The 144179-nt window shown below is 34.7% G+C and overlaps 1 protein-coding gene and 2 pseudogenes across 1 annotated transcript; 2 read left to right on the top strand and 1 right to left on the bottom strand.

Annotated features, from left to right (window-relative positions):
• Positions 1-84992: 84992 nt before the first annotated feature.
• On the bottom strand, positions 84993-89231 carry LOC149170805 (uncharacterized). Its single transcript, XM_089425731.1, has 2 exons — positions 87507-89231; positions 84993-86864 (listed from the first exon to the last, which is right to left on the bottom strand). The coding sequence occupies exons 1-2, from the start codon at positions 89229-89231 to the stop codon at positions 84993-84995; spliced, it is 3597 nt and encodes a 1198-aa protein (XP_089281857.1).
• A 7045-nt stretch (positions 89232-96276) lies between these two features.
• On the top strand, positions 96277-128187 carry LOC149170804 (FRIGIDA-like protein 4b; annotated as a pseudogene).
• Positions 128188-133261: 5074 nt separating this feature from the next.
• On the top strand, positions 133262-139033 carry LOC149170803 (separase-like; annotated as a pseudogene).
• Positions 139034-144179: the final 5146 nt, after the last annotated feature.

Genomic DNA, 144179 nt, shown 5'->3' with positions numbered 1-144179 from the left:
CAACCACATACACCCCTGGATGTTGATCACCAGTGGAAAGAATCTGGGCAAAATCTGCCTACTCAGAGTCATTCCAACATTAAAAAATGGACAGCTTTGCCGTGAAGCAGACATTCTAGAAATCTTTTAAGTAGGTCGATATGGTCGAGGGAACGAGTCATGCCAGCCGTCTCCAAACTCACATACTATTCACAGAATTTGAACTAATAATATATTTGAACTAATAATATATATGATATGATATTCAATTTGAATGTCACACTGACGGAGAAACTAAATTGCTGTATAGTACATTTGTTTATGGGATAAGTACCTATTTGTACACCTGGATTTTACGATTAAAGTCTACAAAATACATATACCCTCCAGACCTCAAGAGTGTCTAATTGGTAACATTTTAAAATTAACATTTTTAATATTTAGTTTTTTTTGGGAGAAGTTCAAGAGACCGTAGTTCAAATTTCATTGAGTACATGACCTGCGGTGGTGGTAGCTAAAGGAGCAGATTCCCCAATCCTGTCTTGGCCACAGTTCAAATCTCATTGAGTAGATGACCTGCTATGGTGGTAGATAAAGGAACAGATTCCCGAATCCTGTCTTGGCTAAGTCTCACTCTAGCTAAAATCATAAAATCTTAGTATATCCTACTTGCATGTAGTTGGATGTACCCTAGTGTTATAAAAACAACTACGAAGATTAATCCCGATCTCCCATAAATTAAGACTAGCAATTAGCGATTACCAATTCACCATATATAAAAAAAAAAAAAAAAATTCAAACCACATGCTATTAAAAAAAAAAAACCATATACCCTTACTCTATATAAATATTATAAACAAACATAAACATATCCCTTGCTTCGCATGTACCATAAAAAGTCGAAGCGCTATGTATATATAGCCAATCCTGCTCTCTGCTACTAACGTATCAGGAAAGAAGACCAGCTCTTTGCTGCGAGACAAACAATCATCCTCCTTTCGTCCTTGCAACACCGTTGTGTTCCGTGTTCGAATCTCCGGGAAGTTTCTCGATCATGACTGAGAAACGCAACAGTGAGCTCGAGGCTCTGCCGGAGTCCATAGACGTCCAGGAGCGGAAACGTTTCGCAGTGAAGAAACAGATCAGTTTCTTCATCTACTACAGTTAGATCAAACTTTAGCAGAAGACGGCGAAGAAGATGAATTCTCTCCCAGTGAGGAGGTTGTAAACAGAGTCATGAGAAGCCTGGAGGAAGAGATTGCCTCGACATGTTCCACTTCTTATCCTTCTCCTAACACAGGGTATGATTCTATGGCCACTGATATTTCTGGCATCCATGAAGGCCTAACCCGAGAGACGGGCTCGGGCGTTGATTTATGTTATCTCCTGGAGGCTTCAGACGATGATCTCGGCATTCCTTCGAGCCCCGTTTGGGACATAACAGAAGAATTCTGCCCATCTTCGGAGGAAACACAAGAGCGTTTGACGGGAAATCCAAATCTTAAATCGCTTTTTGAAAACTGGCACTTTGTGGACGAATTCGAAAACTATCAACTGATCGAATTTTACGAACATGCCTGGGATGCGACCCACCTTGAGGATCATCTCAACATAGATTTTGTCAGTCAGGTCATGTTATTTGATGGGGAAAATTTTTCTGCTGCTTGAAGACTGTAAATTGCCGACGGTTTTGAAGTTTGAATGAATGCAAGATTTCCCTATTTCTGTATAGCCGGTGCTTCAATCTGGTGCGGACAAGAAATAGCTATACGATAAAGACAACATTTGTACCATTAAAAAAATCTTTCATATATTTTGTACAAATTGTGCAACATAGTTTTTGACATTCTTACAAATTTGGTATCTGACATGGCGGATAAAGTTTCAACACCTTTCATATTAATCTAAACTATCGTATACTTCATCCGAAATTCGTTATCCTGGATTTCCCCAGAAGAAATTAACTTAAATATGGTATCTGTCAAGAAAATTGTATGCCTAACATGTCAATTTAGGCGTGTTAAAAGCTTGTTATCTCTTCTAATTAATGCCGATTTTCGGTTATTTGAATTCCAGCGATCTACTGATAGTTTTGGTCTGATGCTTGAAGCTATGGATTTATTATTTTATTAAATACTAATTTTGTGAATATTATATATCATCGATATATTGGAAGAGGTCGAAAACGAACATTGCCTATTTATTACAATAACGATCTTTCATTTTCAAATTCAACCCTCACCAGGATATGTGACACTGGCCTCGTCCTCTTTATGTTCAACACAGGAAAACAACCCGAAAGAGGCTAATTCTTTGCCTTACTTTAGAAATAGAAATACGCCAGATCTTGTCGTAGTTTTCCATAATAGTGAGTACTTCTTGGGGCTCCAGGTAATGACCACGTACGACTTATTATGGTCATTCAAGATTGGTGCATTGGTTGATAATTTTTTTTGTTGACAGGCATCATAAACATTATAATATATTTATTTATCTAGAAACAAAACATATTTATTTCATCGTGTTAGATTAAAACATTTAGATGTTGGATTTAGAGACGTCTAATTTTATAAATTTAAGTTGGACATACGTGCATTGTGATTATAATGTCAAATACTGTCAGCAAGATTACATTTATATGCCAAATAATGTGATTAATTAAGTCATGGCATTAAACGTATTTAAAATAAGGATTTGGATACAAATACATGTAGAATAATGTTAATCAATTATAATTGTTAATGGACCGATTATAGTTGATTAAAATAAATAGCAATAATAAATTTGAGCTGAATAAGGAAATCAGAATCTATTCTGATTGATTGATTGATTGATTGATTGATTTCAATCAATCTGAAATTTCAGACAGACTTGTTTCAGCTAAATTTTAGGCTGCCCTAGGATTGGGGTTTTGCACTGCTATAAAAGGGCTGAGTCTCCAAGGCTTGCAATCACTCAGAAAAATTGTCTGCTCCATTGAGGACTAGGTACTCTGTCATTTAGGATAGCCAGAGAAAAGGATTGCAAGCTCTTGGAAGGATTCAAGAGCCAATAACTCAAGTCAAGACCAGGAGCCTTTGAGGATGGAAAGTAAGTTCCGCTGTGCATTAATTTCAATTTCTTACAAAGGAGTAGATCTTGGTTGGGGTTTAAGGTAATTAGGAAAACTCACAAATTAAATCTAACAATTGGTATCAGAGCACCCTTATGTAAGAAATCCTTGTGCTGTCTCTAATGGCTGACTCTGTGGTTGCGTACAAGTTGCAAACTCTATTTTTTTTTTTTTTTTTTTTTGGACTCCATTTTCTTGGGTTTGAATGGTTATGGCTAAAATGCGGCATTTTTTGGGGCGTATTTTGAGTTATTATAGCACTGCTTTAATGGCTTTAAATAGCTGCAGTAGTTTAGATCGCATGAAGTAAAGTGCTTGACTTAGGGTATGCTTGCATTTTGTGAAGATTAATGGCACTTGAATTGTGCTGCATCGCCTGACATATCTGTTCCTTGGACATTAAATGAAATGCAGTATGGTCAAACCTTTTCTGCGAATGTGCTCTTGTAGTTTTCATTTTACGTTTCATGCTCTTTTGGTTGTAACTGCTATTTGATGCATGCTTACCTCTTTTGAGGGCGTTTTATGTTGTTCGGCGCTATGTGGAGGTTTCTTCTGACTGTTTTCAGATACTGAGATAAACAAAACAATTGTAAACCTAAGCTTTGCACCTCTGATTTGCACAATTGAGGAACTGTTTTCTTTTCTGGATTATCTGCGAGCAACTTTGGAACAGTTGAAGTCCAATTTTAAAATGTAACTCGCAGATGTATGAGTAAATTGGTCTCCATGAAATCCCTTTTATTTAGGGCTGTAGGATATCAATAGTTGTATGCTGTATAGGGCCTATATAAATTGTTGTTTGATAAATAATTTTTTGTTATCGAGGTTACCGCATGTGGTTTATTTTTAGAGCAATATATTTTGATGTATTGGGAACATTTCGTTACTTGACCGAATGCTAAATGTAGAGTAAGTGTGGCAGTATACGGCCGTATTGGTGTAAGTAGTCTTTGATTTGATTTCCATGATTTCAATATCATATTTCATATAATCTATTTACATTTCAATTTACCAATGTTCTTGCTAAGGAATTATTTGCCAGGTAGAGTATGCTTGATGTTTTTATCCCGTTATGTGTATAAGCATTCATCTTGCCTTGACATTACAGTGTACTCCATTGATGGATAATCCTGCAAAGGTTTTGGCAATCAAACATTTTTTGTTTTGTTGGATATAAATCATGCCTTTCGTATATGTAAGGGCACTGCAGTTTTGAATGGACATGGACATCCATTGTTTTTTTTTTTTTTTTTTTTTTAGTCCTTTTTTGTCTGATCTAGTATTCCGTGTTATTTAAAAAAAATAAAAATATAATGCTAAAGGTTTTATATTTCTCATGCAGTGATCACTTCACATTTATAGGATAATTACTATAATTACTATGCTATATTTAGGCTAATTATTAGGATTTAGATATTATTTAAAATTGGTATTAACACCAATTAAAGGGTATAATACTGAATTCTAAATTGATCACAATTATGGCATAAAAATTTGTATTAACGTTAATTACTGATATAATACCAAATTCGGATTTTATCACAATGATGCTAATTATGGCATAAAATTTGTATTAACGTTAATTATTGATATAATACTAAAATTCGGATTTGATCACAATGATGCTAATCATGGCAACCATAAAATTATTTAGTATTCTCTAAATAAATTATTGAAGCATTTCTAAAAGGTAATCATTGTAGAAACTGCTAAAGTTTTACTAAAATCTAATAATTATTTTGATGAATATAGTTGACATATTAAATTTAAAAGTGTCATAAGATACTGTATTCTATATAGGACGAGTAGATTCTATAGGTACGTCCTAGATTAGGTTTTAGACATAATTTTGGAATCTAACTAAAGACGGTGTTTGGTATACATGTGTTGTTTTCGCATGAGTCAAGCATTGATGTTCGCAAACGAACCGCTCTCTGTAAGACAATTGCAAGGATGACTCATGACAAGTTGAAGTAACGTGCTGGCAATGGACGTGGGTGTTAGCTTTCCCAAAGGAGGGTTGGCGCCTGCTAAGTTGTTTGGTGCATAAGGGTTGCCTGAAGGTAATGATTGCACCCAAAGGTGTTTCATTACTGAATGGTGTTTTGGCAAAAGTTTTAATTGAGCAAATAGTTTTACACATGCCTTTAGATAGATTTTAGAATTATGATTAAATCGTGACGCATCGTATCTAAATTATTTCCTTGTTCTTGAATTTTTCAGATCCAAACATAATGTTAAGTCTAAGTCAGATTAAGCCCCTCATGGGGAACAATTTCAAACAGTGGGAGGAAAAGCTGAAATTAGTCTTAGGGATCATGCAATTGGACACAACACTGAGATTTGATCGCCCCAAGCCTAATAAAGAGAGTGAGGTAACTCCTCAAGAGAAGGCTGATATTGCTAGATGGGAGCATTCAAATCGCATGTGCATAATGGTGATGAAGCAAACGATCCATGAGACTTTTCGAGGCATCATACCTGATACAGAGACAGGCGCTATTGAATACCTTAAGGCCCTTGAAGAAAAATTCACAAAGAGTAAAAAGACTGATGTGAGTACACTCTTTGTGAAGTTGGCAACAATAAAATACAAGGGAAAAGAAGGGGTTAGAGAGCATGTTATTGAGATGACAAGACTTCAACGTGCCTTGAAAGGGCATAATTATGACATCTCTGATGAGGTTCTCATTGAGTTCATTTTTCTGTCTCTCCCGTCTAACTTTAGTCAATTCAAGATGACTTATAATTGTCAAAAAGAGACGTGGACATTACCTGAGTTTGAGGCTCGGTTGGTGCAGGAGGAAGAGAGACAGAAAATGACTAAGGGAGAAAGTGCTCATGTAGTAACATCTAATCCTAAGGGTAAAGGCAAGAAGTGCAAGTTTACTGCCAAGGAAAAGGGACCTACCAAGGTAGCTGCAAACAATGCCGCGCAGAAAAGCAAGAAGGAAGATACTTCTGCGAAAGCAAGAGAAAGGAAATATTTTTTCTGCAAAGCGCCGGGACATACAAAGAAATTCTGCACCAACTATCATGCATGGTTGGCAAAGAAAGGTATGTCTCTTGCTTTGGTTTGTTCTGAAGTTAATTTAAGTTCTGTATCTAGATATACTTGGTGGATAGATTCAGGTGCAACGACTAACATCAGTATGTCGATGCAGGGTTGCCTAAGCCATCACAAGCCAAGTGAGGCAGAGCGCTACGTTTACGTAGGAAATGGCAATAAAGTAGAAGTGGAAAGCATAGGAAAATTTAGATTATTATGTAAGACAGGATTTTATTTAAGTTTTGATGCTTTAGTGGTTCCATCTTTCAGAAGGAACCTAATTTCTATATCTTATTTGGACAAAAATGGTTGTGTATGTTCATTTGGTAATGGAAATTTCAGTTTGTGTCAAGATTCTAAGCTTCTTGCTTCTGGTATCCTGTCTTCTTATGATAATCTTTATTTTCTAGATATAGACACTTCACATTCAGAGGCACTGCATATAGATAATAGAAAACATAAATTAACTTGCGAGAAATCTGCAACATTATGGCACAAGCGATTAGGACATATCTCTATGAAAAGGATAGAACGTCTTGTGTCTAATGAAATTCTCCAACCTTTAGATTTTACAAACTTAAGTGATTGTGTAAATTGTATAAAGGGAAAACAAACTAATAAACGTAAGTATGATGCAAAAAGGTGTAATGATGTCTTAGAATTGATTCATACGCATATCTGTGGTCCTTTTCCAAAGGCTACAAGAAATGGTGACCGTTACTTTATCACATTCATAGATGATTATTCAAGATATGGTCATATTTACTTAATAAAAGAAAAGGCGGAAGCATTAGACGTGTTCATAAAGTTCAAAACGGAAGTTGAGTTACAACTTAACAAACGTATAAAGTCCATTCGTTCTGATCGTGGTGGTGAATACTACGGTCGTTATGATGGATCAGGAGAACAACGTCAAGGTCCCTTTGCAAAATACTTAGAGGAATGCGGAATTGTGCCTCAGTATACGTTGCCAGGTTCGCCTGCAATGAATGGTGTTGCTGAGCAACGAAATCGCACCCTTAAAGACATGGTGAGAAGTATGATTGCTCGTACAACTCTACCTGAGAATTTGTGGGGAGAAGCCTTAAAGACTGCAGCATACATACTTAATAGAGTGCCTACTAAAGCAGCTAACAAGACCCCTTACGAGTTATGGGTTGGGCGCAAGCCTAGCTTGAATCATTTGAGAGTTTGGGGATGTCCATGTGAAGCTAGGCCTTATAAGCCAAGCAAAAAGAAACTGGACGAAAGAACCGTTAGTTGTTACTTTATAGGCTATTCTGAACGATCTAGGGGGTTCAAATTCTATAATCCAACAGAACATACAGTTTTCGAGTCAGGAAGTGCAAAATTTTTTGAGGATAATGAGTTTGTGGGGGGAGATATGACAAAAGATAGTATTTTTGAAGAAGAAGAGACGAATGCGAATGAGACTATGGACCAAAGTCCTAGTTTTGTTCAAATTCCGATTGCGTTTAGAAATACATCTTTTGACAATGTGCAAACTTTATCATCCCAAACAACTCAGTTAGAAACTCAACATGGAATAGAGAACACAAATGGACCTGAACCCAACCCAAACCCTCACATTGACATGACAAATGTTGATGGCCTAGGGCCTGTGGGAGATGCAGAAGTTGGTAATGATGTTCTTCCTCCTGTTGAAGATCAAGTTGTAAATGAACCTCAAGAAAATCTAGAGCCTGTGCCAATTAGGAGATCTACTAGAGAGAAAAGATCTACACAATCAAAGGATTATGCATATCTTCAAGAACATGAGTTTGACATTGGCATGTTTGAAAATGATCCTTTTAATATCAAACAAGCTGTGGAAAGCTCTAACTCTCAAATGTGGATTAATGCCATGAATGAAGAGATGAAATCTATGTATGACAATGACGTTTGGGATATCGTTCCGTTGCCTAAAGACAAGAAACCTGTTGGTTGCAAATGGATATTTAAGACTAAGCGGGATTCTAAAGGCAATGTTGAAAAATACAAGGCACGTCTTGTTGCGAAAGGTTTCACACAGAAAGAAGGCATTGATTATAAAGAGACTTTCTCTCCAGTTTCATCGAAAGACTCTTTAAGGATTATATTGGCGCTTGTAGCACATTATGATTTAGAACTTCATCAGATGGATGTAAAGACGTCGTTTCTCAATGGTGACATTGATGAAACGATCTATATGAAGCAGCCAGAAAACTTTGTATCAGGTGATGCAGGGTCTATGGTTTGCAGACTTAAGAAATCTATCTATGGGCTAAAACAAGCATCTCGACAATGGTATTATAAGTTTCACCAAGTTATTAGCTCATTTGGTTTTGAGTCTAACATAGTAGATGAATGTATATACCTTAAGTTCTGTGGGAGTAAATTTATTTTCTTGGTTTTATATGTAGATGACATATTGCTTGCCAGTAACGATAAGGACATGTTGCATCAAACTAAGAATTTTTTATTTAAGAACTTTGAAATGAAAGATCTTGGTGATGCATCATTTGTTCTAGGGATTGAAATACTTAGAGATAGATCTCAAGGTATTCTGAGGTTATCCCAGAGGAACTATATCGATAAGATTCTAACAAGATTTGGCATGCAAAACAACAAACCAGGAGATACCCCTATATCAAAAGGAGATAAGTTTAGTCTGAAACAATGTCCCCAAACTGACTTAGATAAAAACCTCATGAAAGATATTCCCTATGCCTCAGCCGTGGGTAGCATCATGTATGCACAAGTATGCACGCGTCCGGATATTGCGTTCATTACCGGAATGCTAGGGAGATATTTGAGTAACCCAGGTATGGAACACTGGAAGGCAGCCAAGCGAGTGTTGAGATACCTAAAGAGAACAAGGGACTATATGCTCACGTATCGGAGATCGGAACAGCTCGAGGTCATTGGATACACCAATTCTGATTTTGGAGGATGTGTCGACAGCATGAAATCAACATCAGGATACATCTTCATGATGGCAGGTGGTGCTGTGTCATGGAAGAGCGCTAAACAGTCTTTGGTAGCCTCCTCCACTATGGCAGCTGAATTTGTTGCATGTTTTGAAGCATCTAATCATGGCGTATGGCTGAAGAACTTCGTCACAAGTCTGAAAATTGTGGATTCTATTCAGAAACCACTCAAATTATTATGTGAAAACAATTCAGCAGTGTTATACGCATCCAACAACCGAAGTTCGTCAAAGTCGAAGTACATTGACATTAAGTTTTTGGTTGTAAAAGAGAGAGTGCAGAATAATGAATTATGTATAAAACACATAGGTACAGACTCCATGATTGCGGATCCTCTTACTAAAGGATTACCACCCAAGAAGTTTCACCAACATGTTGCTTGTATGGGTGTAATATCTGTTTAGGATAATTAGAAAAATGTGGGAGTCTGAATATGTTTTAAGTTCTGTTTTTGATGTTCTATGTAATGCAATTGTAAACAATTTTGATGATATATACAAGTTGCATTCAGTTTCAGTTTCATTATTTCTTTCTTTAAAGTTTAAGTTTTTGGCCTCATACAGTAAAGTAAAGGTGACTCAATTAGAAATAGGCACGTCTAATCACACTTGCGTGTAATTTCTAAACTATATGTCCAAATCAGATTCATGTCATTCAGTTATGTTGGCAGCGTGATTTATGTCAGTTTAGTTGCGAATAAATGTGACAAATGCCGCTTAAGTCCTTTGTTAGCATAATTGATGGACGGAATTGTTTAAGAAATACGACAAGTAAAGACAGAAAAGTTGCATGCAATAAAGTTAAGGATATATAATCAAAAGGTTGCACTTGTCCATGTGGGAGATTGTTGGATTTAGAGACGTCTAATTTCATAAATTTAAGTTGGACATACGTGCATTGTGATTATAATGTCAAATACTGTCAGCAAGATTACATTTATATGCCAAATAATGTGATTAATTAAGTCATGGCATTAAACGTATTTAAAATAAGGATTTGGATACAAATACATGTAGAATAATGTTAATCAATTATAATTGTTAATGGACCGATTATAGTTGATTAAAATAAATAGCAATAATAAATTTGAGCTGAATAAGGAAATCAGAATCTATTCTGATTGATTGATTGATTGATTGATTTCAATCAATCTGAAATTTCAGACAGACTTGTTTCAGCTAAATTTTAGGCTGCCCTAGGATTGGGGTTTTGCACTGCTATAAAAGGGCTGAGTCTCCAAGGCTTGCAATCACTCAGAAAAATTGTCTGCTCCATTGAGGACTAGGTACTCTGTCATTTAGGATAGCCAGAGAAAAGGATTGCAAGCTCTTGGAAGGATTCAAGAGCCAATAACTCAAGTCAAGACCAGGAGCCTTTGAGGATGGAAAGTAAGTTCCGCTGTGCATTAATTTCAATTTCTTACAAAGGAGTAGATCTTGGTTGGGGTTTAAGGTAATTAGGAAAACTCACAAATTAAATCTAACATTAGACTGTCACTCGTGATGCCGATGGCCATCTCTGGAATGTTTGTAATCGAGTATTCTTACTTTTTGCGAGTGTGCAGGTTTTGATTGTGTTAGCCTTGCCTGTGTCTACTCACAGTGTTCACCCAGAGCATTTTTCCCTTCAATTTCCAGTGTATCTTCACTATTTCCTTTACCTAGAGCATTTTTCCCTTCACTTTCCAGTTTATCTTCACTATTTCCTTTCGATCAGATTCAAACTGCTTTATGCACTCCTCACTCAATTTTTTTTCTTTTTGACGTGATTTGAATTCAGGAACTGTATATAACACTCCGTGTGAGCACTTCTAGGATGAACAAATTTCGGAAGCAAACTTTGACCATATCTGTTGCTCATATATATCAATCAAATGGAAACATAAAAATGCACAAACATGAAGCTTAAAGAATTTTTGAGAAGTTCAATTCAAATATTCTTAATTATTATGTCCCTTAGTCTTTCCGTTTTTTACATCCTTTTTTAAACTTAATTTTGTGCTTGTGGAAGACCTCTGCGTATTTTACTTTTCCCTTGCTTTTCTGTTTTCAGCTTAAATTTATTATTCATATGTTTTTGTTATTTATTAATGATTTATTCAATTATTTACGATCTATTAACGGTTTATTTAATTATTTACAATTTCTTTTTAAAAAATTATATAAATTTTAGATTAAAAAATTACATAAATTATTAAATATAAAAATATATTTACTATTAAAACATACCAATACACTTCATTTTGAAATAGCACAAAACAAAATTAAATGGAAAATAAATAAAGAAATATCACAAAATTTAAAAGAAATCCATTTATATTCAAGAATTTACCATGCCCACTAAAATTTATTAAAATGCGTATTTTTTTAACATAAAAAATTTAAAATATTACTTAAAATAAAATAATTATAAATTATAAAAAATTTAATCCCATCAATACATATAAATCTGAAAATCAAATTTACAATTGTGATAATATAAAATTTACAATTTTCCTAATTTTTTTTTGCATATCTTATAATTCTTTGTTATTAGGTAAAACTTTCTTCATTCTTATGGAATACATTTTTATTATGTTATTTTAATATTTTTAATTTTACTTTTTATATTATTTAGATTTTATATATTTGGAGTTAATGTTTACATTCTATATGTGTAATGTTAATTTATGAGTTGTTGTTGATGGTTGAGAAATTATTTCAATCTCTCTTTTTAAATTAAGAATAAATTAGATTTCATAAATTCTATATTATAAAGTAAAAGTAATGGTCCAATGTAATCTGTGGGTGTTGACGCATAAACCTTTGTAAATATTTGATGGTTAACCATGGGTATGATTGTTAACACTGACAAAACAAAAGTTATGATTATCAAATCCAAGAAGGACACTTACCCTAATTTTATGTATGACAATAGTAATTTGGATGAAGTTTCTTCTTACAAGTACCTAGGAATTGATATTCATCACAAGTTCAACTGAAACTATAGCATTGAGAAAAGGATTAATGGGGGATGAAAAGCTTATTTTGGTCTTGAAAACAATTGTAAAATGACAAACCTCGTAATGTGGGATAGAAAGAAGTTCCTCTTTGAAACTTTAGTCACTTAGGTTATCTTATATGGATGTGAGGTTTGGGGTTGTAGCATCTCTAGAGAATCCTGGAGAAAGATTGAGCAAATCCAGAAGCGTTTTATAACGTATAACCTCAAAATTAAAAGCAACACACCCTATCCTATTCTCCTTATGGAAGTGGGTCTTTCCCCTATCGAGAGCATAGCTATGACTCGGCTCCTGTTGTACAAGCACAAACTCAATAACGTAGGAGACCATAGACTTCCTAAGCTAGCTTTAAATTACAGCTAAAACAACTTAAGGTTCAAACGAGGTTGGTATAAAGACACCAGGGCCTGGTTAAACCATTGGGAGATCGAGGAGAATGTTGCATTGCAAAACATTAATAACATTAAAAATATTGTTACTTCTAATTTTAAGGAAAAATGTGGTGTGAGAAAGATTTAGCAACTAAAAGAAAATTAAGATATTATAAGGAGGTCATCACCCCCACCTTAGAAGATAAAAAATATCTCTTTGTTTTAACTAGCTCAAAGAAGAAAATTAATATAGCTAAGATTAGAACAAACTCTCATGAGCTCCATAGTGAAACAAGTCATTGGGCAGTTCTTAAAACACCATGGATGTAAAGGTTCTGCCATCTCTGTGAGAATATGAACATCGAGGATGAAAATCACTTCCTCTTAGAGTGCCCCACGTACAACCAAATTAGATCTCAGTTTCAAAATCTTTGTTGCAACACTGACCTTCCTAGCCTTTTATGATGTCAAAATTACATTGCGCTCGGGAGGCTTCTCTCCAAGCTTTTTGAGCATTGGAATAAAATCTTAAATCGAACTAAATAATTCATTTCTTTAGGTCCAATAGACCAAAGTTTGGTCTCAGTGGACGTTAACCATCATCATCATCACCACCACCACCACCACCACCATCATCATCATAAGTGCTTTCAATCATTCCTTACTTGGTATCAGAGCAAGATCAACCGCCAAAGGTTAGTTGATTGTGCATATGTCTTGGCAATGTGACGGAGAGCTTGTGCGTTACGATGCAAATTGGTGCAAAACGAAACTGAATTGGAGCCCGCACTATCAGCAGTAGGAGCTCACGAGATTAGAGGAGAATGAACTGTAGAGAACAAGTCATGGAGCATTAGCGGGAACATATAAATGAAAATCAATGAAGTCAAAGCTTGTTGTGAAGACTAGTGGAAACATCGACTGTGCATGTTCTTGTGAATATTTTGTTGTGACTGCATTGAGCGTTGGCTGTTGTAAAGACTAGTGATAAATTCACCACATATTGACTGGAGTTGTGATGTACAAATCAACATGGAGCAGCGGCATCACTTTTTAATTTCTTGAGCCGAGTCTGAAGTTTCCTTCCGCTTTACTTTTAGCGATCATGGATCCGTTGGTGGAGAAAGCCTTTAGGTGGAAAGAGCGTGGATCAAGCACTTGGATTTTATGTGGAGATGTTGAAAGAATTTGTGACAAATGGAGGGCTTTGCGACTGAAATTATAGAATGTTGATCATTCAACCTGAACCGTTGTTCCAGAACAATAGATGTGTTTCTTGTCGTTGTTGAAGAGACTTGCAATTAGGGTACCCTCTTGGATACAGAGAGATCCTCCTACAAATAAAGAGATGTGTTGACTATGCCTATAGATTTGTTGTACATTGCAATGAACATTGTTTTGTCTCCATAAAGGAGTTGAAGCATTTTTAACCATTTTTACTTTGAAATGGGAATTTTAATTGTTTTAAAAGGTATTTTCTGTCTGGTTTTGAATTTATTCTTTAATCATGGAATTCATCGTTTTAGAAAAAATTAATGGCCTAAACTTCCCCTCATGGAAAGTAAAGGTTTAGATGTAATTAATGACGAAACATTTGTGGGGCATAATGAAGGGTTCAAAAATGACACCTACAGATGCGAAACAATTAATTGAATGGAAAAATAGAGACAACAAAGCTAGGTCCATTATTAGACTTTCTCTTTCAGATTCACAGTTACATATTGTAGATCTCACTAAACCATCTAAGGAGATATGGGAAAACTTGATTCCATTGTTTGGTGCAAAAGCTACAAGGCAAAATTTTCCATAAAGTTGCAATTATTTAGACTTAAAATGAATGAGGAGACATCTATGTCTAGTCATGTAAATAATTTAATGTTTCTTTTAATACAATTATCTGAAGCATGTGCTTGGGTGGAAGACAAAGATGCAAAAGCCATCTTATTTTATAGTTTACCTTCAACTTATAGTAATTTTGTCATCACTTTGAGTCAAATGTCTTCACAAAAATTAGATGAGACAATTGCAACACTTTTGGCAGAGAAAAAGAGACTGAAACCGAAGGATACAAAAAGAAATTCTCAATTAGAAAAATGCAAATAAAAGTGATCTTGAATGCTACTATTGCAGGAAAACTGGGAATACATAGTGGAATTGAAGAAGTTATGCCAGTGATCTGCTAAAAGGGAAATAATCAACAAATATAGCCACAGAGGAATATTCATTGAATTTTGATGATGAATTCAATGAAGACTTTGACCCTATCAAACTCTTTTATAACAACTATGAAAGAGATCAACATGGATGGTTTTCGAGATAGTATGGCAGTTATGGATCTGGGGAAGGATCCCTCAATTGTTAAAGACGTGCGAGTGGTCTCCTAATGGGGTTATCCGACGACTTGGGATGTTGTTTAGTTATTGACTTTGGAAGGTCCTTGATTCTAGAGTTCAAGAGTCAAACTCAGGAATCCAAATTGCTGACTACACCTTTACGAGGGTTTTGAGGCAACTTGATGGAGCCTATATTGATCTACAAGTTGTAAACCATTAAGCATTAAGAGGGGCACTTGGAGTTATTGCTTACATCCTATATCTGTAATGTTAGTTTATGAGTTGTTGGTGATGGTTGAGAAATTACCTCAACCTATCCTTCTAAATTAGGAACAAGTTAGATCTCACAAACTCTATATTATAGAGTAATGGCTGAATGTAATGTGTGTGTGTTGACGCATACACCTTTGTGTGAAATATATTAGTTCTTTCCATCATCTTTACTTATATTCCTCTTTTACGTTATTGATTATTTTTCTAATTACACTACAAGGAATCTCGGTTGCTATCAATGTTGATCATTGTAAAATATCGTCGAGCCTTTCTTTATCGTCCATGCCTTGGAACCAGACCTATGTAGGCATGGTTTTATTGCTTGCTAGAGGAATTTTCTTGTCTATGCCTTGGGATGAGACCCCTTAGCATAGGCATGGTTTTGTTTTTTGAAAGAGGAATTTTTTTCTATTCCTTGGAACCATACCTCATAGCTCAGGCATGATTTTTTTCCTATGAGAGGAATTTTGTATCTGTGTTGTGGGTCAGATAGTGAATAAATTCCATAACTCCACATCTTTTGTTATACTCCTTAGCTTGTCTAGAGGCTGAATTTTTGGCCATGAAAATGATGCAGGATGAGTGTGTGGCTACGGTAATATATTTATCCAAGGCCATGGAACTGATATTTCTACTTTCAAAATTGTTCTCTTCAATAACATAATTAATTATGAAGCTTTGTATGCGTGGAAGATTTAGATAAATGTGGTGAGGGAATCATGAAAAAAACTTCATATACTCAGGAAAAATTCTTCATATACTGAGGCATTTCACACCCTTTTGATCCAAGTGGATATTGGCTTCCATCCACCTATTCCACTCGTTCAAAGCACAACTCTCCATCTTGGAAAATTTTCTACAGTTTTTATGTTTGTAAACTTCTAAGGCTATTTTGAGGCCCTAAATATTGCTTTCTTGATGTGGCAGGGCATAGATGATTACTGTATTCTTTGGTCTAATCTGAGCCAATTTACAATGTGTAATTCTTATCCGGACCTTTCCAATAGGTTACTTAGTGCGCCAAATAGTGATTGTATGCAAAAGTTACAACCTCGCGAAGTTGACGTACCAACTAACTCCATCAAGGCCTAAAAAGATTTTGTTAGTTCATCTTTTAGAGTAAGTTTTTTGGAACTTTAGGATTGTTTATTTATATTAAAAGGAAATTATTTTAGTTTGTTCTAATATCTTTTGCAAATGCACGTTGTTAAAATCTCTCTCTATTTAGAGATAGCTACCACAAGTTTACCTAGTTTGTCTTCTACAATATTCCATTATTTCACTTTTAAATAAAAGTTGGGTTTCCACTACATGCTGTAATCTATGTTATATTTCTCTATGTATGTCCCATTTACTTTACTTTTTTTCATTTCATTTCATTCTTGTATCCCCCATATCAATGGTATTAGAGAGATATTCTCCTTGTTGTTTCTCAGTGCATGTCCACGATGAGGTTAGGCCACAAAGATATGGCCTAAATCTTTTTTCTTTTAATTGTGCTCGGAGTAAAACAGTAATAAAAGCAAAAGAACTTCATGATATGATTTAGCGCATAGCCAAGGCTGAGGGAGCCTAATTTGAACCTTGTAAAATAGTGGGTTTTGATACCCTTGTATTAATATATATAGATTACATGGAAGACCATCTCTTGGGCAGAGTCAATATTTTCTTACAAGTTATGCATTAGATTACAAGTTGTTGTACCTGTAGGCATGTAGTGTACGAATATTAAGGGGAGTTTCCTAGAGTTGGTCTAGCCTTGCATTTTTCCCTAAATGTCCTCCAACCTTTCATTTGTAGCAACCTCCATTCCCACCACAAGGAATTTAGCGATGAGGGCTACATGTCCCTGAGAATAGCCAAATTCCCTGGAAACCCTTGAGTGACACCATGGAGTTACTTAAAAAGTCAATGTAGACTTTGGAACTCTCAGCGTGTGGAAGGTGAAGTGAAAAATTCTCGGAAGCCTATGCCAAGCCCGCGATAGGTAATGGGTGCATGATCACCTACACTGCCATCATTAGGGGAATTTTGAGGTCTAAAATGGGACTCCTAGGAAAATTATACAACCAAAATAAACTTTATAAGGACCAATAGGATTCAAGATGATGATGTCAACCATGGGGGATCATTCACTATTTTTGGAGTAAAAAAGTAAAAAGATTAAAAAATATTAAAATATTAAAACTACTTTTTCAACTTGTACTTTCAACGTATCTCCCTAAGGTTTTACTCAAATTTTGAGAGGGAGTACTCGTTGGATGCAAAAGTTAATTCCTCATCCAAGTATTAGCCATGTTGTATACTTTCAATGGACTCTACTACATGAAATATGAGAAATACATGAAAAAACATGATTGCAATAATGTTTTTCATGTATTTCTCATTTTTCATGTAGCAGGGTCCATTAAAAGTATGAAACATGGGTACTCCTTGGATTAGAAATAAAATTCTGCATCCAACAAGTGTTACCACTTGAAATTTGAGTAATTGATAAGGATATAAGTTTAAAATATGAGTGGAAAAAATAGTTTTTTTTTTCCTCTAAAATTTGATGATGTAATCTAATATTATTTTATTATTTCCACTATTACCTTATAATTTACTTAGGAGGCCGATTTTAGAGCTAAAAGCTCCCCTAATGCTAAGTTATTCCCTACCTAAGGGCAAGGAAGGCCCATGGGCTAAAACTCGCTTAACGCAGCTAACACCCAAGCTCAGGAGGGGTAATGCCATGAAGTGTGTTGGATCACCACTAGCATAGCATTGAAGTTTTGGTGAAGATGATTCAGAGGTCTACCCGGCCTCTGAGACAGAGAAGCAACCAAAAAACTTAGTTATAGAAGGCCTGTCCAATGGTAAAATAAGTCAGTGGATCGATCACGAAGATCCTCTCCAGATTCATTACATAAAGTAAGACTGAGGTCCTCTAGTTGATCCATGGTCGGGATCAAAGTGATCTTGGTCACAATGCAAAGGGAACGAGTTCTGTGCTTAAGGGGAAGGATTAGGAAGCCTGATAATTTCACTTATTCAAACCCTAAATATGGAGACACCTCATTGAAGCACCATATTTTACCTCAAATGCGATTAAACAATGACATGTGGACATGGTTGGAAGATAACCCAGGAGGGTTAGCTATTGATAATGTGAATAGTCAAGATGGCATCAACTAGTATGAACTGGCTAACATGTCAACTCAGAGGCCCCATGATTGGTTGAAATGTAACCGACAATGTTTTCCTAGAGGAATAAATGGGAGTTAAGGAAAAGGCGTCAGGATGACACGATAAATGGCATGCACCTGACGATGTTGCTATTGGTTGGTGGGTTGGTCCACAACCCACATAAGCCTGGACGTATAGCCCAGAAGAATAAAAAGATGGTGTAATGGGGAAATGCAAGAAAGGCCTAGGAGGATGATGTAAAAGGGGGTATGTGATTGGGCCCACACCACTATTGTTGTGCCATTGGTCAGGCACTAGCCCACTTGCTAGGTTACCCCAACAATATGATCCCGACAAAAAAAATAATAGAGAGGAGTCACGAGGGAGGCATCATGGTAAGGTAAGCAGGATGAGGTGACATGAGATGGCTATGGTGGACCAATGGGAAAGAGGCCGCATGGCCTTGCCATCCATGCAAGCCCAGTAAGTGAAACTCGGTGGGAAGTAAAAGGGTTCTTTTGGGAGTGCGTTGGAAGGGACTGAAAGCGATGACGAGGAACGACTGTGTGGTCATCCACACAAGCCCAACATAGATCTCATTGGATGAGGGAGGAACCACAGAGGGGCTCGTTGTCTATGTAAACCCAGTGAAATGAGCCAAAAGGTAGCCAAGCACATAGTTTGGGGACGATCGGGAGAGGGACCAAGCTAGATGACGTGGAGCCAATGAGTAGTTTATTGGTGGATTCAACAATATCCATGTCCCGAGTTGGTTGGTGCCCCATAATAGATATGCGTTGTTGATTAAGGAATGGGCAACTTATCATATTGCCTTCTGGGTCACCTCACATGCTATAATACTATAAATGATGTGCCCCCACCAGAATAGATTTGAGTCTTCAATTTAGAGGTGAGTACCTTGATCAAAATACCTTCCCGAGGAATCCCAATCGTTAAAGTACGATGAGAGATAAGGTTTCATACACCGTTTAGATGTCGCGAGAACTACTCTGAACTGTCGATCATGTTTGAGATAAGAGGGCTACAGGTTAAGCCTTGACCCTTAATCATTTGCATAGAAATTGACCTGGGGCGTGATGGAATAAGAAGGGGATTGGGAGCTTTGCCTTAGTGCCCAAACTTTGGTCGTTTCATGTGGAAACGAGGCTAGTGGTGTTGATCCATTAACAAAGGGAATTAAAAGGCTAAGCACCTATAGGCTTAGCCAGTGGTCACCTGGTAAATATGATATCTCCATGAGTTGTACAATAAATTAATAATAATAATAATTTATATCCCATTCTTTCGAATGGAAGGAAGGGGTTGAGTATGTCACATAAACCTTCACGCTAGAAGCAATGGTGGCTAAGAAAGAGGATAAAAAACAAGAGGTACATATAGATCAAATTCCAAAGGGAAAAAGAGTAAACTAATATGTTGGTATCATAACAAGAGAGGGCATCTTGAGAAGGATTGTAGGAATAGATATGAATCTAAGGATGACTCAAAAACAAGGAAGACTCTAGTTGAATTAGGTTCATGTATGATTGATGAACTTTTGTCTATTAGTGATATTCCTCGACACTATGAATATTGGTTATTAGATTCCAGCACTTCTGATGATGTGTTTTCACATAGAAATTGGTCTTCTTCATATGTATAAATCATTGAAGGAATTGTTCTTACAGGAAATAAAATTTCTTGTAAGACTGTTGCAATGGAAAGTATCAAAATTAAAATGCTTGATTACATTATAGGAACATTAACATATGTTGGAGATGCGTCTGAACTAAAGAAGAAATTAGTTTACTTGGGAGCTTTGGATTTTGGAGGTTGTAAGTTTAAAGGACAAGGTGGAACATTAAAAGTTTCTAGTGGTGCTCTAATGATCATGAAGGCTACTAACACATGAAACATTTACAAGATAGATGTAATTATTGATATCAATGATGTAATGGTGAAATATAAGGAAGCAGATAAATCCACTCATTTATGGCATCAATGACTTGGATATATGAGCTAGAGAGGGTTGCAGGTACTGATGAACTACAAATTACTTCCAAATTTGAAATCTTTGAATTCAATTTTTTACGAACATGATATTATTTCCAATCGTTAGCAAAAGCGTTAATGATTGTGTGTGGTTTTGGTTGAACGAATTTCCCTCCAATTCTTATGAACTAGAGATTCCACAAGATATTGGGATTTCAGAAATTTTCAACATAGTAGATATATATCCCTTTATGGAGACAAATAATGCACCTATAGATGATGAAGTCCAGACCTACCAATGGGAGGATAAATTTCCAAGAATAATTCAGAAGGAGATTGAAGCAACACTAGAAAAGAGGTTGACGAGGAGGACAAGAGGAAAATAATATTTTGATTACTTGGTCAAATGGAAAAATTAGCTAATAAGAGATGTTAGTTTGATGAAAGTAGTCAAATTTCCATGTTTGTCATGGATGTTGAAGATCTGATGGAGAAATATTTTCTTCCACCAAATTCCGATGCAAGATCATCCTAGCAAAATATTTTTTTTTCACCAAAGGGAATGGTTCACTTTTGTTTTTTATTTGTTTTGTTACATTTTCTTAGGAGAATCTAGATTATTTAGAATGTCCTGTTGAAGTTTCCTTATGGGAAAAATGTAAATAATATATGTAGTGGAGGTGGCATTAACTTCTAGAATAGGGACATATGTAGGAATAAAATTAGGTTGTTAGTTACAACCTCCATTTTCTATTTGGATATTTTGTTTAAGCGAGGAGGATAAGACCAAAGAGAAGAAGAGAAAAAAATCTAAGGTCCTTAGTAGTGTCAGGCATGTGTAATAAGATACAAAATCTATGTAATTTCCTATTTTACATACTACAATATCATTGAGTTATGTTTTTTTATCACTGTGTGTCTAATTTTTTGTTTGCACTAATGTTCCGTGAAGAAGGGACATGATCAAAATCTTGTACTAATTGATATATGTCTAAATGTTCAATATTGTTAGGACCTCAATGAGATTCAAGTAGCTGGAAGGGTCGTGTTTGCAATGTAAGTCTTTGTATCCCTAAGTTTGTGTATTTTCCCAAATAAAAAGTGCAACCACAAGTAATAAATAGATCCCATATTGGAAAGTGAATGAGGTTCCACATCAAAGTTCCAACAGAAAGTGGGCAAGTTTGAACCCCCCTACAATAGACCAAGGGGGGGCTCGAGGTGAACTAGGGGCATAAATCGAAATCCTATCAGGCCTAATGCATAACCAATCCATTTATAGATAACGCTATTTAAAAGGGGTCCAATGATAACACTTTCGATACCAGACCCATCCCTATTATGCGATATTATACTTAAGGGGCCTTGGGATAACATTGGGTTGTTGGTCTACTACCTAAACAAATCACACCATTGAGAGGAGGCCAAACAATAACCGAAGGCAGAACCAGTAGCGTTGGTGGTTAGTGGCATATGGTCCCTTCAGTAAATATCCCTAATATATGGGAATAATCTCTAATTATTGCAGTCACCAACATTGCCTATAGGTATATTGATGAAGCTCATGGTGAGCTTTGCGTGGTGAGTGATAGGAACTCCCATCCTTTAACGGTTCCAAGTAATGGGAACATTCCCATTAACCGAATCTTTTCATAGTATTAGGATTGCAGGAAGTGCGAGGGACTTTCTTAGTGGTCCAAAGTAAAACTATGACCTAATAGCGAACTTTTGATAAGCACAAGTCACGTGGAGCATATTACTGAACTCCAAGAACTCTTGTTGAAGGAAATAACATATTGAAACCTAGGATAAATTGGTAGAAAAGGAAAAGGATATAAGTGACACCCCATCATCTATGGAGGATTTGAGTGTAGAGAAATATTTACACTCCCCTTGAACATAGCAAAGCATGTCATCATTAAATAAAATGTGGAAGACCTCCACATATCTTGCCACATTAATACCATGAAAAAATTACCTATGGATCGAGAGGCATTAAACAACCTACTAAGTTCCTAAACAACAATAACAAATAAAGTAGGAGAGAGATGACATCCTTGAAAAAGTACTCAAATGACTTGAAAATAATCTAAAGGGGCCCCATTAATTAATACAACAAAGGAATTTCACTGTAAGAAGCCCATTATCCAGTTAACCATATGCAATGCAAAACCAATTGGTATGAGTACTAAACTCGAAAATATTGAATCCACTTAGTCATATCCCTGATAAAGGTCCAATTTTAGGATAGTTGCTTTCAGATTTGACAATTTAACTGGGAGAAAGACCTCATGTGCCACCACATTAACATCATGTATATTCCTATCTTACATGAAGTTGAAATGTTCCTCAAAACATAATTGTTGAGTTTTTTCTTTATTCGATTTGTAATGATTTTAGAAATTATCCTATAGATCAAATTTGAACATGATATTCATTTATAATCATTGAATGTTGTCGAGTCCTATGATTTTGGGATGAGACAGATAAAGCAAGAATTGAAGGAACCTAGAACCTTACCTAAATGTTATGAATCCATTATTTCCTTTAGGAGGTCCTCCTTAATGACATCATAAAGAAACCAGGTAAAAATCCAATGGAAGTTCGTTAGGACTTGGGAACTTGGGGATTCCTGCACGGATTTCTTGTTGTGAAACTATCTTCAAGAGGGATTCATTCATCTCCTATGATATAACATTGGTAAATTTAGTCAACACCTCTAGGATTTCCTTAATCGAGCTTCCTTTGGGGGCCAAGAAACGTGTGCTAAAATATATTTACCCCTTTTAATGTCATATCCATCAAAGAGTTGAGTAAATAACCATATATATCTAAAATGTTCAAAATAGTTTTTATCTTCCTCCTCATCTTTGCATGATTTTGAAAAGAAAAAGGTATTTTTATCGCTAAATGCAACCCAGATTTCCTTTCTTTTGATCCACCACTTCTCTTCCTCACCCATCAGGTGAATGCGCCTTTCTTCATCTAAATATTTCAATTGGGCCAAAGTTTCAAAAGAGGGAGGATTTGAGTCCAAGGAAGTATATATTTTATCAATTCATTCTTCTAGCTTTGTGAGTCTGTTGTGCTATACAACACCTCCCCACCCCCCATTTCAATTTTTAATGTTAGTTTTAAAATGATAAATAAGAAATGGGTCCCCTTTATAATATATAAAAAAAGCAATAAAACTTTTGAATAAAATGAATTTTCCATATTGGTCATATAAAAGTTGCTTTATGAGTATTTAGGACCACTCATCACAAATTGCAATTCCTTAGAACTCGTGAACATCTAGTTGGAAAGTTGCGATTGCGATAAAAGTCATAGCAAATCCCTCATCGCAAAGTTTTAATCAAAATAAGCCATTTATAAAAAATACGATGTGATATGACTATTGCATCTCACATATCATTAATCCCAAGGAATGACTTATAGCGTTTCATTGAAACCTTGTGATGCGATAAGGCTATTGCAATCGCATATCGTCGTTTCATAGGGAAGCATCCAAAACACTCCATTAAAAAATTGTGATGCGATTTAATTATCATGTGTCGCGCTCTCGATAAAAGTGAGTAATAAATACTATGAATAAATGCAGTATAGGGATAAATCAATTATAAATAAAAAGCATGATTTTCCAACTTTGAAATCTGCCATCTCCCCATGCCAGCTCAGCACTCATCGTAATTGCAACAATGCAAAGAAACCTTTTGAGTGTGGTGCTTGTAACTCTCGATTTGCGATACGTGATTGTTACACATATATTAAAATAATACAATCGTTAATCGCAAATCGCAGAGTCACGACAGCTGTTCTAAAAACCGACCGTTACAAAACCTGTGATGTGACATATATTGCTTCAGCATTAAAGTTTATTGTTACAAAGTTATGGTAAAACATTAAGGGGTAGTTATGGTTAAGTCCTTCAGTGATTTCATCCGTGGTAGCTATGTACAATATAAGATCTCTTGCATCTAATGTGCATAACTACATTTAGTATGTAATTTGTGGATTATCTCCTCTCAAGTTATTCGCCTATTATGCGCCTCTTTCTCATTTTGAAGTGTTGATCAAGAATCACACAGTCGATCAAGATGTCTAAGAAATCTCAAAAGGCGAAGGCCCCCATTACAGTGGAAGAAGGACAAGCAAAATTGGTGTTAATTTCTGACACTACCTGTCAAGGCCTTGGTAAAATCTCGTGGGAAGGCATATATGCTTTACTTGAAGTAGAAAATCCAACAGAGATAGAAGAAGAAGCAACAACTGATGGAACTGATAAAACAAAAAACACACTTAACGATTTGGCCAACTCCTTCCTCCATAGAATAAAACCCGGTGCGAAAGTTTTACCATACAATGATCTAGTGAGATGGGTAATTGAAAGTATCAACATAACGGACAAAGATTTCTTCACAGCTGATGGAAGGATGTCCGGGACATTCAAACCTAAATATTTCAAGAGAATGTATCACTTGCCGGATCCCCAGCGACACTACAACAAATCATTCCTGGAAGCTTTCACTAAGGAGAACTAGATAGAGTCAAACCCTATCAAACAATGGAGACATTTTCCTAATAAGCATAAACATGAATCTTCTAGTGTGTACTATGTTGAATCCTTAGCATCTTCATATTTTTATGCTGCTGCTATGGTATGTAGGCTCTTTGGAACCCCTGATTCTACTAGATTTTCTATAGAAATGGTTCCATTGATAGAAGTAGCCATCAACTCTTTTATTATGCATTGGGAAACAATTTTATCAGATAAAATGGCCAGTCAAATACTAGATTATAGAAAGAATAGATTTGCCACCACCCGAGTGGTGCCCCCATTTTATATGAGTGCTTACATAATGGACAAAATCTGTTTTAATTCTGACTTTCCCATCCTAGGTTGGAAATGGACTGTTAAGGATCCAATCCCCATTCATATTTATCATAAGTATTTATGGAAGTTTGACTACAAGAATCATTTATAATGGATTTTCCATGGTTTCATTTTACCTGTCCATCAAGCCATCTTTAATAAACCTGCTCCTTGGTTGTCTAATGGGGCTAACATTGATTTAACTTCAATCAGCAGTTAGTTTGGGGAGGAGAAGTTCACCTAATTAGGGTTTTTGGCAGTATTACAGATCCTCATGTCCTTCCACTCTACATTCCAGATAAGCTATTAGCTAGGGAAATAACCTACCAAATAGTGGAAAAAGGGATGTCTAGAAACCTCAAAGATGCTAAGAAACAAGTGTGGCCTCCATTTCCCCTCCACTGTGGTACTTATACATTGCATGATTTTAAACATGTTGAGAAATAAGCAGACAAAGAAAAGGATCTGAGTCTAGCGGTAATTCCTAAAATACAATATGATCCAAACAAGGTCGCTTTCAATTTCACCAGTCAGGTAAAACTTAGTAAATTTATACATGAGGATGATGAGTTTGATGACTTATTCGCTTCAGCAGAGTTATTATCACAAGTAAGTCATCTAGCAAGATTCAAATTAGGAGTCGAGAAGATGGAAAAATTCATGGAATACAGGACATAGATGTTACTGAAATTACCTCTAGGCTTATTAAATACTACCCATATTGTTAAGCAGGCAGAGCACAGCGGGGAGCAGACTATCGAAAAGATTTTTGGGGAAGGGGAAACAGGTGGAAAGACCAGTGAACCCATTAGCACAGATGTTCATATTGAACCCATATTGATTAAATAATGGGAGCAATTTGATCAGAAAATCAAAAGCCAAAGTGACCCCCAAAACATTATCATATCAGCATCGCTCGCAACATAATGGCCCATCATTCCAGATATTGCGATTGAAGGAACACCTAGTAAAGACATAGCTCAGAAAGAGATTGAAATAATCTTTGAAAATCATTTAGGAGAAATCAAATTGAATATTGAAGAAATACCACCCCTCGATGTATTTTACAGCCCAAAACACAGGGCTGTCGTCAAGAGCTAGAGAAAAAAGAGGACAATAGACCAGACATCATCCACAACTCCTCAATCTGAATTTATGAATGTTATATGGAAGGATTTATAGGTCAATCCTTCTTAGGATTTGACTAATTTATCTCAATTTTTCGGGGCATACACAACTGCTACAATTGATAAGGCAACTGAAGTTAGCCAATTGATCAAAGAAAAGGATCAAAGGATTAATTAGCTTGAAGAACAAATAACAGTATAACAATAGAAGATTAATCGGTTTGAGGAATAGTTGGTAGAAGAAAAACAAAAGAACGAGCAGCTTGAAGTACAATTAAACTTGGAGAAGTAGAAGATTGACCAACATGCCATCCAAAAACAACAACAGTTATCTCAAAAGCTCGAACAGCTTCAATTGACACATCAACAAGAAATTAAGGCTAAAGAGGAGAAAATCACACAACACCAACTCTATATAGAACAGTTCAGAGATTATACCAAGGTTTAGGAATTCAAGAAGGAAGCCCTAGAGGCAAATAAAGAATTATCTCAACAACTAAATCTACTTTGCCATAAAATATCTCTTATCGACCCATTATGCGTCACAACTACATCACTGATCGATCAAGCAGTTAATACCAGATTAGAGTTTGAGGATGTAGATGATAAGGTCACAAATTACCTTTCCTGGCAAAGCAAGAGGAGGGGAAGAACTACTAAACTACCGAAAATTCAAGAGTCACATAAAGAAATATTGTTTTCAAAATTTGAAACACAATTGATAAAGGCAGAAAGACCTACCTCCAGAGCTAGGGCTATAATGAATAATGTGATTGAGATGGTTAATGATAATTTATATGGAGCCAATTTAATTTCAAATTTTTCCTTAGGAAATATTCCAAAGGCGAAAGTGTTAGAAAATCAATGGAAACAAGATTTGGCCACCAAAGATGAACACCTCAATAGAGTACAAAGCCTTACTTGGGATGCGTATTGGTCCTTTTTGATCAAGCTGTATAGCCAATAGATGGCCATCAAATGTCTTGCTGATGCTGTTGATCGCATGATGCCCGAGCTTTTAGATGCCACATATACAGGGCAACTACAATCCATGATGAGTCGTCCTCCAGAAATCCAAAATATGCTCTCAATTTGTCAGTTGCAGATACAATAAAGGGAATAGATGCGATGAATCTTTTCAAAGGCGATGACAATACTATGTTTGCAATTCAATTCCTAGATTTTAATGTTGGCAGTTCCAACAACTCCCAGCGATTTTCGTAAACAGTTTCTTTTAATTTTATTATATAACCCCTTTCATTTTATTTTAGAAAGGGTCCTCAATTTGTACAAAAACTAGACCTGAGAAGTTGCACTTCTGCACTTCTTAATTTATTTTTTATAAGCAGTGGATCAAGGTTTTAGATTTTTGTGAAAGAACTTTCTCAAGACCTGCATTTTTGTATTTCCTGGGAGTTTCTGGTGTTGGCATTATGATTCAAGTGTTGTCCTTGATGGCAACTCTCTCAGAGGTTGGTACAGGTGCTCAGAGGTTGGTACAGGTGATGGCAACTTAATCAGAAGACAGATCTTAGTACAGCATGCCAAGGAAGTTCATATACGCATGTTCGTTAAGCCCAAGTCGCGTGTACACGCTAGTTGGATTCATAAAAAGCGCGTGTTTGTGGAAAAGTATCTTTGGTCCATGGTGGTTAGTCCTTGGAAGTTGTGCCTATGATTTCGGACCATTGTGTCTCGACGGGTGTGTCGATCCCTAGTTTTGAAGTTGATGGTATTGTGTTACTATGGTTTTGGCTCTTGGTATTGAGCTAGGCCTAAGACTATATAAGGAGAAGAAGATCATTAGGCAAAATCATCTTTTGACAAGGCTTGAATATCTAAGAGAGAAAGAGATCTGATATGCAGGTTCTGGGTTGCTTGATCTAAGCCAAGGAGAGATCACATCGGTTGATGGAAGACTAGATCTAAGGATAGATCGGGATCTAATGGTTTGAAATGCACTATCATGATATGGTTGATTATGCGTATTTCTAGATCTGCATATTGTCGCAATGTTATGTTCTGGGTCTAACTAATGTCTGGTACAGCTGCAAATTGAGAAAGTTTATTTTTAGATATGTACGCAGGTTGGCTTCGGTAAAAGCGCGTGTATACGCGGGTTTTGCTCATTGAAGTAGCGTATATCTTTTGAAGCTTGATTTTGGGTTTACAGTGGGGTCTGACTGTTATTGCAGAGTTCTGTAGTCTGCTCTGTGTTCTGGTAACTGGTGATTGACAGGGTTCAGTGGTTCAGTGATTCAAAGTTTGGTTGTTTTATGCTTCAATGATCTGTTGTGGAAATTGAATGAATTGTGGTCTTCAGATTGTAATGTTGTGCTTCAGGAATATCCAAGTCTGAAAATGTATGAAAAGTGATACCTGAAAGAAAGAAGATTGTAGGTCAGCACCTACGTACTAGTATCTTGGCTAGTACAAGAGCAAAGGGGGTTGGAGCTCCCTTCCAAGGAAGTTTGGAGAACGAGAGAAGGTTGTAGCCTTCTGCAGGTTGTAGCCTGCGTACTGGTATAAGGCTGCACCAGTACAAAAGATTGTAAACTGAAGTTTCATATTGAAGAAAGATAGAGACAACTTGCAGCAGGTGGTTTTCACCCACATTGGGTTTCCACCTTATATCTTGGTGTTCATGTGTGTGGCTTTTGATCTGTTCTGTTATACTGCACATGTTTACTGTTAATGTGGTGAATAATGTCCTGATGCACTTAATTGAAGAATAAGCTAACTAAATTGTGAGTTTTCTTCTTATACGCTGTTTTACTTAGTCACAGTAGCGTGTACACGCTGGTTCACTTAACTGAAGTAGCGTATATGTTTCTGAGCATTGAAAAGTTTGATTGATCTGATAATACTGATTCACCCCCCCTCTCAGTATTATTTCCAACATCTGGAATAAGAAGGTGAAACCAGAATGTTACTTACATAACGAGACTCAAATATATTCGGTATTTCTATAACTGTTCTTTCTGTCTTTTTCTTTATGTAATTAGCATTCCATTTAATTTGCTATTGTTGAAATATTCACATGCTTCAAGCAACTCTATATTATGTCACTTCTGAATGATTTATAATGGTTATATTAAAGATATATGTCAACAATCAATATTAGTATGCCATGCGATATGTTTTTATAATCTTAAACAAAGTAATCATTATTTAAGTGCATCTTTCTATGGATAAGTAAATCATCTATATGATCACTTGTTTACTAGGAATCATAAAAAATTGCATTGTTATGAGATTACCCGGGTTATATAGATATACTTGCATATTTTAGAGTTATAGATTAAATCATCTATCACCTTTGTTATACATTTAAAACTCATTCATTAAACCATACATTATTGGGAAACTAGTCCCATAATATCCAGTCAGGGCCACAATACCAAATGGAAAAGGAGCTATACTAAGGTCCCAACCAGGTGGTTATCCCCAATGTTGGTGCTACGCTTTTAGAGGCATCAACATTTTTGGCGCTAGAAGGAGGGCCAACTGTGAATGGCGAGTAAATCTAAATCCATAGTCCATCTAAGAGTAAAAATCCCTCACAATCTCCTCCAACTTCTCCTTCGCATTCTAGATCTCCTATTCCTAAGCGAGAAGTTGAAAAGAAAAATAAAACACCCGCTGCTGAAACCCTAAACACATCAGACAATTCTTATCTTGAACCCCCTGAAGTACAGTCTTTGATTCATAAACTCCAAGGGTTTTCAATATCCCAAGAAGAGTTTGAGTTATCCCAAGGCAGTGTGACTTCATAATACATCCCATCGCAACCGCTTAGTAGGGCACAGAGTGAAAAAAATGGTATTCCACCAGTCGAATTCCCTCTACCAAGTCGAAAAATGTCTAGGAAGACACCATCAAAATCTAACAGTGATACTTTGTCCTCATTATCATCCATTCCATCTATACCATTGCAAAGTGATCCATCCGTTTCCCAACTTTAGATCATAGTCCAAACAAGTACAGGAACTTCAACATCCTCTATCCAATCACTTTCAACTACTTCGTCACCCTCTTCTACTATTAGCTCAACGATGGCACATAATCAACCTTAACCAAGGCCATGGACCAACCCAGGAGTTGTCAGAATGCCTACACCTTTGAGCCAATTTCCAGCACATCCTAAAAAATGGTTACCAAAATTTAATCCTGACATTGGCCTATTAGCAGAAGAACATATAAACAATTTCATGTTATCAATCAACTTGAATGGAGTAACGGAAGAAGATGTTGTTGTTAGACTATTTCCATACACTCTACAAGGAGCAGTAAGATCGTGGTACTTTTCATTACCACCAGGGTCTATCAATAGCTGGGATGCTTTTCAGGAGCAATTTCTAACTAAGTTTGGAGATGATAGGTCTACAACAACTTTGATTAATGATCTCTCCAATCTGAAATCCGAATCAAAGGAACCCATCAAAGACTTCAACTCATGCTTTAATAAGTTGTTGAATAAAATTCCTGCAACATCCAAGCCTAGTGAGGAAGTCCGAAATGAATGGTATATTTCTGCCTTGCCTTCAAACATAGCCATCTTCATTGATAGGGCTGCTAAACCAACATTAGCAGAAAATATGAAGGAAGCAATCGCTGTTGAAAAATGTATCCTTGCTTTGGAAAAGAAAAATGCTCTAGAAGAAAGGAAATCCAAAAATTTTACATTTAGAAATGATTCAAATAAGAAAGCAATCAAGGATCCATATGACATGGAAGGTTTACAAAAAGTTCTTAAAACTATGTCTAATGAAATGGTTGAAATAAAATTAGGTAGCTGAAACTTCTACGAAAAGACCATTTAGGAAATTTAAAAGAAATCATTCAACTGATCCTAAACCACCTAATGTTATATCTAATGTAGAATCTGATCTGGATGACGATGAAGATGAAGATACATTTTTATCAGCTAAAGAAATGGAAGAAGATGAAACAGTTGAATGTCATGGAATGTGGGACTTTATCTTACCCAACTTTGATAATGAAAGTGAATAGGAAGCTCTCCCAATAAATACCATAAGCAAAAGTATAGCAGAACCTAATCAAGCAAATTCTAAAAATAAAGACTCAAGTCCTATTACTAAAGACAAAGTTCCCACAAAGAAAACTAAGGTTGCGTCTCCCTACAATCAACTATCATCCTCCAATCCTCCATCATCATCTAAAACGCTAGTAGTTTCAGACTCTAGGGATTATAACATTGTGGAAGACATGAAGAAGACTCGAGAAAATATTTCTTTGCATGAACTTAGAAAGCTCAAACATCAACAAAAGTTGATGCTTAAAGAATTAAATGCAGTACCTTCTTCTCCTCTTCCAACTAGTGTATTATCCAAGGATGCTAGAGGATCAGGTAAGCCACCATCTGATAACGTAGATGCTACTGATGCTGTTTTAATTAGGGATAGGTCAAATTCTCATACTCCTTTTCTATTGACTTATGAGATCTACAATAGAAATTTGCATAACTGCTTGATAGATTTAGGGGCTTCATCAAATATAATGTCAACCTCAGTTTGCTCCAAGTTAAATATTGAGCCCCAGAAGTCTGCAGTCCATATTGTTCAATTAGATTGAACTAAGGTACAAGTTTTAGGAGAGATAAATTCAGTTACTATCAGATTGTCAAATTATACCAGGGTTGTCCAAAGAATTGATATATTAATTGCTGACATCCCTGAGTTTTATGATTTGATCCTTAGCAAAGATTGGTCCGAAAAACTTCATGGTTATATTTTCACTGATTGGTCTCGCATGTGGCTTCCCTATAATGGGAAACCAAATAAAATCAGAATAGATCACGAAAAACATTTGACTCATACAGTAACTGAGTTTCAACAAGAAAATCAACTTGTAGCCTTCAATAATAACATTCTCGAAAACTATTTGGCTGAGTCATTTTTTGGAAATTTTAATGCTCAACAATCTCCTTTTCTTGTTAATAGTGTCATATCGTAAATCAAAAATTTCTCCCATACTGATACCTTAATGTGTGTTGATGTTGCATATGAACTTGTAAATAATCCTGTAAATAAGCCTTTGTTTTGGTCTTTGTATTTTGATTGATCAAAATCTAATGATGGTGCAAAAGCAAGATGCATTTTAGTTAGTCCAGAAGTGGAAAAAACGATGTTATCATGTAGATTAGAATTTGAGTGTACCAATAACACTACAGAATATGAGGCATTGATTAAAGGGCTCTATAAAGCAATAGGCTTGGATATCCAATATCTGAAAGTATTTGGTGATTCCAAAATTGTCATTAAACAAGAGAGAAATACTATCCATTGTCTCTCGGGTCATCTCAAACATTATCAATTGCTTGTTCATGATCTCATAACTCATTTTCTGGCATTTGACATTTCTCCTATTCCTAAATCACAGAATGCAGCAGCCGATCTTTTGGCTAATGTTGCTTCTAAACTCCTTCCATCCGAGGATTATAGTCCAGATAGATTTTCTATTGAATTAATTTTTCGGCCATCTATTCCAGATAATGTCACCAATTGGTGCATGTTTAATCATGATGAGGATATCTTAAATTTCTTGACTTCTAAAGGATCTTATGATGATCATATTATTGATGAAAGAGATCATGATCCTCAATTAAAACAAAGACTCAATGAAAATCCTATTCCTAAATCTGTGTTCAAGCTAGAAGATCTTTATGATATTAAGGATAGATTCAAAAAGGTCACTAATGCAAAACTTCAAAGTTCTACTTTAAGGTTTGAATTAGTAAATCTCGGCACTAAGGCCAAACCACAAAATGTCAATCTAGGACTTGGATTTTCATTAGATGAAAGATTTTCTTTTATTAGATTATTAAAGAAATACAAAAATGTTTTTGCTTGGAATTATGAAGATACGAAAACTTATGATACCTCTATCATTCAACACACAATTCCAATGATTTCTGATGAAAAACTTGTACAATAGAAGCTAAGGAAAATTCACCCAAATCTTGAAAGCCAAATCAAACTAGAGTTGAATAAACTCCTTAAAGCCAAAATAATCTTTCCTATTAGACATTATAAATGGGTCTCAAACTTAGTACCTATAATAAAGAATGGTGATATTAGGATTTGCATAGATTTTAGAAATCTCAACAAAGCATGTCAAAAAGATAATTTCCCATTACCAACAATGGAACAGATACTTCAATCAGTAGCTGGCTCAGAGTTAATGTCTTTTCTTGATGGTTTTTCAGGATACAATCAGATACTAGTACATCCAGACGATAGATTAAAGACTACATTTAGAACTAAATGGGGAACATATGCTTATCAGAAAATGCCTTTTGGTTTGATAAATGTTGTCGCTACTTTCCAACGAGCCATCGATATAACCTTCAAAGGTTTGATCAATAGGACAGTTGTTGTTTACATAGATGACATAACTGTCTATTCTAAGAAAAGGAGAAATCGTCTACATGATTTAAAATAGATCTTTGAACGTTGCAAAAAATATGGGATTTGTTTAAATCTCAAGAAGTCATTCTTTGCTCTTAATGAAGGTAAACTCTTAGGGTTTATTGTACCCAAAGATGGCATATACATTGATCCAGATAGGATAAAAGAGATTTATGATATTCCTTTGCCACATAATAAGAAATATATGCAATCATTTTTGAGACAGATAAATTTTGTGAAAAGATTTGTTCCTGATTTTTCTCATATAGTTTTGCCCTTTCAATCCATGATTATGAAAAATTCAGTTTTCAAATGGGGACATAACGAAAAAGAGGCTTTTGACTCTATCAAACAAGCAATCATCAATGCTCGTGCATTGAATCTGAATTTTTCTAGTCATTTTATTTTGTATACTTTGGCCACTAAAACATCTTACGCTGCTTTTTTTACACATATTAATGACCAACAAGTAGAAACACCCATATCTTTCTTTAGTTCTAATTTGCAGGGTGTTGAGCTCAACTATTTCAAAGTTGAAAAACAAGATTTCGCTGTATTTAAGTCTATCAAACACTTTAGACCATTCCTCCTAAAAACACACACTAAAGTAATAGTCACATTCTCTACAGTGAGACAATTGCTAGTTCAAAGGGAAGTAGGAGAGAAGAGAGCTAACTGGGTAACAAATTTACAAGAGTATGATATTGATATTAAACCTACGAAAATTGTTAGAGGGCACGGTTTTTTCATGTTATTGGTAGGAGCTGCCAATATTCCAAACCATGAAGATTCAAATAATACTGCACAAGTAAATGAGATAAGTATCATTAATTATAAATCTCAATATGCTGATTTGATCTTTTACTTGAAAAATTGATATGATCCCCCTGAATTCAGTTACAAAAAAAAATGTGCCTTAAGATTAAAAGCCAAACACTTTGAAATAATTGATAATATGTTATTCAGGAGAAATTATGATTCAATTTTATTAAGATGCTTTGAAAAGACTGAAGCACAAATGATTTTGCAGGAATTGCATGATGGCCCAATAGGTGGACATTTTGGAGGAGACACTACAACTCACAAAATACTACATGTTGGATATTATTGGCCGATTTTATCTAAAGATGCCCATGACTACGTAAGGAAATGTAAGATATGCCAAACTGCTATTGGAAGACAAAGGAAACCATTCTTTCCTCTACAACTAGTAAACATTGAGCAACCCTTTGAACAGTGGGGGCTTGATATTATAGGAGAGATTGTTCCACATTCTTCCAAGCAACACAGATACATCCCGAAGGCCACAGAATACTTCACAAAGTGGGTAGAAGCAATTCCATTAAAGGTAGCCAATTCTGATGCAATTATTGAATTTATTGATCAGTTCATCATTACAAGGTTTGGTTTACCTAACACGCTTATTTTTGATAATGCATCTTATTTTTTTGGGAATAGTATAGTTTAATTTGCTCTTAAGATAGGTTTTAAGTTAAAATACTTTGCAAATTACTATCCTCAAGGAAATGGTTTGGCAGAGTCAACTAACAAGAATCTCATCAAGATTATTAAAAAATTTGTTGATCAAAATCAAAAGAATTGGCATACATATTTAATATTTGCATTATGGGCTGATCACATAACTCAGAAGGCCTCAATAGGTACTTCTCCTTTTAACTTGGTGTATGGGAAAGAAGTTGTAATACTGCCAAGTTTAGCACTCCCATCTCTATCCCTAGTACAATTCATTGAAGAAATTCCTTCTTCCTCTATTCAGTTGAGGTTTGATCAAATCCTTAAATTGAATGAGGAAAGAGAAAAGGCCAAAATTACTCATGCTAAACATCAGCAAATCATTAAATCTTCTTTTGATGAAAGTTCTGTCGGCTCAAAAACATTACAGATTGGTGACCTTGTTTTGAAATGGGACAAAGCACATGAAGACAAACGCAAGCATACCAAATTTCAGAAGATGTGGCTTAGACCATTTCAGATCGTTGAAAAGATAGGCTCATCAACGTTTCTACTGCAAGACTTATAAGGAAAGAGAGATTCTCTTCCTATGAATGGGCTTATCTTAAAGTAAATCTTTTCCTAAGGAGGTAACCCCTTCTTACATGTACATATTCTTTATGCAAGCTGGTTTCTTTTAGGAAATAATGTTGTAAATAGTCTCCTATTGGCTTTTCACTATTGAAAAGCTCTTTGAAAGAATATTGTGAATACTTGGTTTCATAAAGTAGAATATTTCAAGGAAATGATTACAATTTTGGAAATTAGATAAAACATGTAACTCTGAGATCCTCTTTAAATTTGTGAAATCTTCCAAACCATGAAAATACAGTAAATCATTTTGAGTTTTATCAAGTTGAGAAGGGTTATTTACAAAAAGGTAAAGACTTTCTCCACTTAAGCATCAACAACTCTAGAATTCTCATCCATAAACTCTTAAGGAGTAATTCATTCACCCCATCCACTAGGTTTATGATTTTTCATAGTGTAATTATAAAACATATCTGATTTAAAATATAAGAGGTCTCATGACGAGTCTGCTTACCATGATCATACAGAACTAATTAGACTGACATTACCAATACTGCATATCACAACATGGTAATGGCTTATAATCACAAGACAAGGGGTCTCATTATGAGGTAGCTTGTTCAGTTCAATTACAACCAGTGAATGGCATTGTCATCGTCTCTCTCCCAAACCAAGACAATGGATTTTATCCAAAAAAAAAGGTAAAAAAATAAAAATACATGTATATATATCTTTCTGGATTTATCTTTCAAAAGTTATACTCTTAGATGGATGGGACAATGAATGATTGATGGTTAAAAGGTAACCATGTTGAGGTTATAGATGTTTGCTGGTAGCAGAGCCACTACCTATGACAAAGAGTAAATTTAAAAGCTAAGATGGAAGATCCCTCTACTTTATCTTTAACAACCAATCAAAGCTTGAAGAAGCCAAAAAATGTTTTTATTTTATCATAAAGGTTTGTAAAAGAAATTGCAAAATTGATATTTTGTTTATTCAGAGTAAAATTTTTATGTAACCAATTCTTAGATAGTTGTATTTTTCCTCAATTGATTCTACTTAATAAAGTTTTAGAAATTTCCTTATTTTTTAGAGATAACTGGTTCTGCCAGTGAATCGCCAATTGTTGTGCTATACAAAAAACCCCCATTTCAATTTTTAATGTTAGTTTTAAAATGATAAATAAGAAATGGGTCCCCTTTAGAATATAAAAGAAAGCAATAAAACTTTTGAATAAAATGATTTTTCCATATTGGTCATATAAAAGTTGCTTTATGAGTATTTAGGACCGCTCATCGCAAATCGCAATTCCTTACAACTTGTGAACATCCAGTTGGAAAGTTATGATTGTGATCAAAGTCATAGCAAAGCCCTCATTGCAAATTTTTAATCAAAATAAGCCATTTATAAAAAATACGATGTGATATAACTATTGCATCTCACATATCATTAATCCCAAGGAATGAATTATAACATTTCATTGAAACCTTACGATGCGATAAGGCTATTGCAATCGCATATCGCCGATTCATAGGGAAGCATCTAGAACACTCCATTAAAAAAATTGCGATGCGATTTAATTATCGCGTATCGCACTCTCGATAAAAGTGAGTAATAAATACTATGAATAAATGCAATATAGATATAAATCGATTATAAATAAAAAAACGTGATCTGCCAACTTTGAAATCTACCATCTCCCCATGCTAGCTCAGCACTCATCGCAATCGAAACAATGCAAAGAAACCTTTGAGTGTGGCACTTGTAACTCCCGATTTATGATACACGATTGTTACAAAAATATTAAAATAATACAATCGCTAATCGCAAATCGCAGAGTCATGGCACCTGTTCTAAAAAAGGACCATTACAAAACCTGTGATGCGACATATATTTCTTCAGCATTAAAGTTTCACATTACGAAGTTATGGTTAAACATTAAGGAGTAGTTATGGTTAAGTCCTTTAGCGATTTCATCCGTGGTAGCTATGTACAATATAAGATCTCTTGCATCTAATGCGCATAATTGCTTTTAGTCTGTAATTTGTGTATTATCTCCTCTCAAGTTATTCACCTATTATGCTCCTCTTTCTCATTTTGCAGTGTTGATCCAGAATCACACAGTTGATCAAGATGTCTAAGAAATCTCAAAAGGTGAAGGCCCCCATTATAGTGGAAGAAGGACAAGCAAAATTGGTGTTAATTTCTGACACTACTTGTCAAGGCCCTGCTAAAATCTCATGGGAAGGCATATATGCTTTACTTGAAGCAGAAAATCCAACATAGATAGATGAAGAACAACAATTGATGGAACTGATCAAACAGAAAACAAACTCAGTGATTTGGCTAGATCCTTCCTCCATAGAATAGTATCCCATGCGAAAGTTTTACCATACAATGTTCTAGTGATATGGGTAATCGAAAGTATCAATATAACAGACAGAGCTTTCTTCATAGCCGATGGAAGGATGTTCGGGACATTCAAACATGAAGATGTCAAGAGAATGTACCACTTGCCAGATCCCCAACGACACTACAACAAATCATTCTTGGAAGCTTTCACTAAGGAGAACCAGATAGAGTCAGACCCTATTAAACACTGGAGACATTTCCCTAATAAGCATAAACATGAAACTTCTGGTATGTAGACTGTGGACTCCTTAACATCTTCGTATTTTTATGTTGTTGATATGGTATGCAAGCTCTTTGGAACCCCCGATTCTGCTAGATTTTCTATAGAAATGGTTCCATTGATAGAAGCAACTGTCAACTCTTTTATTATGGATTGGGAAACCATTCTATCAGATAAAATGGCCGGTTAGATACTAGATTATAGAAAGAACAGATTTGTCACCACCCGAGTTGTGCCCCCATTTTATATGAGTGCTTACATAATGGACACAATCTATTTTAATTCCGACTTTCCCATCTTAGGATGGAAATGGACTGTTCAAGATCCAACCCCCATTCATATTTATCATAAGTATTTATGGAAGTCTAACTACAAGAATAATTTATACAGGATTTTCCATGGTTTCATTTTAATAAACCTGCTCCTCGGCTGTTTGACGAGGCTGAAATTGATTTAAATTCAATTGACAGTTGGTTCGGGGAGGATAAGTTCACCTATAATAGGGTTTTTGGTAGTATTACAGATCCTCATGTCCCTCCACTCTACATTCTAGATAAGTTATTAGCTAGCGAAATAGCCTACCAGATAGTGGAAAAAGGGATGTTTAGAAACCTTAAAGATGCTAAGAAACAAGTGTGGCCTCCATTTCCCCTCCGCCGTGGCACTTATACATTGCATGATTTTAAACATGCTGAGAAAGAAGTAGAGAACACAAAAGGATCTGAGTCTAGCGGTAATTCCTAAAATACAATATGATCCAAACAAGGTCACTTTCAATTTCACTAGTCAGGTGAAACTTAGTAAACTTATACATGAGGATGATGCGTTTGATGACTTATTCGCTTCAGCAGAGTTATTCTCACAAGTAAGTCATCTGGCAAGATTCAAATTGGGAGTCGAGAAGATGGAAAAATTCATGGAATACAAGACACAGAGGTCACTGACATTACCTCTAAACTTATTGAATACTACTCCTATTGTTCAGCAAGCAGAGCACAACGGGGAGTAGACTAATGAAAATATTTCCGGGGAAGGGGAAACAAGTGGAAAGACCAGTGAAACCCTTAGCACAGATGTTCATATTGGCCCCATATTGATTAAAGAATGGGAGCAATTTTATGAGCAAATCAAAAGCCAGAGTGACCCCCAAAACATTATCACATCAGTATCGCCTGCAACAAAATGACCCATCATTCCTGATAGTGCAATTGAAGGAACACCCAGTAAAGACATATCTTAGAAAGAGATTGAAATAATCCTTGAAAATCCTTCAGGAGAAATCACATTGAATATTGAAGAAATACCACCCTTGGATGTATTTTACGGCCCAAAACACATGGTTGTAGTCAAGAGGCAGAGAAAAAAGAGGAAAATAGACCAGACATCATCAAAAACTCCTCAATCTGAATTTATGAATGTTATTGAAGGATTTAGAGGTCAATCCTTCCGAGGATTTGACTAAGTTATCTCAATTTGCTAGGGCATACAAAACTGCTACAATTGATAAGGAAACTGAAGTTAGCCAATTGATCAAAGAAAAGGTTCAAAGGAATAATCAGCGTGAAGAACAAACAATAGTATAACAATAGAATATTAATCGGCTTGAAGAATAGTTGGCAGAAGAAAAACAAAAGAACGATTAGCTTGAAGTACAATTAAACCTAGAGAAACAGAATATTGACTAGCATGCCATCCAAAAACAACAACAGTTGTCTCAAATGCTCGAACAACTTCAATTGACACATCAACAAGAATTTAAGGCTAAAGAGGAGAAAATCACACAACAACAACTCTATATAAAACAGTTCAGAGATTATCCCAAGGTTGAGGAATTTAAGAAGGAAGCCCTAGAGGCAAATAAAGCCTTATCTCAACAGTTGAATCTACTTTGCCATAAAATATCTCTTATCGACACATTATGCATCACAACTACATCACTGATTGATCAAGCAGTTAATACCAGATTAGAATTTGAGGATGCAGATGATAAGGTCACAAATTATCTTTTCTAGCAAAGCACAGAGGAGGGAAGAACTGCTAAACTACCGAAAATTCAAGAGTCGCAAAAAGAAATATTGTTTTTAGAATGGGAAACACAGTTGATAAAGGCATGGGGTCTATAATGAATAATGTGATTGAGCTGGTTAATGATAATTTATATGGAGTCAATTTTATTTCAGATTGTTCCTTAGGAAATATTCCAAAGGTGAAAGTGTTAGAAAATCAATGGAAGCAGGATTTGGCCACCAAAGATGAACAACTCAACAGACTACAAAGCCTTACTTGGGATGCATATTGGTCCTTTTTGATCAAGCTGCACAACCAACAGATGACCATCAAATGCCTTTCCGATGTTGTTGATTGCATGATGCCTGAGCTTTCAGATGCCACATATACAAGAAAACTACAATCCAGGATGAGTCATCCTCCAGAAATCCAAGACATGCTCTCAATTTGTCAGTTGTGGATACAGGAAAAGGAATAGATGCGATGAATCTTTTCAAAGGAAATCACAATACTATTTTTTCAATTCAAATCCTAGATTTTAATGTTGGCAGTTCCAACAACTCTCAGCGATTTTTGTAAATAGTTTGTTTTAATTTTATTATATAAACCCTTTCATGTTATTTTAGGAAGGGTCCTCAATTTGTAAAAAAACTAGACTTGAGAAGTTGCACTTTTGCACTTCTTAATTTATTTTTTATAATAAGTGGATCAAGGTTTCAGATTTTTGTGAAAGAACTTTCTCAAGACCTGCATTTTTGTATTTCCTGGGAGTTTCTGGAATAAGAAGGTGAAACCAGAATGTTACTTACATAACGAGACTCAAATGCATTCGGTGTTTCTATCACTGTTCTTTCTGTCATGTTCTTTATGTAATTAGCATTCCATTTAATTTTCTATTGTTGAAATATTCACATGCTTCAAGCAACTCTATATTATGTCACTTCTGAATGATTTAGAATTGTTATATTAAAGATATATGTCAGCAATAAAAATTAGTATGTCATGCGATATGTTTTTATAATTACTTTGTTTCATTTCTTAAACAAAGTAATCATTATTTAAATGCATCGTTCTAGGGATAAGTAAATCATCTATATGATTATTTGTCTGCTAGGAATCATCAAAAATCGCATTTTTATGAGATTACCTAGGTTATATAGATATACTTGTATATTTTAGAGTTATAGATTAAATCATCCATCAATTTTGTTATACATTTAAAACACTCATTCATTAAACCATACATTATTAGGAAACTGGTCCCATAATATCGAGTCGGAGCCACCATACCAAATGGAAAAGGAGTTGTACTAAGGTCCGGACCGAGTGGTTATCCCAAATGTTGGTGCTACGATTTTAAAGGCATCAATAGAGTCAAGCCTATTTCTTAACATAATAATTCTTCTCACATTCTTTTGAGGCATAGTTGATTGAGGCCAGATGTCCTCCAACTGTTCCATGATAGATAAAGATATTAAATGGCTCAAGTTCTTTCATCGACTAGTGATCATACCATGGTAGTCATCCTCCTCTAACCATGGTGGTTTGAAACAAAAGGGAATCGCCTTGGCCCTTTCCATGTGGAATATTTATAGTAAAATAGGCTAATGATTAGAAATACCACCAGAGATCACAGTAGATTTGAAAGTGAGACTATAACTCATCAAATTTTATGAGACTAAGAAATGGTCTAGACACATGGATACCTCATTTCCACCATATCGCTCATTCATCTAAGTGGGCACAAGTTTTTTTGGGTTAAATATATATAAGGTCATTCTTTAACATGAATTATGCAAAGAAAAATGCTAAATATCTAATCGGGGATTAGTTCCCCACACTTCTTGGAAAGAAACAGTAAAGTTAAGGTCACCTCCAATAATAGTATTTTGATCTTCAAAGGCCCATGTAGTAGTGAAATCCTCCCAATATGGAACACATTCAACATAGTTCCCATGAATATAAATAATGGAAAAAGGATAATCTAGATATTTATGAAGCATTATGACCAAAATGGAAGAGGGAAATGGACTCATGGATATGGACTTATTCTAGTCACTCAATCCTATGACCAACCCTCCTGACAAATATTTCAAATCTAAATGGAAAAATGAATAATTTTCAAGCATTCCCTAGAGAATATTGTGAGCCCTAATACCATTGCACATGGTCTCTTGTATCATTACAATGTATGGTTTTATAGGCACCAACAGTCTTTTGAGGGCTAACTTCTTTTAGGTGCCCCCCAAATGCCTTGCGTTGAAAGAGAGGTTGGTCATCGATCTCCTTCTGTCAAGGCATCATCCAAACTAAGGGCCCTAGATATGGATAACTATATACCCTTTTGAATCTCCATATTGGATATTTCTTGTGCTTTTTGTAGGTTGGCTTTCCTTCCACTACAACAAAATAAACAATTTGCGCCACACTTAGCACCAAATTTTTGTGCATTTTTTTCCAATTAGAATGAGTAGCCTAGCGCTAAACCTAACTCTATTGTACATTTTTTAAAGTGTCCTTTTTTGCGCCAAACTTTTCATCATTTTTTTACATGATATTTTTCATCCTTTTTTACATCAGATTTTGCATTAGGATTTGCATCTTGTTCTATGACAGGTTTTGCTTCTAGTTTTTCTCCATTTTTTTCATCTATTTTTTCATCATTTTTTTCTTCCTTTATTTTCTTCTAGTTTTATCCCATCACTTGCATCAAGTTTTACAACATCTTTTGCATGCAATTTAATGCCTTTTTTGCATCTAGTTTGTGCTATCTTTTGCATCTAGCCTTACGCAAGTTTTTGCTTCTAATTTTGTATTTATTTTTACATCTTGTTTTGCTCCAATTTTTGTACATATTTTTGCACCATTTTTGGCATCCAAAGTTGCATCTTATTTGGTGTCTAATTTTGTATCCTTTTCAGCATCCAAATTTTCATCTTTTTTCTTCCTTATTTTGTGTCCACATTTGCATCTCATTTTATGCCTAGGTTTGAGTCTAAATTTGAATCTAGTTATGCATAATTTTTGGCGTCCAATATGTTGTCATTGGTTTCACCCTTTTTAAACCCAATTATGCATCCTAATTTTACACCAAGGCTTTACATCCTCATTTGGCATCTAAATTTTCATATTTTTTTTGTTTCTTTTTAGCACCCAACTTGGCATCCCCTTTTGCATTCAATTTTATGTCTAGTTGTTTTTCCTTTTTTGCATCTAGTTTCATGTCCATTTTTGCATCCTTGTTTGCACCCGGTCTGGTATCCTTTTTTATGCCATGTTTTGTTCCCTTCTGTGTCTAGTGTTGCACCTTTTTTTACTTCTAGTTTAAAACCATTATTTTGTCCTTATTTGCATCTTGTCTTAATGCATAGTTTAACATCCAATTCTACTTACAGTTTTTCATCCATAATTACATCCACATTTGGCTTCATGTTTATTGTGTAATTTATTTTTCCATTTATGACCCCCTTTATGGGTTCATTTTACTAATTTCAATTACATAGTGAAATATATTACAGTTTTTAAATATCATTAAATAAGATATCACAATTCAAATTGATAACATAATTTTTGTAAATAAATTTGAAGGAAATTGAAAAAATTCATCCAAGAAATAACAATATCATCATATATAATAATTCTCCATCAAAAAATAATTAACAATTTTCAATATACATATATGACTACCAAATTAACACCTATCACAAATATCATTATTCTAAGGTAAATTCACAACATCCATCCAAAATAGTAATGTAATCAAACATAATAATTCTAAATAAAAAACATTGAAAATTTTCAAAATATATATAAAGTAGCAAGATAATACTAATATAATCAAATCAACTAAAATTCAAATGTGTGATTACCAGATCAAAACATTTCTTGAATAACATTATTCCAAGGTAAATTCAAAACATCCATTCAAATATAATAATATCATCATACGTAATAATTATCCACCAAATAATGTTGATAATTTTCAAAATATACATAAGGCATATAAAATTTAATCTTATAATGCAGTGATATGTGGTGAGTCGAGCACCCAAATGAGCACTGAGGCTATAAGCCTTGATCATGCCATTATTCAACAAATGAAAGCTTTAACATACAAGTGGGAGTATCATATTCATAATTTTTGTAACCAAATGTTGGTGGTATCATATACATAAATTTTATAACCAAACGTTGTTGGTATCATATACATAAGGTTAGAGACCTTTTAAAATAGCTGAGATATGGAGAAAAATCCAAAGTTTTCCATTTTCTTTAGAAGGTACCATATACATAACGTTAGAGGTCTTTTAAAATAGCTAAGATATGGAGAAGAGTTCAAAGGTTTACATATGCTTTAGATGGTCTACACCTGATGCCTGGCATTTTTAAAGTAGAAACTAGCGGCAAAGAGTGGCTATAGCTGCTACAAATGTTTCTACTATTGATGGTGGTGATGAAGCCTCAGGTGTAGGATCCGAGGTTGTTTCTTCCACTGCCATTGGTACTGAAACATGAAATATAGGAGTTGGAGGAGAACCAATAGAGGACCATAAACCAATGGATTAGATGTGACACATGGCATATATTGGGGGAAGGGACACAATGTATACTAGAGATATGGATGGGGTGGGATCTGTAAAGGCCTCCACATGCACATATCCTTGCATAGTAGGAGAGGCCATTTGTAAATTCTGATGATGCAATCTCGAACAGTGGATATACAAAAGCATAACATTAAAATTATGCATGAAATTCCCCTCTGTTGTGAATCCATTTTTCTCATATGTGAATAGATTGGATGGACCTACATTATTAAAACACCTCTATTAGCTTTTAGGTCAAAACGATATAGATTACCATGAATCATGCTGATAATTATAATAGTAGATATCTAACCATTCAATATAGTTGTGATGATTCCACATTATCTATTGAATGGGTTAAGAAGATTCATTAAAAGTGAGAAACAACAATTTCAATATTAATCAATATCATGTGATCGAAAAGGTTAAGATTAAATCAAAATTCAATAGAAATTAATAATTAATCAAAATGATATGGATTACCATATACTATGCTGATAATTATAATAAAAAATCACTAACCATTCAATATAGTTGCCATGATTCCATATTATCTAGTGAATGGGTTATGAATTCATTATATAAAAAAAATCAATATAAATCTAAATATCTTGTGATTGAAAATGTCATCGAGTGAATAAAACGACCAAGGTAAATGCCATGCCATTCTCATCAAGGAAGAATTTGGAGGAAAGGAGGATATATGTTTAGAGTGTAGCAAAAGCGTCAATTAATTAGTCAATGTGGCTAATGCAATTATTATTATTATTATTATTATTAAAACATATGTATTAGGGGACTATAACTACTATGGAAATATACACTTCACAATAATAAAAATCCCCTATTCTCTGAAGTAACTGGACTAAGTTGAGAAACCTTGGCACTCAACCCTTAATGCTTCTTCTTCTTCTAAAGTTACGAGGCTCTTATCGTTGCTGGACCTGCATTATCAAAACCCATGCATCAGAGTAGTAGATCTAGCTATGGATGTATGACTCTCATGAAAATAAAATATTTTTATCAAAATCCATGTAGTATTGTTGGTAGACTTGCATTATCAAAACATGTGTATTAGGGAAATAGATCTAGCTATGGATATATGCATTCTAGAACAATAAAAATACTCTATCTAAAACTCATGTATTAGCTATGGATATATGAATTCCAGAACAATAAAAATCCTCTACCTAAAGCCCCTATGTCAATGAATATAGCAATAATTTGTATTAGTGCATTAGATCTAGTAAACCCTTATATCATTGAACTAGATCTAGAAAACCCGTGGATATGCAAATTAGATCCTGAAAACTCTTCTAAAAACCCATATATATGTGAACTAGATATAGCAAACCCTTCTAGCAAATGTTTTCATTAGAAAATTTGATTTATCAAACCTTATATTGGCAGACTACATATAGCAATGGATATATGCATTCCACAACAATAAAAACCCTCTAATCTTAAAAGTATCTAAAATAAGTGTAACATACTAGAAGCTCAGATGCTTCTTCCCCTTCTTAGTTATGCAGGTATTATAAGAAAAAATAAATAGATATATTGAGAGAGTGTGTAGATAGATAAAGAGTGAAAAAGAGAGTAGGAAGGAAATTTTCCAATAAAAGATGAAGAAAAAATGATAATATAAGGAAATTGAAAAATAAATAAATAAATAGGGAAAAAAAGGGAATCTAGAAAAAAATTAATTATTAATTATTTAATTCAAAAACTTTATTTCTTTCTATTTTTAATACATAATATCTAATTTAAAACCATTTTATTTCCAATTTAGTTATATTTTTGCCGATTTAGCCTTATTTATAGGATTATTCATAACATTATTTCCATTCAATTAAAAAATAGTTTTGTTTTTAATAATGGTTTCTAGTAATTTATTATATTTATGTTTATAAAAAATTTATATTTATTATTTTTATTAATTTAAATAATTTATTGTTTTATTAGCTTTTTGATTAATTAAAGTTGAATTCTATTTTTGTTTTTTATACATAATATATAATTTAATACCATTAGCCCCCTCAATTTAGCCTTATTTATGGGACTTTTCATAACAAATTAAAAGATGTCATTGTTTTTAATAATAACTTCTAATAATATACTTTTAATATATTCATATTTATAAATACTTATATTTTTAAATACTTATATTTTTCCTTATGTTGTTTTTTATTATTTTTATATGTTTAAATACAATTTTTTATTTTATTAGTTTTTGACTAATTAATGTTGACTTTCTTTTTTCTTTGATTTTTCTAAGCATCTCCCCATTATTTATTTCTTGTTAGATTAGGTCCTCCATCTATGTCATGAGGATGAGTTTGAAATGTTGTGATTAATGTGGAAGAAGTTGATCTCTTAAAAAATATTTTGGATTATATTAATATTTAATTTAGATGTTTGCATGATTTTTCATCACATAAAATTCGTAAAAACTAAAATCTATATTAATTTAGGTTGAAGGTACATTCTCATTCTCCAAAATACAAAAATATATATTAATTTAGGTTGAAGGTATATTCTATTTTTTTAAAATATATAAGTAGGGTAAGGTAAAATTAAATTAATTTAAGTTATTCTAAATTTGCAAAATACAAAAGGAGATTGTATTGATTAAAATATTTATCTTTATTCTGAACCTATCAAGGATAGAGAAAGATTGAATTTCTAATGATGTAAACCTCTTTTTGAGTGCAAAACTTACGAAAATATTTGCACCTTGAGAGAGTTGATCCCTCTTGACACTCATAGATTTGAAATTAAGATAGATATTTCTTGGCTTTATCAAATGCCGAGAGGGATCAAATCTCTCGAGATGCAAACTCACTTTGGGTGAAAATTTTGAGAAAATGTCGAAAGATGTGATCCCTCTAGACACTTAATAGATTTGTAATTAAGATGTACATATTCTTATTCTTTATAATACTATTTATATTACATATTAAATTAACATCTCTATCTATAAAAAATCTTAATATTAATTTTGTTATAATCCTCATAATAGATATAACTACATAGATGTAAAGGGAATTTTTTTAGACATGTTTTGTTATTATTTTTATTTAATTTTTTAATGTAATATGCTAGCAATGCGTATATATAAAGAGTGAGTGTGCACATTCTTAGAAAAAGAGTTTATTATAAGTATTGGGTTATTATATATTTATTAACTAAATTTAAATATAGAGTTTTGAAATGTTAGACTTACAAATATGAATCTTCCCTTAATGGAATGACTAAGACAGGCCAGGTGGGAGAGTGCATGGTCATCATCCCATAAATCACTCATAGATGAGGATGTGAACATGTACCATCCCATTGTCATTAAAAATCCATCAAGAATTTGCATGGAGAGTTGTTTTACATCACTCCAATTTAGTGTCACATCTCTTTGGAACTAGTAATGGTTTAATGGTTGCAACTAAGTTGAAATTAATAGTAGTTATGATATTGGGGTTGTTGGAAATAATATAGAGACGGGGGCGGGGTGGGGGGCGGATTAATATTATCAGATCAAGAATTTTTCCTTTTTTCATAATTAGATTTATATATGCTACTTCATAGAGGTGAACTAGCGTGTACACGCAACTGCCTTTAAGGAAACCAACGTTTATGCAATAAACTTATGATTCAGTTAATTCATAATATGTTGATCTTTAATCAGTGCATTAGTACTTCATCAATCATTAAACAATAACGACGTGCAGTATAAACATAATAAACCATTACACATAAGAAACACACACGAACACCAAGATTTAAGGTGGAAACCCAATGTGGGTGAAAACCACCTGTTGCTATCGTCTCTATCTTCTTTTAATAATAAGAAAATTTGTTTACAGTCTTGTACTGGTGCAGACTCATACCATTACGTAGGCTTCTACCTGCAAAAGGTTACAACCTTCTCTCGTTCTCCAGCTTCTACTAGAAGGGAGCTACAATCCCTTAGCTCTTGTACTAGCCAATATGTTTACTAGTACGAAGGTGCCAGCCTACAGAAAACTCCACTCTTCCACCAGGGATCACGTTTCATGAATTTTCAGACTGGATGCTCCTGGCACATATCAAGACATATGAAGACCTTGACTCATCAATAACCCATCAGAAATTCAGAAACTCAAACTTCATCAACCAACATGCAGTTAATTTGAAACAATCAGATCACTGTCATCAGAAGAGTATATTGAACCCAGAACACTGTATCAACATCTAGAACCAATTGAAACCTCAAAAATTCATGTGTTAGGCTGTATACGCTAATCCAATGAAGAAAACCTGTGTGTGTATGCTACTTCCTTTAGCCCAACCTGCATATACCTCTAAAGATTCTGAATGATAAAATCTATGAATCACAAACTGTACCAACCAGCAGTGTACTGAACATCTACTGTCAACTTATAGAACTTTACACAGGTAGGCAACAGAAAATGCTTCTTCTCACTTATACAATCAATCAAATATCAACCTCCTTTTGCATTCAGATCTAAGAAGACTTCATTGACAAACAACAGTAAAATAGCAGCAACAATACTGATCTGATAGATCAGTCATCTTTGAACATCAAGCCTTTCTTTTGTATATACTACTTGAAAGAACAGAACCTGCGTGTATACGCTCTTTTGCTAAGACGAACCTACGTACAGATATGCAAATATTGACTCAGAACTTTGCTGCAATTCCAGACTTCAGACAAACCTAAATCATGATAGATAATGAATAAAATAGACGTAAAACATCAGATCTAGCCTCAAAAAATATCAGATCATTCAAGAATAAGTCATTTCAGGTCTCATAATCCTGATCCAATATTGAACTCAAGGTGCACATAAATCTTTAAGATCTAGTCCAAAACATAACCCTGCAACATAAAATATACTTCAGATAGAGGTATTCCTTCGAATCTTATTCACTTACACATCTTACCTTATGATCATCTCTTCTTTATATAGTTTTTTGCCTTTCTCAATACCATGCATCGAATCCACTTAGGACCAATACCTTGGATCAAATACCACAGGCCGAATACCTCGGACTAAATACCTAGGGTCAATATTATGGTCCAAAGATACCTTGGACAAAATACCTCGGACCAAAACCATGGTTTTCAACATGTACGCACTTTGCCTTTTGTGGGAGTGCATGTGTATGTTATACGCTATTTCTGTTCTGAGTACTTGCGTGTATACATTGCTTGGACTAAGTGAACCTATGTGTATCTCTTAAACTTCTCTTACATCATCTTCTTCCTTCAACTTATTTATTCTGATCAATAGACCTTAGTTCCATCTTCTCGATCCTCTGTACCACTGCCCTATTGCCTCTGAATATTCCTGTTATCCTCTTATCAAATGTGAGTTGACCTGTAGAGTTTCCATCAAGGACAATACTTGTATCATAATGCCATCAATATCCCCCTTTGGACTTGATGGCAACCATGATAGTGTTGAGTACTGCAAGCTGTAAACACTGTTAGAGTTACCATACAGCACCAAAATACCAAAATACTCTCCCCCTTTGACATCAAGGGCAAAGTGCTGACCACTCTACTCTCCTCCTTTGCATGATGCTATCCATACTCCCCCTGAGTACATGTCGAGTCTGCAGAGAGATAATTCAATATAATAACATGACACTATAACTCAACAAAGTGCGTATGACCTCCCTATGACCATGAACTCATACATATATCAATCACCCAACCAAGTGGGGATACACCATATTTGACTCATCTTCCCAACCAAGTGGGGATATACCAAAGTTTATACATGACAGAAATACAAAAATTATTACATCATCAATCCCAAGGATATTGGGGAAATAAATTACATCATATGACCAATAGAACTCATTGAAATATAGACCATGGTAGAAGAAGTTATATCACACTAATGACTGATGCAACTAATAAATCGTTGAGTTCAGCAACCATAATGCAAACAATGTGGAATGTGAACGCTCCCCCTGAACCTGTGCTACCACTGTTTTTTTTGTTAGAAAAACATATACGCCCTTTGAGCCAAGTGAAATCGCATGTACCCGCGCATATACTTCATGAAACCAACATGTAGTAAACTTCCTCTGAAAAACTGGATTTAACAGCAGAATGATGTAGCAACAACTCTCAGATTTTGTCTGAGATATTCAAATTTTTCTCTCGACAGTGGTTTATTGAATATATTAGCAACCTGTTCTTTGGTGGGGACATACTCCAATTTGACCTTTTGGTCAAGCACTTAGTCTCGTAGAAAATGGTACTTGATGGGTATGTGCTTGGTCTTGGAGTGCATGAATAGATTCTTTGAAATACTGATGGCACTTGTATTATCACATAGAATGGAGATGATTGGAGTACATGTGATCTTAATGTCTTTCAAAGTTTGCATCATCCAAAGTAGTGTGCAACAAGATGCGGCAGCCACATATTCTTCTTGAGCTGTAGATAAAGCAATTGAACTTTGTTTCTTGCTAAACCAAGACACTAACTTGGGACCCATATAGAATGCACCACCACTAGTGCTTTTCTATCATCAATACTTCCTGCCCAATCTGCATCTGTATATGCATGAAGAGTAAGATCTGCATCTCTAGGATACCATAGTCCAAAGTCTTGAGTTCGTTGAAGATATTTGAAAATTATTTTGACTGCCAGAAGGTGTTATTCCTTTGGATTTTCTTGGAATCTTCCAACTATTCCTACTGCATGCATGATGTCAGGTCGGGTACCTGTTAGATAAAGCAGACTGCCAATCATGGATCTATAAGTTGGTTCATGTATTGTTGTTGATTCATCATCTAAGCTGAGACTACATCCATCTTTAGTTTGTTGAACTTGTAGACCAAGAAAATAGGTAAGTTCACCAAGCAAGGACATCTCAGATTCTTGCTGCATTATTGAAGAAAAATTATGACTCATGGATTCTTCATTGCTACCAAAAATGATATCATCAACATAAATAATAATAATTAGCAATTTATCATTTTCAATTTTTGTATATAAATTGCTATCCGCAGAACCTTTTGTAAAACCTTGTTGGTGTAGATATTTGTCAAGGCGGTAATACCAAGCCCTTGGAGCCTATTACACACCATAGAGAGCCTTTTTGAGTCTGCATACAAGTTTTGTGTCATTTCCAAGAATGAATCCTTCTGGTTGTTCAATATAAACTTCTTTTTCGAAATCTCCATTAAGGAAGGTTGATTTTACATCCATTTGGTATACTTTCAATTTCCGAAAACTAGAAATAGCAAGAAACATTCTTATGGCTTCAAGTCTGGCAACAGGTGCAAAAGTTTCTTCAAAATCTATACCACCTTATTAAGAATACCCTTTAAAAACAAGTCTAGCCTTGTTTCTAGTGACTTCTCCATTTTCATTCAGCTTGTTCTTGATTATCCATTTAGTTCCTGTAATATTTTTATCATGAGGTCTAGGAACTAATTCCCAAGTGTCATTCTTTTCAATTTTCTCAAGTTCTTCATCCATGGCCTTGACCCAACATTCATCTTTGCATGCTTCATTTACATTTTGAGGTTCGGTGGAGGACAGTAATGCTAGATAGCTTGAGGTCCTTGTAATAGATCTTCTTTTCTGTACACCAACCTCTGTTTCTCCTAAAATTTTAGTTTCTGGATGATTTTTCTGAACATACCTGGAGAGTGTCTTTTCTTCTACCATTATATCTTCTTCTGGTGCTTCATTGGTTTCTTCTTCAATATAATTTTGATTTGATGTGGGAAAGTAATCCCCATCTTCCTCATTGTCATAATCTTCTGTTGATTTTATCTGTTTTGGATTTCTGCATGCTTCATCAACTACAACATCAATGCTTTCAACATTTTTCCCAATTATTTTATTATAACATTTATATCCTTTGCTTCTGGAAGAATGACTAAGAAGAATCCCTTCATCTGCTCATACCCAAGTTCATGTGGAGCTTGAGTGCTATTTACCCGAACATTTTCTTTGTTGAGAATAGTCATAGCAGCGAATGCAGCTTCACTCCAGAAGGTTGTAGGAGTTCCAGAATCATCTAGCATGGCTCGAGCCATTTGTTGAACTGTTATGTTCATCCTTTCTAATACACCATTTTGCTGAGGCGTTCTTGCAGTGGATAATTCCATTTTTATTCCATGTTGTTCACAAAAGTCAAAGAATTCATCCGATATAAATTCCCCTCCTCGATCAGATATGAGGCATTTGATTTTTCGATCTGATTCATTTTTAATCAAAGATTTGAAGGCTTGGAACTTTTCAAATGCTTCATCTTTATGCTTTAGAAGACTTATCCAACACATTTTGGAAAAATCATCAATGAACAAAATAAAGTATTCTTCTCCACAAGGTGAATTTTTCCTTATTGGTCAACATAAATCAGTATGGATATGTTCAAGAGGCTCACTAGCTGACCCTTATTTTTCCATGAAGTGAACTTTGGTTTGCTTACCAATTTGACATGGTTTGAATATTGTATTTTCTGGGATGCTGGTATCTGGAAGATCATGAACAGCCTTGAGTCTGCATGCTTTTCTTATTTGAGAAAAGCTTAGATGTCCCAATCTTCTATGCCACAGTTAGTTTTCATCATTTTTTCTTAGATAACACTGTTGTTGTCTTCCTTTGAGTATGTATAAGTTGTCTGGAGTTCTTGTACCTTTGATCACGATCTCTCCTTTATCAAGCTCACAAACAACAGATCTGTTTGATCGAAACACCACTTCATTTCCTTGATCACATATTTGACTAACACTCAACAGGTTATGCTTTAAACCATCTACGTACATAACATTTCCAGCTTTAACCTTTTCTTTTAAGAAAACATAACCTTTACCTTTTATGACAGCTGGAGTGTCATTTCCAAATGAGACATTCTTTTCCTTTTCTAAGGCATTATAAGAGTGAAGTTTCTCTTTGTCACCTTTCATATGTTTGGAGCATCCACTCTTGATGTACCACTGATTTTCTTGTCCTTCTGCATACAAGGCTATACCACATCTTTTCGTTTGCAATTCTTTCCTTCTCCATATCTTGGGATTTAATGACGTTTTCTCCTTTTGAGGTGTTTTTTGAAATTTTCTCCTACATTCAAATTTTTCATGACCAAAGTTGTTACAAGTTGAGCATTCTATTTCATTTTCAAGAGGAGAAAAGTTATTATAGGAACTTATATTGATCCATGTTACATTCCTTTGATTTCATGCTTCTCCAGGCATAATGGTTTTGTAAGCAACACATTGAGCAGCTTTGTGCCCAAAATTATGACATGAAAAACATTGCCCATTAAAGAAGTTTCTTCGACTATCGAATCTATTTACCTGTTGATTGTAGTTTCTATCGATATTCATCTTTGGATCAAATTGAGTATGATTTTCCCAAGGTTGGTTGTGGCTTCTATTGATATTCATCCTTGGAGAAAATTGAGTATGACTTACCTAGTGATTAAAATTATGCCTTTGCTGACAATTGTCATACTGTTCACTGGTCTTTGCTACATCAAGATAGCTTTTGGTGAAGGTTGACGGCTTCTGTGATAGAGATGCTTCTTCAGTATATCCAAGATCTGTCTTTATCAGAGGAGAATGCTAAACTTTGATAATTTCATTTAAAGTTTCTGATCCTTTAGCAAATCTAAGATTGAGAGATTTTGTTTTCTCAAGATATTTTCTTAGATCCACAGTTTCACATTCTAGTTTTCATTGTGTTTTTCTTTTTTACAAAGTTGATATGTCAAGGTATCTATGATCATATTCTTTTCTTCTAAACAAATTTTGAGTTTAGAGATTTCTTCATGAAAGTTTTCCTCTTCTAAAGCATCCCAAAAATCATCATTGCCATAAGCCATGAGAAGTCTATAATCATCACTATTAGATAAACCATCGCTATCCTCTTCTAAACTATCCCAAAGATCATCACTATCATAAGCCATGAGAAGTTTGTAATCCTGACCAGTTTCATCTTCATCACTATTAGATAAACCATCGCTATCTTCATGAGTATAGTAACTCCTTCTATTCACAACTTGTTTCCTATTCCCTTTTGCATACTCCTTTCCTTTTTCATATTTATCTTTATGAGGACATCTAGCAGCATAATGACCGACTCTACCACAAGCAAAGAATTTGAAAGGTAGCTTACCTCTGAACCTTCTAGAACCCCGTTGAAGCTTCTTGACAAAATTTACCTCATCTTCTTCTTCTGAAATATGTCTTGATTCATTGTGTTCTTCCTTTTCTTTTCCTTTTGCTGAAGCTTTAAATGTGGCTTCTCTCATATATGATGGACCTCCTTTTCTCATCTCAAAAGAAGATAGGATTCCGTGAAGTTGTGTCATAGTGATATTTTGCAGATCTTGTTTTTCTTCTATGGCATACACTTTTGATTCAAATTTAGCAAACAAGGATCTCAAAATTTTCTCAATTAAGGTAACTTCCTTTATTTCTTCACCCAGATTCTTCATACAATTAACAACCTCATCTATATGTAAGAAGTAACTAGCTATACTCTCATCACTATGCATCTTAAGAGTTTCATACTGAATTTTGAAAGTTTGAAGCTTAACACGTTTTACCTGAGAGTCTCCTTCGTATCTCGGAACGATTTTGTCCCATATCTCTTTGGATGATTTGAGCTGCATGACTTTGAAAAACTCTGATTTTGACAAACTTCCCAATAAAGTATTGACAGCTTTGGCATTGGTTTCATATTGCTTTTTACCTGCCGTGTCTGTAGGAATTGTTGTTGGAAATTTATATCCTTCTTCCACAATCTCCCAGGAATGTGTTCCAAGAGATTGTAGATATTTTGTGGTTTTTATTTTCCAATAAACAAAGTTTCTCCCATCGAAGATTGGCGATCTCATGGATCCCATGCTTTCGTGATTATTCATCTTGATGGATCTTCCTTCAAGCGATCAAGCTTCTTCTGAAGGCCCTGCTCTGATACCAATTGTTGGAAATAATACTGGGGGGAGGGGTGAATCAGTATTATCAGACCAAGTGTTTTTATTTTTCATAATTAGATTTATATGCACTACTTCAGATACGGGAACTAGCATGTACACACAACTGTCTTTAAGGCAACCAACATTTATGCAGTGAGCTTATGATTTAGTTAATTCATCATATGTTGATATTTAATCAGTGCATCAATACTTCATCAATCATTAAACAATAACCATGTGCAGTATAAACATAATAATCCATTACACATAAGAAACACACATGAACACCAAGATTTAAGGTGGAAACCCAATGTGGGTGAAAACCACCTACTGCTATCGTCTTTTTCTTCTTTTAATAATAGGAAAATCTATTTACAATATTGTATTGGTGAATACATATCAATACACAGACTTCTACCTACAGAAGGTTACAAACTTCTCTCGTTCACCATCTTCTAGTGGAAGGGAGCTACAACCCCCTAGCTCTTGTACTAGCCAATATGTTTACTAGTACGTAGGTGACAACCTACAAAAAAATCCACTCTTCCACCAGGGACCACGTTTCATGAATTTTCAGACTAGATGCTCCTCGCACATATCAGGACATATGAAGACCTTGACTCATCAATAACCCATCAGAAATTTAGAAACTCAAACTTCTTCAACCAACGTGCAGTTAATATGAAATAATCAGATCACTGTCATTAGAACACTGTGCTGAACCCAGAAACCTGTATCAACATTCAGAACCAACTAAAACCTAAAAAATTCATGTGTTAGATTGTATATGCTACTTCAATGAATAAAACCTGTGTGTATACGCTACTTCCTTCAGCCCAACCTGCGTATACCTCTAAAGATTATGAATCATAAAATCTCTGAATCACAAACTGTACCAACTAGCAGTTTACTGAACATATACTGTCAAATTACAAAACTTTACACAGGCACGCAACAGAAAACACTTCTTCTCACTTATACAATCAATCAAATATCAACCTCCTTATGCATTCATATTTACCTTCAGATCTAAGAATACTTCGTTGACAAAAAACAGTGAAATAGCAGCAACAATAAATCAGCGATTTTGATCTGATAGATCAATCATCTCTGAACATCAAGCCTTTCTTTTGTATACGCTACTTGAAAGAACAAAACCTGTGTGTATACGCTCTTTTTGCCAAGACGACCTGTGTACAGATCTGCAAATATTGACTCAGAACTTTGCTGCAATTCCAGACTTTAGACAAACCCAGATCATGATAGATACTGAATAAAAAAGACATAAAACATTAGACCTAGCCTCAACCAATATCAGATCATTCAAGAATAAGTCATTTCAGGTCTCATGATCCTGATCCAATATTGAACTCAAGGTGCACATAAATATTTAAGATCTAGTCCCAAACATAACCCTGCAACATAAAATATACTTCTGATAGAAGTATTCCTTAGAATCTTATTCACTTGCACATCTGGCCTTATGATCTTCTCTTGTTTATATAGTTTTTGGCCTTTCTGAATACCATAGACCAAATCCACTTAGGACCAATACCTTGGATCAAATACCACGGACCGAATACCTCTGAACAAATACCTAGGGTCAATATCATGGTCCAAAGATACCTTGGACCAAATACCTCAGACCAAAACCATCGTTTTCAACATGTATGCGCTTTGCCTTCTGTGGGAGTGTGTGTGCAAGTTATACGCTATTTCTGTTTTGAGTACCTAAGTGTATACGTTGCTTGGACTAAGTGAACCTGTGTGTATCTCTTAAACTTATCTTACATCATATTCTTCCTTCAACTTCTTTATTCTGATCAATAGACCTTAGTTCCATCTTCCTGATCCTCTGTACCACTGCCCTATTGCCTCTGTATATTCCTGTTAGCCTCTTATCAAAACTGAGTTGACCTGTAGAGTTGCCATCAAGGACAATACTTGTATCATAATGCCAATAGGGGTATGTATTTATAAAGCTATCATTGGTTTCATTCCTAGCCTACGTGCCTCTACAAAACGTTCATAATTTGCAGGTGTAGCCATTTTCTCCAAGAATAAGTCATAATTTGCATGAGGAAGATGTTAATTTAGGTTATAAGGCCTTGTAATGTGGTCAATTATTAACATTCTACTACAATAACTCCGTAGGAGGTTTCCTCTAGGGATACTAATTTAACTCTGTATAGTGGATAGTTTTCTACCCTTTGTTGTTTCCTTTATTTCTGGTGTTCTCCTCTAATGCATCCCCTAGGAATTAGTGACATTGTTTTCTCTTTTCCTTTTTGTCATGTCAATTCTCAACCCCTCACTTAGATTGTTATAATTATGTTTGGTTGGGTTTATCCTACACTTTGGATATATTTTCCAAGTTAGGAACAATATTTCTCCTTTAAGTTATTCTTTGAAGCCATCCTTGAGAAAATCCCTCATCTCCCAAGTTCCTCTCCTTCTTGGCTTCCACTATCCTTCACTTCCATCTCTTGAGAAAATGTTTATATTTTAGAAATTTTGTGTTATCATTCAATATTATAATGCATCTTTTATGCACTCAAAGCCGACGAGGTGTGAACCTCTACATAAAACAAGGAGGCTTTTGAGCCCAATAGAAAGCTTAAACTTCAACACCTCTGTATTGCATCCACACTCACTAAATATTCATGACAAAATAATGGCAGTGAAACATGACATTGTAGGAAAGGACATATGTTTGATAGATGTCAAAGTGGTTGGAGAGGTAGCATATTGGGTGCTTAACACAACACACACAAGAAGATACAACTAATACATGTATATTGTTGATATATACTAGCATTTGAAAATTCTATTGGGTAGTGTAATGTTGGATCACAATGAGGCCAAGGAGGAAGTCTTCCTCATGTTGGATGAGTTACAACTTTCCATGAAGAACCTATAGAAACACTTGAATCGAATTGAACATCGTTTAGGCCTTCCTCCATATCTAGTCTATGCGTCAGGTAGTAGCAAAGAACTAATTGTAGTGGAAGCACCAAACTCCTCTAAGTTTGAATAATGAGTTATATTCAGTTGGCTGGGAGGTTAAACTAGTTAGTTATTTCTCATATTCTTGCGTTGAATGCACTTAGAGTCAAGGCAACTAAAATTTCCAAAACTTCCACCATTAACTTGGTTCACTCCATAGTATTAGGTATACGATAAGAATATTTGTGGTAGGGGCCATATGACACATCATTGTCCAAATTTGGATGATGTTAATCAGAACAATACTTAGTGAAATCCCGCCACACAACCTGTTGTGTTGAATAATCCTTTCCCAGCTCAACAACAATGCCAAATCATGATTGTTTCAAATATTGCACTTCCATAAGGGGGAAATATAGGACATCCTCCTAAAGAAGATGCACTTGAGACCATTACGCTATGTGAAGAAATGGTAAACTTGACCATGAGATGAAAAATAGATGCAATAGTCAATGCAAACTTGGATGCAAATGCAGATTCAAAAGTGGAAGCAAACATGGGTGCAACAATAGGTGCAAAACTTGACACAAATTGTGGTGAAACAAAAGTGGATGCAACAATGGACACAAAATTGGAAGTAAAAATAATGTAAACTTGGATGCATAATAACATGTAAAGAGGAATGTAAACGTGAACACAAACATGGGTGAAATAGTGGACACAAAATTAGATGCAAAAGTGGATGCAACATAAGTAGATGCAAAAGTAGGTGCAAAATGAGATGCAAAACTTGACGTAAAAGTGGATGCAAAAGGGGATGCAAAAACATACACAATATTTGATGAAAACTTGGACACAAAAGAGGATTCAAATGGGGATGCAAAAGTGGAAGCAAATGTGGGTGCAATGGTATATGCAAAACATGGCACAAATTGTGGCTTAACAAATGTGGATGCAAAAGTGGATACAACAAAATAAAATACAAATTTGGATGCAAAACAAGATGCAAAAAGGGATGTAAAAGTGGACACAAATGTGGGTGAAATAGAGGACACAAAATTGGATGCAACAAAAGTATATGAAAAAGTGGATTCAAAACAAGATACAAAACACAATGCATAAACCCGACACAAAAGTGGATGAAAAAGGAGATGCAATATTTGATGCAAATTAAGATTCCAAAGAGGACGCAAAAGTGGAAACAAACATGGTTTCAACAATAGGCACAAATTGTGGCATAACAAAAGTGGGTGCGATGATAGATGCAAAAAAATAAACAAACTTTGATGCAAAATAAAATGCAAAAAGGGATACAAAAGTGGACGTAAACATGGGTGCAATAGTGGATGCAATTGAATTTTATGAAAAAGTAGATGGAAAATGAGACTTTAAACTTGATGCAAAAATTAACACCAAAAAAGGATTAAAAAAGGGATGTAAAAATAGATGCAAAATTTAATGCAAACATAGATGCAAATGAGGATGCAATCGTGGATGCCAAATTAGAAGAAAAAGTGGGTACAAAGGTAGGTAAAATAGTTACTGATCAAACATGAACTATTACCTCAAAATGGGTACTCGAGCCTAAAAAAAAAAAAAAAAAAACATGAAAAAACAACCCAAAAATAAAAAATGTTGATTCTTCATCGCCATTTTTTTTTCATAGTAAATTTTCAATATTTTTAAAAAATAACAGTAAAATGCAATAAAAGTCATTTTGTTTGGTGCAAAAAACACCTTGAAATCAGAAAGTGTTGATTGCCGGAATAACGTCCTTTTTTTTTTTTTTTTTTCAGGATACATTTTCAACATTTTTAAATAATGATGTCAAAAATAAAAAAATCACAACTTTTAAAAACTTTGAATTTCCAACAATTTTCAAACATGGCATTAAAGATAAAATATCACGTCTTTGAAAAGCCTTAAAATACCAACAATTTTTAAGCATGAAATTAAATTTAAAATATCACTTCTTTGAAGAACCTTAAAATTCCAACAATTTTCAAGCACGATGCTAAGAAAAATACTTATAATTGTTTTCAACCATAAAATTAAAGATAAAATATCACAACCTAGAAAAACATTAAAATCTTGACAATTTTTCACCCATGGAATTAAAACCAAAGATCTACAAAACAATCTTAATTTTTTCAAATTATTTCAAACATGACATTATGGAAAAATTTTATGACTAAAAAAAGTTTAAAAATGAACACTTGAATGAAAAAGTTATTACACCAAGAGTAATTTTTTTAAATGCTATATGTATAACGATTTTAAAATCTTAGCCTAAGACAACGTGTTACATTGCAATTTTTTTTTTAAAATCAATTATCAAATTGACACGCAGTGTAGGTGAACTCAACCCATTGTAATGAAAAATTAAAGATCAACCATGAAATTAACACATTGTGGGGCATACTCGATTCATTATAACGAAAAATTTAAAATCAACTATCAAATGCGCATAATGGGTTCGGGTTACTAAATAAGCATAGATACAGACCCTACAATATATATCTAAGAAAGATACATAAGAAAACAAAAATTCAAATATTTAAAAAATAATTTAAAAAATAATAACAAGTAATAAAACATAAAAAACATGACAAAAAAAAATCAAATATCAAAAATATTTAGAAATGCAAAAATTCAAATATTGAAAAAAATAAAATAAAAAAGTAATAACAAGTAATAAAACATAAAAGACATGACAAAATATTCAAATATTCAAATATATAGAAATGACATAAAAATATATAAAATGTAAAAAAAATAACCATATCATGTAAAATTAAAAAAAAGAAGAAGAAGAGTAAAATAAAATAAAAATGAAATAAAAATTAAAAAAAATTAAAATTAAAATAAAAAAGTTACAAAAATAAAATACAACATTACAAAAAAACAAAAATTAAGAAAAAAAAGTATATTTCCCCGACCACCCTAAGGCCCAATCGGCTAGATGTGGCAATGGGACGATTCATGACAAAAAATAAATCAAATATAAAAAAAAAGAAAAGGAAAAAAGAAATCGAAATTAAATTGTAAAAATAAAAAATTTAAATAAAAATAAATAAATAAATAAAACCAATTTTTTAAGGTAAAAATAAAAAATTAAAACATCATTTTAAAAAAAGTTAAATAATTACCAAAAAAATTAAATAATAAAATAATAAAACAATTAAAACAATTTAAAAAAAAAGAAAATAAAGGGAGGATCCATTGCCGAACTGGCTCATAGGGTAGAGGGAGAAGAGGTTGGCATGAGGCCATGAGACAAGGTAAGGGGTAGTAGGCAGTATAGGGTAGGTACAGATGTGTATGAGGGCAGAGGGAAGAGAAGAAGGCCAGATGTCAAGTGTAATTGAGGGAGTAAGGCAATGGGAGTCGACAAGTAGCATTGTAGAAGGAGTAAGCTCGCAGCAGGAGCAACCGACGGTAGGAGAGGAGTAATGAAGGGAAATAATGGAGATGATAAGGAAACCCCATCCCAAGAAAATCAAGTGGGAAAATGGGCAGTGGATGAAGGACAAAGGCACGTAGTGAGTCCTTCGGGTGGTAGGCGAGGTAGGTGGTTAGGAAAACAAAAAGGTAAGACAGTTAGGCTAAGAGTCATTCGCATGCAGAGAGTTAATTCTGGACATGCCGTTGAAGGTGGTGGAAGTGGAGGGTTGGAGGACGTCGAGCTGCAACTAGTTTTCGTTTACAAGAACTGGTATGTTCTCTCGGCTTTCATGAACGACTATCTGGAAACGTTGTTTTTAGAAGAGGAATGCTGGTTAATGGAAATGACACCCCGGAAAGTGGCCTCTGTCGAGACCTTCTATTTCTCTTGGGGTTCTGGCTTAGTAACCTAGAGAGAATTTGTTTGGATTGTCATATGGGGAAGGGGGGTCAGGATCTCTAGTCTTGGTCTCAGGGTAGATAGGTCTCGGTGTATTGCGGCCTGCTGGGACATCCTTTGGGGTTTCCAAAATGGCGGTAGGAACAAGCCTATTAAGTTGTTTTGAGGGAGTAGGTGGCCTAGGAAGGAAGTTGTCCTAGTTAAGTGAATAGGGTTAGAAGCTGCATTTGATTTGGCGAAAAGGTTGATAAACTTCCATCCTGAGCTCAGTTTGGACATGGCCAAGGGGCTCGGGCACAAAGGTGATAATTGGGGTAGCAGTCAAGGTAGGGATATAGCTCTGAAAAACTCCCTGTCTAGCTCCTTTGTCGGGACCCATGATAGGGTAGAAATTACATTCGTCCATCTTGAGAAGCATTCGCTTTGTCGCTAGGGTGGAGACACAGAGAGTTGGGTTGCAATTACAGTCAGATGGAGAAGAAGAGAAACCTTGTGGGAGCTGGGTACCTGGGTTTTTCAAATTTTAATAGGAAACCACCAGAACGATGAGGAGGTCAAAAATCTCCAGCTCTCTAAGGAGGGAGGGGGGAACGTAGGTGTTAATGGGGTTTATTATAGTTCTCCAAGCAAGGAGTGACCAAACAAGGCTGCGCCAGAGAAGCCCCACTCGGGAGAGGGCAAACCTGAGGTTACTCTGTTTAAAATGATGTTGACTTACAAGGTTATTTTCCTGGTTTTTGTTTTAGGTAATATAACAAGCAGAGTGCAGAGAATTTTGGAGTTTCAGAACTCTATGCAAGCTCCAGCCCAGGAACAGGTGCGTCGCTCAGAAAAGGAGGAAGAAAGCCATGAAAGAAATTAAACAGGGGGATGGGAAAGGCTGGAGAAAATACGAAAGGATTGGAACCGACTTCTAGCAGAGGATTCAGAAAAAGAGGAAGGAAAACTGGGAAGGAGAGTATGCAGAACCTAATCAATGCATATGTCGTCGGAACACCATCGAAGGTGCAAGCAGTAATATCCAAATGGGAAAGAGAGCTAAACAGTAACATAGTAAATCAAGAGATTGAGGCAGAGGATTGGGAAACAATGGTTAAAGACCCCAGGAACACCAAAGGATTGGGAAACAATGGTTAAATAACCCGGGAACACCAAAGGACGCCAAACGATGTTTTGCCAAACAATTTAGGAGTACTGGTTTATGAAGAACATCCTTGCCCGTGCAATGACAACCTATAAGGAAATAGAAGAACTAGAGGAAGGTAGACCAGTTGAGCTAAGCATGAAGGATTTGCAAAGGGAGATCCAATTTGTCCAATTGTAGTTGTATCACAATAACCTCACAGTGAATAAGATTGAACGAAGCCTTTAGGATATGAAGAGAAGTGAAATCCTGGGTTCAAGCACAAAAGCCCCAACATCGGTGGACTCATCAGATGATTGAAACATCCCTATCAATAGAATTTTGTTTATATGACGGTTAGCATTTACAATTTTAATAAGAATTATATAATGGATAAAGTTGCCAATGTAGCTTGGATGTTAAGGAAAACTCTTTTCAAATTTTGGAAAGCGTTCGATGCAGATAGGTGGCCAACAGACCTGGTTTCCTGCGAGCAGGTTGAGGCGACCTGCAATTTTTGTTAAAGACATTTTCATGAAATATTAATAGAAAAAGGAACTACCAAGCTTACATAAAAAAATAAATAAAATAAAATAATAATTATATTATAAAATTTAAATTATATAAAAAAATTAAAATTGGAAAAAAAAAATTTAAATTATTGAATTTAGGCTTCTGTGATCCATATCAAGTTTATTAAGATGGTTTTTGACAATAATCACATCAAAATTCATTTATCAATGTGTTTCAAACCAACAAGTGTGGTTCATCGTTAGGACAAGATGAAGAATCAAATCAAGGCAACAAGTTAAATAGAGAGATTGATCATTCAACGACTATAAAAACAACTACTTTTGACCAAGGAAATGACTACAAAGGACTGGACAACAACTACATTTGACTGGACCAAGAGACAGGGAAAGGAATAATAATAATTTAATTAATTAATGAAATAGTTAGTTTGTTAAATAAATTCATTATTATTTTTATTTGTAACAAATAAATCTATTTATATTTAACTAAATTGTTTTAATGAACCTAAACCCATAACCTAAAACCTAAAAAATTCTAATATCCTATTTAATACATTAAAACTAAATAAATTACCCAAAGATATTTATGATTATAAGAATAACATAAAACTTATAACTTGTTAGTTAATTATCTAAAATGGTTCTAAGTTTATATATTTAATATTTAGTTATATTTAACTAAATTATTTTAATGAACTTAAACTCAGAACCTAAAACCTTAAAAATTTTAATATCCTCTTTAATACTTTAAAACTAAATAAATTACCCAAAGATATGTATTATTATAGGACTATTATAAAACTAATAACTAGTTAGTTAATTAGTTAACATGATTTTAAGTTTATTTATTTACACTATATATGTAACTAAATAAGTAATAAAATAAGGGTTAATTCTATGAAGATTTATGGGATAAATTGTTTATAATTAATTAATTTAAATATTAAATTTATTTATTTTCATTTACTAAAGGTATCATGGGATAAATAGGGAATAATCATAAATGTTTATTAATTAACCCACTAATTAGTTAATAAGTTTTATATTAAAAAAAAAAACTAGGTAAAGTGTAAAACTATTTTAGAACAAAAACCAAGAAATTTAACCTTATAAAATGAAAAGAGGGAAAATTTATTAACCTCTTATTATCAATTTGAAAATGAAATCTAAGCAAACTAATAAGAATAAAATATTAATAATATTAATTAAATAAAAATTTAAAGAGAACCAAAGGAAAAATCAAAACACTAGCAAGGGGAATAAAGGGGAAATTAAACAATCCTAAAGATGAGGGAGTAAAAACCAGATAGAAAAAAGGCCAAAATGGAACCAAACACGGGGGAAGGGGAGGGGGGCTAAGGGGAAAGGGCGAGGATCCAACAACTACTAATCTTCCAGCCATCATCTCTATTGAGATTGCTCGACCTTCTTTCAATTTCAATGGCCTCCCTAAATTTCCGGTGATGAAAAGGAGCAATCTTAGCAATAACCCGGGCCTCTTCAATACATATATGATGCTTAGTCTTCTTCGCCTGTTCTGCCGAGAAAAAAATAAATTAAAATTAAAAATATTTAAATTTAAAAATTATAAAAAGTTAAATTATATATAAAAAAAAGCATTAAAATAAATTGAAAATTAAAAAAAAAAATGCCCCCCTTCCCTCCCTAGACCCCTTTCTCCCTCCCCACGCCAGCCCCCCTCCTCCCCTCTCCCCTCACCCTCCCTCACTCCCGGCCCACCACCTACCTCCCCCACTACCCCTCACCATCCTAGCCCCCGTCCCCTTCTCACCCTAGCCCCCCTCCTCCCCTCCTCCCCTCCTGCTCCCTCTCTCCTATCCTAGTCCTTCCTTCACCCACCTCCCCTCCTCACCCCACCGTTGCCCAACTCCACCCCCTCCCTCAGCCCCCTCCCCTCCACACCCGCTTGGGCCCTCGGCTAGCGGCCATAGGGTCATAGGCCGATTACGGGAATCGACCTACGACAATGTGCAACCCTCCCTGCCCTGCCCGAGCCCCCAACCAGCGGCCCCTTTGTTTCTAGTTGGATGCCCAGGTGGGTTGGGAGGGCTGGGTGGGGAGGTGACGGGGCTCAGGGAGGGTGTGGGCAGCAGTGGGGTGGGGAGGCGGTGGATGGAGATTGAGGGAGGGGTGAGGTGGGGAGGAGGTGAAGGGAGAGGGGGGTTAGGGTGGGTCGGGGACAGAGGGAGAGGGGGATTTTTTTTTAATATATACATATTTTTTTAAATATATATATATATATATATATATATATATATATATATATATTAATTGTTTTTAATTTTTATAATTTAATTTTTATTTTTTAAATGTTATTTATTATTTTTAAACCATAATTCTTATCTTTTAATTTTATTTAATTATTAATTTTGTTTATTTAAATGATTTAATTTAAATATATTTTTTTATTTTTTATTTTTTATTTTAATTGATATTTTTCTTAACTTTTTTCTTTTATTTTAATTTTTTTTGGTAATTATTTTAATTTTTTCTTTCTAATTAGGTTTTTATTTTTTATTTCTTCTTTTAACAAAAAAAATGGTTTTAGATTTCTTCTTTTGGTTTAATTTGTTTATGTATATATATAAAAAAATTTCATTTCTTTATTTATTTTTTGTTTTCTTTTTCAGTTAATTTTTTATTCAATTTTTTATTTTTATGTGTTAATTTTTGTTTTTTAATTTTTTTTTATAGTTTTTTGTTTTCGAATATTTTTTTTGTATTTGATTTTTTTTTTGTCATGTAACTTTATTTTTATTTTTATGTTTTATTACCAACATGAAAATCGCCAACTTTTAAAAAAATATCCACACTTAATTCATTAGAAAATTTAAAGTGTAAAAGGAAGACTTCTAAACAAAAAGGCTAGATGCTCATGAGCACTTTTCAAAATCAAGATGAAAATCACTAACAAAAAAAAATGTTCGCGTTTGATGCATAAAAAAATTTAAAGTGTAAAAAATAAGCCCTCTAAAAAATGTGTTCATGCTGTATCAACACTTTTCAAAATCAACATGAAAATCACTAATTAAAAATTGTTCATACTTGATACATAAAAAATTTAAATTGCCAAAAATGTGCTAAAAAAAATGTGTATTATGAGTCACCATTTTTCAAAATTGAATGATTTTTTGCTACCTCAAAAAAACGGATACTAGGTAATTTTCTCGTTTCATCGATAACTATGTTAGGTGCCAAACTAGGCACAAATTGTGGCACAACAAAAGTGGATGCAATAGTGGAAACAATAATGGATGCAAAAGATGATGCAAAACAAGATGCAATATTTGATGCAACAAAAGTAGATTCAAAACTAGACACAAGCCTTGACGCAAAACTTGGTGCAAAATGGGATGCAAAAAAGGATGAAAAAAATGCTACAAAAGAGGATGCAAAAAATGATGCAAAAGTTGATGCACTTGTAGGCGCAAAACGTTGATGCAATAGAGGATGAAAAAGTAGGTGAAACAAAAAATAGGTGCCAAATTTGATGCAATACCTGGCAAAAAAATTGGTGCAAAGGGTGGTGAAAGACTTGACAAAAAACTTGGTGCAAAACCTCATGCAAAATCTAGTGCAACACTTAGTGCTAAACTTATTAAAAGCCTTGGTGCAAAAATCAGTGCCAATTTTGCATCAAATTTTGTACCATATTTGATAAATGGATGAAAAAAACAACAAAAATGGGTTCTAGATGCAAAAAAGGAAGCAAAAAGGGATGTTAATCACAAGGTTTTGTTGTAGTGTTCCTACCCAGTTTTGTGAGGGTGGATCTCTCTCCAAGCCACCTGAGGATGGGAGAGGCTCTTTTATATTATTCTTGAGATATAGGGCATAAGCCCTTTTATCTTACATAGGCCACAATGTGGGGGGAGGGGCGTGGGATGCATCGCTACAAAATTAGTGGGAAGAGGGGGAGTAATAAGAAAGAGGATACTAGGATCTATAGGCATAAATTAGGGGGTGAAGTGTCACATATGGGAGATATTAGGGTGATGTATGCTATAGGGTAAGGGAGGGGGAATACCTAGATAATAAGATAGGAGAGGAAATGGACGGTTGAGTCATACCTGGAGGAGAGTCACCATTGGGCTTATCAACTATTAGAGAACCATGCAAATTCTTATCAGATGGAAGTTTCTTTGCCCTTAACTTTGTAACATCCATAAGACAAAGAGACATTGATCGCTAAGAATCAACTCGAGACTTCTCATGAGAATCTTATATAGGGCATACTTTTTGAATATGCCCAACCTCGTGCATATTCGGCATCAGAAAGGGAGTTACCAATAGTCCACTCTCTAAATCAACGTAGATCCTTCATTTGCAATTGTTAGCTCGACCACTAGCCTATCTCTTAGACAGACATTGACCTATATCCAGGCCATTCAATTATCCTCCTTGCCTTACCACCCATCCTTTACACACACAAAGGATCCAATATTATCTTTGATTGCTCTGAAGAAATCTAGACTTCAATAATGTAGAGACAACACTAGCAGTAAATCCAAAACTCATAGTGCATTAGTCGATTTCCTCACAACGTCAAAATTCACATACCATGCTTTGAAATAAAAACCATATTTTCCCCAATTCCACCTCTAGCTAAGGATCATTGCACAATATTTTTCTAACCTAAGGATGAAGGTTATCCACCCCCTTACTAGTAGATGAAAAGTTGGAACATACCCTAGAACAATTTACTAGGCTCAAACAACCCACATTCTCAATGAATCGGCTAAAAATGATTTCATACCAAAACAAACAACCAATGTTTTTCCTTCATAATCCATAATTTGGTCTACTTTTATGTCTTTCCTTATAGTTAGAAACACCATCTCCTTTCTCTTATGAATGCATCTTCCTTTTCACTATGATGGCATGAATCTATCTTGCGTAGAGGGGCGATCATAGCCATATAAGGGCATTGTCTTAGAAGGTAATGCAATTCTTTCAGGGAATGGAGAAAGTAACATGGGGAGGGGAAGGGGAGGCAGGGGCGGACTGTGGGAAAGCATCGAGTGGAGGTGCTAGGAATAGATAAATCTAGAGGATGTGTGTGCAAACTATTACCAATCATGATCGGGGGATATAAAGAAGAAAAAATAGGCCTAACATCAATGGAATGCATGTGAACCCTCAAGGGAGGTGTATATTAATGTTGCCCATGGAAAATAGATCTGTGTGGAGGAATACTTCCCATCGACCAATTCCATTTCTCTTTCCTTCATTTCGTGTAACACAACAAACCATTGGCATGACTAAGGGAAGGATCTTCTGCGATAGACACTTTAGATTCTAAAATAATCTAATTTTAATATTTTTATTGTAGATTTATTTTATATTCAAATAAAAAATGGAGTTGTCTTTAGTGCGACTTTTTGAATTTTTCGATGTCGGAATCTGGCAGATTTTTTGGGTGAAATCGTGATTTGTGTTATTTAAACTGGTTTTTTGACTGTATATATGGATTCAACACCATAAAAAACCCTTAGGGCACTTGGATTGTGCAAGGGTTACCCATCAAACTTGTTATTTCAATAAATTACTTTTGGATTTTAGAGAAATTAAACCAAAAAACTCCACCAGAAAAGCTTCCAAAAAATCGCACTAAAGACAATTACATAAAAAATAGTTAAATTTCAAATAATTACTTTAAATTTGAAAAAATAAGAAAATAATAATAATAATAATTATTATTATTATTATTAATTAACCATAAATAACAGAACAGATAGATATTTAACCACTAATATTAAATATTGATAATTAGTACAACATAAGTGGCACACATAAAAGAAAATGTAACCTAGAAGAACTAAGAGCCATGATAAACATCATTTTGAAATACCTATATATATGGTCATCTTGTATTGAAATAAATAAAATCATGTTTGAAAGAAACATAAACATGGATACCGGAAAAGAGGGACTTATGTTCCAGCCTATTCACATCTTAATCCCTGATAAAGTCTTAATTTACATTAGGTTGAATTTGATGAAATATTTAATACAACTCATTTTGAAAAAATATTTCACATAAATCTTTTCAACTAAATCCATGTAAACTATAATGATATTTTAAATTATTTCTAATTTAATAAACTATCATAAAATTTTAATTTAAATCACATGGGAGGGAGCTTTCTTTCCATGTGTTATATTGCGTCATTTAAACTAAATCCATATAAACTATAATAATATTTTAAATTATTTCTAATTTAATAAACTATTATAAAAATATTAATTTAAATCTCATGGGAGGGAGCCTTCTTTCCAGGGAATATATTGCGTCATTAAAACTAAATCCATATAAACTATAATAATATTTTAAATTATTCCTAATTTAATAAACTATTATAATGTTTTAATTTACATCACATAGGAGGGAGCCTTCTTTCCCTGTGATATATTGCGTCATTAAAACTAGTTATCCAAAGGAAAAAATTCGTTGCAATTTTTAACCCCAATTTTCATCACATTAGATGAAGAAATAGTGAATCTAAATATTTAGAACCACATTAAAAATCATTGCTCAATATGTATACATAGTCATGTTTAGGAGAAATATAAATAGCCACTACTTGTGTGAAATGTAAAGAGTGTCTTATAATTGAGCCTATTGAATTTGATGAGATATTTTATCAAAATATTTTTGAAAATATATTTCATGTCTTAAACTAGGATAATATTTTAATTTACTTTTTATTTAATTAAGTCAGGTTAAAGTTTTAATTTTCTTTTATTCAAATAAATTGTGAATTTTTTTTAAGTATCAATTCAAAGGATGTTTTCATGTTCTTAAGAAAAGAAGAGTTTCATTAGAATTTCTTTTAGTAAATTTGGCTAAACATTTTTCTTTGCAATATCTTAAATATAAACTAATCTTTCAATGTGATGAACATCACCTAATGTTGTAGTGTTATGAACAAAACTAGACATCATAATGTTTATCATATTTCTACATTGAGTAACATTCGCCACATTAAAATATTTGCTTTTGTATGTGACATTGTAGTGTGATGAATACTAACAAATGTCGCAATGTGATGAACATAACTCAATATTTCAATGTGACAAACATGACCTTATGTTGTTAGCGAGGAACATTGACAAATGTTTCAATGTGATGAACATTACTTAACATCATAACGTTATGAACATTACTTGATGTCGCACTATGATGAGCATTACCCAACATAATAAACATTACCTAACATTGCATTGTGACTAACATTACCCCAATTGAATGTGATCAACATTACCAAATGTTGCAATATAATGAACAGTACTTGACGTCACAATGTGATGAGCATTACCCACCAATGTAGACTCACGAACATAAACAAACTTTACAATGCCATGAACATTACCTAAGATTATAATGTGATAAACAAATCCAAGCAACATTGCCCAACGTCACAATCCGATGAACAATTCCAAGAAATATTGCCTAATATCGAAATGCAACAAACAAATCCAAGAAACATTGCCCAATGTCCCATTGTGACAAATGCAACCCAATCTTTCAATCAATGTGATGAATGTCTCCTAATATCATAATGTGATGAACATTACCCTATATCAAAATTTGCCGAACATTGTTTGAATGTCACAAAGTCAAGATATTTACCCAATGTAACATGTGACGAAGATAAAAAAAATTGATGAACGTCACAAGGTTATGAACACTACCCTACATTGCAACATTATGAAAATTGCTAAATATTACAATTTGACAAACATTTCTAGATATCACAATGTGACAAACATTGCTTAATCCAATAGTGTGATGAACATAACATGAGGTTACAATGTGACAAGCAATTCTAGTCATCACAATGTCATGAACACAACCAGGTGTTGCAATGTGATAAACATAGTTGAATAGCATAATGTGACAAAAATATCCTAACGTTGCAATGTAACGAACATTACTGGATATCAAAATGTGATAAACATGTCTTGAGATTGCAATGTGTCAAACAATTCTAGACGTCAGAAACATAACTTGATGTCACAATGTGATGGACATAGTTGGATTGCACAATGTGACAAACATTTGCCCACATCACATTCAACAATAATCAACCATGGTGAATCTTAGTCAACTATAGTAATCCAAAGGCACCCTGACTCAACCCCAGTCATCTAAAGGCACACATACTCAACCATAATAACACATAGCTAATCATGATCAACCATGGCAAACAAATTTCTAACTATTTTCAACCATGGGAAACATTATAAGCCATTGTCAAACATTTTCAACCATGGTTATCCATAGTTCATTATATCCTTTCATGGGAAACTATAGGCGAAACATGGTCAAAACATAGGAGACTTTGTGAATCATATCCAACCATTGTGAAATATGACCAACCATAGTCAAACATGACCAACCATAGTGAACCATTGTTGATTGTAGTCAACCATAGTCAACCATGGTAAATCATTGTTAAACATGGTGAGCCTTAGTCAACCATGGCCAACCATACTCTATCATAGTCAATCATAGGGATCCATGATCAATTGTGGTCAACACATTGTCAACGAAGGTCCACAATAGTAAACCATTAGAAAATCTTGTTAACCATTGGAAACACAACTAAACATAGTCAAGCATTTTTGAGCAATGGTTAACCATAGGCAATCCTAGTCAACCACGTTCAACCATAGTTGACCATAGTCAGCATTGTTGATTTTGTTCAATGATGGGAAACCATGGTCGACCATGTGCAACATCATCAAACATGCTCATCCATGGTCAATTGTAGTCAACCATAATTAATATGGTAAACCATGGTCATGATGGTCAAACAATAGTCAACGATTTTCACTATGGTAAACATTAGATAACCATACTCAACCGTTGACACCCATAGTCAAAATGGTCATCCATGGTCAACCATAATTAACCATAAATAAGGGAAGTCAAATCAAACATGGAAAACCATGGTCATCATGGTCAATCATTGTCCCAATGTTTAACTATGGTCAACCTTAGTCAACCACAAACAACCATAGTCAACATCATCAAACAATGGTCTACAATTGTTAAGCGTTTCCAATATTGTCAACTAGGTGAGCCATGTTAAGCTATTTACAACATTTTCAACCAAGTAAAGCAATGGTCAACCACAATCAACAACTATTAACCATTCTCAGTGTGGTCAACTATAGTCAACGTGATCAACCATTGTTAGTGTGGTCAACTATATTCAGTGTGATCAATTATTGTTTGCATTTTCATCCATAGTCAACATGGTCAACCATGGCTAGCATGATGGCTAACATGTTGAGCCATGTTCACCACATTAAAAGTGTTTTCAACCATGTACACCACATTTAAAGTGGTTGGAAACCATGTACAATACATGACAACCATGGTTTTCCATGTACAACGATAGTCAACCATTGTCAACTATGGTCAAATAGGCATGACTATGATCAACTTGGTCACCATGGTCAACGATAGCAAAATATGTTCACTAAGTTCAATGATAGTAAACCAAAATTAAACCAACTTAATAATGGTCAACAATGATCACCATAGACATCCATTATCAACACATAACCATATTTAAACATGGTAAAAGTTAATAATTGTCAACCATAATCAAGTTTGGTCATCTATGGTCAATATTAATTAACCATAATGAGCATGGTCAACCAAATTCATCGATAGCTAAAACATTGACAACCATACACAACCATCTTCACCAATAGTAAACCATGGATACCATGATCAACCATTTTCACATAAGCTCAACCATGCTCAAACATGGTCAATAAGTACAACCATAATCAACCACGCTCAGGCGTGATGAAACCACTTAACAATATTGAACCATGGGCACCATAGTTTACCATGGTCAACCATATTAAACCATAGTCAACCATGGTGAGCCCTTATTGTCTATGGTTAAACCTCATCAACCATGACCAATAATGGTTAACCTTCTTAAACCATCATCCACCATTGTCAATCATGGTTAACCCTCATCAACCATAGCTGTCCATATCAACCCTTGTCAACCATCATATTTCGTAATTTTGACCATAGTCAACCTAAATCGACCATAGTGAACCATGGTCTATTAACCCCCTAGATAAATTGGTCAACTAGTATAAATAAATAATAAATTATAGTTTATATAAACCAATTAATACGATTAAATTTTTTTCATTGATGACATCAATCAACAAACATGAACCATATCCATATTTAAGCTGGTAGGCATTTTCTTTTTTGGCTTGAGGTGGGCAAACACTGTTCACTCCAGCTAATCAAAAGTTTTCATTTTCGTCATTCAGGAAAATAGAAATATGACAAGTGGCACAAGTTGAGTAGAGGTCACTTTACATACATGACTGCATACGTACCTGTCACCTCCTCTGCCTAATGCCTCTTCGCCCACAGCCTCCCAAATCTGGAAAATCTTAAAAACAAGTCACTAATCCAATGATTTCCTTAGTGATTCACCAACATGCATGCATGGTATGGATGGCATGTGCATATCTCCCAGCGAACTGATAAATTTTTTCGGTAGATTAGCTAGCTGTGATGATTGACAGCTGATTAATGAGGAAATGGGCTGATTAATTCTTATGAGAAATGGGCGGCGTACTTACCTGGTCATAATTAATTCTTTTATTAAGGTGAAATGGCTTGCCAACCACCATATGTCAAGGTGTTTAATGCTTGGTGCCGGAGCCATACCAAAAATCTAGCTTGAGCATTCTGAACAGGAGCAAAACAGGTTGTCAAGAGGTGTGAAAACTTACCTTCGCAAGTTACCGAGCAGAAAAAGTTCTGAGCCAGAGCACAAGCAGGTTACCGAGCAGAACAGGTTGGTTTCCCCATTTTATGTTCTCCCATTTATAAATTGTGAAAATATAATGGCGAACATTGAACAAAGTATCTTAATTGTGTTTGATAACTTTTGAGTTTATGTCTGGTGTAAATATAAATATTTGCCAACATGTATCAACCAGTGCACAGCTAGGTCTCTAGCCAATCTGTAACATAAAATTACCGACCACACAGTCTGTAACATAAAATTACCAAACGGAGAAGGGCTAAGGTCTCTGCGTAGTTGTAACTGTAACATGTAGCATAAAATTGAGTAGTGTAATTTTACATGGTAAAATATGACGTGGAGAACATAAAATCTCAGAAAAAGCATTGAGAAAAAGCACAATAGATTCAACTGTTGGGTTTGTCTTTATCAACATGAATTTGAACTGGGATCCAAGGTCGCTTAATTTTAAATGGAATCCAAGGAGGGTTAAGATTATTTATAGAGTAAAATAACTTATGGGTTTGATATATGTTCCCTAAATACATAAAACTGGAAATATAACATCACATCTTTGTGAAATCATATAAAAAAGCACCACACCTTTGTGATATCATTTAAAATGATTTAATAGTGGTGCCGTTTCGATTACCTCAACCAACTTGCATTGCATGATTGTTGAAGAAAGGATTCGTCCGACATTTACCATTTACCTACCGTGAAGATCATTGTGTTGCTGTGCTGTTTCTCAAATTGCATTCGCCAAAGAAAGATTGTTGTAATAATAAGAATTCTCTCTTTTCTGGAATACAATAAAATAATGAAAATGCCATATTTCGCACCAGAAAAACCTATTGCAACATTGTCCGGAAAACAATAAAATAAAGCCAATGAACCAGTGTAGCATTTTAATGATAAGTGGAAAAAATTGTACTGTAATTATTTGGTATAACAGAAATGAGTTTTGATTTGTTTTTTTTTTTTTAATAAAATATTATCATTTCTAGGAGTTTTGAATTGTTTTTTTTTTAATAAAATATTATCATTTCCAGGAGGAGTTGTTGTTGTTGTTTTTTTTTTTTTTAAATAAAATATTATCATTTTTCAATCCATGTCTCATCAATGTAGGGTGCTCCATTAATCAAATAATCCATGAGCACTCAACTGAAATAAAACATTGGAGGATCCATTCTTCTGCCTTGGCAGAACACGCAGAAAAGACTAAACATCACATATGCATTGAGGAGGCCTGTGTTATTGCCAAGATTTCCCCTTTTCATCACTGGAAATTTAGGGAGGCCATTAAAATTGAAAAGAGGCCGATCAATCTCAATAGGGACACATACACATGCATGGTATGGATGGTATGGATGACAGTCTCAGCTCTCTTGAAAATTTTCTAGAATTTATCTGGTAGACAAACCAGTTGTCTTGATTGACGATGTATGGGAAATGGACGGCGCCGGATGGGGTCTTATTAATGAGACTGCAACTGTTGGCATCTTATTAATTACTTTGGAATGGACTGTTGGTGTCTTATTAATTAATGTGGAATGGAAATCCAACAACCAGACGAACAACTGTTTAATCTTGTTTAATCTCTGAATATGATAAACTAACCCAATCTCTGAACAATGTACAGTTATTTTCCGAGTCTGGGAGCAATACCAGAAATCTCTGCAAACAGAAAGCTTGAGCAATACCATCTTTGTATACCATACTACCTGGTCTAGGAGTGATACAATGTTGCAGCATTCATTTATTTGCTCTCGTCTCTTTTCCATTTAGAAGTTTGGACCAATGCGCTGGCTATTAAATTTATTTTAATGCAAGGAATCATATGGGTATTTTAATTCGTTCAATTCTTTTCTCTGATCTTAATTAATTTCTCATGTGTTATTTGTTTGGTTTTTGATGTGTTGTTTGTTTTCTGGTCTGTATGGCATGGTTTGGCGAATTAGGCAGCGGCGATTGCATAGAATTTTGATAAATAGAATCGCGGGAACATTCCATCATAACAGGTACATAAATATGCTTTTTCAGTTTAATTTTCACCTCTTTATGTTTCTTGTATTCCTCAAATTTCCTATGTCAACTGTTGCTTTGTGCTACCATTTTCGTGAATGTTCAAATTATAGAGCTCTAAAGTTATGCCCTTCTTAAAATCCACTAAAATTCAGCTTATAGTGTTAGGGTTAGTTTATCCATTGTTTCTCTAACGTTGATCTCTCTTCTTGGAACCTGGGCACATGTTGCTTTCTCCGCAACCTCTTCCCAAGTAGATTTTTTAAGCGCATCAAGAGAAGTAGTTCTCTATTAAACCCTGAAATGATAATTGAATTTCCAACAATATGATTTAGGGAAATAACAACACATAGTTCAAAATATCTTGAAATGAACATGTTTAAACAATTTAATATAGAAAGGAATTGATTCTATAGCACCTATTACAGTTTAACATAAATAAATAATCATATTCCAGAACACTTATCATGGATTAATAAATAGAAAGAAGTTAATTTAGTCACAGTCAAATAGCATCTGTAGAATTTTATTCCCAAAGCGGATTTGATAATACAATAATGCCTAAATGGATATACTTCAAGAGCCTCATCGAAGAAGTTCTCAAGTTTGAATTAAGAGTGGTTGTGATTACTAACAACGTTCTAAGCAATTCAACTTGGGCACTTTTTATTCATACAATTCTATGGATTTATTTGCAGTCTCCTTAGTGTAGGTGTGCCAAACTATTCATCATTCCTTAATAATTTTTCATATACTTCCAACAACCAATCCTTTATAATTCCTTATACATCTAGTGAACAATAAAATAAAATAAATGTTCCCATGGGTTGTCCTGTGCAAAGAATTATGTTTGCATGGCCATTCAGTGGATTATCATCAACTATTTCAAGTGGAAAACCTTAAGGGCTACATATATTTGTCACGAGGTAGGTGAAACGTTAATATTCTGCAAGTTTTATAACTTCTTTTAAAAAATATATATTTCTATCAGAATTTAGAATATATCTGGCCTATGACACTAAAAGAAACAAAATTACGAAAAGTATTTCAAATATTAATTTATTCATTTTGAAATATATCATGTCAAACACTTTTTACAATATTTATTTGTATTCTTTTATATAATTTTTATGCTACACTTCTTTTATACTATAATATATCAGGGATGATATTTTAATTTTGATCACTATAATATATCAGGGATGATATTTTAATTTTGATCTCTTGTACATAGTGTAAAGACAATCATAATGAGTTTATTTTATTAAATGGATATATTTTTTTAACATAGCTTCTATTAGACACAAAATTTTACGACATGATTGAAATCTATATTATAGAACTGTTCAATATTTTTATTTGGTGGATTTATTTAGTTTAAGATTTAGTTTAAATATAAATTTAGTTTAATTTTATTGTAGGCTTAAATTAATTTTAATTTTAATTTAGTTTTTAAGTTTTTGGTTTAAATTAATATTTTAATTAATTAATTTGGTTTTGTTCACCTTGAGGATTTTTTATAGACATATATTTTGATTTAAATTGTAGGAGAATAAGGGTTTTTTTTAACAAAAACTAATGGATATTTAATTTAAGTAAATATTTAATATATTTTTATTTTCATTTTTTTTATTGTGTATAGTTAACTTAACTATTTATTTATTATCTATTTTCAAATAATAATAAAATTTAATTTATTAAATTATAAAAGAATATATTTTTAAAAAGTTGATAGTTATGGTTAACCACAAAGAAATATATATGAATATTGATTTTTACTTTAAAGTGTTTCTATGATGTTTTTAACAACACTATTGTTTACATATTCATTTATAAGGAAGTAAGAAAATGGAGGAAAATAGACATGAATAGGAGGTAATTATCAAAGGAACCAAGAAAGTGTTCACTTGTCTTGTTGGTGGTTGTGTGGGGATCTTGAGTCGATCTAAGCTATCTAGCCTTAATCACCATTGCGCTATCACGCACAATCTCCCACCAATTCCTCCATGTCAAAGAGGTCGAGTAAGAGATGCAAATGCTAAATGGGCTGTCAAATCAACAAGTGCAGTTAAAAGGCAAAATGCAAAAATACAATATGATTTAGATGCAAGGCTATGTCGTGCACGACAACAAGCATATAAAATATTTGTCAATGAAGAAATTCTTTTAGTTGTAAGTATTTATTAGTATTTATTTGTATATGTTTTTTATTAATATTGTCAATGAAGAAATTTTTTCAGCTGTAAGTATTTATTAGTATTTATTTTTATATGCTTTTTATTAATATGAATTTATTGTTGTGGACTAAATTCATTGAAGCTTGTTTTCACAGTCAATTACTACATTTGATTAGCTCAATGATACTTCAAAGCAAAAAAATTGTGAAAAAATTCAATGTTGGTATCAAAGTCTACCTCGTAGACGTATGGAAACAATGAAGCACATAGATATTGATTTAAAAGAGAATGTAAGGATTGAGGTTCCTGATGATGTGGGGGAAGAAGGATTAGATGGGCACAACCATATATTAAACTTTGATGAAACTAATCATGACAATGACAACACAATTGAGTCCATTTTTTTGCAAATATTAATTTTTTAGACATTTTAACATTAAGTAATATTTATATTTATTATAATTGTATACTAATTTCTCATTTTTATTGATATCCATATCCTAATCAACAAAATTCCCTAAATTCAAGCTACCAACTATTACAACGCTCGCCTAGATTTCAAGGGGTTATTGGGCCAATAAGTTTTTAATCCATATAACCTATTCCACAAAAAACATTAATATATAAATTGTTATGTTTCACCATAATGATGGGATGAGAAATAGATGTTCTATATTCTATATTGTTATCCTTTATTTGTTTTGATTATGTGTGTGTGTGTGTGTGTTATTTCATATTTATGGTGCAGGTGTTCCTTTGGAACCATTGCAATCAATGAAAATCCCTAAAGATTGTTGAAGCCTTAAGAAGAATGGAAATGAAATGGTTCAAATGCTACAACCATCTTCACATCCAATGTCACAATGCAAAGTAAGATTATATTTATTTATACTCTTATAAATTTATCACATTTTTACATTTAATTCTATTTGAGTCACATACTTATATCTATGTATAATCTAATGTTCAGAGTAATGAATATACATCTCCTAAAACACCTTTGCACATGTATGATGGTGGACATGATAGTCAACAAAAATCACATTCTCCTCAACCATTGCGACATTCATCTAGACTTCAAGATAATTTAAGAGAGGTAAGTTATATACCATATATCTTAGCTCATAATAACATTGACATATTTTTTTATAATTTGAAACTAAATAACTAGTTAATGCATTCTCTTTTCATATTTGTTACATGTTCCCCATATTTTCATTATATCTATATGGATTTTGATATTTATTGGTAGCTATTTAATGCATTGTGTTTTCATATTTGTTACATGGTCCCCGTATTTTCATTATATCTATGTGGATTTTGATATTTTTTGATAATGTTGTAATTTCCACAGAAAATAAAAAAGATAAATGTTGATTCTATGGTTAAAAGGACCAAAATCACGCCAAAGGACTTGAAAGCACGTGGGTTCAAGTCACGCAAATAATACATAGAGCATATATGCTCAACTAGCATTTCTCTCACTAAACCCACTAGGTTTGCTACTTTGAAGCCTAAACATTCCAACAAGTTTAAATGACTTAGGCTACAATAATAGAACTTTAACCATTGTTTTATCTATAAAGGGACTACAAGGATAGTTTCAATATATCAACTTTCTTTTATTTTGTTTTAAATTTTTTGAAGACTAATACTTTTGGCACCTAAAACACGAAAGATACATTTTGTTTAATGAGAACTAGTTTTATTTAGATATATAAAGTATGAGTTTTTGTTTTTGGAATATTACATGTGCTCCATCCAACTAGGCATATTTTCTAACATCAAAAGTTTTGACAAAATCTTGCTAAATTTGATGTTGGTTTAAGTAAAATTTGTTTATAACAAATGTTATTTAAAAGTTTATCAATCTTTGGAATATTATATATAGTTTAGTCACATTTTTTGTTGGTATTTCTATGCACTATGGATGGGTAGAAATCTATGATATTCAAGATAGAATTTGATTCATTGAAGAGCTAGTGATAAAAAATGCAAAAATATATGACTTTTATTTATGAAATATTATATACAATTCATGTATTTAAAGATGCATATATTTCTTGAATGCATTCTTTACATAAAAAGTGTTAATAATTGTTCAATTAAAATTATATGTTAACACATGAAAAATATTTTTATCTTTAGATTATAAAATTTCCTTATAATTATGATTATAAAGATAAAAATGTATCCATTTTTTTATTTATTTGAATGTAAACTTTATATATAAAAATGATTGTTATTTTTTTCGAAAGTGTTATAAATAAAATGAACTATCATCTTTAGAAATTTTCATATCAATTGAATTTCACCTTAAACCTTCTATTAAATAGAAATTTATATTATTTCTATGTTTATATTAAGTTTTTTATTATGTTATTATATTCCAACATATAAGGATGAATCATTTTAGAATAATTTTGGTAGTTAATCTTTACGATTCCAACTAAATACAACCAAGTAGATTTTTTTTAATATAAATACTTAAATATCAAACCAAATTAAAAATTGATAAATAAATAGGAATACATAAATGTATAATATTATACTATAAATTTTATATAATGGTAATTATTGTTAAAACATTAATGAATTATACAATTACATCCTTATTATCAATATTTTTTTATTAATATAAAGTATGTGTATTGATAGTTAATAATTTATTATTTATTATCAATATATTATCAAATATAAATAATTTTTTATTATAATGTTAATATATGAAGTAATCATGTGAGTGTTGAAAAAATTGATATAAATTCATTCTATTTATATAATTTTTTATGGGGGAAATATATTCCAAATCCATTCAAAAGAACAAGAAATGTTCATCATATAAATGGTTAGTAAGAAAAAATTATATGGAATGAATTTAACCATTGACCATATAGCTATAACAAACCACTTATATAAGACTTTAGATATTATAAAAAAATCATAGTAGATCAAATAACAAATCCTAGTGAACTAGAGTAGTGCATATATTACCACAATGCTGACATTGAAATTCGAACAAGAATGAAATTTCAAAAAATAAAAATCATTCCATTTCATTGGAAAATTGTTTAAAAAATAATAATTTTAATGTTTGTAGGCCTTGAAGCTATTCTCTCCTAAGTTTTATGCCTGCTTCCCTATCAAAAACATCTACACATTGTCAAATGGTTGACTCCATCATCCATAAAATCTAGAGAGTCTCATAAATTGTAGGGCAAAGATCCATTTCTATTTAAATTTTAAAAGAGTCTCATTAAAAATTGAGGGTGGAGATTCATTTCTAATTAAATTTTAAAAATAGCACGGTTTTTTTGACTCAATTTTCAAAGTTTTTATTAAATTATATTTTAAAATTTCTTCCAAATTTAAAATAAAAGTTTATTATAAAACTATTTTTTCTAGCCCTTTTTAACCTTTTAATAATTTAATTTGTAAAGACTCTTTGGGAGAGCTCAATTGAAGTTTTGGGTTCAAATATTGTGCTATCAACAGATTGGGGTGAGAAGTTGGACATGATGAATATATAGTACAACCAAGCTTACCAAAAAATAATTGTAAAATTTTAATTTTAATTTTAATTTATATAAATGTCTATGGAATTATTATATATAATAATTATTTTCATCTATCCAATATTATATATTTAAAATTTGTAATAAAAATTATATATAAATATAAAATAAAAATTATATAATCAAACTTATATAATTGATATAATATATATAACTTACAATTAAATCAAACATATATAAAATTTAAGATATGCTATTAATTTTAATTTAGATATTATATATAACCAAAATTGTATGTACTCTAAATAAAATCTGCTTTTGCATTTCGTAAATAATATATAATATTAAAATAAAAAGTACTATTCATATTATTTATCAAAATGAATATTCCAAAACACGTATATTAGATTATTATTGATTTCAATACAAATATTATATGGTGTTGATGTTCAATTGAAAAATAAAATAGAGAAATTTTATTTAATTTATGCTTTAAAGTTTTTAACATTCTTTTCAACTTTTAAAAACATTTTAACTATTTATTCTTTTTTTTTTGTGTAAGTGAGTAGATTATATTATATAACAAGTATAATACAAAAAACTGCCGAAGCAGTGTGAGTAGGGATGTACAATATTCCTGGGCTGATCGCCTGCTCAGAGGAAGTGATACAAGTAAACCAAAACGTAGCACACCATGCAGGGTGGCGAGGAACAGAACAAAACATTACTAAACCTCAGGAACTACCGTAAGTAGACAGGAGAAGTAACAACAGAGCAACAGACAAACACTAAAGCCGAGATAACAGAGTGAAAAGATAACAGAGAAGCAAGAACCTGAGTCGGTAAGAGAGCCAACATAGTGACCTTAGAAGTGGTAATTCCCCATCTGGGTGATGGTGTCCAAGCCGATGTCCCTGACATGGCTGTCGACCTTCGCCTGCATTTCTTCCAGGGAAGCAGGCTGAAACGCTGCAGAAGTGGCTGGCTGAGCAGCATGGTTCGCACTAGAAGTGGCTGGCTGAGCCGCAGGAGCAGTATTGATGGAGTTTTTGAGAAGCTGGATGAGCAGCCTAAGCATACGGTTGTGGGTTTTGATCGCTTCATACACCGAGGTGATTTTGCTGTCCAGGGAGCTATTGTAGTCTATAATCTTGGCCATCTGTTCTGTAGTGAGATTAACCTCTGTAGTGAGATTAACCTCTGTGACGGATTCCAGCGCCTTTGCAATTAAGGTTTTCGTGCGCCAGCTCTCCGCCTGGGTTCGCACAAATTGTGTGGCCCTCTTCGAGGGAGTACCGGGGTCTGTTAACCAGTTGACCTCAGCAGCAATTTCCATATCCGAACGACCACCCTCCTCAAGCTTCGCCTGAGCCTCTAATTCTGCAATTTTGCGTTTGATTCTGGTCGCGGTCCTGGTTTCGTAGCCACCTCTGGCTGCCTGAAGTTCCCTATTAGCTGCCTCGCAGCGACTACCTCCCGCTTCCATGGTAAACCTCTTGTGACTTGCCCGAATTAAACCAGACTTGTAAGCGGACCCGCTCTCAACACGAACTCTAAGAACAATGAGGAGAACAGGGCAATTGCCCATGTTTTTATAATGAAAGCAATGATGTTTCCTCAGGAGATTGGAGTAAATGCCTCTGATAGTGGTGGTACCTTGCTGATGGGTAAGCTGAAGAATCGCACAAGCGAGCCTGTCACTGGAAGAATTGGAGCTAATGATGTAACTACCAGGCTGACGAGCCGGGCGCCAAGTGTATGGTGAAAGCCTTCTTAAGGGATGGTGGCGCGTGAAGGGAGATATGCCCCGTATGCTGGCATGCTTGGTGCTGTTCCTTCGGGCCTTGTTCCACCTCCTTCCACTCAGAATTGCCATTAATGGTAATGAAACCTCTCCATACGGATCCTCTCCATGCGTGCTGAAAGGACGGTGTCTGATGTAATGGATCTCGTCGCTTAATTCATTATGATCGCCTATCTGCAAGAGCCGCTGCCGCCAGGAGCTCCACCTCCCCCTATGTCCAATCAACCCATTGAGGGCTTTGGGTTGATAATCCTTGCCGATCTCCTCGTGATTCCGAGACTGTGGCCAGGTGCCGTCCTCGATTAAGGTTGGGTGACCTGGATTAGATCCTTCGCTACCAGTTGTATGCATGCTTCCTTTATGATTGGGTCGTCAAACTCCCGCCAGCACCTGTCCATGGCAATGTTGGGGTTGTCTGCTCCACAGTTTGCCAGATGGTCAGCAAGACCATTCGCCTTTCTCCTGATTGTTTGAAAGATTAGACCTTTCATCCCCATAACGAGCTCCGCTATGTTTTCTATAGCTTTGGCAAGCCTCCAATGCTTGGTTGCTTTGCTTATGGTCGTGCCTGTCTGTAGGCGTTTAGCCGCCATGATAGCCAGAAGAGAGTCTCCTTCGACTATTAAATTTCCCCTTCTGAGACTTTTTAGGATTTTTAAGCCCTGCTCAAGCGCAGCGAACTCAGCCTCATTATTAGTGGCTTCACCTAAAGCTCTGCAGAAAATGTGAATGATTTCCCCTGCTTGATTTCGGACAACTCCCCCAATGCCTGCTATACCAGGGTTTCCCCGAGAGGCACCATCAAAGTTCATTTTCAGGCTGCCCACAGGAGGTCGTTGCCAGATTGAAGAAATTGATGCGGGTTGGGGAGAACTTCCCCCTGTTGATTGATTGCTCACAGCTTCCAATTGAAACGCCTTTAAGATTCGTAAATCCTGAATAGTTGGTTTTTCATCAGCTTCAGCTTTGCACTTGGCCTGTATGAGCTGTTTGATATTTGTTGAGATGGATTCCTTTGCAAATTCTAGGCTTCTGGTTTCTTCTTTGAAGATTCTACGGTTACGTTCTTTCCAAATGGTCCAAACTATAAAGCCGGGGGCAGATTTCCAGATGCTTTCCACTCTGTTCACTTTTGAAAACTTGCTTCTCCAGTTGGAGATGGTTTCCTGAATTGAATCCCTGTTCCGGTCCGAGGCTCCAAGAATGCTTTCCATCCAGTCCCAGAGCTGGGAAGCCCATTCGCAAGAGTTAAGAAGGTGGTTCATGGTTTCCTCCTCCTTAGTGCACATAGGGCATCTGGAGGGTCCCCTGAAGCCTTTCTTCATAAGGTTTTCCCAGGTGAGAGTCCTCTTCTGCATTAATAACCATAGAAAAGTTCTGATCTTCGGCCATAGCAAACTGTCCCACACCTTAGTTGCCCAAGGTAGAATGTTCGGTTGTCCTTCCTCATCTATGATACTCCGGGCCTCTTTCAGAGAAAAGTTCCCGTTTCCTCTAGGCGCCCATCTGAGCTTGTCATTTTCGGCTGCAGTTCGAATTTTCCTTTTTGAAATTAGTTGATTCAAGTCTTGTATTGTTTCCTGAGTGAGTTCATTGTTGTTTAAATCAAAAGCTGTCCACTGCCTCCAATCCTGGTCATCATTGTTGGTAGACCAGTATTGACTTACAGTGAATTTGCCTACCGCTTGCTGACTTTGTTTCAGGGGAAGGAGATGGGGGGAGTCCAACTTGGGAAGCTGTTGCCAGGCGTCTTCCCAGAAGAGAGCGTTGTTGCCATTTCTTATCTCCCAGAAGCTGTGGTCCTGGACTATGCTTCTATTGGCCTGAGCGTGGTTCCAGATTGGTGAGCCGTTGCGGGTAATCTGCATCCTGATTATGTCTAGATTGTTGTTGTTTGGCATGTACTTCTCTTTCCAGTGAGTAACCCAGGGAAGACTCGTTTCTGAGATCCATTTCCACCAAATCTTAGCTCCACAGATGTTATTGACTGTTGCTGGATCAACTAAATTTAGACCCCCCTTGTTCTTTGATCTGCAGAGCTTCTCCCATGCAACTAGAGACCATTTTTTCTTCTCGCTGCTTCCACTCCACAGAAAGGAGCGGTGAATGGCACGAATTTGGTTTATGACCCCTTTTGGTGCTGGGAGGATAGAGAGCAAATAATGAGGAATACCCTGCAAAACCACCTTTGTGAGAATTAGTCTGCCTGCAAATTTCAGAGCTCGGTGAGTCCAGTTTTTACTTTTCCTTTCCAAGCTGGCTAGAATTTTCTCCCAGTGTCCTTTCTGCCAAGGTTTCAAAGTGAGGGGGGCACCAAGGTATCTGGAGGGAAGAGATCCAATTTTGAACCCCAGGAGACGGGAAAGGTGAGACTGAATGGAAGGGTGTGTATTGAAGAAGAATAGAGTAGATTTGGAGAAGTTGATCTCCATACCTGAGGCTTGGCTGAACAAATTAAGAATATTCCTGTAGGCTAAGGCTTCTTTGACAGTAGGGATACCGTGTAACATAGTGTCGTCCACGAACTGTTGATGGGTTGTGGCTTAACATTCTCTGATGGGTTAAAGGCCTCTGATGTTGCCTTCTTCTTTGTTCCTTGTTATTAGTCTGCCAAGTCCCTCCATGAGAATGATAAACAAAAAGGGGGAGAGGGGATCGCCTTGCCTAATGCCTCTGGTGGGTTGGAAGGGAGCTGAGGGAACCCCATTCACTAGGATGGAGTATTTAGGTGATTTGATGAGGGCTAGAATCCACTTAATCCACTGATTGCTGAAACCAAAAGCTACAAGCACAGCTTCCAAATAAGACCAACTTACCTTATCATAAGCCTTGGAGAGATCAAGCTGCATGAGCATACCTGCTTCTTTTTGAGAATGTAGAGAGTGAATCATCTCTTGCGCAAGCAGGATATTATCCATGATTTGCCTGCCCTCCACATAGCCAGACTGTTCCGGAGATATGATGCCCGGTAGGATAGCTTTCAATCTGTTTGCAATGACCTTTGAAATTATTTTGTAGATGACATTACAAAGAGCGATAGGCCGGAATTTTTCTGGAGTATTGGCAGCCTCCATTTTAGGAACAAGAGCTATGAAGGTAGAGTTTAAGGACTTGAGAATGGTTTTGGATCGTTTGGAATCTTCCACTATCTCCCATATGTCTTGCTTGACGATGTTCCAGCACGCTTTGTAGAAATTGATGGTGAAACCATCCAGACCCGGAGCTTTATCATTGGGCATGCTTCTAACAGCCTCCTCAACTTCTTCCATCGTGATTGTTCTTCTGAGGGACCAGTTCTGTTCTTTAGTAATCATTCTGGGAATTACCTCTGCGATCTTTGTAATGGCTTCCTCCCTATTAATGTCTGGCTCCTGCGCTATGAGGCTAAAGTGATTTCTGAGGGAGGCTGAGATTTCATTGTGATTTCTTATGATATTCCCCTCCTCGTCTTTTAACTCCAGAATTTTGTTAGCACTTCTGTAATCCATAGCTGATCTGTGGAAGAACTTTGTGTTTTGCTCCCCTTCTTTCAGCCAAAGAATTCTGGATTTCTGTTTCCAAAGTGTTTCTTCCTGTTTGCATCTGTTGTGCCATTGCTGCGTGAGTTCCTCTTCTAGTTTGCTTGTCTCCTCCTCTCTGCGTCCTTCCATACCTTCCTTTTGTATTAGTTCCAGTTTCTCTTCGATGATTGCTTTCTCCTGGAAGATATTTCCGAAGACTTGTTTGTTCCATTCTTTCAGTTTTAGTTTGATGTTTTTTAGTTTCTGTTGCAGAATGAACATTTTGGAGCCTTCCTCCCTCGCGGGCTCCGACCACCATTTCTCTACCATTTCTAGGAAGGAGGGGTGTTCTATCCAGAATTTTTCAAACCTGAAGGGTTTGTTTTTGGGAGAATCCTGAATCTCAACTGCTAGAGAGACCGGCCAGTGGTCTGATCCTCCGCTGGGGAGGATGTTTGATTCGACGGCTGTTCCTTCCAAGAGCAGACTTTCTGAAATTAAGAAACGATCCAATCTAGAAGCAATGAGCCTATCTCCCCCCCGTCTATTGTTCCAGGTATATTTGCCGCTTTTGGGATATACATCCACCAGTTTTGCATTCTCTATGAAACTTATAAAGGCCTCTCCATCCTTGTGTAGTCTTCTTAGGCCTCCTTTCTTCTCCAGGAGGGAGGTTATCATGTTGAAGTCTCCCCCCAGGATGAATTTAGCATTCTGGTGTCTTTCTATGAGTTTGGTGAGCGAGTCTAGAAAACAAAATTTATCTTCTATCTTTTGGGGACTATAGACATTAATGCAGATAAAAGAGGATGAGTTACCTGTTGGCTGCATCTCCAAAGCCAGGTAGTTCTTGCTAGCTTCAGCTGTTAAGAGATGAAACCTTCGAGTGTCCCAGAAGGTTGCTAAGCCTCCCTCGCGCCCTTTACTTTCAATCTCCATAACTTCGAAATTCCTGCTTAACTTCCTTCGTAGCTTGCCTATGAGTTCACTGTTGCATTTGGTTTCTTGGAGAAACAGCATATCCGGATTATACTTCCCCATTTTTCGATTTAGAACCCTCTGTTTGGCCTGACTACTTATTCCTCTGGCGTTCCAAGAGATGATCTTCATAGTTAACTATTTTGTTGGAAGGACGGGTACTCATCTAGTTGCCTAATCATGGCAGCATTAATTAACATTTCGCCAAGTTCCTGTAGTTGCTCTATGCTTGTTTTCTGGCCTCGTCGGCGCTTGTGTCTTGGGCCTGAAATTCTTCCCAGCTGCAATTGGTAGTGAGGTGAACCTCCCTTGATTATTCCAAGTTTGCTTTTCTGTTTCTCCATGATTGTCTTCTGCCGTGCTATGAACAGGTCATTAACCTTCCTTATTTCTTCCTCTGGAACTGCTTCCATTCCCTTGGCTTTCCAGCTTTCCACCAGCGCATTTAGGTCCATTCCGTCCGTTGCGAGGGTGTCTTCCAACTCCAAGTCCTCGCTGCCTGCTTCACTTGTTAGCATATCTGTCTCCTCCTCCGTTTCGACGACTCTGTCGGTCATGAGGATCTCCCCTGCTGTTGTTGCATCTGTCCTTTCTTCTTCTGTGGGTTTTTCCGGCTTCTCTTGCCTCGCAATCCTGTGGGGAGTGTGCTGCTTTTCCTCCGAGTCCGTCTCTAGATCTAGAATCTCAAAGGGGTTGCTGAAATAGTTTCTGTCTGTTTTCCCTTTCCCATTTTTCCTTCTGTTGGCTCTCTGCCTGTTCTTGGGTTTAATGAAGTTATTCTTATCTCTGGTAGTCTGTATTTTTTCCTCTTCTGCCTCCTTTTTGTTCAAGGGGCAGTCCCTTACTAGATGTCCATGCTCGTGGCATTTCCGGCATCTAAAGGGTATTTGCTCATAGTCTAGCGCCTGAAAGTATTCTTCGTCCCTGTAGTCAAGCCAAACCCCCTCGTGTAGCGCTCCTGATACATCCAGTTCAACACAAATTCTCGCGTAGGTAGTGTATCTTTTCTGCATGGTTGCTTCTGATGCTTTGACGAAGGTACCAAGCTTGTCCCCGATTTGTTTCAGGGCATTAAGACCCCAATAATCTATGGGTAGGGAGAAGAGTCTGATCCAGACAGGCACCTGGGTGAAAGTTTCCTTCTCCGGGACAAAGTTTGGCTTCCAATGTCTCATGTAGAGCCCTGCTGCTGCCAAAAAGTAAGGGCCTCCCTCAAACACTCTGTCCTTATCTTCTAGACTGGTAAAAACTACTGTGAAAAAACCTTTAGCTCCTAAGTGCAGCTGCACGTCTCCTTTTGGTTTCCATTGTTGTCTTATCCACTGGCAAAGGGTTCTCTCGGAAGGCCAAATGCCCATGAATTTGCAGATGATGGCATGTTCAGCCATGTGATCCATATATGCTTGGATTTCAGGGTCGTTGATGGTTATCCGCAGACTGTCTTCTTTTTTTGGCTTACAAGCGTTGTTGGTCACGTGGGTTCTTTTGGGGTCTGCGCTTGTTTCCCCCTCCTTCTTCGGATAGACTATTCCTTTTCCTTTCCCTTCTTTGTCTTTTGTGGGCTTCTCCTTTTCACTTTCTGATGGTTGCGTTCTGTCATCATTCTTGTCATGTTTGTCCACAGTGTTCCCCTTCACTGTATTCCTAGCACCTGTTGCTTTGTCTGTCTTGTCAGACTGTGGCTGCTTTTTTTCTCTGTTGCTCTTGCTGCTAAGCAGCTTACTGTTCAGACCCTCGATTCTCACTCCCGCCGTTACCTTCTGTGGCTGTGATTGCGAAACAACTTGTTTAAACGACGGGGTCCCACTGGACCCCTCGGCACCCATTCTGCCCGATCTCAGTGCCCCCAGCAGGACAGTGCCGCCTGAAACGAGCTTTGGGTGAATGGTGCAGCTGTAGCAGAGGAAAACCCAAACCCTAGATAGGTTAGGTTAAGACGCCATTAACGAACCAGTCCCATTTTCTCAGTGGAAAGATCCTCATTTGAATTTTAATCTTAGATCTTTAACTATTTATTCATTATAAAGATTATGGAATTTTAATTAAGCTTTGTGTATATTTAGATGAAAGTCTTGTATATAGACATGGTTTTTATTTTTGAAATATTGTATATAATATATGTATTTGATGCAGGAGCATCCAACTAGGCATTGTCTTAGTGACTTGTTTTTAAGAGTTGCCATTCGACCACCCTTGATCAAAAGTCAAAGTCAAAGCTATGGAGGAGGAGATATGGACATGGAGGAGGAGACATGGACAATCATCTAAACCGGGAGAAAATTTATGTTAAAAACGAGTTAATTTGATGGAATTGATAAGTCTCAGAAGACTTAATTTAATGTAATTATCTGCCATGTACGTGTGTTGAGAGATTTAGGGATTGTTTGAATGATTTAAGGAGAAGATCATGGATCTCGAATGATCCATGATTCTATAGTTATTTCTATATATTATGAACCGACATGTTCTGATTGGGAGCATAAATAGAGAGTGTGGATTCAATGCAGTCGAGAGGAGAATTTGTGACTAGGACTGAAATGACTTAGAATGTAATCTAATTCTGTGTATAACATAGGATATACGTGTTATGTGGATTTGTGTATGCCTGTGTATAATTTACATATATATTCTTTACTGTGAGTTAAATTCTGTTTCATGAGATTATTGATCGAACATTGATCACTATAAGGATCGATGGCGATCTAATGTTAAATCGTTAACTATTGTATGAGTGTTGTGAGTGTTTAAATAGAGTGTGACAGAGTGAATCTGGGTGGAAAGGTGAATTCCATCGTAAGGAAACAAGCACAAAGGGAGTCATTGCATAGTTTAGATCGATGGATATTAACGACGGAGGCATAGATAGCGGGGGTAAGCGTGTATGTGTGTCCTGATTGCAGTTGAAGGTCCGCAGTCAATCACAACCAGGGAAAATTTTAAGAACCCCCCTAAATTTACATGTATAATAAATGGGTGAATCTCCATGATATATAGGAAAAATGGAAGTCGATTTTATCAATAATATGATATGTATATATAATTTTTTGGCGAATCTATCACCAGGCATGGTGAATATTTTATTCAATTATAAAATCTTTTGCTTATTGAATACACAAATGAAATCATTGCATTTCTTTAAAATATCTTTTGAAGTCAAAATTACCGAAATTACATATCGATAACCTAGTGGGTGTAGGATAAAATTCACCCGTGCCATTCACAGAAAGCATGAGAAGAAACCTAATACTATATATAAAACCAATAAAAATTCAAATTCATCACTTCTAGGGACCTCGTAACCACCTTGCCAATACACAAGTATGTTCCTGTTTGCAATTAGAAAAATTACCCAAATTACAATATGTTTACTCCAGCATATGTTGGAAAGTTATAGAAGGATGACTAGTGCAATCAATCCATTCCTTTTAGCCCTGGATTTGTTTCAGTTTAAAACAAAAGTATACAAATATACTTGTCCAATGTCTATGCTTTAACCATTCACCTTAAGATGTTTTTACAATATAATTTCCTAAGTCTATTTAATATCTTCATTGTCATAAAAACCAACCTATATCCATCTTAACTCCACATCTACCACTCTTAGGGGGATGAAATCTATTTATCCCTCTGAGCACTTGGTAGACCCAAAATTATGATGGATCTAAGATGATAGAATTTCCCCTTTAAATAGTCTATGCTCACATGAATACCATGGGTTGTCATAAACTTGGAGCTTAAAAATTACTATTAGAAATTTATAAAAATTAATAAAATTAATAGTTGATTTTTATTTTAAATTTATTTTAACCAAGCTAAAATGTTTAACATACATTAAATTACAACATCCATTTTTACTCTTGATCGGATCAAATATTTTTTCACTCTATGCTAGTTTGCATATCACGATATTTGATACCTCTCGAGGGTTAGTAGATCCAGAGTAAAGATGGATCTATGCTGGTTTAATCCCCCATTTAAATAGGCTACATTCCAGGTGAATACCATGGGTCAATACCATGTGCCATTTTGGTGAATACCATGGGTCAATACCATGTGCCATTTTGGTGAATACCATGGGTCAATACCATGTGCCATTTTTATTTTTATTAATACTAATATTAGGGTTAATAATGTTTTTTGCATGGTATTAATAACAATCTAGTCCATGGTATTTGTCCCATAGTATTTTGCCCATAGGTTTCACCTAAATATAATGCATTTTTTGAGTGTTCATAAATATAAGGTGACTTATGGAGTAAATATAAAAAAATGTTTTATTTGTTTACCATACCTATCGTTTATTTATATTTTTATTAATTTACCATACCTCTTTTACAAATATGGTATTTGGCCCATAGGATTCACTTAAATAAAACCTCTTTCTTGAGCCTTCATAAATAGAACGAGGGTTATGGACTAAATATAAAAAGAGGTTTTATTTAGTTACCATGCATCTAGTTTATTTATATTTTTATTTATTTACCATACCTTTTGAGTAAGTATAAAAAGACGTTTTATTTATTTACGATACCTCCACTTTACTTATATTTTTATTTGTTTACACCCTTGCATGTATATAAGGTGACTTATGGAGTAAATATAAAAAATGTTTTATTTATTTACCATACCTCTCATTTATTTATATTTTTATTAATTTACCTTACCTCTTTTATAAATATGGTATTTGGGCCTTTGGCCCATAGGATTCACTTAAACAAAACCTATTCTTGAAAATGGGCGAATGGAAGGTTGTAACTCCTAATTTCAAGGGCTAAATTTACCTTTTTTACCCTCTCCCTTAAAATAAGGTGGGCTATTTGAGGTGATTTGTAAAAATGTACTATGATACAAAATATTCGCCCACTAAAAATTTAAAACCCCTTAATTTCGCCAAAGGGCGAACATTCGCCCCTAAAATTATCCTTGATCACAACCGTCGATCTAAATTTCAAATGCTTATGTCACAGTCAACTACGGGGGTTGAGCTGTTGGTAAGCCGCGTGCTAGTTGAAGGGTCGCAAACCATCAGATTGAATGTAATATCAGTGGTGGAGATTGAAGCCGATAGGGCTTGGGCCTGAGCAGACCCAAGAAGTGTATGGACGTAAGTTTTCTTTTATTTGAGATCCAGTCTTATGCATTCAGATGGGATCGACGTAAGTTGACAGATTATGTGTTATATCGCTGTTAGAAGATTGGTGGGGCTTTTTTTTTAAACCCACAATGTAACGCTTTCGATTGGTATAGATGGGCCATAACCCACAGGTTCACGATAAGGTGATTATGAAAACCAGGGAAATTGCCTTTTGGTGGTTTTTCTTGCATCAATATTTAAAGATGTATATTTTGTTTCATGCACTTGTTTGATATAAAAAGTATTAATAATTGTTAATTTAAATCTAAATGTCAATACATGAAAAAAGTTTTTATCTCTAGAATATAAAATATTCTTATAATATTGATCATCTATATTATTTTCTCCTTGTTTATATTGAAAGTTTCAAAGTTTTACACATCTCATCCATGGTTGGTTGTAATATCAATTACATTTTAGATATTATATAATATCCATGTTGAGTGGTGAAGGTTACACATCATCTTTCTACGAAAGAGTAGAAGTAGCACATATGGATGAAATTAAAATATTTTATCTACGATGGACATTGAAGTATTTTGTTTATAGGTGATATTGAAATGGCTTTTTTATTATTATTAATATTTATGTTCAATACTGAATAATTTCCATTATTAGAATTTTTATGTAATTATTATTTTATTTATCTTAATGTAGCATTACATGACGAAAGCAATAATTAATATTAATATTAATACTAAATAAAAAAAATTACTATATAAAATAAATATATAAAGTAATCACATTAATGTGTAGGTAAAATAGATTCTTTTTATATTGATCTTTTAAGTGGGAGGGGGGGAATATCTTCCATATCTATTGAAAAGAACTAGTAATTTTCAACATATAATTGTTTAATAATAAAAATTTACATGAAATGAATTTTCTATTCGTCTTAAATAGATAACAAACCAAAGAACAAACCATAATACCATTTGACATCAATGTTGAGATTAAAAGTACACCAATATTTAGTACAAGAACTGAATTTTAAAATTAGGCCTCCTCTAAGAATAGTTCATTACATTTCATTGGAAAAATAGATCATTTCATTTCAAAAAATAGTTCATTACATTTCATTGGAAATTTTATTTTGAAACTAAAGACGCTAATACTTTGTAAATGCCTCATAGGCCTCCATAGAAAATTTTAGGGGCGAATGTTCGCCCTTTGGCGAAATTAAGGGGTTTTAAATTTTTAGTGGGCAAATATTTTGTATCATAGCACATTTTTATAAATCACCTCAAATATCCCACCTTATTTTAAGGGAGAGGGTAAAAAAGGTAAATTTAGCCCTTGAAACTAGGAGTTACAACCTTCCATTCACCCATTTTCAAGAATAGGTTTTATTTAAGTGAATCCATTTGCCCATTTTCAAGAATAGGTTTTATTTAAGTGAATCCTATGGGCCAAATACCATATTTATAAAAGTGATATGGTAAATTAATAAAAATATAAATAAATGAGAGGTATGGTAAATAAATAAAACATTTTTTTATATTTACTCCATAAGTCACCTTATATACATGTAAGGGTGTAAACAAATAAAAATATAAGTGGAAGTATGGTAAATAAATAAAAGAGATTTTTATACTTACTCAAAAGGTATGGTAAATAAATAAAAATATAAATAAACTAGACGTATGGTAAATAAATAAAACCTATTTTTATATTTGGTCCATAACCCTCGTTCTATTTATGAAGGCTCAAGAAAGAGGTTTTATTTAAGTGAATCCTATGGGCCAAATACCATATTTGTAAAAGAGGTATGGGAAATTAATAAAAACATAAATAAACGAGAGGTATGGTAAACAAATAAAACATTTTTTTGTATTTACTCCATAAGTCACCTTATATTTATGAACACTCAAAAAATGCGTTATATTTAGGTGAAACCTATGGGAAAAATACTATGGGACAAATACCATGGACTAGATTGTTATTAATACCATGCAAAAAAGGAGGGACGAAGAAATGGCGAGCTCTGCGGCGGAGAAGACTGTGGAGGAGCTCCGAAAGGAAATCAAAGATCTCAATTGGTAGCAATGGGAGATTACAGAGAGGCTACGAGATCCAAGAGGTCTGCGAAGGGGCGGTTTCACAGGGAGCTCTGCAAAGCCCCATTCAACTTCCTTCAGGCCGTCTCCGCCGCATCGATCCCTTAGGGTTTCTGGACTCCTCAGCGCCGCCATTACACTGCAGATCAGCGATGGGAGTGTGTTTACAGGCCGTCCCCTCAGGAAATCAGTTGCAGGACTACCAGAATCAAGCACACTGACAAGAAATTGGCTCTGCAGCGAGCCAGCCAGCAAAACCCATGTGGTTGATCGGTCCCCTGGGGTAGATCGATCTTCACACAGGACACGGGTGTGCTCACCTCATCTGTCTCAGGGTATATCCTACCGTGTGCTGTCTGAACCCAATATAACCGGACATGAAGTGGACGATACAACTCGTCACCGCCCAGATCTGCAAACCCACCCTGATTCAGAACTTATAATCGTGCATAAAGACAAAGGCAAAATGAACTGGCCGGTAATGGTTGTGCAGATGAGGGCTGAACAAAATATTCACCACTATATCCCAGTCGGCCAGATCCAGCAAAGCGAGGACTTCACAAGACCGATTTACTCCATAGGCACGTAGATCTGGTCCAGATCTTCATCAAATCAACTGAGGGCAAACACTTTTGCATGCGGCTTAGTAAGGAAATGAGCATCCATGCGTTAAAAAAGGAAATCCAGGGATACCTTGGAACCCCAGCACAATATCAAAATCTTATATACTCAGGATACAGTATGCAGGACAATCAAACTCTCCAGCACTACGGCATCACTAAAGATTCAACCATTATTTTAAATCTCCGACTGCGTGGCGGAAGCACTGGAACTAGCTCTAAAAATACAGGTTCCTTTCGGGATGCAGTGAAAGGGAAAGAAAAAATGAAAAATAAAGCAGCACCACCATCAGAGTCGCCAGGACCCTACAGTGTTGAACAAAAGCCAGAATCACCAACGCTACAAGTCTCTATGCCAGAGGTAACTAGTCTACATTCTGATTTATGTAAAAATGCAGTTATTTGTAGATTTAATGGCTTCTGGCCAAAATCAGATGCCATGCACCAATGGATCTTTACAACATGGACATCAAGTTGTGAAATTTACCTATGTCTCAAAGGGTATTTCATAGTAAGATTTAACACATAACAAGAATGAGACAACATTATCAATCAGGGGCCTTGGTTTAGGGGCAGTGCTGGCCTCTTTCTCACCCCCTGGTTTTCTGATTTCGATGCTAATACAATGAAAGTCTCAACGATACCTGTATGGGTGAGGCTACATGGTCTCCCTCTACACTTTTGGCACCAAAAAGTATTAGCTGCCATAGGGGATTCCCTCGGGAAATTCCTAAAAATGGATGAAGACAGAGCTATCAGGGGAATATTTACATTTGCCAAAATATGTGTAGAAGTGGACCTGAGTCAGGGGCTACCTGATCACATCACATTGAACTTCAATAACTCTCAATGGATACAACAACTCGACTATGAGAACACAATGTTCCGGTGCAGGGGATGCATGCAAACAGGGCACCTTCAATATGACTGCCCATTAGCTCGAAAGGACCCCAGGAGAACCAAGAAACAATAGAAAAGGCCCAAAGGCTGGCAGCACACCGAACCATCAGAAGAAGAAGGCATAAACGTGGAGCCTATAGAGAACTAGACAGAACCCGATACTCAAATGAGACAGACATATACTTAGGAAGAGAATTCCCCAACTACTCATTTTGGGCCACACATTTCAGATCTGCAACGAGAGCCACAAATGGAAATAAGCGGCATCAAACGAACCCATGGATCAAAGGGCTTGGAATCTGACAAAGAACTCCAACTGATCCCAATGGAAAATTAGCTAGCTATTATCTCACCCACTCCCGACACTAGTAGTTGGCGACGGGTGGAGAAGAAGAAGGGCAGAAAAGTCTAGTCTTGCTGGAACATTTTTTTCTTTTTTTCCCTATATCTTGTAGTTTCCTGTCATTACAGGAACAGTTAGCTGCTAACTTGTGTTTTTATCTACTCTTTTTGCTGCCTGTCATTACAGGAACAGCCATCTGAATATGCCTCATGCATCTACAAAATGTAATTTTATCAATATGAATAAATTTACGACTTTTTTCTACGGGGAAAAAAAATACCATGCAAAAAAACATTATTAACCCTAATATTAGTATTAATAAAAATAAAAATGGCACATGGTATTCACCAAAATGGGACATGGTATTGACCCATGGTATTCACCTGGAATGTAGCCTATTTAAATGGGGGAATTAAACTAGCATAGATCCATCTTTACTCTGGATCTACTAACGATATGCAAACTAGCATAGAGTGAAAAAATACTTGATCCCTCTCGGGGCTTGGTCGATCAAGAGTAAAAATGGATGTTGTAATTTAATGTATGTTAAACATTTTAGCTTGGTTAAAATAAAAAATAAATTAAAATTCAGCTATTAATTTTATTAATTTTTATAAATTACTAATAGTAATTTTTAAGCTCTAGGTTTATGATAACCCATGGTATTGACCCATGGTAATACCATGGTATTCATGTGAGCATAGACTACTTAAAGGGGAAATTCTATCATCTTAGATCCATCTTAATTCTAGGTATACCAAGTGCTTAGAGGGATAAATAGATTTCATCCCCCTAAGAGTAGTAGATGTGGAGTTAACATGGATATAGGTTGGTTTTTATGATAATGAAGATATTAAATAGACTTAGGAAATTATATTATAAAAACGTCTTAAGGTGAATGGTTAAAACATAGACATTGGACAAGTATATTTATATACATCTGTTTTAAACTAAAACAAATCCAGGGGTAAAAGGAATGGAGTGATTGCACTAGTCATCCTTTTATAACTTTCCAACATATGCTGGAGTAAACATATTGTAATTTGGGTAATTTTTCTAACTGCAAACACGAACATACTTGTGTATTGGCAGGGTGGTTACGAGGTCCCTAGAAGTGATGAATTTGAATTTTTCTAGGTTTTATATATAGTATTAGGTTTTTTCTCATGCTTTCTGTGAATGACACGGGTGAATTTTATCCTACACCCACTAGGTTATCGATATGTAATTTTAGTAATTTTGATTTCAAAAGATATTTTAAAGAAATGGAATGATTTCATTTCTGTATTCAATAAACACAATATTCTAATGGAATTCTGCATTTGTGGTTTACCTATATAGATTCCATGGAGAAGTGTTAGTGGTGTGACATCAATTGTCCTCAAGCAGAGGCTTTAGTTTTACTCTTTTTGGAAGCAAATACTTTCTTCCAACATTTTTGAGTTCCATGAAAAATTTGAAAGTCCTAATAGTATTCAATTATGGGTTCAAGAGAGACATAGTATTCAATTGTGGGTTAAAGAGATCCACACTGAATGATCTATCGGCCTTAGCTTCACTTAGTTTAAGACTATTCACTTGGAGAGCCTACATGTGCCCCACTTCAAGAGCATAGTAAATTCATGTAGAACTTAGAGAAACTATCTTTAAGATTTTAGTGAAGAATGGAAAAATGTCTGGGTTCAATAACAACCAGTCGAGCATTAAGCTTCCAATAATGCTAGATTTTAACCTAGAGCACATTTGTGATTTGGAAGAGATGCCCCCTCATATTTGTGACACATTTTCAGTTGTGAATTGGACTATTACTAACTGTCATTTCCTTCGAAAGTTACCTCTTGACTTGGGGAACCTCAACTCTTTAAGAATGTTAAGGAAGGAAAGAAAGTACATTATGCTAAGTTCTCTTATGCTTTTCAAGTTTTTCCTGGATATCTACAACGTTTCAAGTAGGAAAGTACATTTTGTTAATGAAAATTTTTCTTGATAGAAAGGCCCAATTTCAAATTCTAATGCTTTCAAAAAACATTGTATAATTGTAATGTTTCTAAAAGGAAAGCATATTTTTTCAATTTAAGTATCATGATCCCATATTCCAACTTATTTTCAGTAACCCATTAGGCTTTGTAGCTTTGAATAAATCCATGTCTTTTGATAAGATCCTCTTCCAAATTAGAACGTAGTTTCCTTTTGGCAATAACCACATACAATGTCTTGATTTTTTTATTGAGAAAATAGAGGCTGTGAAACAAGCTTGTGCCATACAAGGACTTGATTCATTGATTATGTATCAATTATGGTTGTTGATGTAACAATGTCTTGATTTTGTTGCTTGAAAATAGAGGTTACGCTTTACTATTTCACAGAATTTCTTACAATCTTTCCATAAGTATTGATTTGTAATCTCAGTCACTGAGGGATGACAGTAATGACAAAGGTAATATTCCATTGTTTGAAGTTACCCTCTTACTAAATATTTAAATATATCACCACAATTTAACTGTTAGTTAAAGGAATTGTGTTTGATTTGTAGAAAATTCATTGCTTGATTTATAGATTTTGATTTTTTCCCTTTTTTATTTTTTTCTCAGATTTGGTATGAGATATCTTCCAATATTTGGGTTCCCTAGTTTCCCCACCATAGCTATGAGGTTCAGATGCTATCATTAAATATTCTCAGAATGTTACAACTTTTCTAGTAAGTGTAATTTGAAACATTGTTGTTGCTTTTCCATGGTGTTAAATAAGCACTACAAGTAGTGCCATTATTTAGATTAAGTGCCGAAATCTAGGTGGTCTTGTAATGATGGAGTGATTGTTTTCTAGCTACTAAGGCCATATGCATTTTTATCTCTTATGTTGTCCTAAGATATTCAAATTTAGAATAAGAATTGAGGTCTCATTTCCACTGTAGATTGCAGTCAGTTTCTTGAACATAATATATAGTAGATTATTTTTTACTAATCAACTGTGGATGTGATCCCTCGTAGGAAAGGAAATTCAAAGTGACTTTTATTTCACGTTGATTTGTCAAAACATCCACACAGGAAAGGAGATTCAAAGTGACACTGATTTCACACTGATTTTTCAAAATGGAGGCAAGAGAAAAGGAAACTTTGTATTCAACAATGCTCTTAATTTCATATGTACATGCACAGACATATTAGTAGAAAATATTGAAGGGTTGCCTAAGTAATATTTTCCATTCCACTACATTCTTTACAGCTTGTAAATAAATAACTTGGAACAATTCATTACACTACTTGTTATTCTTTATTAATCAGTGGTTAAGATTTTGATATTGAACTGGCTAAGATTTTTCTTCCTTCTATGAAATTGTGTGTTCTATAATGCTTCTTTTCCATTCACTATGTATAGCATATAAAGTGTGTCTAATGGAGTAGGAAGATTGGAAAGTCTTGTGATCCTTGAACTATGTTACAAGGCAGAAACCCAACGGGGCAGGGTAGGTGCAACCCCACAAAGGGGTCACAAATACCAAAGTTGGTATTGGCTAGTGCCTTGAGCTAGAAAATTTCCTTTACCCTTGTATTAACAGTGAATCCAGAGAGGATTCTAATATTATCTTTATAAGATTTATATTAGTTAAGATTGATGAAGGAAATTCATGAGACATGAGCTAGGATGTCCTTGCAAGGTGGTTATTGATTATTGGAATCTATGATGGCCATTATGTCAGGGTAGGTGGTCGCACTTCCTTGATTGTGAGCATGATTGTGATCAAGATGGAAGACTTCATAGTCTGGATTGGTTGTTTAACAGTGATAATTAGTGGGCTCATTCACAAAAGCTTCTATTTCACTAATCCTTTTTATCGAGTTGTCAGATTCAATTTCAAAAGGTTTTAATTACACTATAGAGTTGAGTTCTGAGAGAGTTGTGATTCACAGTGTTAAGTATAGCAGCTATGACACTTGAATGAAGACAAGCATAGTAGATGTGTTAGACTCTGTTATAAGCTTACTTGCATATTATAAGGGACTTGGTTGGATTTTTTATAATTTTATAAACAGGTTCCATATCGTGGAAATGTGAAAAAAACAGTGATATTGCCACCATTTTGCTCTTGTCATATATGGTTTTATACTTTTTCAAAAAAATATCTAAGAGTTCACAATGCTAAGATTCACTAGGACATTACAAAGTTTTATTATTTAGTGAAAGACTCACCAAGATCTTACAAGATTTTATAATTAAGTAAAATATTCGCCATGCCTGGTGAGAGATTCACAAAAAAATTATATATACATATTATATTATTGATAAAATCGCCTTCCATTTTTCCTATATACCATGGAGATTCGCCCATTTATTATACATATAAATTTAGGGTGGGGTTCTTAAAATTTTCCCTATAGGCCTCTGAATTTATTCTCATCGAAGTTTATTCCCACTCCCCTATCAAAAACATCAGCCTTACTACATCTTCAATGTCCAGAACTGCATGACAATAAAAATATTAACAAAGAAAATATTTAGCATTGTTAAAAAAAATCTGAATATTACTAAGAAAAAATTAATTCCCACATATTATGAGTTTAAGATCAATCGATCCCATATATGAATTTAAGATATGTTATTAATTTGAATTCAAATATTATAGAAAATGATAACAAAAGGAGTAACATTTTTCCCCAACTAACATCATGTAAGTGTGGTTAGAGGAATCCGACATTTGCCCATGATTATTCTATCCTTGCACTAGAATTATTAACTTCGATATTAAATTTACCTTTCATCAAACTTCACTTGTTCAAATCTAGAATCAATGGGCTTCTCGGCATGTTTGTGACAATTTCTTGAATTGCTACATAATTTGATTGACATTTTATTAGAAACCACGTCCTGAAAAAATAAAGTTAGAGTTGATTGCATGACATAGTGCACTAAATATTTAATTAGAGAAGAATTCATTCAATTATATAAATAAACAACAATAATTTATAAATGTGTACCTGCTGAACCCTCGACAATATGATTAGAAAATAATTGTTGAATATGCCTTTGTTGATTCTGAGATGTAGATCCCTCAATATTTCCATGTTTTTTTGAAGAATGTACTTTCATTTGTTTTTCCATGCTCTTCCTTAACATTGAGCGAACTCGTCCAACCTTTTCAAATTTTGGTTTTTCCTTCCTTGAATTTCTTTCATGACCACATCATATCTTTTTACTTTGTGGGCTCAAAAAACTATGTTTTCTCTTAGTCATAATTCTTGATGGACACATCACAATAGCAAAATTTTTATTTGTCTCTTCACTAAATGTGCTACACATCTCATCAATGCCATTATCAATTTCTTCTAAACTCTCCAATTTTGTAGGCAAATTGTTTAATATATCCATTAGCTTTTTATTGATTGATGCACATACAACTTTTAATCTTTCAATCTCAAAGATTGAATTTGTGAGTGGCGTAGTCGCAAAATCAATAGGTTCTGGTAAAATAGGCACATGGTGAATGCTTGATTGGTCTTCTGACAACGAGCTCATTGTACCTAGTTGATTTAAATCAACTAAAAATCTATGACTTTCGGTAATTGGACTAGAAAAATTTGGCGACATGTTAAAGTCCAAACTGTGTTCACTGGCCCACATTTGAACTTTAAAGATATGTTTAAAAACATTTCCTTTCAATGCCCAATCACAACTACAAAAATTAAACTCGGGCCCTGTGCATATGACATTATACCAAGTATGAGGAGAATCCTTATTTTGGCTACGAACCATAAATTCATTTATACTCTTAGGGTCATGCAGACAATCTTCATCTCGTATCTGATTTTCTCTAGACTTTGAGAGAGTCTCTTGTTTCTTACACTTTGTAGGCCTTATAACTCCTTCTTCTTTTAAACGTTGATTGTGAATATAATATAGTTCAACTTTTTTCAACAACACAAATATTTGCCAATCCACATGTTTGTGGCAAGCACTATTTGGCTCATATAAGTACCTATACTTTAGATGCATATGGTAGGACTCAATTGAATTACTTGTGTCTTTATTAGAATGTGAAAACTTCCGATAAGCTTTTTCCCACATATCTGCAAAAGGTAATGATAAAAAAATATTATCAACTATAAGATAATGACTGAAAACATTCAATTATAGACTAATAGTCATGATATGATGTTGCATAACACTTACATATTTTATCATTAGATATCCAAGTGGTGTCAAAATATTTCAAAAAATATTCCTCTTCACTAAATTTAGAAAATGTTCCTTCAACAACTTTTCGTACTGACTCATCATCCTTGCATGAGTGCATGATTTTCCATAAAGAACGTAAAATGCTGACTTTGTTTTCTTTGCGTTTAACTTTGCTTCCAACATTTTTCACCCATGCTCGATGGACGTGCCATACACATAATAGGATGGAGGAGTTAGTTAGACACCTGAATGGTACAACATTAGAATAGAGTAAATTATGAATGAAATATGTTTTTCATGTTTCTTTTGTAAAAAAAATATGGTACCTTAATGCTTTAATCTCGGCAGTAGGATCATCTGTGATAAATGATTTTACATTCCAATCTTGATGCTCTTTCATTCCCATTGCAAATAAAGATGCCAAGCATTTTTTGATATCATTTGTGGTATTGCGTGAAGAAATGACCCAAGCCACCGGGACACCATTACGATGTTTGTCAAATACCATTAAGGTATAGAGTTCATACTACATTCAAAACACATTATTATAAGTATTATGTTAAAAAAAAGATTTCCTTTTTATCACTATAGGAATCAAAAGATTGAAAATACGCACCCCATACATATTCGTGCCAAATGTAGAATCCATTGACATAGCGTTGTTTTGTGAATATGTCACCATCATGGAACGCATCCAATGTGTTTGTATGCCTATAATAAATGGTATGTTTTGCACAACATCCTGTTTTTGATAGAAAAAGAAACTATCTGGAAACTGATTGTACCAACACTCGACACTTGTTAGATCATTGTCATCCTTCATATATTCCTTTTGTCTAATATTATTGTAAATGTTAGAAATATCCATCCTAGTCATTAAAGTGTACTGACCCACCCCTGTAAATAGCCTGCCAGATTGGTTCTCCACATCAAACATTAATTTGTCCCAAATCATTGTGACATTAAAACCATCTTCAACCATACTGCACACACTATCTCGTAAATTGACAGATACATGTGGCACATACTTGAACATTTGAGGTCTTCTCACTACACTCTTTCCATGATAGAAAGCACCAGATTTATCAAAATGTCTGCAGTTAGTGTATGTTATAATAGCATCATTTGGACACACATAAAGGAGATGCATGATGAAGTGACATCTACAACCAACTTTTATGCTTTGGTGTGGACTCCATTTTTTTGTTGTTGATCCTTTTCAATTCTTTGTATTTTCATCACGTACGTATCTAGATTTTGACTCAAGACCATATGCACACCAATAACTAAATAAAATCAATGATAATAAATTAGTAAACATGTCTACACATTTTGACTTCATTTGAACTTGAATTAGATGTATCTAATTAATTGAAACAAATAAAGACTCACATGGTATATTCAATATATGTGTTAATGCGAGCACATATAACATCCTCCACCTTTTTAGATTGATTTGTAGTAAAAACAAATTGAGTGGGAGCATCTTAATCTGATTTCTCTCCATTTACAAAATCATCGAGCCGACTATAAGGAATAATAGCTATTTGATCCCCTTCAATTTCATTCCATGTTAGATCTTTAGCGGAAAATTCTATCATATCTTCTGGGTTTTCAGTGTCCAACTCCATAATTTCATCCCACTTTCCCATTTATAAAGTACCTATAAGCTTTTGAAGTATTAGGATAACAACAAATATGACAAGCTTTTACAAGTATTTTCCTATATGTGCTTCCTCATCTAGATGTGTAGCTTCTAGATATGCATGTTGATATATCTTTGTGCAATTACGAAAGTCACATGTATAGAAAAGTCAAAAGTGCATTTATAAAATTTAATTTCTCTATATATGTTTGCATATCTATATATGTTTGCATATCTATTTGCATACATATGGCTCTTGCATTGAAAATAATTGGTTTTGGGGGAATTGTTTTATAAAATAAAGGAAAATAGGAGAAAAAGAAGGTGAAAGGTTAGATTGCATGAGGAGAAAATTGAAGGAAAAATAGAGGAAAATGAAGAAAACAAAGGCCTCAATGATAAAAAGGTCTCTGAGGAGCAATTCACAACCTTTTATTAGTTCCGTTTTGGAGCTCTCTATCTATTCTCTCATTAAACTCTTGCACACCTAGAGTTTTCTTGCAACACTCTTGGAGCTTCTTGGCATACTTTGGATTTGGGGAAAGAAGGCAAAGGAAGGCAGGAAAGCATCAGGGAACAAGTGGAGAAACAACTACAGTTGGATTTTTTCCATGTAACAGGTTGCATGTATGCTTTTCTTAATGCATGGTAAATGCATGTGGTTTCTTGGTTATGATATGTCATTGACATGGAGGATTTCCTAGATAAATAGTGGTTTTAGCCTTTCCTTTCCATTTCATGGATAACCATGGTGTTGTGGGTTTTCCCATTTATTATTTCAGATTGGTGCTCATGTTCCTTATGGTTGTGGGTTGAGTTACTAGTTAAATGTGGGAGGAGTCATTACATAGGTTGTACGATAGGATGAATAGGGACAAGGATGCTCCTAATAAGTATGTGCATACTAGAAACATTGCTCCCATTCGAAATTGTATGGGGGTTAGAACTAAGCAGAGGGTTCCAACCAAAGGGTCCTATTATAGACAAGGTTGCCATTGAATCTCAGGTTAAATGTGAGGAAATGGAGTAGGAATCATATCGACTTGTGTTGTCTTCGTCAGCAAAGGTGGCTAAAAAATTTAATTTAAGTCTTGACCACATTCTTCACAACATACATGTATATTTTCCACTCAGGACCATGTCAACTGAGGAGTAAGTAGTGGCTCTAACACCCTTCGTGGTGATGTATGATGTAACAATGTGTTTTCAAACTTTCACTTATTTTGGAAGCCTGCTCATAGGCCAGCATGTTTTTAACATGTATCGTAACTGTTGTAAGACTAATATTTAACACTTTTAATGCATGTTTCTTTAACTTGTGTTTAACACTTGTAATTCACTTGTAGTTGTGCATGTCCCGTTGTGTGGTGTGTTCCTAACAGAGTTGGGACTTCTCCCAACTGACTTGGGACTCACTCCCACCCTCTCCCTCTACGGTGAAAGAACCATTAACACAAGAGACACTTATAATGACCAGGCACGCGAACCTCACTTCTCGCAAGACAAAGAAGACCACTCTCCTGTGCTGACAGGAAAGAGTTGAGGAAAGTATTTAAGATAATGGAAACCAAACCATCATACCAGATGGGACTCCCACACCAAACGGTGTGAGGTCTAGTTGGGACTTCATACCGGGGTGATCCCCTAAATGTTGATGGGTCCATCACCATCAACACATACAAAACCTGTATGAATTTTGAATCCATTTAATTTATTTTATTAATTAAAAGAGAAAGGAATCGACGAATATGTTTATTTATCTTTGTAAAGGGTTTGGTTTATTTTATCAGACTAATTATTTCTAATAAAGAGATAATGTAGTAACTGTCAAAAAGTTTGTTCCTCAACTGATTTTGTTTTAATAGTTATTTTAGTTAGGCTAGGCAACATAAATAAAAATCCAGGAATAATATTTTGGGGGGGTTCCAGAATTTTGTCCCTCATAGGAAAATACAATATTGTACTTTTACTTTTCATGTGTTGATGAATAAATTTTTGACAGTGATTACAGAATTTGTTGGGGATGATAAGTGTTTCCTGTTTCATCTTGTGTTAATTCTTATTCTTAAAAAAGAGTAATGAAGTTGTTGGAATTTGATTTTACAGTGTTGTGAGTTTGAGTTTTTGTGAATTAAAGTTAAAAACCTCTAATGATGCACTCCTATTTTCTAAATTTCATTACATGCTAGTCATATTTATTCCAAAGTTGAAGATAAAAGATTATGTGCAAGGAAACTTGTTATTTAAAGCTTTCTACCATCACTTCTTTCTTATATTTCTTCATTTGTATTCAACATTAGAAGGCCACTTTGGAAACATTGTTCACATATGGAAAGTTAAAGGATTTTAATCAAATTGTTGGGATTTTATGAAATGATGGGACAATCAATTAATTCTTTTACAGTTCTGAATAAATTTCTTGGGCACTAATCTCTTCTCAACCAAAGATTATATCCCAAGGTACAACAAACGAAACGAGGAGGATGGGGTCCCCTATGGTGTCGAGTGCAGTGTGTGATACTTTGTGTGATTGAGGGAAGGAGATAATTGTAAAAATAAATATATCACATACATAAAACAAAGCGAAAATAAAATTATTACTTTCCATTTAGCTTTAGACTGTGTGATCAATAAACAAAAAAATGGTTTTTGTTTGTTTTGCGTAAGAATAAAGATCCTATGAAGACCTATTCGTTATTTCCACTCTAAAAGTAATGGGGCCTTGCGAAGATATCTTCTGATGGGTGCTGGGGCAACGTCCCGAAAGAACTGGGGATGCCTTCTTGCGGCCGAAGAATCGACCAAGATAACAGATGAGGCTTTGGTGTTGCCCGCACGTCCACCTATAGGGATGGAAGCCCTAGATTTTGGCCACTAAAGTGCCTTTGTCCCACGTGAGAATTCAAGTCTTTAGCTTCTTGGTAGTTAGTTACCAGTATCGAGCACTAGACGGGTCGGGTAGCCCCAAATAGTACCATATGCATTGGACCTAAGCCAAACCCCCTCGAAATCGGTTCTTTGCCATGCTCGGGTATTCTTTTCCGTGGGTTGATTGAAGGATTTTAAGCTCCCTAAAAAGTCAACTGCTTGTTTCAAAGATGTAATATGACCATGGCAGCTTATTGAATACCTACCACCGATGGTCCTAACTTGAACTATAAATTCTTTAGTGGCCATTGTGTGGAATTTAGTTGGTTAAAGTTATGGTATTTTTTAAGGTCTTACATTTCTTTAGGGCGTGAGATGTAGGATAAAATAAACTAAGTATAAAAAGCTCCAGAAATTGGATGCCTTCTAATACAAAGCTTATAGAAGCTTAGTGTGTGATGTGTAATTGTGTGCAAGTGATCATGTGAGCATGAAAAGTGTGATAAGATGTGGATATTCGGTGATCCATTACAATATCTTCCTAATTACACTATATTTCAATTGTTTCTTGCATGAAAAATAAATGATGTGCGGATAATGGGTCGCTTACTCATTCTCCTATTACATTATTTGTGACTAAAGGGAGGTGGAAAACACAAGTGTGTTAAGAAGGCTTCATATGCTAGCCCAGGTTTTCTTATAAGACGCAAGGGAAGCATAGATTACTTGCTTTCTGTAGTGACACTTGGCCTTAGTCCCAAAACTAATTAAATGAATAAATTTTTTGGTTAGTGACAAGATTTGTGGATGATAGGCCACTTACTCTTTTACTAATTAAGCTATGTTATTTATAAAAACTAGAAAAATAGACTGAAAAATATGTGTTGAATTTTGCCACTTACATTTCTCCCTAATTAAGATATGTGAGAATTTGCAAATAAAAATAAAAATAAACATAATCTAATTTCTAATACAAAGCTTATAGAAGCTTAGTGTGTGATGTGTAATTGTGTGCAAGTGATCATGTGAGCATGAAAGGTGCACGATAAGATGTGGATATTCGATGATCCGTTACAGTATCTTCATAATTACACTATATTTCAATTGTTCCTTGCATGAAAAAAAATGATGTGTAGATAATGGGTTGCTTACTCTTTCTCTTACTACACTATGTGTGACTAAAGAGAGGTGGAAAACACAAGTGTGCTAAGAAGACTTTCATATGTTAGCCCAAGTTCACCTACAAGACGCAAAGGAAGCAGAGATTACTTGGTTTCCGTAGTGACACTTGGCCCTAGTCCCAAAACTGATTAAATGAATAATTTTTTTGGTTAGTAACAAGATTTGTGGATGATAGGCCACTTAATATTTTACTAGTTAAGCTACATTATTTGTAAAAACTAGAAAAGTAGATCGAAAAATATGTGTTGAATTTGGCCACTTACGTTTCTCCCTAATTAATATATGTTATAATTTGAAAATAAAAATAAATATAATCTAATTTCTAATACAAAACTTATAGAAGCTTAGTGTGTGATGTGTAATTGTGTGCAAGTGATCATGTGAGCATGAAAAGTGTGATAAGATGTGGATATTCAGAGATCTGTTACAGTATCTTTCTAATTACATTATATTTCAATTCTTCCTTGAATAAAAAAGAAATGATGTGCGGATAATGAGTCGCTTACTCTTTCTCTTACTACATTATTTGTGACTAAAGGGAGTGGAAAACACAAGTGTGCTAAGAATACTTTCATATGCTAGCCCAGGTTCACCTACAAGACACAGGGAGTAGAGATTACTTGCTTTCTGTAGTGACACTTGGCCTTAGTCCCAAAACTAATTAAATGAATAACTTTTGGTTAGTGACAAGATTTGTGGATGATAGGCCACTTACTCTTTTACTAATTAAGCTATGTTATTTGTAAAAACTAGAAAAATAGATTGAAAAATATGCGTTGAATGTGGCCACTTACGTTTCTCCCTAATTAAGATATGTGAGAATTTGCAAATAAAAATAAAAATAAAGATAATATAATTTCTAATACAAAGATTATAGAAGCTTAGTATGTGATGTCTAATTGTGTGCAAGTGATCATGTGAGCATGAAAAGTGTGATAAGATGTGGATATTCGGTGATCCGTTACAGTATCTTCCTAATTACACTATATTTCAATTGTTCCTTGCATGAAAAAAAAATGATGTGTGCATAATGGGTTGCTTACTCTTTCTCTTTCTACATTGTGTGACTAAAGGGAGGTGGAAAACACAAGTGTGATAAGAAGACTTTCACATGCTAGCCCAGGTTTGCCTACAAGACGCAAGGGTAGCAGAGATTACTTGCTTTCTATAGTGACACTTGACCCTAGTCCCAAAACTAATTAAATGAATAAATTTTTTGGTTAGTAACAATATTTGTGGATGATAGGCCACTTACTATTTTACTAGTTAAGCTATGTTATTTGTGAAAACTAGAAAAATAGATTGAAAATATGTGTTGAATTTGGCCACTTACATTTCTCCCTAGTTAAGATATGTGAGAATTTTCAAATAAAAATAAAAATAAAAATAATCTAAATTCTAATACAAAGATTATAGAAGCTTACTGTGTGATGTGTAATTGTTTGCAAGTGATCATGTGAGCATGAAAAGTGTGATAAGATGTGGATATTCGGTGATCCATTACAGTATCTTCCTAATTACACTATATTTCAATTGTTCCTTGCATGAAAAAGAAATTATGTGCGGATAATGGGCCGCTTACTCTTTCTCCTACTACATTATGCGTGACTAAAGGGAGGTGGAAAACACAAGTGTGCTAAGAAGACTTTCATATGCTAACCCAGGTTTGCCTACAAGACGCAAGGGAAGTAAATATTACTTGCGTTCTGTAGTGACACTTGGCCGTAGTCCCAAAACTAATTAAATGAATAATTTTTTTGGTTAGTAACAAGATTTGTGGATGATAGGCCACTTACTCTTTTAATAGTTAAGCTATGTTATTTGCAAACACTAGAAAAATAGATTGAAAAATATGTGTTGAATTTGGCTACTTACGTTTCTCCCTAGTTAAGATATATGAGAATTTGCAAATAAATAAAAATAAAGATAATCTAATTTCTAATACAAAACTTTCAGAAGGTAAGTGTGTGATGTGTCATTGCGTGCAAGTGATAAAGTGAGCACGAAAAGTGTGATAAGATGTGGATATTTGGTGATCGATTACGGGATCTTCCTAATTACACTATATTTCAATTGTTCCTTGCATGAAAAAGAAATGATGTGTGGATAATGGGCCGCTTACTCTTTCTCCTACTACATTATGTGTGACTAAAAGGAGGTGGAAAACAAAAGTGTGTAAGAAGACTTTCGTATGCTGGCCCATGTTTGTCTACAAGATGCAAGGGAATAGAGATTACTTCCATATATGCACATCTCTTCCGTATATGTGCAACTTTCGTATATGCACATCTCTTCTGTAGATGCACATCTATTGTATATATGTATCTATTATAAATGTGAAACTTCCAAATATGAGAATATATGGAAGAAATGAACATATACTAAATAAGTGCATATATGGAAGATATACACATATACAAAAGTTACGCATATACTACAGATGTGCACATCTTCTGTGTCACATATCTTTCGTATATGTGCAACTTCCATATATGTGCATTTCTTTTGTATATGCACAACTTTCATATATGTGCAAATACAAAATTTTATCCATATATAGAAGATATGTGCATATATAGAAGTTGCGTATATATAAAAGATGTGTATATACAGAGATTGCGTTTATATAGAGGCTGCATTTTTGTGCATATATGGAGGTTGTGCATATACGGAAGATATGAACATATCTTCTATATATCTGTCACTTTCTTATATGTGCATATCTTCCGTATATGTTATGAAACCAACTCAAGAAAAGATAGAAAAGATAGATTGACGCCTTAGAATTCAGCCTCTTCGAGGGGGCAACCTCCTTTACATTACATAAATGAGCAATTCTTGGATGATTCAAATGACAAAACCTCCTTTCTATATATAGGAGTCTAAGGAGTCACAATATAATATAGCCGACCTAACAATAATAATATAAAGCCACAAAAATAACAATAGAGGGATTCTATGGGGCACAATAATAACAATATGGGGGGCAATAGGGGCACAACAATATTAATAAGGGGTATAACTGCAATAGTAATGGGGTAATCACTAGTATTATAGGGACCCAACATGCCCCTCTCCTTCAAAGAAGCGTTGTCCTCAACGCTTGAGTAGTTCTGGATAATTCTGCATAAAATTCTCATCCTCTCATGTGGAATCTTCAGCTGATAAGTTCTTCCACTTGATAAGATACTCTGACATTGATCGATTTCGTAGCTGTCGAGTTCTTGTTTCTGTGACTGCTTCCGGTTCCAATATAATTTTTCCTTCCTCGTCAAGTTCTTGCAATATTGTTTGAACTGGGAGCTTATCGCCTATAACCTTCTTTAAACATGAAACATGGAAAACTGGGTGCAATCAAGAAGCTACAGGAAGATCCAATTTGTATGCCATAGTACCAATCTTTTGCAACACCTTGTACGGACCATAATACTTTGGTGATAATTTATTATCCTTCTTAGCTTGCTTGAGGGACATTTGCTTATATGGTTGTAGCTGTAGGAATACCCAATCACCTACATCAAAACTTCTTTCACTGCGATGTTGATCTGCCTGTTGTTTCATTCTATTCTATGCCAACACGAGGTTATCCTTTAAGATTTGGAGGACTTGTTGTTGATGTTCGACTTGATGTTCCACTGCCTGAACCTTAGAATTTTCTTTTAAATATGATGTGATGGATGGTGGTTGCTACCCATAAAGTGCTATAAATGGGGTCATTTTTGTTGCTGTATGGAAGGAAGTGTTATACCACCATTCAGCCAGAGGCAACCATTTGACCCATTGTGTCTGTTTATAAGATACAAAGAAACGAAGATATGCTTCCAAACATTTGTTTACTATCTCAGTTTGCCCATCAGATTGAGGATGATAAGATGAGCTATGAACTAACTGAGTACCAAGACAAGAAAATAATTCTGTACAAAAATTTCCAGTAAAAATGGGATCTCTGTCACTTACAATAATCTTTGGGTTTCCATGTAGCTTTTGAATTGTTTCCATAAATGCACTAGAAACTGTACTGGCTTTAAATGGATGTGATAATGCACAAAAGTGTGCATACTTGGTAAGTCTGTCAACTACCACCATGATGACACTCTTTCCCTTAGACTTGGGTAAACCTGTGATAAAATCCATTGAAACCTCCTCCCAACGTTGGCTTGGAATGGATAAAGGTTGTAATAGACCCGGTGTCTTAATTGTTTCAACTTTATTTTGGTGGCAAACCAAACATTCCGCCACAAACTTTTGAATATCTCAGATAAGGCCATCCCAAAAAAATTCCTTCTTAACCCGTGGTAAGTTTTTAAAAATCCTGAGTGCCCTCCTAAGGGACAAGTGTGCAATTCCATAAGAATATTTTATTTTAGCTGGGAATTCTTACAGAGGTATAAGCGACCTTTGTACCATAACGAATCATTTTGCCAGCTAAATGTATCAGACATACTGGAATCTTGTTGTAACTTTCGAATAAGTGCCCACACTTCTTCGTCATTCTTCCATTCCTCCCTTGCTTCGTTTATCCAATCTGGTTGGATAATAGAAATGGCGCACAACAATGCTTCCACATCCTCATCCTTTCTTGAGAGTGCATCTGCCACCAAATTTTGCTTCCCTTTTTTGTAGATGATTTCAAAGTCATAACCCAACATCTTTGTGACCCACTTTTGTTGCTCTTCAGAGGATAATCTTTGTTCTAAAAATTATTTAAGGCTATCATGATCCATTTTTACCTTGAAGTGTCTTCCCATTAGGTAGGGTCACCATTTCTTAAGTGCATGGAGTATTGCCAATATTTCCTTATCATAAATAGTTTTGCTTAAAAACTTTCCCTTGATTGGACGACTTTCAAAAGCAATGGGTCTTTCATCTTGCATTAGAACGGCACCAATTCCATTTCCTGAAGCATCACATTCTACAATAAAGGTTTTTGTGAAGTCTGGTGTAGCTAATATCGGTGCTTAGCACATTGCCTCTTTAAGATGTTCAAAGGCCTTTGTTGCTTCCAGAGTCCATGAAAATGCATCTTTCTTCAATAATGTTGTTAGAGGTGCTGCTATTCTCCCATAATTCTTAACAAACTTGCGATAATACCCTGTCAACCCGAGAAATCCCCGCAGATGCTTTATGGATGTGGGGGTTTTCCATTCCTTAATGGCTTTAATTTTGCTAGGGTCTACCTTAACTCCTTCATGAGATACAATATGACCCAAATATTCCACCTCCTGGACTCCAAAGAAACATTTGGACCTTTTCTCATATAATTGTTTCTCCTCCAATAGTTGTAGCACCCTGTCAACATGTTCAACATGATCCTTCCAAGACTTGTTGTAGATTAGTATATCATCAAAAAATACTAATACAAATTTTCTAAGGAATGGTTTGAAAATTGAATTCATCAAACCTTGAAATGTTGAAGGTGCATTGGTAAGGCCAAAATGCATGAACAAAAATTCATAATGACCCTCATGAGTTCTAAATGCTGTTTTCGGAATGTCTTCAGTCGTCATTCTAATTTGATGATATCCTGAACGAAGATCCAACTTGGTTAAGTAAATTGATCCATGCAATTCATCCAGTAATTCATCAATGACAGGAATGGGGAAGTTATCTTTAATAGTGAGCTTGTTGAGCTCCCTATAATCGGACACATGTGCCATGATCCATCCTTCTTGTGCACCAATACTATTGGAGCAGAGAAAGAAATTTGACTCGGTTGAATTATACCAGCCTCTAGCATTTCCGCAACCATATGTTCAATTTCACTCTTTTGGACATAGGGATATTTGTACGGCCTGATGTTTGGAGGAACACTTTCTGGAATTAGATGAATAGCATGATCATGGTCACGCATAGGTGGGAGACCTTTGGAAGTCTCAAATACCTTGGAATGCTTGTCCAGGACTTTTTGGAGATCTGGAGAAATAGATGATTATGATGTGGAAACATCTAGCGAGCATAATTGTGCAATTACATCTCTTTGCTCCTTTTTTAGAAGCTTTGTCATACCATTAGAGCTGATTATCTTTCTTGGTTTCCCTGCAATACCCCTTAATTCAAATTCCTTTCCTTCTGTAGAAAATTTGATGAAAATTTCTTGAAAATTAAAAGCTATTGTACCCAAGGATTGTAGCCATTGGACTCCTAGTACAATATCAGCACCTCCCATTAGAATGGAAAGCATTGGGCTAATCAATACATATTCTCCCATGGATAGCTTGATATTATGGCACTTTCCAGAGAAACTTATTGTTCCTCCATTTGCAATCATCACTTGACACTTTGGTGCTAGATATAAGAAGCAATTCAATTCTTTTGCTACCTTACAATGAATAAAATTGTGGGTGCTTCCTGAATCAATCAACACTATTACCTTTTTCTTCTTGATTTGTCCTTCTATCTTGATGGTTCGAGGAGTGGTAATTCTTGCCAATGCATTACAAGATATGGTCGGATTTATTTTTTCTTCATATAGGCTTTGTTCCTGGAGTATATCCTCTTCTTTTGACCTTTCTTGCTCCTTTTCTTCTTCCTCTTCACAATCTATGTAGAATAATTTCTTCTCAGCACACTTATGACCTTTAGTGTATTTGCTATCACAACTGTAACAAAGCCCTTTTGCTCTTTTTTCTTCCAATTGTTGTGGTGTCAGCCTTATAGGTTGTGGAAGACTAGGGGCAACAACACTTCCGTCTTTATAGTTGTGAGTGGTATGCTTCCTGGTTGCCATAATTTTGCTTTCCATTTTTCTTGCTAACCTGAATGCCTTCTCTAATGAATCAGGTTCCCAAAGGCGAATATCATGTTGGATATTATCCTTTAAAGACCCTATGAACACATCAATCCTATGCTCCTCTGGAATATCTTTTACCTTTATGTTCAATTTTTGGAACTCCTCAATGTGCTCAATTATTGAACCCTTTTGTTTGAGACTTATCAATTGGCTAAAAAAAGTGTTGCTTTTTGTATCCTCATAATGTGCTACCAATTCTTCCGTAAAAATTGCCCAAGTGATAAATTGTTTACGAGAGCAAAGCCATTGATACCATACAAATTGATTTGGTTCCAAATATAAAGTTGCCATACGCACCTTTTGTGTGTTTTTCACATTATTGAGATCGAAGGATTCCTCCATCTGTAATATCCATGTGGCAGGATCCTTGCCATCAAACTTCCTCATATTGATTTTTGTAATATGGTGAGTCTTTGATCCAACATTAGCGTCTATGGAATCATGATTAACATTTCTTTTTTTCTCATCATGAGTTTCCTTTACTACCTTTTCACCATTAGTAAGCATTTCTTGTAGAAAATTTGTCAAATCTGTCTTCAAATCTGCCATGCCCGTCTTCAAATTTGTGTTCAAATCTATCTTCAAATTGTCCATCTTAGCTTCCATGCCACCCATCTAAGCTTCCACACCATTTATCTTAGCTTCTGTTAACTTTTGTGAGCGTGACATTTGTTGCACTTGTTCTTGTAATTTTGATATATCATGTAGCATTTCTTCCTCTTTTTCATGAGTCATGCTAGAGCTTTCAGGTTCCTTACTAGGTGTTTGCATTTTCTTTCCTCGGGGCATCAGTTATCGATACTAATGCTCTACTATGCCCTTTTAATTCCTTCAAAACAAATTTTCAAACCAAGCTTAAGTAAAAAATAAAAAAAATCTACACACATTTTTTCACTTTGTAGGAGCTCGATATTGCCTCTGATGTATCTCTGTACTTTCCAATCATCTAGTTCTGAATTTGTGATCAATAGTAGCTCTCTGTGTCCTCTTTCCAATGCCACAAGTCTGACCCAAATTGGATTCTCCAAGGAAGAGTTATGCGAAATCTCCCACTGTGACTTGATTATAGACTATTTTAGTAGAGCAAAATTGTACGACGTGCCACGACTCACTGTTTCGACCTTTGGATCTAAAAAATGCATTCATGAAACTACAGTCCGTCCTCTTTCTATACCTTCTTACGAAATTTCAATCCGATCCCCAGAGAGAAAGTTATGACGATTTTCCCCAGCTCACTTGTTTTGAATGTAATTCAGGAGTCTGCAAAAAAACCAACTTCCTCAGATCATATATCCACAAATATAGCGCGAAAAGCTCTGAAATTCGGACCCGAGGTTCAAAGCGGTTTCTTCTCAAATGGGTTTTTTTTTGCAACTTCTGAAACGTCACAGAAAAAAGTTATAGCGAAAATGCCACAATGACTTGTTTGGAGCAGCAAAACCCTAGAATCCAAAGCTCTGATACCAAATGTTATGAAACCAGCTTAATAAAAGATAGAAAAGATATATCAACGCCTTAGAATTCAGCCTCTTCGAGGGGGAAACCTCCTTTACATTACATAAATGAGCAATTCTTGGATGATTCAAATGAAAAAACCTCCTTTCTATATATAGGAGTCTAAGGAGTCACAATATAATCCAGCCGACCTAACAATAATAATATAAAGCCACAAAAAATAACAATAGAGGGATTCTATGGGGCACAATAATAACAATATGGGGGGCAATTGGGGCACAACAATATTAGTAAGGGGTATAACTGCAATAGTAATGGGGTAATCACTAGTATTATAGGGACTCAACAGTATATACACGTCTTTTATGTATCTACATCGTATATGCGCAAATTCGATATACAGAAATTGCGCATATATGGAAATTGTGCATATACGGAAGATATGCGGATATCTTCGGTATATCCGTAACTTTCTTATATGTGCATATCTTCCGTATATACACGTCGTTTATGCATCTGCATCATATATGTGCAAATTCAATATACAAAAATTGTGCATATATAGAAATTGTGCATATACAGAAGATATGCACATATCTTCCGTATGTACATAAATTTCGTATATGTGAAAATTCCATATAGAGAAATTGTGCATATACGCAATATATGCACATATCTTTCGTATATGTGCATCTTTTGTATATGTGCATCTACCATATATGCGCAACTTCTGTATATGTCCATATCTTCCATATATGTGTAAATTTCTTATATGTGCATATCTTCCGTGTATGCACATCTTTTATATATGTGCATATACTGTATATGCGCAATTTCCATATACAAAAATTTCGCATATATGGAAATTATGCATATCTTCCGTATATGCTTAACTTTCTTATATATGCATATCTTTCATATATGTACATCTTTTATGTATATGCATCTACCGTACATGTGCAACTTCCATATATGGAAATTTTTCATATACGGAAATTGTGCATATACGAAAGATATGCTCATATCTTTTGTATATGCAAAATTTTTCTACATGCACATATTTTCCAGGTATATGTGCAAATTCCGTATATAAGCATAACCTCCATGTATATGAAACTTTAGTGTATATATATAACTTTTGTATATGTGCATCTTTTGTATATGCACAACTTCCGTATATGCACATATCTTCTGTATATGCGTAACCTTCTTATATGTGTATATCTTATGTGTATACAGAAATTGCACGTATACAGAAATGTGCACATATAAGAAAGTTATGTATATACCTAAGATATGTACATATCTTCCATATATGAACAGTTTCCGTATATGCGCAATTTTTGTATGGAAATTGCGTATATACGGAAACTGTTCATATACGGAAGATATGTGCATATCTTTAGTACATCACTAACTTTCTTATATGTACATATCTTCCGTATATGCACGTCGTTTATGTATCTACATCGTATATGTGCAAATTTCATATACAAAAATTGCACATATACGAAAATTGTGCATATCTTCCGTATATACATAAATTTCGTATATGCACAAATTCCATATATAGAAATTGCGCACATACGAAAATTGTGCATATACTGAAGATATGTGCATATATTCCGTATATACATAAATTTCTTATATATGCATATATTTTGTAGATGCACGTCTTTTATGTATGTGCATCAATTGTATATATGCAAATTCCATATACAGAAATTGTGCATATACAGAAATTTTGCATATACGCAATATATACGCATATTTTTCGTATATGTCCATTTTTTGTATATGTGCATCTATCGTATATGTGCAACTTCCGTTTATGCGCATATATTTCGTATATGCATAAATTTCTTATATGTCCATATCTTCCGTATATACACGTCTTTTATATATGTGCATCTACCGTATATGCGTAATTTCCATATACAAAAATTGTGCATATATGGGAGATATTCGCATATCTTCCATATATGCATAACTTTCTTATATGTGAATATCTTCCATATATGTACATCTTTTATGTATGTGCATCTATCGTATATGTACAACTTCCATATATGGAAATTTTGCATATACGGAAATTATATATAGACGGAAGATATGCGCATATCTTCTGTATATGCGAAAATTTTCTATATGCACACATCTTCCAGGTATATGTGCAACTTCTGTATATACACATAACTTCCATGTATGTGAAACTTTGGTATATATAACTTCCATATATGTGCATCAACCGTATATGCACATATCTTCCATATATGCGTAACTTTCTTATATGTGTATATCTTTCATATATGCATGTCTTTTATATATGTAAATCTACAGTATATGCGCAACTTCTATATACAGAAATTGCGCATATACGGAAATGTGCACATATAAGAAAGTTATGTATATATGGAAGGTATGCACATATCTTCCGTATATGCACAATTTCCGTATATGTGCAATTTTTATATATAAAAATTTCGCATATACGGAAATTGTGTATATACTGAAGATATGCGCATATCTTCGGTATATCCCTAACTTGCTTATATGTTCATATCTTCCGTATATCCACGTCGTTTATGTATCGTCATCGTATATGCGCAGATTCCATATACAAAATTGCACATACATGGAAATTGTGCATATACGGAAGATATGTGCATATATTTCGTATATGCGAAATTTCATATACAGAAATTGTGTATATATGGAAATTGTGCATATACGGAAGATATGTGCATATCTCTCGTATATACATAACTTTATTATATGTGTATATCTTCCGTATATGCACGTCTTTTATGTATGTGCATCTATTATATATACGCAAATTCCATATACAGAAATTGCACATATACGGAAATTGTGGATATACGCAATATATGCACATATTTTTCGCATATGTTCATCTTTTGTATATGTACATCTACCGTATATGCGCAACTGCCGTATATGCACATATATTGCATATGTGCATAAATTTCTTATATGTGCATATATTTCGTATATGCACGTATTTTATATATGTGCATCTACCTTATATGCGCAACTTCCATATACAAAAATTTTGCATATATGAAATATATGTGCAAATCTTCTGTATATGCGTAACTTTCTTATATGTGCATATTTTCCATATATGTACGTCTTTTATGTATGTGCATATACGTACATGTGAAACTTCCTTATATGGAAATTTTTCATATACGGAAATCGTGCATATACGAAAGATATGCGCATATCTTCCGTATATGCAAAACTTTTCTATATGCACATATTTTCGAGGTATATGTATAACTTCCATATATACACATAACCTCCATGTATGTGAAACTTTAATATATATAACTTCCATATATGTGCATCTTTTTTATATGTGCATCAACCGTATATACGCAACTTCTATATATGCACATATCTTCCATATATGCGTAACTTTCTTATGTGTATATCTTTCGTATATGCATGTCTTTTATATATGTGAATCTACAGTATATGCAGAAATTCCATATACAAAAATTGCGCGTATATGGAAATGTGCATGGTTCTCTTGCGTGTATAGGAGGGTAATCAAGTCACTTTTTCATGATTTTACAAGTAAAACCCCTAAACAACTTTACTTGAGCATTCAGCTATGCCAAAGGTCATAAGATGACCTTGAAATAGTTTTAAAACATAACATAATACCAAAAATATCTAAAATGCATTGGAGAATAATGGTCTCCACCATGACATCCTCCTCCAAAATAGGCAATAATGTATCAAGGAACTGATGCAAAGGTGCAAGAGTGATCCTAACTCCAATAAAGTCCCAAAGTGCATGTGTAAATCTCCAAAAGGTGCCTCCTCCATTGTGGCATCATCCAAAAGAGACCCTACATCAACCTTTTCATGCATGGGGGAGCAACGTGGTTATAATGAAACTTCAAAGGTATATAGAATCTATGTTCTTGGTAAAAGAGAAATGGAATGTCATTATAAGAAAACTCAACTTGAGCCAAGACTTGATCCCATTACTTGGGATGATCTCCAACCAAACTACGCAAAATATTGCCTAAAATTTTATTCACCACTTCTGTTTGACCACCCATTTGTGAGTAGTATGCTGAACTAAAGTTCAATTACGTGTCCAATTTTCTCCACAATCTTCTTCAGAAATGTCCCAAAAATATGATGTCTTGATCAAAGACGATACTTTTGGGAATTCCATGTAATCTTACAACTTCCTGAAAGAATAGATTAGCAACAGGAGTGGCATTACTAGTTTTAGCAATGTGAAAATTTCCTTAAATTGTAGCAACTATAAATTTATTCTTCTGGCTAATTAAATTATGTAGTTTATTTTGTTACGAAAAATAATGAATAAATCACACTGCAAATTTTCACACATAGTATACGTTGTGGAAATAAAATGGACATTGAGAAAATGATAGCACACACAATAAAATTGACACGTTATTTTTGGACAATTGTCCCCAAAAGAACCCAATGTGGGAAAACTAGTCCAACAACTAAGGGTTTTATTATTATGCAACAATGAAATTATGACTACAACCTCTAGATGCCCAAAACTAACAATCCTCCACATGATAAACTGGCCACAAAAGTTAGTGAGACAAATATTGCCTCACCCAACACTGATCGAGCTCCAAATCTAGCACAAATTAGGTTACTCGAAAGCCCTACATCAACTTATGTGCCAATGTTGTGTAGCCCCACATGCACTACCTAGATGATCCTCTTATCAAGATGTCCAACCCAACTCAGCCTCGAAGAATTACTTGTTGGCCCTTAAAAAATTTCTCCTGGCCTCCAACAACTGACGTGACCCTCACTCTAGTTGAATCGAACTTTTTCTTTGAAGATTCTTGCGAAGTCCTTGCGCAACTTCACTGAGGAAAACTCGGCCCTCTTATAAATGACTCTATGGAACTGGAATCTCCTCTAGAATCACTGTCTTTTCCCCTCACTGAATTTGTGTCCCCTCTTTGACTCGAACTTCCCCCTCCTCAATCACTAAAATTGGGAAACTCGATCTCTGCCAAGGAACTCATCCTCGCTTGTGTTCCTCCTCAACCCTATCAACCTCCTCTTATAATCTCTAGTTGGATCATGGATGACCACGATTAAGTCCTTCTAGAATAATATCATTTATGAGTTGATTCATGTGAGTTTTTAGACAAATCCCACCTTTATCAATTAATTACTATTAATTAATCATTTTCCGTAAGTTAGACATAGGAAAAATTAATTACTGACCAATTAACTTAATTTTGTTGATTCTAGGTGGATTTTGCAAAAACGATTTCTAGGTTTTAGATTTATAGCGTTTGTTAACCTCTCTAACCAAATTCAAGAGTAGGACACCATTTGATGTTGCAAAAACTAACACTCCCTCTTAGATAGGAAGGTGTTCACCCATTCTCCATAACACACTCCATATACACTGTTGATGACTGACAACTGTGACAACCTGTCACTTCCCACCAATTACTACGTAACTCTGAGAACACTATTTTCCGTTCTCTCCTCCATTACCTCCCTCCACTCCACTCTCTTCCCTCCTCTCACATTATTCCTGCTAACATCTTCATCCCTCCCTTGCTCACTTAAAATCATTTGAAATACTTATCATACATTATACTATTAAATTATTTATGATACGTTATACTATGACATTAAAACAAAATTTATAGCAATTTAATCAAAAAATTTAATTTATTATTACTTTTAACAATTTAAAATTTAAAAAAATCTAATTAACTCTATATTACAGTTATTATTTAGTTAATTACTTAAAACAAATACCAATAACATTATTATATAGAAAACAACTATATTTTTTAAATTTTCAAATATTAAAAATTAAAATAATATTATAATGAAAATGTTGATATTAGAGTTTTTTAATTATATAAATAAATAGACATATTCAAGCCTATCATATTAGTAAGTGTGCATAAATAAACTATATTTACATTATAATAATTAAAATAACAATAAATAAATTATATTTATATTATAATAATAATAATTTTAGTAACTGAAATAATTTAATATTATATTAAATAATAAAAAAATATATCTATTCAATAGAATAAATACATATTTTAATAATTAAAATAATAATAAATAGACTATATTTATATTTATATAATAATAATAATTTTAATAATAATTAATAGTATATTAAATAATATATATATCTCCATTTAATAAAATAAACACATTTATATTATAATATATAGAATATGACAAACCATTATTATTGTCTTTACACTATGTACAAGAGATCAAAATTAAAATATCATCCCTGATATATTACAGTATAAAAGAAGTGTAACATAAAAATTATATAAAAGAATACAAATAAATATTGTAAAAAGTGTTTGACATGATATATTTGAAAATGAGTAAACTAGCATTTGCACCAAATGTTGCAAAGGAAACGCCGTAAGGCATAAATTGAGGAACAATTCCGACATGGGAATGGGAAAATGTACATAAGATGCAGATATGTAGCATAAATGAGATTCTAAAGATGTATAAATTGAAGTTTATTTAGGGTGCTTAAGTCTATATATTTTTTTAATTATTGAATTAATATTGCATATAAATCTCATAAAATTCAACCAACTTATAATTGAGGGCTCTGAGCTCTAAGTTTGTCTTTGGGTCATTACATGGTAATGCACTGTCTCAACCACTAAACCACATAACAACAAACAAAAGACTACAAAATGTTACGATCATTACTATAGTAAACCCAATGACTCTACACACAATAATTTATTCTTTACTCGAAGAGAATATTGCTTAACCATATCCACAAAAAGATTGCAAGGTGGAAGCATTATGCAGAACAGAATCTCTGTTATTATAACTTGTAAGTTGTAGCATTGTTCCAACCAATAAAACTATCTTCACATTTTGGAAGATCAAATGGAAATAAGTTTTGAAGAATTCAATAAAAAACGGCCAAGATCATTGGATCACATGATTAATGGTACCCTGTCCTATGAATCTAATATTTTTATGCACTTACAATTAAGGGAGAAAACAAGGTCCAAACAATGTATACCACAGGGACCAATAAATAGTATATTTGTTAATCCTTGCTAGGATCAGAAAAAACAACATTACTTCTCCTTAAATCCTTCACAATCAAATTATACAACTGTTGTACAACACAAGGCCCATGCTGTTGTCAATAGTTCTGATTGAGAATGCGACCAGATTCCTTCAATCTCATACAGTGATTAATGCACCAATTATACAATTGTTGTACAACACAAGACTCATGTTGTTGTCAATCAAGCAATAGTTCTGATCGAGAATGCGCCAGATTCCTTCAATCTCATATAGTGATTAATGCACCAAACACAGATGTACTAGTTGCAACGACTTTTATATCATTTTGCTGATGTTGTCATGTCAAAATCAATGTGATACAATTAAGTCACCTTTAAGAAGAACCTCATTGCAATTTATATACAAGGATGTCTGTCTTATCATTACTCATTCTAATTTCACCTCTTTTATTGTCAGACTTCACGAATTAGCCTCCAAATGCTTGCTTCATCCACAGACCAGTGAATTACCTTTTATAAATATTTTGTTTGAGCATTGGAACTCAATAACATTTACAAAATTATAAAAAGTTTATCTCCAATCAATTTCTTTTCTTTTCTTTTTCTTTTTCTGATTTCCACTTATTATTGTTGTATAAATATCTAAACTCATTTTATAATACTTTAAAAATATAAATTTTCAGATATTATAATCCCTAAATCCTTTCTTCCCATTCTTAATGACTTTTGCAATTGGAAATAGGGCTTTGCAATTAGGTTCCCTCTGCATTAAACTCTGCAACTGACCCACCACGGTTAGTGTTGGAGTCCTTGGAGGGGTTTTATTCTCTTGAACAAAAGTCAAGTGACAAGAAAGAGTTTGGGCTCCCGGCTCTACGCCGGGCCTGTACATTATTACTGGAATCTCTTGTACCTGTTTTGGCAGATCCTATTTTGGGTGTTGAACATCCAGTTCTGCCCTTAAATATAAAGGAGCAAGCCAAAAGTATTGCACATGAATGGAAGTCAAAGATAAACCTTGAAGGAGATGTTGCCAATGGCAATTCGTTGGAGGCCCAGGCCTTCTTGCAACTTCTAGCTACTTTTGGAATTGCGTCAGAGTTTGATAAAGATGACTTATGCAAGCTTGTTCTTGCATTTGCATGGTGCAGGCAGACACCTGAACTCTGTCGTTCCCTTGGACTTGAATAAAAAATGCCAGGTTGGTTGGCTGGTGTTCTGTAATGTTAGCCTCAGTGGCTAGGCTGGCAAAATTTCCATCCATTTTGGTAGATAGGCTTTTTGTTGTTTTTCTGGCATTCATGGCTAGCTTGGTTTTTTTGAGGGACTGGTGGATTTTATCAGTATACTTGGTTGTGGCTGATTGAGTTGAAGATAAATTTTGGTAATCCTGGCTGTAGTAAACCTTCCCAACGTTTTTTGTTTAGTCCAGTGAACGGGTTTCTAAGTTGACGGGGTTGGTAGTCTTTTCTTTAGATCTCAACATTTCATATGCAAGGCAGATACTGAGTGGCCTCTACTAGGTAGACATCTTTTTATGAGGTAGAAAGTTGTATGTAAGTTATTTTGTTGATATTAATAAAGGCACCTGAAGATGATCATCTATGGTAAAGTGTCATAAGGCCTTTCATGAGTGGGGAACTGTTTACTTACGAAAATGGTCTCAAGCTGGCATAGCTGTTATCTTTATTGACAAATCCGTTGAAGTTGTCTGTATTGTTTTTTCTTTCACAGTAAACTGTCTTTTGGTATTTCAAATGTTTGTGACATATTCAGATTAACTGAAAATTTTGTGACAATTTCATGCAGATGTTGTAGAAACCCTGGTCAATAGTGGAAAACAAATTGATGCAGTCAAATTTGCTCATGCATTTGGGCTGACAGAGAAGTTTGCACCTGTTCCTTTGTTGAAAACAAATTGAGGCAGTGAACTTTGCTCATGCATTTGGGCTGACAGAGAAGTTTGCACCTGTTCCTTTGTTGAAGGAATATCTGAAAGATGCTAAGAAAGCTTCTCAGGCAAGTTTAAAAAGCGGGAATAACTCTACTGTTGCACAAGTACGATTGTATTACTGTTATACAAAATGTCTTGTTATGTGATGATCATTTTGGCTTAGTATTGTTGGTTATATCGGAAGTTCCTTTTTTTACCGATATTTTTATTTGCTGCTACAGAATGAAGTAAATACAAAAGAGCGTTCTGCTTACAGAGCTATTATAAAGTGCATTGAGGAGCACAAACTTGAATCGCAGTTCTCACCAGATCCTCTTCAAAAGCGTGTAGCTCAGCTAGAGAAAGCTAAGGCTGACAGAAAAAGGTCTGCAGGTGTTGTTAAGTCTCAACCTAAGCGTCCTCGTGCTAATGGAGGAAATGCTGGTGTATATATGCCTCCGTTAAGTGCAGATGAAAGAACTCCGACTCTTTATGCTTCTTCCAATGGTGCAGACAGAAGCTTTTATAGGTCTTTGGATAGAGTACAATATTCTGGTGCAGCTCCAGGTGTTACATCCTACAACCTACAGGGCCAAAATGCATATGACAGATCAAACCAAGGATTATATGGAGCAGGCTATGGTGTTGGAAATAGGACTCCAGTCTCGCTCTCAAGGCCATATATGTATCCATCAGATAACATGGGGCCTTCGTTGTTGGGTTCTGATTCTTACAATTCCTCTACTAATTACAGCAACCATCACTTTGGTAGTAGACTGCCTGCCCCTCCTCCAGCTTATCAGTCTTCTTTTATACATTAGGTAGGTACGGTGCTTATCTTACCGTGGTCAAGCAAGTTTTGATCTTATCAGGCCCCATAAAACCTTTTCTATTGGATGTGGCTGGTAGTAAGCACTTAGCTTTGAAGAGGTTTTTTGACTTTGTTTCTGTAAATCTAAAAGATTGGCAAAGTTCAGTTGGCAGCTTTTCACAATTTTCAGTGGTGTTTTCTTCTATTAAGGAATCTTCTATTAAGGAATTTTATTTTTGTATGGTATTGAGTGCTTCATCACTTTCCCAGGTTACTATATACTGTAGTGTTTACAGTTCAAAGATGATTCTATGCATAATTTTGGTATTTTTTTATTTGTTTGAGAAATCAGAGAGGATCAATCTGTCTCTTTGTGGAAGATTAAAATTTGGTGAATAATATACCATTTGTGATCTTGTTCGTAGCTCATAACACAAGACTTTCAATTGCATTGTATGCCGAGGGCTGGTCTTGTGCTGAATATGATTTAATTGTCCACTTGCACGTTACCTCATTGGTACCTGTTTACTCTACGCCTATGAAGCGAATCAGATTTTATTTTGATTAGTCCAATTGTAAGGCTATTTTTGAAACTGGACCCTGCCCCTCTTAAGCTGCTGCATGATTTAAATCCCCCTTTTTGAGCAGAAATGATTTGTAGTGCTAGTGGTATAGTTGTTATACCCTGCATTAATATTTTTGTGTTCTCTGTAACGAGGACAAAGCACATTGGAGTTATATGTCCCATCTAGAACTAGCAATTGTCTCAAAAGGTACAAAGAGAGGCCGATAGGATTATTAAATTAGAATTGTTGAATTTCTCTAGAAGAGATGTTGGTTCAAGCCTACAAGGAGCAAAGAGATTTGATGTTTGGAGTTCTATGCTTTTTAGACACCATATTTCTTTAAATACAACTTAATTTTAGAAAAAGTTCAACCGTAATGCAGTTCTGCCATGCAGACATACACTTAAATCGCTATTGGGCTTATGATATTGACAAATTCAAAGTAAACTGGTATACAAGAGAATGTACCAAGCTAAGCCACAAGTTACACATCTTCAGACCTAAAAAAGTACATAACAATGGTAAGTACATAACAATGGTTTGGCATATCAATAGCGATATCATAATTGCTTTTCCTTCAACATACATACAATTGCTCCAAAGGCAAGGACAAGAAAATTTTTCAGCTCTAGTGAGCACCAGTGGGTCACCAAAACGAGTGACCACTAATGGCTTTCACATTTATACAAGGAATTGGCAAGGGACTTTACATGGACTCCACTCAACTTCAGACGCAGCTTCAGCCAATATGGAGAGTGATTGAAATTGAACATAGCTAAGTAGTGGCATTGGCTCACAGTAATACACCAAGTATAAAATATTTAAGCTTTTACAGAAGCAAGGAGTAAGAAAAATTATGAAGCTCAGAGAAGTAGATTTAAATCAATCAAAGCTTGTTGAACGGCTATAATGTCCATAGAAATAATCTTCCAATGTTCTGCTCTCATGTACAAGATTTACACTTTGATCTGGACTACAGTTTGATACCAAATCATCATCAACTCCAAGCATTGCAAGTGATAGATGAGTTTGGATGTCACAACTCCCAGAGTTTTCTCCAGACTCATCCTCAATCAATTCATCTAATTCCATGGACATTGTCAATTACCTCTTGGTCCAATAAGGTAGGTCATCTCCTTCTCCTAGTAGTAATTTCAAAGTCTACAATAATAAGTTACAGACAAACAAGGAGGAAGAATAAGTTCACGTTCTTACATTAACATTTATCCATTGTTTGAAATTTCACAAAGTCAGTTTAATGCAAAGGTAAGCCACTTTATTTGGGGAAACCAAAGCTTTCAATTCAAATCTTACAATCCAGATTTCAGCTAGGATAGTGATTCTCAGGAAAGCTATATACTCTCTTGATATTGGAGCGAAAGCAGATATGCTAGCTCTTAGGCATATGTTTTCGGGTATACAATGGTTAATTTCAGCCACCGTGAGGATGTATGCAGACCATTTGAATTTATGCTTCAACAAAATGGTCACATCCATTTACATAAATGAGTATGTATGCACACTGTTTGAACTTACACCTCAACCAAATAAATGCGAAAATCGATTTATGGAAACAAATCGATGCACATATTGGTTTTGTATTGCTTGAATTGTTATTGTAAATTGGGAAATGAATTATTTTATGTGGAAGATTAATTTGACTGGAGAAATAGCAAAACAAATTGCGTGTATGAATTATTAAATTCTGTTTTCGAAGTGTTTTGCGGAGTTCAGTGGATTTTCTGTCATGCAAATCCATTTGGTATGGGTTGTGTGAGTGCCTGTGTAGTTACATTCTTCATTTACTTTCTATATATTTGGCAGCTGGAAAATATATTTTGAAGCAAAATGAATTGGCTTGAGCTTGCTAGTTAATATGAATATTTCAGCCATATTAAACGCGTTAGAAGTGAGGAACGCGTTTTAGTCAAGCTATTTGGCATGCTTAAAAGAAACCAACAATGGCGACTGACCTCATTTTCAGTTGATTTGAAAATTAGTTGACTGGTAATGCTAGCTAAATATAGTTTCTCATTAATGGAGTGTTCTACCAAAAAAATCGTCCTCATTATTTTGTTGTCGCGTACTGAATTAATGATGGAATTGAATGGAACCGTTTTAATGGCCGTTAAATGAACCTTTGCTTGTATTCATTCTACTGCATTACCCCGTGTTCGTATAAATTTCTCAGCCTAGATTTTTGGAGAAATTCCTGAAACAAGTTTGTTTCTGTTTGCTTTGTCGGTGTTAAGTTTTTGCTGATTAACTCTAGTTTTGCCTAAGGTACAATGTATGCTCATTATGTTGATTGTGAACTTTAAAATGGTACCCATAATGGGTTCAATGGCGGTGTGAAAACCCTTGTGAAGCACACGCTTAAACGAAGCAATTTGCCTTTGTTTGAGGTTGTGCACAAAGTGTTTGACGAAATACCTATACTATAATTTGGGCTAAGGCACTGCAATGCATCAAATATCGCTTTTCCCGTTTGAAATCACCACTGTACACAACAGTATTTTGTGTTGCATCTGCCGCGCATACATTTCTATAATACCCAATCCCAGATGGGTAAACAATTACCTATTTTCACAAAAGAAAAAACATGCTATCTTTCATTATAATAAGAAAAAATAGTTACAATATTCACCCTTCTGAAATCCAAAATGACACAGTACTACAACTGCTGCTCTATGGATAGAGCTCTAATCTGCTTAAGGCTGGGCTTACATGATAAATTTGGGTTTACTTTAGCAAAATCTCAATTTTGATAAAAGAAAGACAGAATTACAAAACCTCTCAACTCAATAAAAAACCCGATGAACATCTTTCCTTGTTTATTTCAGCGATGATGATACTCTGTGTCTGCTTTAGAAGGGCAGACAGACAATGCAGTGTATACCATTATATTTGAAACATCCAGAGCTACAAATGGATCCATTAACAAAATAATTGTAGCTTATTTCGCCAGCATGATAGATCTGCCCGGAAAACCACTGATCCGCTGCAGGGGATTAATGATCTGCTGCGCCTCTGCCTTCGAAATACCAACTGCATAACCTGAAAATATGAAGAAAACCCTTGTTCATGCAGCAAAATATTATCGATAGAATAAATTAAGTCGATTGACGGTTCGTAAGGAAGATAGTGGACAGTTATTGCAGGATCGAACGAACAGTCGCAGTCATTGCAGGATCGAACGAACAGTCACGGCTGGCCTTGCTCAATTCAAATCAACGGATAAGGATTACTTAATCGTCTAACACCAAAATCCAATGGCACATATTTTGACACGAAAGCAATTTGGGGAGTTAATCTCAGAGAGAAACGCCTTACGGCGTAATTAATATCTGAAATACTTTTAGTAATTTTGTTTCTTTTAATGTCATAGGCCAGATATATTCTAAATTCTAATGGAAATATATTTTTTTGAAAAAGAAGTTATAAAACTTGCAGAATATTAACGTTTCACCTACCTCAGGACAAATATATGTAGCCGTTAAGTTTTTCCACTTGAAATAGTTGATGATAAGCCACTGAATGGCTGTGAGAACATAATTCCTTACACCGGACAACCCATGGGAACATTCATTTTATTTTATTGTTCACTGGATGTATAAGGAATCATAAAGGATTGGTTGCTGGAAGTATATGAAAAGTTATTAAGGAATGATGAATAGTTTGGCACACCTACACTAAGGGGACTGCAAATAAATCCATAGAATTGTATGAATAAAAAGTGCACAAGTTGAATCACTTAGAACACTGTTAGTAATCACAACCACTCTCAATTCAAACTTGAGAACTATATAAAGATGTGATGTTATTTCCAGTTTTATGTATTTAGGGAACATATATCAAACCCATAAGTTATTTTACGCTGTATATAATCTATATGGATCGGATATATCAAACCCAATAAGTTATTTTACTCTATAAATAACCTTAAGCCACCTTAGATTCCATTTCAAATTACGCGACCTTGGATCCCATTTCAAATTCATGTTGATAAAGACAGACCCAATAGTTGAATCTATTATGCTTTTTCTCAATGTGTTTTCTGAGATTTTATGTTCTCCACGTCATATTTTACCCTATAAAATTATACTACTCAATTTTATGTTACATGTTATAGCTACAAACTGTGCAGAGACCTTCGCCTTGCTCTGTTTGGTAATTTTATGTTATAGACTGCGTGGTCGGTAATTTTATGTTACAGATTGGGTGGAGACCTAGCCATGCATTGGTTGATACATATTGGAAAATATTTATATTTACACCAAACATAAACTCAAAATTTATCAAACACAATTAAGATACTTTGTTCAACGTTCGCCATTATATTTTCACAATTTATAAATGGGAGAACATAAAATGGGGAAACCAACTTGTTTTGCTTGACAACTTGCTCGTGCTCCGTCTCAGAACTTGTTCTGCTCAGCAACTTGCGAAGGTAAGTTTTCACACCTCTCGACAACCTTTTCTGCTCCTGCCTGCTCCTGCTCAAGCTAGATTTTTGGTATGGCTCCTGCACCAGGTATTAAACATCTTGATGTATGGTGGTTGGCAAGCCATTTCACCTTAATAAAAGAATTAATTATGACCAGGTAAGTACGCTTCCCATTTCACATAAGAATTAATCAGCCCATTTCGTCATTAATCAGTTGTCAATCATCATGGTTGGCCAATCTACCAGAAAAATTTATCAGTTTGTTGGGAGATATGCACATGCCATCCATACCATGCATGCATGTTGGTGAATCACTTATCAGTTTGTTGGGAGATATGCACATGCCATCCATACCATGCATGCATGTTGGTGAATCACTAAGGAAATCATTGGCTTAGTGACTTATTTTTAAGAGTTGCCCCAACTCTCACCTGCATAAAATCTTCCCTCTTCCCTTGGAAGCACTCAACTCAGTGCCATTCCACAGAGCCGGAGCAACAATAGGAGGGGCGATCCCGGTTGGTCGTCGTCTTCAAGAATTGTAGAGAAAGTATTTCAGACATGAAAGTTTCAATCGTTGGGCCATCTCTATGGTGAAATATCCTTCAAGTGCTCCATTCTCTATCCTCTATTACTTGGAACCACATCCACCCGCCGCTACCTCCCTCAGCCTCCCAATTCCCACATGCATAAAATCCGCTCACTGCCACAGGTTTAATTTTTGGATTCGTGATGTATCTGGTTAGTTGTATTGGTGAAAGAATACCAAATGATGCAGAGACCGTGGAGAAGGTCTTGTTTCTTTTCGATCATCTCACCCCATGGCGGAGGGTTCTAGACAACAATAGTGCCGAAAAACACAGTAGAATGATGTTTAAAGGATTGTAAAAATGCATCGAGTTCATGGCAAAAGAGCCCAATAACTTCAACCCGAAATTGATAAGGAATATAAGCATTCTAACACTAAAAAATTGTGCCTGTTCTTCAGTAAAGGATCAATTTATAAATGAAACTTGTTAAATTTTTCACCAGCTTGCCTCTGGAGGGTCCTAAGTCTCTTCTACAGTTGACAACATATATAACGTTTCTCTGAACATTCTTTCAAGGATGAGAAACTTTTTGGCAAACATGAAATTCTGAAGGTTGTTGAATATTATTGTTGTTACTGTGAGGCTAATCCAAATCTCAGAAAAAATGCTAAGAAATTTTTGAATGGAATTGCAGATAACCTTGGGCAAGGTACCACATTTCCTCTTGTTGCGGTTTTACATAACTATGCAGTTAGCTTAAGTTTTGAGGACATGGAGATTTCAGGTGTATGTAATGATAATGCTATTTATATTGAGGATGATGTATCCGAAGCTCCGAATATTACCATACATGTTGAAAATCAAGATTCACTACTTCTCTCAAAATCAATTAGAATAATTCAAAGTACTATTGAAAAGTTTAAGTGGACATCTGGAGAATTGGTTGTTCAGAGGCATGGAAATAATGGGGCATTATGTGATGGTAAATCTAAGACTTATGCAGTGAGAAAAAATAATCACAGGTGGATAGGTGGATCATTTATTAGTATTTCCAAGGCTCTGGAATTCCGATGTAAGGTATTCGCAGGATATATACAACAGGAATTGGACATTTTCATAGCTAGTAGTATAATTACTAAAGACTTAAGTTTCATATTCTTCCTTGGAACAAGATTTCCATCTCTTTATGTAGGTATTCATTGTTGGTTTCAGGTCTAACTTTGTTACAGTGGAAGAAAGAAAAGAGCTTCATAAGGTCTACCAGACACTACTCCTTGTTGCAAGTGAAACACTCAAACTGTCGCTCATGCATCAAGAAGTTGTTCAGGAATGTTTGGAAGTTGTAGATACACTTATTTCAGGAAGTTGGATTGAAGTTAAAGAGTTAAAATGGTTAATATATTATATGTATAATATTGGGGTGGAAATGTTCAATATGAAGCAATATGATTGGGCTTGTGGTCCTCTAAAGTTAGCTTACAAAGATGCATGGACCCAGGTGTCCTTACTAAAAAATCTCTTGTCAGATGAAAGTATGGCATCTGCGTTTGGCTGTATCATGAGAGACAACATGTCTAAATCAGTTTCTGATGCTTGTGGAAAAAATGTTGTTTTAGTTGATACACTACAAAGAAGTGGGAGAAAATAAGCAAGAGAAAATGTCATAGATTGTCTCTTACATTGGACCAATGTCGATACACAGTTGTCAAGTCCGAATAATCTTTGTTCCCTTGTGAAGATTTGGGTTAAGATTGTTTCTGTAGATTACAAGGAGATTGATATAGATGAGGCATCAGTGCAAAGTCTCACACTCTACAAGGTTTTGTCCAGCACTGGTTGTTCTTTGCCTATGGGGACATTAGGCATGCTCCTAGAAGAGGAGCTCCTGGCTTATTCTAAAATAGAAACTGAACTTTCAAGGTTTATGCGTAAAGGAATTGTGGAATTGCTATTGGATGACATGTATGTTACCAAGGAATTTTCATTAGAGAGATCAAGAGTTCTCTTAGAGCAGACGAAGATAGCTAGACTGAGTGGTGCTGCAGGCTCAGGAAGATGCATGGATTGTTTGTCATATGCCATCTTACTTTTGATATATGTGCTAGATGAAGATTATAATCCTAATGACAATATTTTCTTCCTGGATCGTGTACGTCACCAACTTGTTGTTACATATTGTGTCCATGCAATCTGTACCTAGGAAGAAAATGCAAATTCAGAGGGATTTACACATATGCAGTGAAAGCTTCAGGAATTGGTTTTCAAGATTTTTAACTCTTGGAAGAAGATGGGCTCTAAAGAATGTTGTTCTCTTCTTTGGAGAGAGAACATGCTTATCCATGCTCTTTGTTGTGTATCATTTTCTTAAAAGATTCTTTCTATTTTAATGGAAAAGTTTGGAACTGCTGTCAACTCTATAAAATTTTGGGAAAGTTGTGTGAAATATAACCCAGAATCTCTCTTAGAGTTTCAACAAAATCTCATGTATGATGAATTTCTTGAATCTCAAACTGACAGGGTTTTGGCAACAAGAACTTTCTCGAGTTCTGGCTTCACTATTGAAGATCTGAAGGAGAGGGCATTAACTCTTGTTTCAAATGGACTGAAAACAAGGGAGTTTGCATCTCCTACATGAGTGTGTTTTACATATTGTCTAAAAAGTACCATAGAAAAGGACAACATTTAATGGCTCTCAAGTACTCCAAAGAAGCACTACTTATAAGAACAAAAGTTTTACATCGAAAATTCATGTTTTTGGATAATAAGTCAATTCAAGTTGCAAGAGATAATAATACTAAGTTAAAAAATGACTCAAATGAAGTGGGAGGTATTTATCTGGAGGCCCTAGGATCAATTACAACAAATGTGTGGCCAACTTTTTCAGATGCAAAGAAGAATGGGGAGTATTGGCCTAGTCAATGGGTTGTTCTTGGAAATTATTTGGAAAATATTATGTAGGTGGGTGTTCTCTATGAAATGGTGGGAGATGGAGATGAAGCTGAAAACATCTTTCAGGAAGGTCTGAAGATTTCAAATGCACAAGATCTACCACTTGGTCAGGCTGCATTTGGATCCTTCTTAGGTGAAATTTATCAGAAACGTCATTCATGGGAAAAGGTTGAAGAGGTATTGAAAAATGCAAAGCAGATTTTTCATCGTCAGGACTTGAAGCTTGTGTGTAAGCTTTTCCAAGTAATAGTAGAAGCCATGCTTGACATGCGGATTGGAGATTTGGTTCATAGGAATCCAAAGGAAAAAAAAGATGTACATTTTCCTGAGAACTTGACTTCTGTTGTTGATATTTACACATTGGCATGGGAAAATTTATGTAAAGAAATGAGCAAAGCACAACTAGAAGAATCTCTTGCTTGCATGACCAATGACATAAAGAAGAAAAGAGGATTTGGTAAAAGGGGGGAAACTCTTCTAGAATAGTGGACTTAGATGACTCTAGCATTGGAGTAAGGGATTACCTAAAGGAGTTTGAGGGTACGTCCAGAAATACACGTTCACGTTTAAAATCACGAAATAATTGTCATTTAGCTAGTGAAGGTACAAAACATCTGTCATTATCAAAAAACTCCATGGAAATCAAGTGGATGCTTGATAGCAAGGGATGACATAGATAAATATTTCTATTCACTCAAAAAAAAACACAACCAAAGCCACAAAGTGTTTCCCACATTGGATCTAGAAATAACTTTGAAGAACTATCACATGAGAGAGATTGCAGTGGTCATTGTGAAATCGAAACAGATCAAGTACATTCTATGCAGGATCTTATTGCATTTTGTTGGGAATGCCATACAAGAAGTGTATTGTCTAGACTGCTGCTTCAAATAGGAAAATGTTATAAGGCATCTGAGGAGTTGGACAAGGTGCATGAGATATTTTTGCAGAATATCTCTCTGCTATTTTTTCATAATGGTAGATCTCTATGCCTGTGTTCATTTGGTACTGCACATTGCTGCCAGCTTGAATGCTCTGGCAAGAGAAGGTTCGTGGATATATTCATGATTGAAAGGGCAGTGTTGTTGTACCATGTCAGTTGGCTTTCTCTAAGTAAAATTTTATGTAGTTTATCATGGATACAGTGTGGAAAATTTGCTGAAAACTCGATGTCATTGGTGTTAGGATGGCTGCATCATGCTTTCTTTATTTGTAGCCAAATTGCTGCACTTTTTCAAAAGGTATCCATGTTACTAGCTATTCTGCATCTACCCTTAGAATCGGGTGGGTTATTTTCCTTACCTGTGAGGCATGGTAATAACTCTTCTAGAAGTCATTGGGTTATGTATTTTCATCAAGCTTCTCTTGGAACAACTTTACGTCAGCAACATATTATTGTTTTGGACTCAAAGCTTGAAACCTTAGCTTCTGATAGTGAGGAACATCATCACAATTTGAAGGACTTTATAACAAGAGTGTTGCAAGCCCTCAAAATTATTCCAAAGGCTGTGGAGGATCTTGAACACTTTGTCGGATATTTTTTTAAACATACCACTTTCTACTGTTATATCTGTCAGTTTATTAGATTCTAAATAGGTGTCTCTTCTCGGGGATCTTGCATTCAATAATTCTTCTCTGGCATGGGTTTTTCTCATGCGATTTGGCTGTAAGGGGAAATATATGGTTCTTTTGTTGCTTATTCTTTCTTATTTTTAAGGGTTGTCAAAAGATGATGCTCGAGGGAGTAAAATATCTTGTCCATACACTATTGATCTGGATTATGAAGATTCAGAAGGAAATGACATTGATAGTGGCTCAGAGGTCAAAAAATTAATCCATGGATCATCCAAAATAGTTGTGGATGTAGTTGTTGAAGAGTTTGGGATGGTACTTGAGGAAATTCGGTTGTCAACCTCTGATTCTTTCCCTGTTCCAAGCAATGAGGATAAATGTAGATGGTGGTAGTGGAGAATTGAACTTGATAAAAGGCTTTCCAAACTTCTAAGGGGAATTGAAGATTCTTGGCTTGGTCCATGGAAGTGCTTCTTATTGGGAGAACCCTTAGAAGCTACTATCCATAATGTTGTAGATGTATGTATAAAATATGTCAAGCTAATGTTGGGCTTAGCGGCAACAAGTCCAGGTGTGGAAACTCATGTTCCAGTTGATGAAGGCCTATTGAAAGTCCTTTTGGCTGGTAGTACTTCTCTCAGATATAATGAAATTGAGAAGGGTGTTTCTTGTCTGTTGTGGAAAAATTTCAATATTCTGGAGAGCTCTGGGGTAGACAACTTGGAAGGATCTCAAAAAGAAGAAATTGTTGGCAAAGTTGCCAAAGCAATTTCTAGTGTCTATATCCTTTAATACATTGGTAATTGAAGGTTAACTCCGTAGATATGAGTGGAATTTGAGAATAAGTTAGATGAGTTTGACGGAAAATGTCTTCCAAACTAACCTAGGAAAAAGGAGTGTTACCATTAAAAAAACATGTGAAAAGTGTTTTTACAATTAAAGGGGCCACATTTTTAGTCTTATAAAAGGTACCCAATGCCCCTCATTTCATGTAATGGATCATTTTTTAATAAAATTAATTAGTTTTAATTATTAGCTTATTATAATTTTAAAAAATATTGTTGTTTTAATAATTAGTATAGAAAATTGTTACATTTAAAAAAATAAAAATTGTTTAATTATTTTTAAAAAGTATTTTTTTTTAAAGTCATTTTTATTATACTAATTAATTTTAAAAATTGTATTTAAGATTTTAATATTTTTTTAATCTTAATTTAAATTACAATCATCCCATTAATAATACTTAGTAAAAGATGAAACATGATATGTAGTGAAGCATTTAATAACAATAGACATGTCACAATCAATAAAATAGTAATTGGTTGTTTTATAGTTAGAATAACTTAAGGGAAAAACAAAAAAATAAGAAAGATACCCATCTCTAGAGAAGTGGTGATGTAGGTCATAGGTGAGATGGGTATCTTGTAATAGTCACTCTCATTAATGATAGTTATTGTAGGAATTGACTACTACCCTCATCACCTCATGAAAGTTAATTAGCTTGGGAATTGAATAACAATCTCATCTTGTAATAGTCACTCTTATTAATGATAGTTATTGTAGGAATTGACTACTACCCTCATCGAGTTGTCATCCTCATTAAAAGTACAAAACCCAAGAATTGACTACCAACCTCACTAAATGATGACCCCACATAGTAATGATAGTTGACATAGGAATTGAGTATAACCAATCATATCCAATGATTCTATCCTTCATCAATTGTGAAAAGTGTAGAAATTGACTACCACCTACATTTAGTGATAGTCACCTACCATCTACATTCAGTGATAGTCACCATCATAAGGGTGGTCAACCTAAGAATTGACTAGGGCATCCTCATCCAATGATAATCATCCTCATCGACTATAACTAGTTGTGTAGGAATTGGTTACTAATTTTTTTATATATTAGGATAAACCTACCACCTTTCATTGAGGAGGCCTTAGGCTCAGTCAAAGGGATTGCCCCTATACTCTTGAGCCTAATGCAACCTCCCACAAGCATGGTAGGTAAGTAAACCAAGTTTGGAACCTTGGCATGGCCCTAGTATTGGTCAACAAATGCTTTCTTGTGTGGGATGATAATTGTTCATCCTAGCTTAATGGGCTTACCACCTTCTTTATTATCACGGGAATTAATAGATCTTCCACTTGTCACCTTTGAAGCTTGAGGTTGAGTCGAGGGGACTTCCCCTATACTCTTTAGCTTAATGCCACTTCCCACAAGCACACTAGGTAGGTTAATTGAGTTTTGGACCTATATGGGGCCCCAATATTGGTTAACAAATGTTTTTTGGTGTGAGGCAACAATACCATAAACTAAAGTGACGATCATGATTTAGCCTATATAATAAGCAGGGTATGCATGCATGTTATATTTGTGTTCCTAGAGGCCTATAAAGCGAGTAGTCTTTTCATGCCCTTTATAGTGTTTTGATAAAATTAGCTTGTTCCAACAAAAGTCTCAAGGTTTAGGACTATTTCTTCTCCTCTAATGAGATCAACAACATGACTCCTATGGTCAAGCATAATTATGATATATTGGAAATATAAATATAAGTTGTAATGTGAATTTATTATATGGAGACATTGAACAATTCCTCTTTTATAGAGGTGTCCAATAAAATATTTGACTATAACATTGTGTCTAAAACTTTACATTGTCATCTAAAACATTATAAAACTCTTAAAAAAAAAAACATTTAGTGTTTATCATTTTTATTTCTTATTCATAATATGCATATAATCCATAAAAATATTACATTTAACATTACCACATATGAATATTATTATTTTGTATTAAAATTACAATTTATATATGGTTTGTTAACTTTAAATATTGTTAAATTGGAAGAGTAAATATTTATTTCATATATATATATATATATATATATATATATATATATATATATATATAGACTATTTGTACAAATTTTCATCATAAAAAGTTAAATGAAAATATACCTTCAAACCATTGAAATTTAATTACACTAGTGCCAATTAAAGTAAAATGACATATACAAGTTTTCATCTTAGAAAAAAAATTGATGAAAATATCTTCAACTTAAAATAAAAGAAAATCCTTTAAATTTAATTAATTGAATTAAAATATATCTTTCAACATAAATGAATAAATAAATAAACCAATTCTAATTGACCTCAATAAGGTCAATAATTGGAACCCTTATATGACTACATTTTTGTTAATAAAAAATACAATTATTTGTATAATATTTTATCATGAAAAAGATTGAATGAAAATATATCCTTCCATTTAAAATAAATAAAGAACATCAAATTGGTACCATTAATTGGAAGATACATAATATCCTTGATTGATAGTCTAAAGATTTAGAATGATGACAGACGTATCATATTTTAAATTGGCAAGGAATCTCCATATATTGTCTTGAAACACAATGTGAATGAGCATTTGATAAAATTATTTTGGTGTTGTCTACCAAGGCCATAATTTCACCCGGATGGTGGAATTCTCCCTGAAAATCAGTGAAAAAAAAATTCAAAAAACCAATGTTGGGAGTATTTGAGTTGTTCTTTCTTATGGTGAAAATGGAATAAATTGCCATTGCTCTGTAAATGTTGGTGTGACAATGAATTAAACCAGTACTTTGCATAGTACCATTTATGCTAGGTGTAATTATTAGGTGGAATTAATTATGCATAATCTATTTGATTGATATGTATAGTTTCAAAGCTAGAGATTTTCCATGACTTTGGAGGATTTTGTCTTGCTCCAAATTCCATGCTTCTAACTTGTTTATATTGTTTAAGATCACGTCCCTATTGTAACTATGTTTGACACTAGACATATAGGCATGGAGAGGTGAGTTTTACTTTGCCTCGTAGGTGGTTGTGTGAAACACATGAGTAACTGTGTTGGACATTGGACATGTAAGCATGACGAGGCTAGATTTTACTTTGCCTTGTAGATGGTTGTATGAAATGTTGTGTTTGTCCAACTATGTGCAAATGATGATCACCCCTCCTCATTTTCCTGTATTCATATCCTTTGATAGATCAGACATGATAATGGGTTGATGGTGTAGGGTAAACACCCACACATACACATAGTATGCATTCATCAAATAATGCATCCACAACTGTCCCAGGTGTCTGACTCTACTATGGAGTCAAACCTTCAGAACTTAAATGGTCACGACCCATTCATCAGTTCCAGTGCATAGGAACTTAATCACCCATCCTGAAACCTCCTATGTGGACTATTTTCACACAAGCCTCCGTATGAAGCTTTGGTTAAAGCTTTCCCTCTAAATACTTCTATCTGGAATTAAAACCCTTTCAGAACCTTTACACGACCCTTTAAGCCGCATAGATATAACCTTCCTTTCCTAACATTGGTTATATATGGTTAATACATACAAACATTCCCATCGGTGCTATTTTTCCTTATAACCCTTTTACAAATGAATACACACATAACATACCTTTCGCCCTTTGGTACGGTCTTTGCACAGATCCTCAGGCTAACCTCGCCGCAATGGGCATTCGCTATGTCCAAAGGTCATATACATATGAGCCATCACCCCTCTTCCGACTCTAATATTACTATCGGATCGATAACACATGCCATTTAATCCTTAAAATAGCTCACAACACTTTATCATAATTTAAAGGGAATACATGGAAATTTCACTCCCCACATATACTCTGGACTTTCAATTATATAGGCTGAATCTATATATCGTCGAGTCCACAACTTATCACTCCACAATGCTTCCACTGCAACTTCCGCCGATTCCCAATATCCAAACCTCTAATCGCCAATATATCGCAATCGATGATATCGCAACATTCCTAAATATTGACCCTTGGCGCCTCCGATCGCAGATATGCGATTTAATCATGACCGTTGATCTGGCCACGATCCAACGGTTCACGATTAATCGCTATTTGCTCTTCACAAATCTCTAAGGCTCATTCTGATCACCTTAAAAAGGGACTCCCGCCAATGCGCCTTAATCTTGGCCATTGATTTAATGATCCAACGGCTGCTAAGCATCAAACCTCTACTTCTCGCTCGCCTCTCTTACTTGGGTTTTTCTACTTTTCAATCTTTTTCCTCTAGTTTCTTCAAAGGCTTCTTTCTTCCGTTGCACTGCTCAACTTCTCTGAGCTTTACTACCTCACTATGTTACTTCTCTAGATCTTCTCTTCGCTTCCTTAATTGGATTCAAAGACCCCTTTTTTTATTCTTATGAATCATTTTACGCCTCTGCGTATCCTTCAGGATTCTGCCTATAATCTCCTGCAACAGAGCCTATAATTCAAGTAATTCATTCATGAAAAAATTCTTCAATACTCTGACATAGTTAAAAATAAACTCTGAATCTATATTAATTAAAAACACAACGATTACATTCGAGACTCCTCTGTCTCGCACACAGGCCCGATTCTACTATTGGTGGCCTCCTTTTTTACTGCCCGCAGGCTTACATATATTTATATGGAACCATTGGATCGGATCGATCACATCCTTTCTTTAAATCACTCACTAAAGCCCTAAATCTCGCTACATATGTACATATATGGCAGACTTTATCCACTCAATTTTTTCTTTGTTTTAAAATAGAAAAGCCCCCTGTTTTCCTCAATGGTCCACATCTATTCTCCCTTTTACACCTAAAAGCTCTCACTTGCTCCTAGGATCATGGAACTACTCATGTTGTCATTTATTTGTTTTGAGGGCATCTAATTTAATCACACTTAAGGCCTAAATGTTGCATTAACTTGATACTTAGGAAAACTATTTCCTAAAATACATGACCCCCTATGTCTACTATTTACAATGATTTTCCTTGGGATGAATGCTCCTACATCAAACTCCAAAAGTAGAAAATATTCATGATCTCCTGATCATGTGTCTTCTGATCTTTGTCTTCCTGGATCCCACACTT

This window comes from Pinus tabuliformis, chromosome 4_2 (genome assembly GCF_031772625.1).
Source record: "Pinus tabuliformis cultivar Carrire ecotype Pingquan chromosome 4_2, CPIR1, whole genome shotgun sequence".
In the NCBI taxonomy this organism is placed as follows: domain Eukaryota; kingdom Viridiplantae; phylum Streptophyta; class Pinopsida; order Pinales; family Pinaceae; genus Pinus; species Pinus tabuliformis.
Note: the sequence above shows the minus strand (reverse complement) of the source record. Positions and strands in the feature narration are given on the sequence as shown.

What these genes read in the sequence shown, in the direction of transcription:
- LOC149170805 (XM_089425731.1), bottom strand. Translation starts at nt 89,231, where the DNA reads ATGGGGAAGTATAATCCGGATATGCTGTTTCTCCAAGAAACCAAATGC. An exon ending in TCTCCAAGGCTTATGATAAG is followed by an intron (nt 86,865 to 87,506) that starts GTAAGTTGGTCT and finishes GTGGTTTTGCAG; the next exon opens with GGTATTCCTCATTATTTGCT.